Source organism: Quercus lobata, chromosome 5, assembly GCF_001633185.2.
Source record: "Quercus lobata isolate SW786 chromosome 5, ValleyOak3.0 Primary Assembly, whole genome shotgun sequence".
In the NCBI taxonomy this organism is placed as follows: Eukaryota; Viridiplantae; Streptophyta; class Magnoliopsida; order Fagales; family Fagaceae; genus Quercus; species Quercus lobata.
Window position 1 is genome coordinate 76,972,139 of NC_044908.1, and position 144,179 is coordinate 77,116,317.

The 144,179-nt window shown below is 37.6% G+C and overlaps 8 protein-coding genes and 3 pseudogenes across 10 annotated transcripts; 8 read left to right on the forward strand and 3 right to left on the reverse strand.

Moving 5' to 3' along the window:
* Nucleotides 1-10,933: 10,933 nt before the first annotated feature.
* Nucleotides 10,934-13,003, reverse strand: LOC115989129 (annotated as a pseudogene).
* Nucleotides 13,004-18,192: 5,189 nt separating this feature from the next.
* LOC115989136 (nodulin homeobox-like) lies at nt 18,193-23,862 on the forward strand. Of its 3 annotated transcripts, none has more exons than XR_004091817.1 (11): nt 18,193-18,286; nt 19,828-19,879; nt 20,043-20,171; nt 20,270-20,415; nt 21,055-21,138; nt 21,216-21,341; nt 21,614-21,847; nt 22,156-22,287; nt 22,430-22,525; nt 22,964-23,071; nt 23,481-23,862. XR_004091817.1 is itself a non-coding variant. In XM_031112800.1 (5 exons), the coding sequence occupies exons 1-4, from the start codon at nt 21,583-21,585 to the stop codon at nt 23,051-23,053; spliced, it is 444 nt and encodes a 147-aa protein (XP_030968660.1). In that variant the 5' UTR covers nt 21,438-21,582; the 3' UTR covers nt 23,054-23,071; nt 23,481-23,862. The 3 variants fall into 3 exon arrangements, 1 of the variants encoding a protein (XP_030968660.1); XR_004091816.1 differs by lacking the exon at nt 18,193-18,286 and adding an exon at nt 19,591-19,739; XM_031112800.1 differs by lacking the exons at nt 18,193-18,286; nt 19,828-19,879; nt 20,043-20,171; ... (1 more) ...; nt 21,055-21,138; nt 21,216-21,341 and having other exon boundaries at nt 21,438-21,708.
* Nucleotides 23,863-26,351: 2,489 nt separating this feature from the next.
* Nucleotides 26,352-31,951, forward strand: LOC115989134 (protein SLOW WALKER 1-like). Its single transcript, XM_031112799.1, has 2 exons — nt 26,352-28,018; nt 31,572-31,951. Exon 1 carries the CDS (start codon nt 26,414-26,416, stop codon nt 27,986-27,988), a length of 1,575 nt encoding a protein of 524 aa, XP_030968659.1. The 5' UTR covers nt 26,352-26,413; the 3' UTR covers nt 27,989-28,018; nt 31,572-31,951.
* A 4,149-nt stretch (nt 31,952-36,100) lies between these two features.
* Nucleotides 36,101-40,781, reverse strand: LOC115989127 (disease resistance protein SUMM2-like). Its single transcript, XM_031112794.1, has 4 exons — nt 40,525-40,781; nt 36,599-39,494; nt 36,429-36,462; nt 36,101-36,295 (listed from the first exon to the last, which is right to left on the reverse strand). The coding sequence occupies exons 2-3, from the start codon at nt 39,482-39,484 to the stop codon at nt 36,457-36,459; spliced, it is 2,892 nt and encodes a 963-aa protein (XP_030968654.1). The 5' UTR covers nt 39,485-39,494; nt 40,525-40,781; the 3' UTR covers nt 36,101-36,295; nt 36,429-36,456.
* A 13,149-nt stretch (nt 40,782-53,930) lies between these two features.
* LOC115991173 (putative cysteine-rich receptor-like protein kinase 9) lies at nt 53,931-54,536 on the forward strand. The gene has a single exon (XM_031114910.1). The coding sequence runs from the start codon at nt 53,931-53,933 to the stop codon at nt 54,534-54,536; it is 606 nt and encodes a 201-aa protein (XP_030970770.1).
* Nucleotides 54,537-57,044: 2,508 nt separating this feature from the next.
* Nucleotides 57,045-60,945, forward strand: LOC115989135 (annotated as a pseudogene).
* Nucleotides 60,946-64,125: 3,180 nt separating this feature from the next.
* On the forward strand, nt 64,126-70,923 carry LOC115991174 (cysteine-rich receptor-like protein kinase 10). Its single transcript, XM_031114911.1, has 7 exons — nt 64,126-64,942; nt 68,691-68,810; nt 68,919-69,124; nt 69,362-69,572; nt 69,714-69,951; nt 70,375-70,525; nt 70,609-70,923. Exons 1-7 carry the CDS (start codon nt 64,132-64,134, stop codon nt 70,921-70,923), a joined length of 2,052 nt encoding a protein of 683 aa, XP_030970771.1. The 5' UTR covers nt 64,126-64,131.
* A 30,580-nt stretch (nt 70,924-101,503) lies between these two features.
* On the forward strand, nt 101,504-102,403 carry LOC115991175 (zinc finger BED domain-containing protein RICESLEEPER 1-like). The gene has a single exon (XM_031114912.1). The coding sequence runs from the start codon at nt 101,504-101,506 to the stop codon at nt 102,401-102,403; it is 900 nt and encodes a 299-aa protein (XP_030970772.1).
* A 6,854-nt stretch (nt 102,404-109,257) lies between these two features.
* LOC115989132 ((-)-germacrene D synthase-like) lies at nt 109,258-112,115 on the forward strand. The gene is made up of 7 exons (XM_031112798.1): nt 109,258-109,380; nt 109,494-109,770; nt 109,928-110,285; nt 110,900-111,118; nt 111,209-111,347; nt 111,435-111,683; nt 111,822-112,115. The coding sequence occupies exons 1-7, from the start codon at nt 109,258-109,260 to the stop codon at nt 112,113-112,115; spliced, it is 1,659 nt and encodes a 552-aa protein (XP_030968658.1).
* Nucleotides 112,116-128,298: 16,183 nt separating this feature from the next.
* On the forward strand, nt 128,299-132,081 carry LOC115989130 (annotated as a pseudogene).
* A 2,000-nt stretch (nt 132,082-134,081) lies between these two features.
* On the reverse strand, nt 134,082-136,254 carry LOC115991176 (F-box protein At5g49610-like). Its single transcript, XM_031114913.1, has 2 exons — nt 136,231-136,254; nt 134,082-135,284 (listed from the first exon to the last, which is right to left on the reverse strand). The coding sequence occupies exon 2, from the start codon at nt 135,279-135,281 to the stop codon at nt 134,082-134,084; it is 1,200 nt and encodes a 399-aa protein (XP_030970773.1). The 5' UTR covers nt 135,282-135,284; nt 136,231-136,254.
* Nucleotides 136,255-144,179: the final 7,925 nt, after the last annotated feature.

Consider the following 144,179-nt stretch of genomic DNA (forward strand, 5'->3'; position numbering starts at 1 on the left):
GATGAGGAAAACTAGGTTTTTGACAGAACCAAGGCATTACATAGTTCTCGGACTCAAGCCTATGGGGAAACCAACTACTTGGATGAGGAAAACTAGGTTTTTGACAGAACCAAGGCATTGCATAGTCCTCGGACTCAAGCCTATGGGGAAACCAACTACCTGGATGATGAAAACTAGGTTTTGGACAGAACCAAGGCATTGCATAGTCCTCGGACTCAAGCCTATGGGGAAGCTAAGTTTTGGACAGGGGTCTAGCGTGCACCGCGCAGCACTCAGCAGTTATCCCGGTTAGTTCCAAGAGTTTAATTTATTGAGGATTACCAGTGTTATACTTGATAATACTTGTGAGTTTAAATTAATAGGAATCTGTGTTAAGGCGTTTTTCTGCCCGGAATATCATTAAAGGCAAGCTGAGATTTAATATTCATGCACAAAGTAGTCGTTGCAGAGAAGAAAAGTATGTACAAAGAAATAAACACACCTTCTGTTAAGACAAAGGAACAGTACAAGGTGCAATGAAAAGCTGAAACAAGCTTACACTAAAGTTAACTACGTAAGTAAAAGGAAAATGCAAGAGAGTGAAGGTAAAGTCGAGGAGGTAGCTCAGAGGAGGGGTCGGCTACCGCTTCGATACCTTATTCCTCCTCAATGCTTTCGCACGCCCATAACTCAGGCAGCAAAAGATCCCAACTTGAGCCTGACACCGCTGAAGGAAGGGTGCAGGGAGCCGGAAGTTGAGGAGCCTTCACCAAAAATTTGCCTGCAGCGAGGCAGAGGCGCTGATGGCGGAGAATCTTTCTTCTGACACACCAAAATTCTGGCATGAACAGAACCTGCTTCGGATTTTGGCCAAAAGAGGGAGAAGCACTCTTTCTCCCCCTGTCGAAACGGAACGCTCCCTTGAGTTTATGCCTCCTTTGCCCGTACCTCACTACTTGGAGTCTCAGGAGGACACGGCGCCTTCGTGGCGGAGAGAGCTCCTTTGCCCCAATCCTCGCCTCAAACATGATGTACCAGGAGAGGAAACTGAAGGGTTGGTGCAAAAGTAAAGCAACTTTCTCTCCTATTTATTTAAGGGATAAGGTGGTGGCATTTAATTCGCGCAGCGTCCCAAGGAACGCTACCGACAAAACGTCTCTGGCTCGATTTCCAATGCCGTCTGCAAACCTGAGATTAAAGGAGTCTCGCGAAGGTGCGCCTCGAACACTGGGACGCCAAAAAGTACCGCGTGACTAAAGACCACAGAAATGCCTCTTAATTGGTGGGCTTAGTAAAATCGAGGCCCAGGCCCGTTCTGCATGGGGGTCCTCAGACTACGGCCCACGCCGGGGAATAACCGTTGCCGAGGACAACCTCCTGCTCGGCAACTTGTGTGATACCTGAAAAAAGGGATAAACAGAACCAAGGCCTTGTATGGTCCTCGGGCCCGAGCCAATGGGGGAACCAAATACTTAAAAAAAAAAAAAAAAGAAGAAGGGAAGAAAAAAGTTCAAGTTTCGTAAGGTTGGCTACTTGATAAAAACGTCAGGTCACTTCATCCACGGCTTGAACGCCATAAAAGGTTAAGGCCAAAAAAGGTATAAGGAAGGTGGTGGAACGCCCCAGCATTCAATCGTATAAAAAGGCTGTTCATTTAGTGAGTGATATGTCTCCAAAGGGTTACTCCTCACACGGCATCAAACCTTCGTTTTTCTCCTCGGCTAGCATGGGGTAAGTATTACTTTTCACTGTTCGGCCTTATCGTGCCAAGCACTTCTATTAAATTTATGGCGACATCTTTTTATTATCAAGTATTTTGGTCTTAGTCGTCATTGATTTAGATGCCATATTATTGTGCCGAGCAGCGCTTGCAAATTTATAAAAACTTAGAGACATAGCATGCAAAATGAGATAAACAACAATTTTTATTAATATGAAAAATTATTACAACATACAAAAAGGGGCTCAAACGAGCCTATACAAAATGTGAATTGCCTAAGCAACAATTACAACCGTAGTACAGATAAGTAAACTGTCAAGCGTCTTTTAAACTTGTCTTCAAAGTCTCTTCAACCCCTGCCTCAATACTGCTCATATTACGATAAGAACCTTTTTGTGGAAAAATGACGGAGAAGGAAATAGTAAGGAAGAAATCAATGAAGAAGATGGAGGAGATGAATGAAGAAGATGGAGGACATGAGTAAAGAAGGAGGAGAAGAAGAGAGAAGAGATGAAAAGAAAGAAAAAGGAGCAAAAGAGGGAGAAGTGACAGCACCAGGATGGATCTGGTGCTGGGAAGACTAAGAAAAAGAGACGGAGGATAGCCCCAGTGAAGGAAGAGAGGAAGAAGTAGAGACGCTTAGTCCCTGCCTCGATCCTAACTCCCAACACACTGGAGCCATACTAGGTATGCTCATAGGAGAGCGGTTGGTACTGATGATGGGTGTTCTCGACTCGGTCACGCCGAAAGTTTGACGTGACAAGTCCCTGCTTCGGATTTTGACTGAAAGAAGGGAGAGGTTGATTTTGAGTCTGCGCCATCCCTGTCCCGATCGGGCCATAATGAGCTTTATCGGGACGTGGCGTTTATAGGAGGGGTTTGGCTCCTGCATCACTCGTTGTTATGGTAACGTGTATCACGATTTAGTGTATAAACCCGTGGGTAGAATGAACCCTAGGGGAGGCTAAGTATTTCAAATCTCAGAAGGATGAAGAGGGATTCTTTGCAAAAACAATAACCTCCTCCCTTCCTTCTTATACAGAGGGTGGAGCGGGAGGCATTTAATAGGTTCAGATCTCCAAAGGAATCTGCCAACATAAACATGCCGGTTCCGTTTCTCCACCCCGTCAAAACAAACCGCCGAATTAAAGTAGTCTCGTAAATAGCGGCCATTAAAAGCGCGTTTTGGATACCCAAACGATAAGAACGCATCAAGCGCGAAATCAAAAAACTGTCTCATAGACCGGTGCATTTCTTGGGCAGATGAAGAGCCGCCAGCAATATTAATAGGCCGAATTGACTGGGCCGTAGGAGGAGGTTCGGCATCACCAAAACCCCCCTTTCCAACCAGGAGGTTGGACAGCCGGGTTTTGAGGGGCTATTGTGGGGCCCACATGATTTATGGGTCAGGCCCATCTACCCGGGGAGAACCCAAAGGCCCAAGCCGAGGAGGGCTATGGCCCAAACTCGACAAAATATCCTTTAGATACCGCCGAGGGCAGTTCAGTCCTCGGCAGACCCAAGGTACCCTCAGAAAGAAGGGTAAAAACGGTATAGGACTAAAACTTGGAAGAAAGATCTAAAATATCAAGGGAAAACTGCCCTTACTACCATTCAATGCTCTGCACCTGACAGAGCCGCATTCTTTGGCTTTTACAACCACCCCCAACGACTTTGAGTGCAGGCTGACGGGACAAATATCAACCTTGGAAATGTTGACCCTATACGTGCACGAAGGACAGTGAACACAAGGGAATATAAAAGGAAAAATCAGTAACCTAAAGAGGGGGCTGGGAAAAATGGCCAGAAACCAGAGCCTCCCAGCCCACCTCCAGGAGAAAGACTCCGTGGGTGAAGATAAACTAGACACGCACGAATACCACGAAAAACCCACCGCTTATCGATCAAGGCCTAGCCTTTCAAACCCACGCTCTACAAATGATATTGTTAGGGCCTTTTTACGTGCGAACCCGACACCGTTACGGTCCGCCACTAATCGTGTCCTTACAATTGGCGCCGTCTGTGGGGAGGCTTGTGTGTTGGTATAGGCGACGGGTAGATAGAGTTTCTTTGTTATTTCTGACCGTTGGTTATAGAGTTCTGGTATAAAGTTCTGCAAGGGGCTACGTTTCTTGACTAGGGGCTTGGTCGAGGGGCTAATTCCCCAGTTTCTTTGTTATTTCTGACCGTCGGTTATAGAGTTATGGTATAAAGTTCTGTTAGGGGCTACGTTTCTTGACTAGGGGCTTGGTCGAGGGGCTAATGCCCCTAAAGCCAAGATCCCACACATAGAGAAAACTAGGTTTTGGACAGAACCAAGGCATTGCATGGTCCTCGGACCCAAGCCTATGGGGAAACCAACTACCTGGATGAGGAAAACTAGGTTTTGGACAGAACCAAGGCATTGCATGGTCCTCGGACCCAAGCCTATGGGGAAACCAACTACCTGGATGAGGAAAACTAGGTTTTGGACAGAACCAAGGCATTGCATTCCTCGTATGGGGGACCAACCAAGGCATTGAGGTCCACTAGGTTTTGGACAGAACCAAGGCATTGCATCCTCGGACTGGGGGAAACCAACTACCTGGATGAGGAAAACTAGGTTTTGGACAGAACCAAGGCATTGCATGGTCCTCGGACTCAAGCCTATGGGGAAACCAACTACCTGGATGAGGAAAACTAGGTTTTGGACAGAACCAAGGCATTGCATGTCCTCGGACTCAAGCCTATGGGGAAACCAACTACCTGGATGAGAAAACTAGGTTTTGGACAGAACCAAGGCATTGCATGGTCCTCGGACTCAAGCCTATGGGAAACCCAACTACCTGGATGAGGAAAACTAGTTTTGGACAGAACCAAGGCATTGCATGATCCAGACTAGGTTTTGGACTACCTCGGATATGGGAAACCAACTACCTGGATGAGGAAAACTAGGTTTTGGACAGAACCAAGGCATTGCATGGTCCTCGGACCCAAGCCTATGGGGAAACCAACTACCTGGATGAGGAAAACTAGGTTTTGGACAGAACCAAGGCATTGCATGGTCCTCGGACCCAAGCCTATGGGGAAACCAACTACCTGGATCAGGAAAACTAGGTTTTGGACAGAACCAAGGCATTGCATGGTCCTCGGACCCAAGCCTATGGGGAAGCTAAGTTTTGGACAGGGGTCTAGCGTGCACCGCGCAGCACTCAGCAGTTATCCCGGTTAGTTCCAAGAGTTTAATTTATTGAGGATTACCAGTGTTATACTTGATAATACTTGTGAGTTTAAATTAATAGGAATCTGTGTTAAGGCGTTTTTCTGCCCGGAATATCATTAAAGGCAAGCTGAGATTTAATATTCATGCACAAAGTAGTCGTTGCAGAGAAGAAAAGTATGTACAAAGAAATAAACACACCTTCTGTTAAGACAAAGGAACAGTACAAGGTGCAATGAAAAGCTGAAACAAGCTTACACTAAAGTTAACTACGTAAGTAAAAGGAAAATGCAAGAGAGTGAAGGTAAAGTCGAGGAGGTAGCTCAGAGGAGGGGTCGGCTACCGCTTCGAGACCTTATTCCTCCTCAATGCTTTCGCACGCCCATAACTCAGGCAGCAAAAGAACCCAACTTGAGCCTGACACCGCTGAAGGAAGGGTGCAGGGAGCCGGAAGTTGAGGAGCCTTCACCAAAAATTTGCCTGCAGCGAGGCAGAGGCGCTGATGGCGGAGAATCTTTCTTCTGACACACCAAAATTCTGGCATGAACAGAACCTGCTTCGGATTTTGGCCAAAAGAGGGAGAAGCACTCTTTCTCCCCCTGTCGAAACGGAACGCTCCCTTGAGTTTATGCCTCCTTTGCCCGTACCTCACTACTTGGAGTCTCAGGAGGACACGGCGCCTTCGTGGCGGAGAGAGCTCCTTTGCCCCAATCCTCGCCTCAAACATGATGTACCAGGAGAGGAAACTGAAGGGTTGGTGCAAAAGTAAAGCAACTTTCTCTCCTATTTATTTAAGGGATAAGGTGGTGGCATTTAATTCGCGCAGCGTCCCAAGGAACGCTACCGACAAAACGTCTCTGGCTCGATTTCCAATGCCGTCTGCAAACCTGAGATTAAAGGAGTCTCGCGAAGGTGCGCCTCGAACACTGGGACGCCAAAAAGTACCGCGTGACTAAAGACCACAGAAATGCTTCTTAATTGGTGGGCTTAGTAAAATCGAGGCCCAGGCCCGTTCTGCATGGGGGTCCTCGGACTACGGCCCACGCCGGGGAATAACCGTTGCCGAGGACAACCTCCTGCTCGGCAACTTGTGTGATACCTGAAAAAAGGGATAAACAGAACCAAGGCCTTGTATGGTCCTCGGGCCCGAGCCAATGGGGGAACCAACTACTTAAAAAAAAAAAAAAAAGAAGAAGGGAAGAAAAAAGTTCAAGTTTCGTAAGGTTGGCTACTTGATAAAAACGTCAGGTCACTTCATCCACGGCTTGAACGCCATAAAAGGTTAAGGCCAAAAAAGGTATAAGGAAGGTGGTGGAACGCCCCAGCATTCAGTCGTATAAGAAGGCTGTTCATTTAGTGAGTGATATGTCTCCAAAGGGTTACTCCTCACACGGCATCAAACCTTCGTTTTTCTCCTCGGCTAGCATGGGGTAAGTATTACTTTCACTGTTCGGCCTTATCGTGCCAAGCACTTCTATTAAATTTATGGCGACATCTTTTTATTATCAAGTATTTTGGTCTTAGTCGTCATTGATTTAGATGCCATATTATTGTGCCGAGCAGCGCTTGCAAATTTATAAAAACTTAGAGACATAGCATGCAAAATGAGATAAACAACAATTTTTATTAATATGAAAAATTATTACAACATACAAAAAGGGGCTCAAACGAGCCTATACAAAATGTGAATTGCCTAAGCAACAATTACAACCGTAGTACAGATAAGTAAACTGTCAAGCGTCTTTTAAACTTGTCTTCAAAGTCTCTTCAACCCCTGCCTCAATACTGCTCATATTACGATAAGAACCTTTTTGTGGAAAAATGACGGAGAAGGAAATAGTAAGGAAGAAATCAATGAAGAAGATGGAGGAGATGAATGAAGAAGATGGAGGACATGAGTAAAGAAGGAGGAGAAGAAGAGAGAAGAGATGAAAAGAAAGAAAAAGGAGCAAAAGAGGGAGAAGTGACAGCACCAGGATGGATCTGGTGCTGGGAAGACTAAGAAAAAGAGACGGAGGATAGCCCCAGTGAAGGAAGAGAGGAAGAAGTAGAGACGCTTAGTCCCTGCCTCGATCCTAACTCCCAACACACTGGAGCCATACTAGGTATGCTCATAGGAGAGCGGTTGGTACTGATGATGGGTGTTCTCGACTCGGTCACGCCGAAAGTTTGACGTGACAAGTCCCTGCTTCGGATTTTGACTGAAAGAAGGGAGAGGTTGATTTTGAGTCTGCGCCATCCCTGTCCCGATCGGGCCATAATGAGCTTTATCGGGACGTGGCGTTTATAGGAGGGGTTTGGCTCCTGCATCACTCGTTGTTATGGTAACGTGTATCACGATTTAGTGTATAAACCCGTGGGTAGAATGAACCCTAGGGGAGGCTAAGTATTTCAAATCTCAGAAGGATGAAGAGGGATTCTTTGCAAAAACAATAACCTCCTCCCTTCCTTCTTATACAGAGGGTGGAGCGGGAGGCATTTAATAGGTTCAGATCTCCAAAGGAATCTGCCAACACAAACATGCCGGTTCCGTTTCTCCACCCCGTCAAAACAAACCGCCGAATTAAAGTAGTCTCGTAAATAGCGGCCATTAAAAGCGCGTTTTGGATACCCAAACGATAAGAACGCATCAAGCGCGAAATCAAAAAACTGTCTCATAGACCGGTGCATTTCTTGGGCAGATGAAGAGCCGCCAGCATTATTAATAGGCCGAATTGACTGGGCCGTAGGAGGAGGTTCGGCATCACCAAAACCCCCCTTTCCAACCAGGAGGTTGGACAGCCGGGTTTTGAGGGGCTATTGTGGGGCCCACATGATTTATGGGTCAGGCCCATCTACCCGGGGAGAACCCAAAGGCCCAAGCCGAGGAGGGCTATGGCCCAAACTCGACAAAATATCCTTTAGATACCGCCGAGGGCAGTTCAGTCCTCGGCAGACCCAAGGTACCCCCAGAAAGAAGGGTAAAAACGGTATAGGACTAAAACTTGGAAGAAAGATCTAAAATATCAAGGGAAAGCTGCCCTTACTACCATTCAATGCTCTGCACCTGACAGAGCCGCATTCTTTGGCTTTTACAACCACCCTCAACGACTTTGAGTGCAGGCTGATGGGACAAATATCAACCTTGGAAATGTTGACCCTATACGTGGACGAAGGACAGTGAACACAAGGGAATATAAAAGGAAAAATCAGTAACCTAAAGAGGGGGCTGGGAAAAATGGCCAGAAACCAGAGCCTCCCAGCCCACCTCCAGGAGAAAGACTCCGTGGGTGAAGATAAACTAGACACGCACGAATACCACCAAAAACCCACCGCTTATCGATCAAGGCCTAGCCTTTCAAACCCACGCTCTACAAATGATATTGTTAGGGCCTTTTTACGTGCGAACCCGACACCGTTACGGTCTGCCACTAATCGTGTCCTTACAATATACACAAATTTATTTATTTTAAATATTTATAGTATATATAAATCAATCAATTAATTATATATTGGATCAGATCTGCTTAGGGATTTGGAACAATTTGTGATATATAAAATTTTAAGGAAACCTTATGGTCCTTAACATTCTTTCTAGCACTAAAGTGCCTTAAGTTTGATATACTTACTTCGACCTCTACCTTTTTTTCTTTTTTTGAGAGAGTTTCAATTTATGACGTCCGCTCCTAATAATAACTTTTTATCATTAGACCAAAATATCAATCAATTTTTTGTATAGACGGGGATTAAACCGTAGATCTCTTATTCAACCATCAAAGACTTTACCGATTGAGTTAACTAGAACTCACTACCACTTTTACTATTATTATTATTATTTGATACAACCACTTTTATTATTCTAAGAGAAGAAACTTGCAGCCAAATGGTCACAAAAAATTAAAGGTCTTGAAATAGATTCGACAATCCCAAGACCAATGACAAAGATCCTTAACCATAATATTTTTGCCGTAGCTTCGTAGCATGCAACAAATTATATCTCCATGGTAGATGAAGCAACAATAGTTTGTTTAGTACTTCTCCAAAATATAATGCCACGAGAAAGAAATAAAATATATTATAAAATAGACTTTCTTGTGTCTAAACGTCCCGCAAAAATCAAAATATGAATAACTAATTATAAGGACTCAATTTGTAACGATCCCAAACGAGTATTGGGTAAGCACGTTTGAGGCCTAAACAATAAAATTTGTAGAGTGTGGGATTGAAAGGCTAGGTCTTGGTCACCGGATGGTGAAGGGTCATGGTGTTCATACAGAGGTGAACCATGTTCGCTCGAGAAGTCTTTCTCCTCGGCATGGCCTGGGAGGCTCTGGTTCTTGGCCTTTTTTCCCAGCCCCCCCTTCTGGTTTGCTTACTTCTCTTTTTATATTAGCCCTTACTCTTCCTCCAATGTCCACGTGTAGGTTCAACTTTCCAAGATTGATAATACTTGTCCCATCAGCCCATACCCAAAGTGGTTAGGGGTGGTTGTAAAAGCTGAAAAACATTGCTCTGTCTGGCGTAGAGTATTTAATTGCAGTAATGACAGCCGTTCCTTTGTCCTTTGTCGCCATATTGTCCAGGGGTCCTTTCTCCATCAACGTGGATGTGTTCAGTTTTTCCCAAAACTGTTCCGATACCGTTCTTGCCCTTTCTTTTAGGAGTACCTTGGGGATGCCGAGGACAGAATCATCCTCGGCTATGTCTCAAGGCTATTTGGACTTTCATTGTATGTCCTCGGTAATTCCTCTCCTTGGCTCGAGCCTTGGGCCCTAATGTAAAGTGAGCCGGGGTCACAAATTCTCTGGCCCCACACTAATCACTTCCAATAAATCAATATATGTGTAAGTCAACTGATAATAATTGGGGTTAAATTTAATTGAAGATTTTTTTTTTTTTTTGAGAAACATTTAATTGAAGAATTTAAATATTATTTAAGGATTTGTATCTAAGTAATACTCATCATAATATTATACTTAGAAGAATAACTTTTTTTTTTTTTTTTTTTAAATGAGTCACTTTCGTGGCTCCGTACTTTGCGGGCACAAATTTTTTTTTTTTTTAAAAAGTCAAATTTGTAGGAAATGGACGTGATGCATTTTTCCCCCATAAATATTATAGAATTTGAATTTATAATATTCTTTCAATAATTATTATTTTTTATTATCATGTCACAACACTTAATTGTTTTTGATGTAGTCAAGATTTGAATCTAAGTGTCTTGTTCAACGATAAGAAACTTTAACAATTATATTTCTGAGATAAGAAGATATTAGGTGAGGAGAAGTTGGATTGAACTATGAACATAGAACACTGCAAAAAATGTCATTACTCCTAGTCATTAGATTTTACCAATTATTTGGTAATAAGCGATGGACGATTATCAATAAAATATTCCTAAAAATTATGGTGGACAACCTTTTAAGTAAACCTCCAAACTCCAAAGATAATGCGTCAATTTTCTTTATAAAAAAATGGTATGTAGTTTTGTAAATATGATTCTTGTGTTGGGGCTCAAGTGATAACAAAAAGACCGTCGTTTGTTGAGAAAATGACATTCGTTTATGGCATGCAATGAATGATATGCCCTTTCCTCCACTATCTACCAGCTCCTCTAAGAAGCGCTCTCTCTCTCTCTCACACAGTTATTAGTTATTACTGCAAAGCCAGTCTTGGTTACTGAACGTAAGAGTTAACTCAAGACATCCCCAATTAACACGCCAGTAGTGGCAGGTCAAGCACCGTTACGTGATTCATGTGCGCTTGAAAAAGAAGAATAATATGCCTAAGTGCAAAGCGTATTATAAGCCAATGTGAGGAAGAGAAAAGGAAGATGAAGAGATAGGTTTGGGAGATTCAGAAATTGCACCAGAGAAGAATGAGAGGAAGTCTAGATGGCTCAAGTTGAGAACCTTGGTTTACACTGTAAGTCCATAAGCCGAGACAGTCGCTCAAATTTTGGTGTCTTATCTCCTTAATTTCATGGTTCATGCATGTTTTGCAACCCTGACCCCTCATCTTGACTGCCCAAATAATTCCCCCCAAAGTCAGTCACTCAATTTGTAAATAAAGCATCAAACACATTAAAGTTCATGAATTGAGTTTAGTATCAGGAACAGAGTCTTCCACTTTGGACAGCAAAAATATTTCGTTTAATACCCTATAAATATCTTCGGATTGAGGGTGTGATCCATCAGCAACCAAAAATTCATAAAACTCACCCTCTTCCTCTATCAAGCTACTGCCAGGAGTTTTCTTAACCCCTCTCTCTCTCATCATACTTCTAACCATCCTTACATCACCCCATCTTCTCTCATGAGCACAAATATTTGCAAGCAATGAATAGATACCACTATCTTCAGGATCCAAGTCTAAAAGCCTAAAGGCAGAAAGCTTACCCACCTCGACATTCCCATGCATTCTACAAGCATTAAGAAGAGCGCCCCATGCAGCTACACTTGCTTCCATGGGCATTTTTGTTATTAATTCATAAGCTTCATCTAGTAGCCCCACTCGACCAAATAAATCAATCACGCAAGCATAGTGTTCAACCGTTGGTTCTATCCCAAAATTTCTATTCATACTTTTGAAATATTCTCGACCTACAGAAACCAAACCACCATGACTGCAAGCCGATAAGACACCCACAAATGTGATTTCATCAGGCTTAAATCCCATATTAATCATCTCATCGAAAAGGACAAGGGCTTTTGTAGCATGTCCATGAGAAGCATATCCAGCAATCATGGAATTCCAAGAAACCAAATCTCTCTCCACCGTTTCATTAAAAATCATAGCAGCTGCATCAATACTCCCACATTTAGCATACACGTCAATAAATGCATTTGCCAGGATCACACTAGGTTGAATCCGCTTTTGATTAATATAGAAATGGTGAATCCATTGACCCAAATCCAAAGAACCCAGTTGACCACAAGCAGAGAGAGCACACAGACCAATGTGTTCTCTATTGGATGCAAACCAACTCCCACCAAGTTACGAAACAACTTCAATGCTTCCTCTGGTTGATTATTCTGAGAATAACCTGCAATCACTGCATTCCAAGAGACCACATTTTTTTCAGGCATGGCATTAAAAAACTTCCTTGCTAAATCCAAGTCACCAAACTTAGCATACCCATTAACCATAATAGTCCATGAAAACACATCTCTAATTTTCATGTCATCAAAAACCTCCCTAGCAGCAACCAAGCAACCACATTTTACATACATATCCAACATAGCGTTTTGCAAATTCAGGCTACAATTAACGTTCCTCTTTTTTATATACTCATGGATACTTTTTCCCATAGTTAAGTCCCCTTTTAGGGAGCACGCTGAAAGTACAGCAATCATGGTAACCTCATTTGGCTCAACATCACTCATTAACATTGAATTAAACAATTTCAATGCCTCCTCCGAACAATTATGCACCACATATCCATCAATCATCGAGGTCCACGTAACAACATCTCTTTCAAAACTTTGATCAAACACTTCACGTGCAAAATTCAAACACCCACATTCAGCATAAAAATGAACCAACCCATTTCCCACTACTAAATCCGAATCAAAACCCATCTTCCAAATCCAACAGTGAACTGATTCCCCCTCTAAAACTGTACAAAACTGCTCGCACGCCTTGAGCGCAAAAAAAAAGCTCCGGCGATCCATTTCGACGCATTCTCGAGCCATTTGACGAAAAAATGAAAACCCAATGGTGGGAATTTTGGCTTTACAGTAGCCCCTGATCATAGTGTTCCACATATAAGTATTGGGTCTTTCAATCTGAGAAAAAAGCATACGGGCATATTGAATGTCACCAGAATCAGCTAAAGCGCAAAATGCTAGGACTCGGCTGACAGGGAAAGTGTGAGTGATGAGGGCAGTGCGGGTCATGTGGGCTTGAATTTGTTTGAGTTGGAGCATGGTGGTGCATGACTCCATGATTAGCAGAGTTGGGTTGGTGATGATTACGTTGGTGGTTGAGTTCCATTTGGCTTTGTTGGTGGAAATTGAAGAGAATGGCTTGAGGCTGAGAGAGTGGAGGTGTGGTTGAGATCTGAGAGTGAGAGCAGAGAGTAGTAGTGAGATCGAGTTTTGAGAAGAAGGAAGAAGGGGTTTCATGTGAAGCTCGAATCTTTGGCTTCAAAATGCATTACAAAGTAGGGTTGTATTTTTTTTTGGAGCTCGTTATATAGATTTTTTTTTAACGATTTTTTTAATATAGTCCTCTATTGATGCGGGAGTAATTCTGGTGCCACAACTCTGTGCACAACTCGGCCACGTGGCGAATTGTGGTTGGTGGAGGGGTAATGGTGGGTCACCCCTCCACCAACCACAACTCGCCAAGTGGCCGAGTTGTGCACAAAGTTGTGTATAGAGTTGTGGCACTAAAATTTTCCTTGATGTGGAGGATGCCGTAGGTAGGGATGGCAATTTTACCCCGCCCTTCTTTGACCCACCCCTCCTCGCTTCGTCCCTTGTGGATTTTCCCCGCCCCACAAAGGTGGCTGGGGATGGAGCGAGATTTTAGACTCGCACCCCGAGGCGAGGCGAGGATGGGTTTATACTTTTTAGACTCACCCCACCTCGCCCCGCCCCATCCCCACCCCCCCGCATTAATAAGGGTTAAATTGTAATTTTTCATACCCTTAAACATTACTATTTAAACAAAAATATCATCAACTTATTTTATTCTACCTAACGTAGCTCTCTACCTCTTTTTTTGTCTCTAGCAAAGTTGGAAATAAGGTACCAATTTTAACATTTTCTTTTGTCTTTATTAGAAACAAATTTATATACTGTTGAATTAATGATTTCATTCATGATTCATATGTCTTTCTCAACTTACTTTTCATCATGAACATAATTTTTTTTAATGTGGTACAGGTCTGGGTCTAAGTCTGAGACTCTAAATATTTGTGTTTGTGTCATTGTGTTTATGTGTGGGCATTTGGCTGTTATAACTTATAAGGTACAGGTTTGAGACTTTGTCCCATTCTCTATGAAATAGTCACAAAATGGGAGGACCTGAGTGTGCTGGTTTTTAAACATACGTAGGGGTGTCATTGTATGTATGTGTGGGCATTTGGCTGTTATAACTTATAAGGTACAGGTTTGAGACTTTGTCCCATTCTCTATGAAATAGTCACAAAATGGGAGGACCTGAGTGTGCTGGTTTTTAGACATACGTAGGGGAAAAAAGACAACCAATACTTCTTATAGTTTTTCTTTGTTTGGACACAATTTATTACTTTATTTTATTTTATTTTTTGGAGGGTTGCTGGCTGCTAGTATCATCGCTTTTTGTAAGTTTTTGAGCTTCAGTCCATTTTTTCAATATAATTCTATCTTTGAAGTCAAAAAAAAATAATGCACACTACTTAGTAATTTATAACATTTACTGGGTTCAAGTATATTTTTATTATTGAAACATGTCATTTTATTTGAAAAAATGGTAATAGTTGTAGGGAAAATTAACAAGAAATAAAGTTTTACGGGGTGGGGCGGGGCTTTGCGGGGCCTTAAGGGTTGGGGATGGGGCAAGAAAAATCCATGCATGGCGGGGGCGATGACCCCATCCTTCGGCCCCGCCCCGCTCCATTGCCATCCCTAACCATAGGTTTAGTTAACTCAACTGGTAAAGTCTCACGTTAAAAAAAAAAAAAAAAAAAGGGCCTGGTAAAGCCTCTTATAGTTAAATAAGTAGTGTTTTGGTCATAAATTGAAATTCTTTAAAAAAAAAAATACAGAGGATGCGAAATTTGCTAATGTACAAGATGTCCTAATTTTGTTTTACTTATGTAGTACAACTATTTCTATTTCATTTTTCTTTATAAAAAAATTAAAAATTTTCTTTCATGTTTGTTTTATTGTACTTATGTATTTTACATTAAATAGATTAGAACAGCACCATTCTAGTATGAGCAAAACTTTCATATTATATTATGTAATGTGTGTATATATATTTATTTATCTATTTTGATAACGTATTATGTCATATGTATACCTTTATAGTTGGGAAACCACTTTTATAAATGACTAAGTCTTTAATGTAAATCTAAATATAAGAAATGTTGCAAGCTCTCATATTATTAAGAATCTAAGATTCAAAATACAATATCAAATTCAGGGTTGGAGAAGGTGAATAGAAAGACACTTGAAAAGATGTAATGCCATACAAAAGTTTCATAAGATTTTCAAAAACGTTGTTTAGTGTTGAAAATAAATTAACAAACTATATAAGGACTGATTTAGTAGAACATGGAAAAAAGTAAAAAAGAAACCAAAATAGCATCAATATTTTGCCAAAATTGATAAAATTTCAATTAAACATGGTGTGTAATAGGTTGCCATAAAATAGACCATGACGCTAATCCAATTTGAGCTTAATTTTTCCAGGTTAAACTAAAGCAATACATATCAAGTGACTTGGCTCCATCTCCTTCAATCAGTTCTCTTACAAAATTGCCTGTTGTTCGAGCAAGGCGTTAGAATTTACTATTTAGAAGGCTGAGTGGGTCAACTTCATTTGACAGAAGTTTGCTATGTCTCAGCATGCCTTTATGGCTTGGTTGACCACCTATGATGGATTTGCTGCTTGGTAGTATCAAGGTTATTCGTTGAAATGGGATAGCATGAAGTCATGTGTTAGTAGATTGGCAATCGTCGATATTGTCTATCATCTATGGATTCAAAGCACTTCAAAAAAAAAAAAAAAATCTATGGATTCAAAGAACTTCTTGGATTTACGACAATTAGGCATTCGAATCCTCTCTAATGAGGTGTGATTCTTCGATTGGTGGGAAATATGAAGTTCAATGACTCTTTGTAAGGAGAAAGTATACCATGTTTCGGTAATACCAACTCAGCATCTGTTTTGGTATTTCTTACCCAATAAATGAGTGACACCTGTTTTAAAAAACCACATCAGACTATTCCAATAAATGATTAATTTATCTTCCCAATAGTATAGAAAATTGTGATTAATTTATTAGAGTAGTCTGATGTGGTTTTTTGAAATAGGTGTCACTTATTTATTGGATAAGAAATACCAAAACAGATGCTAAGTTGGTATTACTGAAACATGGTATACTTTCTCCTTTGTAAGACAAACTTTGGTGTGCCTCATGGAGAGTCTATGTGTCTATCCTTAGTTGAGTTTGCTTTTTGAGTATGCTTGTTAAATTGGTATAGTGTTTTTAATAAAACAAGAGATCTATATTGTTAAACAAATTCAAATTTAGAATGGCTACTCTCAATGCAAATTTATCTTCATTTTTTTTTTTCCATATTTTCAAGTAAGTGTATCAAAATTGACTGAATTGAACCAATTAGACCAAAATGGACCAAAGTGGATCAAATTGGACAAAAATGTTATAATAATGTGGTTCAATAGGAGCATAGGAACATTAAATGTTATATTTCAACTTTTAATTTTCAATAAAATACAATTTAGTCATAAAAAATTAAAAAATAAACAAAAGGCCCCTTGAGGTTAATGATTGTCTATAATTAATTATGGAGCAAGAAGTGATAATTAATGAGTATATCTCTTCATTACATTCCATGAAAGTCTTAAGGAAGAATTAAGATGCAAGAAAAGGCTTTAGGAATACTCATTATTACAAAATATTATTTCATATAGAACCTAATAATCTCCATTATTAGAGTAGTAATATAGGATTTGAACCTATAATATCAGCTCCAAAATTATTGTTTTTTTTAGTATTAGATTTTTGTTGTTTCACAAGTGAGATACAAACCCAAGTCCCTTATATGCCTTCTCCAAAAAAAAAAAAAAAAAAAGTCCCTTATTTGAAAACAGTAAATTTTATTAATTGAAATCCATGAGCAGTAAGTATTATTCAAATAAAAAGAAAAGACATCTGTGGCAAATGACGTTATTAGAGCATACGTGGAAGAATTCCTGATTTAATTTTCTAGACTTGTATTTGGGTAAGTTACACCTGGCAACCCATGCATGCAAGGAGAGTGGTACCAAAATTTTTTTTAATTTTTTAATTTTTTTATTACTATTTAATATCCATTTTTACAAATCATTTATTGTCTTAAAACTATTTATGAAGAATATTAAATAAAATAAAATGAGGGAAAAAATACACAACTACATTTTTTTCCATATATAAACTATTTAATCTCTTGATTTCCTTTATTGCCATTTTGCTCGGATCTAGTTGTGGCATTGCGCATAATCGAGGAGATATGTGAAGCCTTTCAAGAGGGAAAAAAAACCCTAATTTATTTGGGATTTAACCTTGGTATAAATCTAAAAGGGGAAGATAAAAGTTTCGATTCGTAGGTCAAATTTATACTAAGAAATCTATGATGAAGCCCTTCACAAAGCGTCGATCAAGATTTCAAATGATTCTACGAATCAAGAACGGAGAGAAATTGGGCAAAAAACTTCCGATATAATTATCAAGTTAAGTATCAAGATCAACACTTTACCTATTATGAAATTACCATTTTGATAACACTTGTTTGTGGATTTTATAGTTTTTGAATATTTTGAAAAGTAACATATGTTAAACATTTTTTTTTTTCAATATCTAATCTTGATTTGTATGATCCCCTTTTGTTTTGAGGTATACATAATTTTTAATTGGATTTGTTTGTGGCATTATGTATAATCAAGGAGCTATGTAGAGAACTAAAGTTGGTGTAAATCTTTTAAGATAAAGCTTTATATCATTCTTAGGTGTAAATTTTATATTTAGGGCAGTTATGATGAAACCCTTCACAAAGTGTGGAAATTCGAAATTGACAAGTGATTAAAAGTGAACCTAGAAGGTAGAGAAGTTCAACAAAGAACTTCCAATAAAGTTATAAGATGAAGTACCATGATATTATAACTATTTTGGAATTACTATTTTGATAATCACTTATTTGTGAAATTTATAGTTATTTAATAATTTGAGCAATAATGTTTAAAAATCAACTATTTTTTCAATATTTAATCTTGATTTTTTTTTAGAGAATTTAATCTTGATTTGTATAATCCCAAAAAAAACTCAATTGTTTTGGGAGTTTATATATTATACATAAATACACAAATACATGTATATAGTTTTATATAGTATCTTTAATAGGCCTTTAATCTAACACATTAGTATTAAATTATTAATTAACTAAACATAAATTTTTTTATTTAAAAAAAAAAAAAAAAAAAAAAAAAAAAACTGAAACGCAAAATAACTTTGTAGTCCTTAACAAAACTGCATTTTACAATTCAAATCTCATTCTCGAGGTGTGTACATTAGCTCAAAAAAAACACCGGCGAATTTCTTGCTTTTTCATTTTTAATTTTTAATATTTATTTATTTTTTGAGGCGCTTTATATAAATCTCGTACTCGAAGCTCGTCGATAGTCGATACGGTTCTCAGGTCAGCTTTCTGATTTTTTTGAATACAAATACACACACTTTTTCAAAGCCATTTCTACTGTGCGCTTCACACAGTAGCCTCTGAAAAAGTCTTTGCATTTATAGGGTTTTAACGTTCAATTCAACATGGTTGCTACAGAACTAGGGTTTTCTGTTGTGGGTTTTTGATGGTTTTACTGTATATTGAAGTTACAAGTTTAATTTTCAATTATTGTATACTGTTTTAGTTTTTTTCTTGGTTGTTTTTTTTTTTTTTTGGTTATGGAATTTGTCATTACTGCATTAATGAGTTCAGTTGTGTTTTGCTAGTTGGATTTTGCAGTCTGCATCAATTTGATACAAAGTTATATAATGCATTTTAGATTTTCTTTTGGGACTATTATGTATTGGCAAGTGTTTAATAATTGCTTTTTAATTGATATACATGAAGATTTTGATACTTAAGAGTAATGGGTTGTGTGTGTTTTGAGTAAAACTTCTCATTTCCAATGGAAAGATTTGATTTTGGTGAATTTTTATTTGCATTTGCATGTCTAGGTGTGAATGCACTTCCATCTGCATGCAGTAGCTGTAGTGCTACTTGCATTTCCTCACTGTTGTTTGACATGGGATGCAATCTATGATTTGGTGCCCTGTAAATGGATTTGGTGGAGTTTTTGGAGCTTGACTGGCTCTACACGTGGCAGAGTTTGTTGTCTTATGGGGGATTGTTTAATCATTTGTGGATCGATTTGGTGACTGTTAACTTATGATATTGATTTATATCCCAGGAAGCACCAATATGGATACAGAATACATATACAATTCAATACCAACACAGCGATTTGTCAATTCTTGAAAATTTAGTATACAATATGGCATGGATGCTTCAATTAATTGATATAAAAGTAAACATTCCTAAGTAAATATTATGCTAATTTTCAGTTTAATGATAAACAAGAAATGTTAAAAGGTGCAAAATATGTTTGAATGATGAAACCAGTTTAGAAGCTATTAGTTTCATAGAGGGAGTGAAAAATTATAAAAAATTAAGGAAATATCTTGTGAGAGTATACATATTGGATGTGTGTCCAATACATATATAAATGCTAGTTGAAAGAATTCATGCTTCCTAGGCTCTGTCTAATATGCCACTTGCTGCAAGAATACCAGTGTGGAATGCATGCAATATCACCAATTCTAAGTGTTGAAGATTGAGGTTCAATAACCATCATGGACCCTGCTTGCAAATAGAAAAAATATGATGTCTTTTATGCAACTCAAGTTCCACAATGGTTGCTATACATCATTTCATAATTGGAAGGAGTGTGAGATGCTTCTCCTACAGATTCCTTTTTACATTTGAAATTTCCATAAGTGTTACTTGTACTAGGTCCCATTGTCTGCCCTCAACTTTTAGCCCTCGGAGTGACTTCAACATAATCAAGCTTTTTGCCTTCCTAAATTGCAAAATAGTAACTATCCTATGCTTACTAAACTCATGTTGGTGATTGCTTGCTCTACTTCTCTTTCTTATGTGATTGTTTTTCCCCTTGGCTTTAGATTTTCAAGAATGACGCTTGCTATGGAAGAACCATCATGTAGTTCTGCAGTAGTAAGTAATCTGAACTTGGCTGCATATTTTTTCTCTCCCTTTTTTTTTTCTTGGGATTGTCTGTTTGATTTAACTGTTTTACATTTAAAAAAAAAATTAAATCTGTTTCTTCAACTCATATCCCCTCCTGTTCCCATCATAATTTAGTTCAATTTATTTGTAGGAAGCCATTGACTTAATTTCAGCAGTGAAGGGGTTGCATGGGCTTAGCTCCCTGGAACTTCATAAGTTATTGAGGGACTCCGAAAACTTCACTATTCACTACCTTAATAAAAAAGGGTCATCAATTAAGGTCAGATAATGCATCATGGTCGTCGTTTATCATCAATATGCAATCCTGTTCTTACCTTTTTATTAATATGTGAGATCTTAGATTATGATTTGTTTCAGATTGATATGGAGAAGCTTGCAGGATTTCTTCCCTTACACCTTATGGCAGTGCTTATGTCATCTGACAAAGATGAAACCCTGTTCAGATACTTGTTATCCGGCATTCATTGTGTGATTTAGCACCTCGACACGCTAAACTTGAGCAGGTTCCTTCACTTAATTTACGGCTCATATTCTTTTTAATTTTTTAGTTATTATTTATTTGTCGAAAGCCTTACAAAAATAATGAGTAAAATGCTTGACATTGTATTTAAAACCTAAGGATATCATGGGAAGAATCAATAATTCTTATAAGATTTCTAGAAATAAACCAAACATCCACCTCACATTAGAACCTAATCAAACAAACATTGTCAAGCTTACATCCACCTCACATTAGAACCTAATCAAACAAACATTGTCAAGCTTACTTCTATAATCTCGATCATAGTGGCCTTTATATATATAATGCCAAAACTTGATTTTTGTATTCTTAACCGAATGTTTTCCATCTCCTTTTCCTTTCAAGATAGTAGAGTATTGTCGTATAATTGGGGTTTTTACTGTTAATGTCTGTGTAAATGATTGTTCATGACAAGGGACAATGTGAATTCTACTTTTCATTTATGTCTAATTGCTGATTTGTTCTTTCTTCTGTTATTCACTTTGCTTATTCATGGTCTCTTTGGGATGTATGAGACCTCCATCTCTTTCTTTCCATAAGTTCGAGTATTTTGCCATGGCACTAGAACAGGTGAAAGGCTACAAATTCTCTCCAGATTCTTATGCTTGAATTATGGTTTCAGATTTTGCTAGATGATGTCAAGGTGACAGAGCAGCTGCTTGACCTGGTGTTTTATTTGCTAATTGTTCTTGGTGGTTATAAACAGGTTTTCCACAATCCTCATCTTCTGAGGTCTATCACCTGTACTACTTATATATATTGAGACTTACTTTCATGATGCAGGAAACCTGTAATGACTGCATGCCCCTTACGCATTCAGCAATGGTGGCATGCAGTCTATATCTATTAACAGGATGTATATGTTCACAATGGCCAGATCTTGCTCATGTATAGCTTGCACACCCTAAGGTATAACTTACCCCACATGATTTGATTAAGCTGCTATTAATAGAAATAGGGTTCAGTTTAAGTAATCTCTCTTCCAAGCTACTGTTTTCATGTTCATGGAACATTTTTATATTCATTATTCCATCAGTTTAAGCTACATTTTTAATCAGTTCCTGAGTCTAATCTGTGCTCTTGCTAGATTTCTTTTTCCCCTTCTCAGTTATCAAGTTCTGCAAGCTTACACATATATCCTGTTTCATGCATGAAATCAAATCTGACTGCTGAACAAATAGTTAACTATCTCTGCCAGCAATGTGAGGCTTCTTTACAGTTTCTTCAATCATTGTGCCAACAAAAAATGTTTCCAGAGCACCTACTCAGGAATAAGGTTTCCAAGCCAGAACTCTATTTTTCCTTTTGTTTTCAGTGAATGATATGTTAGGGGTCTCTTATATGTTGTATCAGTTGGCTGAAAGGGAAAGAGATGGGACGAGTTCATCATTTTTTCAAACCAGAAGTACCCTTGGGTAGATATCTGTGTAGATATAACCCTCTCTCAATTGCATTGTTTACAAGCAAGGGCAAGTAGGCAGTGAGACAAACAGGGAGATTTGCATTGCCAAAAATCTTGGTTTGGCTGACAAAATCATGGTTTAGATTGTAGCAATTATTAAACAAGTTCAAGGTCATATGATATATGGGTTTCTTATTGAAAATTGACTTAATGGATACTTGTAAAGTTATTGGCCAATTCTATTTTCTTATTTGGTTGATTCTTTAAGATTATATACAGCTGTTGTTATTTTATTAAACTCTCATTTTGGTCCTATTTCAGGAACTATGTGAAAAGGGTGGTGTTCTGTTTTTGGCGCGAGCCATCTTGAAGTTAAATGTCATACCACCTTTTGTAGAATCCTCCAGAGTTGTGGCTGCTGTATCTAGGCTGAAAGCTAAAGTCCTATCAATTGTGAGTCCCGGTGATGAAGATTTACTGTTAATTTCTACTCTGAGGCTTCAGCTACTTTAGATTCTACTGCAGCTTCCCATTGTGTGATTCCTTTCTAAACAAACCTCATTTATTGAAACTAGTCACATTTCCTCTTTTGCAGCTGTTAAGTCTGTGTGAATCAGAAAGCCTCTCTTACCTGGATGACGTTGCTAGTTCACCAGGGAGCCTGGATTTGGCAAAATCTGTAGCTTTAGAGGTAAGTTCCTGTATTATTTTGAGAGCGGGCTATCCTTCTCAATGGACCATTAGAACTTCTTGTCAGCAGCTTGGTGGCTTGCTCTGAAGTGGCTCACCAACGGACCCAACCTTTTTTTTATGTTTTTGGCTGGAGGATCTAACATGATTATCATTTTCACTTCATTGTCTTTACCTGTGGTCCTCTTTTCATAATCATTTCTGGTTATGGAACATTTCGTGAGGTTGGTTTTTTGAGTGTACCAAAAGAGATGGTAATTTAAACAGAGATCAACTTTTCTGTCCTCAACCCTTGGGTTCTCTCATTACTAGTAGACTGCAAACTGCATTTATGCAAGTGACAGCAGTCCACTTTTTTGTCGTCTTGAACATTCTACTGTTCTTCTAGATACTCTTTTTCTGTGCATAAAGCCTGCTTTAACTATGGTTTTGTCAGCAGGTTTTTGGGTTATTGAAGACTGGGCTTGGTAGAGATCCCAAACATCCCAGACAAGGACAGGAGATTCAGAAAGAGCTGCAGATAATTTAGCTGCATCAAGAACATCAGGTATGAAGTAAAATGTACCCTGCCAAATGTGGTATCATCTCATCTCTGATTGAAGAAGTTACCGAAGATGGACGTTTTTTCATTGGACCCAGTCATAAACTTTTTCTCTTAAGTTACCGAAGATTGGACGTTTTTCCATTGGACCCAGTCTTAAACTTTTTCTCTTGTGACATCAGCCTAATTGGACAACTTAGAAAAAAAAAAAAAAAAAAGTCCTTGGATTTTTTTCAGTTGGAATGGTTAAATTGCCTTATCCATCTGTCACTTCAAACAATCTTTTTAGATTCGATTACAAATCATCTTGTATTGTTTCTGCACTGGGAAATATTTCCTTGATAATATCTGTAGATAATATTTTGTTCATATGCGTTTATTCTGTGTTTGACTATTTTATCTTTTCATTGTGCAGGGGCCTTCAGCTAGTGACTAAAAACTTAAACTTGCACGTTTGTATATGTAGGACAGCACTACCTTAGGTACAAGTTTGTAGAAACAGGTTGTGAAGCAGTACCCTTTTTTTCAATTTTCAGTTTAGAGGATGTTTAGTATTTGGGAAGGGGGGAAGATGGGATGGGAATTAGCCTTGCCCAGTGAGGAAATTTGTAACAGTACAAAGATCCCCTTGTTTAATGCCATATCTTAATTTGGGTTGCCTCCATCTACTTCCTTTAATAACTGAGTTATATTTTTGAAGTATCGATAATCAATATAACTGTTCAAAGACAAGCGAATGTTATAAAATCAATCTCTGATTAGAGTTGGCCTGTTGAAAAGCTGAAATTTCCAGGAAAAGAAGATTAAATCATGATCCCATGTCTATGAAGCGTTGGTTCTGGAAACAAGAAAAAGTTTCATGGATCTGGAATATGGAACCTCTCTTTTATGGTGTTCATCAAATCAACAGCACATGCTGCAGGCTTGGATCCTTTTTTTTTTTTTCTCCTCCTCTTGTCGAATGTTCAAGAGATAATTAAAGAAAGATCTCTGAAACAGGTCCTGCCCAAGTACCCATTTTTAAAGAATCACAATTGTCTATTTAAACATGCCTGATGAACAACTTATGCATCATATGCAAGAAGGCCCAATTGTCTATTTTATTTGCATTTTTAAGATCATTAAATTTTTTAAATGTTAGATCTCTTATATCTTGAATAAAATTGAAGGATTTAAAGAAGAAGGGTTTCTTCCCCTATGATAAATGATAGACATTACATGATTGGTTTGCCAAAATATATCAAAATTTACTTATTGTGTTTGAAATTTGGTTCAAGTGTTGTAATTTCTTCCTTGAAAATTTTCCAAGGAGTCACTTTCTGTTAATATACTTTAAACTTCAAAGGAGTATTCAACAAATAGAATATTGACACGACCAAAAAAAAAAAAGAAGATGAGGTGGCCTAGAAGGCTAGAACAAGTTCAACAGTAGATGAACGAAATTTACTAGAGGAAAATCTCATTGGAATTGAAACTAATATTGAGGAATGTTATGTCAACAACATTTTCACTAACAAATCTTAAGTGGCAGGTTGTTACTGGTTGTTATTGTTGGGGCAAAAAAGTAATCTCATTGGTAGGTTTAAATTTGAATCAATAACAATTAATAACCTATGATTTGTTATGAAAATGTTGTGGATTTAACACTTCTCAATATTTATTGGTTGAAGTGTAACCAAATATCAATATAATCCAAACTATAAGCAAAAATAAACACCAAAATGGAATCAATTTGTAATATCTTGACTTGAAGTTAAAATGCAATCTAACATAGATGTTATAAGCTTTAAATTTTATTTTTTTGGGTTCAAATGATTATGTGATAAATACATCTTTTTTGTGATGTCTTATGTCTGTTGTTAATCTCATATTTTCATCTATCACCATTTACTCTCAAAAGAAGAAGAAGAAATCTTATTTCTTTCTTTTGTTTATATATATATATATATATATATATTTTATAAGACATATGAAACCAAAAAAAAAAAAAAAACCTTTATAAAAGGAAGGATAATGTAAATAGGCTAGAGAGACAAATTATAATTTACTACAATTACTTATTTTATTTTTTTTTTTTTTTTGAGAAACAAGCACAAAAAAAGTTAATAAGGTCAATTAAGTTGTTATTCATATCTCCCATAAAAAAAATTTGTTATTTATATCCAAAAAAATTTGTTGTAATTTAGTGCAACCATTTAGCAATTAAAATTCACTCCAAAAAATAGCAATTAAATTAGATATTAACAGTGCGGAGCTGTATGTACATAAGAAAACTATACCTCTTTATCTATATATTAGTGTATAACATATGACATATTAATAAAGTGATAAATTAAAAAATTAAAACAATCACAATTATACATATATGAGTTTAAATTATACCCGAATGTAAGGGTTACATATTTTTTTTTACTTATAGATGAGTTTTATTCTCTTTTTCTCTCTTCTAATTTTTTTTTTTTATGTGTCAAAATGACATTTTTTTTAGCTAATAGTTAAAAAAAAAGGTTCATAGGCTCAATTGGATTTGAAGGATGGGTTTTGTGAATTTTCACTACTTCAATAAATTATAGGTTTGGGTTTATCTAGACTAAATACCAGTTTTTTTTTTACTACTCTCTGTATTCTTAAAATTTTTAACTAAATTGGCATTTTTTTTCCCCAGTATATATATATATTTTTTCCTTTAAAGATTTAAAAATTAAATAAAATTTAATTTTTTAATAAAATTTTAATATTTGATTAAGTAAAAAAAAAAAATCAAAACTATGTAGTTTGACTTTGGGATATTAAAAGAGACTGAGTATTGTACAGTAGAGAGAGAAAGAGTCCGTAAAGGCACATAAAGAGCGAGCGAGATAGAGAGAAATCTTTGGCGCCACCACCGTCAGCCTCCTGCTACCGTCATTCTGCCGGAACCGCCGCCTGTAAAAATGGTTCTGTTTTGGGTGATAATTAATAAATGAGGTTTTGAAAATGACTTTCACTGGAGAAGAAAAAAATGATTCCTGATCACAACACTTCACTCTACACTTGCTTCAGCAACGTAAATCCTTGACCTTGAGGCGAGTTTTTTTTTTATCTTCTGGTTTCAATATGTTGAGGATAATGGGTCCTTTTATATACTATATAGTCTACATTATTAAAAATTCAAAAGAGAGTATTATATATGCATTTACCTTTTTACCCCTTCCTGCATGCGCGGCAAATACAGAGCCAAACGGTGACGTATCAATTCTCAGCCTAAAACCCCACAACCAACACGATGCACATAACACATTCGGTGTTCCTTGTCTAAAACCCTAAACTTCCAAAATTTAGAGCTTTCACTTTGCACAACCTCCTTCCATGGCGGAACCAAATTCAACCTTCAAACCCATCAAACCGAAGCTTAAACCCAAACCCAGAACCCCAAAACAAACCCCAGAATCAAAGTACTGGTCCTCCTTCAAAAACCACCAAATCCCAGACCTCATCTCCTCCATCACTTCCCTCACTTTCTCTCCTTCGCCTCCTCACCCCTTCGCCGCTACTCACTCCACTTCACTCAAAATCTTCAATCCCCAAACCCTCTCTCCTTCCTCCACCATCTCCTCCTTCTCCGACGTTGTTTCCTCCGCCTCGTTCCGCTGTGACGGCCTCTTGATCGCCGCGTCTGACCTCTCGGGTCTAATCCAAGTGTTCGATGTCAAAACGCGGACCCCACTTCGTAAACTCAGGTCCCACACACGCCCGGTACGTTTTCTTAAATACCCACTTCATGATAAGCTCCATTTGGTCTCTGGTGGCGATGATGCTGTTGTTAAGTACTGGGATGTTGCTTCTGAGACTCCACTTTTAGAGCTTTTGGGTCATAAGGACTACGTGCGTTGTGGTGATTTTTCACCTGTTAGTCATGAAATGTGTGTCACTGGGTCTTATGATCATACGGTTAAGCTTTGGGATGTGAGAGTGACTGGTTCGAAAACAGTTATGGAGGTTAACCATGGAAAACCAGTTGAAAGTGTGGTTTTTTTGCCATCCGGGGGGTTAGTTGCTACTGCAGGTGGGAATTCGGTTAAGATCTGGGATTTTATTGGAGGTGGGAAGATGGTTTATTCGATGGAGGGTCATACCAAGACGGTTACTTCAGTTTGTGTAGGGAGAGTTGGGAAGGAGAATGTTGAGGAAGGGAGGGAGCATAGGGTTTTGAGCGTGGGATTGGATGGGTATATGAAGGTGTTTGATTATGGGAGGATGAAGGTCACACATTCTATGAGGTTCCCTGCACCACTTATGTCAATTGGGTTTTCACCAGATTGTGGGGTGAGAGTGATTGGGAGTTCGAATGGGGTAATGTATGTTGGGAAGAGAAAAACGAAGGAGGAGAATGTGGATACTGGTTTGAGAAGCTTTTGGAGTTTAGGTGTGGAGGAGGAGAGAAGGGTTATGAGGCCTTCATATTTTCGGTATTTTCATAGAGGGCAGGGTGATAAGCCTAAGGAGGGGGATTATTTGGTTATGAGGCCAAAGAAGGTAAAGTTGGCAGAGCATGATAAGTTGTTGAAGAAGTTTAGGCACAAGGAGGCACTGGTGTCAGTGTTGGGCAATAAGAATCCGGAGAATGTGGTGGCGGTGATGGAGGAATTGGTGGCAAGGAGGAAATTGTTGAAGTGTGTTGAGAATCTGGATAATGAGGAGCTTGGGTTGCTGTTGATGTTCTTACAAAAGTATTCTACAGTGCCAAGATTCTCAGGTTTGTTGATGGGATTGACGAAGAAGGTTCTTGAAATGCGGGTTGAAGATATCAGAGGTTCTGAGGCCTTGAAGGGTCAAATTAGAAACCTTAAGCGGTCTGTTGAGGAGGAGATACGGATACAACATTCTTTGCAAGAGCTACAGGGTATCATTTCTCCTTTATTGAGGATTGCTGGAAGGGGATGAACCTTTATTGCCTTTTTGGTTTTTTATGAGGTAGTTGTATTATTTGATTACCTGCTTGCAGCTTTCTTGTCATGACAATTGATGTTATGAAATTTTGTTTGTGTTATTATTCATTTCGTTTTGTAATTTTTTGAGGAACTATAGTTACTCAATGAGATACATCATATCAAGCTTTTATTTTTTTATTTATCCCAATGAGGTTTTTATATGCTTCTTTTGTTGTGTTGTTCTGTGTTCTTAGAATAGACATACATGACGTCTGTTATGTTGGTTTGGTAGGGTGTTTATATTATATCATTTAAGGTCAGCTTTTGTAACTGTAGTTTGGTAATGCCATTGCCTGTTTAGTATTTGAGCTGTTGATAGGAAATTCTAACGTATATTGATGGACTAAGTAGGTTGAATTTTTGAAATTTTGGGGTCTTCCAAATATATTCCAGGATTAAATTTGAAATTTATGTTCCATTTATATGAATTCCACATACACTCTCATGCAAACCTGGATGTAGTATTGTTAAACTGGGTTTAAATATCTAATTGCTGTTTGCTCTTATTTATCTGTCATTTACATGGTTTATGGAGCTTTTAGAAGATCAAAGGATAGATGCATGTATGCATTTACATTGACTCAAAAATCACCATGAGACATCAGCTCAAGTTAGTGCCTAGACAACATTGAAATTGGAGGTTGAAGAATACAGCAAACTCTTGTTGTTTTTGACATGTTAGTGATAGGAAATAACATTGGCCATTTCCACCTAAATGGCTGTAATGGTAGGCATTCACTTTACGATGACTTGGCTTATTTGGGCACCTAGATTCTTTTAGTAATGTGACCTCTCCACCCTTTTTTAAATAGAGAACAGTAAATTTAAACATATATTCTCATTAATGTTGGATACTATAGTACAGTGACTCTCTAAATCTTACCTGAGGAGCTCAATTTCTGCAAATGCACTATTCTGTCATTCAGAACATGAATCGGTAGTAACAAATAGTTATCCTCTTCCAAAAAATTTAAAAGCTGGAAGTACCTTGGAAGATTCCAACATATAGTCTCATTATTTTTGGTGGATACTATAGTATAGTGACTCTTTAAACCTTGCCTACAAAGTCGTCGTCTGCTTATATTGAAAAAATAAGATGGTTTTATTGGTGCAAATGGACTATTCTGGCATTCAGTAAGGTGATAACAACAGTTTTCTTTTTCCAAAAAATTTAAAAGCAGGACGTGCCTATTCTTAGATTTATCACTTATCAAAGAAGTAATTCTTATTCCTACCCGGGTGAAAATGTCTCCTTTAGAATTTTTTTATTTTTTATAGGTATCTCCTTTAGAATTTCTGTAAATATACCTTTCTCTGTCTTGATGTTGAAGCTCTTTGGTGTGGTTTTGTGATGTTCTTATGTTTCTATTAACTAAGTTTGATTGGATTTTACATATAATTTGGCAGTCTGTCCTGGAATCATAGTCTGTGATACATTTTATCTATTCTGATTTGGGATTAAAACTCTGAAGAAAGAATCTTGTATAGGATTGAATTTTGAGGGTGCAGTGTAACATTTCAAAAACTAACTAATGAGATAAACTAAGAAGCCACAAACAGTCAAATTTATATAGATTATAGAATTTTTTTTTTTACAACATTTGCCAATCATACTATTCTTCTCTATATATTATATAGTATATACAGTTGTATAGACTATAGAATGTTAGGACAAAAGCTGCAAATGACAGGTCGTGTTAAATTATTTTTTGCTGTGCTGCAAGTTGTGTTATAACCTTCAGAGTTCATCACTAAGCTATAAGTGGTACATTTTTTATTACCTGTGTTGTGTAGCATAAACTCAGAAGTCATCAGGTCATTAATTTGTTTAAAATTCTGTTAAAGATGACTGGTTTTCCGTTTTAGAGTTTGTTACATTTCAGTTTTGGTTTCCCACCTTTTCTTTTCAATGTGTGTCTGTATAAGTATAAATACCAAAGGTCATTTCAGTAATCAAGTGAGGAATGCATTTTACAATTTCTCATATAGAAAATAATTCTCTGTTTTTCATTTACCTTTCCATATTTTGCTTCTAGAACTCTGCTCTGCTCTGTTTTCTTTTCAGTAAATAGATTACTTGTTTATCATTTATTTTTTAAAACAAAAGAGAAAGGACTGCAAGTCTGAAGTTGAGAGAATTACTATTTAGTAAACTAAAAAAGACCAAGTAATCTTGGTCTGCAGCAACATTAATTACGCGGTAGTGCCACGGTTTAGAAGAGTAACAAGACACTCCTAACCAATCACATGAGGTGTTACATATTCCCAATTTCCCATCTGCTTCTAGTTATGGTTCACCTCTATGGGATTTAAAAACTTGGTAATGGCCAAAGAAATACAGCTTGTTTGGAGATTGGATCTAGTCATAGTGACGAAGGCTGCGAGTTTAGAAGAGAGTTAAGGTTGATAGGATGTATTACCTTTGAACTATGAGCACATCAATCATTAGTGAGCTATATGTAGCTTTAAGACTACCAATAAGGATTGAGATCCCGTGCAATACCTAGAGTATTGCACGGGGTGCAATAATTTCAATCTCAGCCATTTCTTTAATCTAACAGATATAAATATGACACATCATAGAGCCACGTCATTGATCCACATGACACCACTTTCACCCATTTCTTTATCCTTTTCTCTACACCCTTCAGGTTCCTCTAATTTCAAAAAACGCTCTCTCCCTCTCTCTCTTCCATCAGATCTTTCTCTAGGACTCCATGGCTCAATCTCCATGGCTATAGCTAGCAGCCACCGCGTTCCGCTCCAATTCCGATGGTGGTTCCGGTAAATTTGCTATGTCTCTCTAATCGGTACTTCAAGATTTTTTTTTTTTTAAATGGTTGGGGGATCTTCTTGTTTGGATTTTTATTATCTGGAGAGTATTTGTTTTGATCTTATCTTAATTTTTTTGAATTGGGTTTGTTTGATTTTGCCGAAAAAATCCACCTTTGATACTATCAATTATGATCCATAATTTGCTGAAAAATAGCCATTCATTTTTACTAATTTTGGTTTCATTCCTGTAGCTCGAAGGAGAGACCCACTCTTGGGTAAGACGTGTTCCTTGTTTTTATGTGCTGTATTATCTTTTTTTTTTTCTTTGTATTTTTGGAATATGCTTTGATTATGCATTTGAAACATAGATCAATCTAACTAATGAAATACTGTAAGTTTTGTGTTTCTACTTTTGTAAATGTTGACAAAAAAAGTAAGGAGAAGGCAAAATGTTAAGACGCGCTCTCTGTTTTTATGTGTTGTATAATCTGATTTGTTCTTTGTAATTTTGGAATATGCTTTGATTATGCATCTGAAACTTAAGATAGAAAGGGGCTGAATTATGAACTTTAATTCTAATTGGGTATTTCTATGTTATACAAATATGGTATTTACTTATACAATAAAGCAGAAATTGGATTTAGATTTAGGCACAATTGAGCTTATGAACAAGAGTTTGTTTTATGCATTTTTTCCTCATTTATTGTGGCCAAAGGTTATATGGATTAATAACCATATGTCTCTTGTTTTCTTGTTAACAGGATAAAATATTAGCCTTTGCTGCCCAAAAGTTCAATATATCTTGCCAGAAAATGTTTTGAAGCATTCCATGATTTATATTGTTTTTGTGAGTTAAAAGATAGAAAACTTGTATTGATATGTTGAAAGAAAGTAAACAAAAAAAAAAAAAAAAAAACTGGTCTGAATCCTGTAAGACAATCAGACGAAACAGAGAAACATGACTCAGGAAAGAGCATAGCAACTAAGACACATTACATGACAATGCTGCATAAAGAAAAGCTTGACATAAAAACTGCTAAGAATATGAAGTGTTGGTAATCTGCCAGGAAAATAGTAGCTCTATCAAAGATGGCCTTTGGTTGTAACTGAATTTTTTCAAAGTAGAACCTGTTACAAGCATTCCATGATGTATTGAAGCCATATCTTGTTGTCAATAGGCTAATTTTCAATATCATTGAAATATTGAATGTATTTTCTAATTTTGACTCTTAAGGTAGTTTCATTGTTCATTTACAAAAACTTTACAAGGATTTAGAGTACAAACCAAGAAGAATGTAATAAAATTTAGTTTTTATTTAGTTTTATTTTTTATATTTGTTTTACCACTAAAGTGTAATTGATCGTGTGCCTTTATATTTCTAATTTCTTGTAATGTTTCAAATTGAACAATTTTGATGTTGCCAATACAGTCATGAATTGATGCAAGAGTTTGATCCAATAATGAACAAAACTTTATCGAAATGTATACTTTGATTACAAGGTTATTAGAACAAGAGCCCTAATTAAATACACAGTCATGGGCAATGATTTATTTCCCTCAATAAAAACCTAAAACTTGCATTCACAAATTCTGTAAGGATGCAAGTTGAAGCCAGAGTGTAATGAATAAGATAATACCCAGGCAAAATACTTCCATTCAAAACAATTTTTGAATCATACAAGTGGCTGTTAAAGGTAAATGTTGAAGTTTATGTATCTAAAGGAAAAATATATTTCTACAATACTTCTTCTTAATGGTAGTACTTATGTGAGAACATGTGTCCTTCACTAACCTCAAGGTGAACTTGCTTTCTTATCATGACAATAGATGTTATGCAATTTTGTTTGTGTTTCTATTTATTTCATTTTGTAATTTTTTGAGGAACTATAGTTACTCGATGAGATATATCATATATCATATCAAGATTGTTCTGAATCCAGTGAAGGTTTTGTATGCTTCTTTTATTGTGTTGTTCTATGTTCTCAGAATACATATATATATACGCGTTATGATTTTTGGTTTTTTATGAGGTAGTTGTATTATTTGATTACCTGCTTGCAGCTTTCTTGTCATGACAATTGATGTAATGAAATTTTGTTTATGTTATTATTCAATTCATTTTGTAATTTTAGATGCTATGAGATGGTTTTTATCCAACTTGGGATAAGATCCTATCCCATTTATATCTCTAATGTCCTCCAATTTTTGTATTTAAGAGAAACAAATCATAAGAATATTCCAAAAAATTACTAAAGGTGGTAGCTTGTAGGTTTTCATACATTTTTTCTTATTATTATTGTAAGTAATTGGCAAGAACACGGTAAGGTTACTAATGTCAATGCCCAATGTGTAGAAAATCTCATTATGAGAGGACTATAAAAATGACAAGCCCTTTGTCTGTCATTGTCTTAGTTATTTGAACTAACACATTCTGTCCATCATGACCCAACAATGTTAATCCACCCTCAATGATAGGCTACATCATTGATATATATGATCAAATCAAGACTATATACAATTAACATTCAAAGGAAATTGTTCTCAAACAATATATCATTTCAGCTTCACATGAGGACAAGTTGAAAGAAAAAAGCGTTTGTATACCCTTAGGATCCACATGAATAAAACCTATGATAGGCTTAGTTCAATTTCAAAATGCTTGTTTTGTCTATAATGGGCTTCAATTATTGACTGTAATGAGCAAGAAACACTGGGGTCATTTGTGTATTGACTACCAGTAACTTGAGATGTTTGGTTTGGATCAGACTTGATTATCCGAGTGGAAAATTTGGAGCCAAGAGGCCCAAGATCCATAAAAGTCTGGATTTGTTGGTGTTGGCCTGAGAAGGAATTGGTTAACCAAGGCACATATAGATTTCTTTTTGTGGTGTTTCTAGCTACTTTAAGGTCCATCTGGAAATAAAGAAGCAAAGCTACTAGGGAAGGTGAAGCTAATACCGCAGTCAATATGCTAATTTATAAAACATCTTTGGTTTCTGAGAGCAAGCATGGTGGGACAGCAGACGCAAGAGAGAGAAATGTCTTTGCCTCTAAACAAAGACGCATGTCTTGGTTGGTAGCTCACATTATACTTGTGGACGGCTTTTAGGGACAAAGTGGTAAATGGAAAGGAGCAAGTTTTGTTGGCAAAAACAGAGAAGGCAAGATCAGGGCAGCTAAGAGAAAAATAGAGATAGAGATACGAAATATGGGTTAGAGGTTTGAGTGATGAGAAATGAGTTTTGAGTTTTGCCTAAACCAACCAGCCTTATAATTACTGCAACGAAAGTCATATAAGCATTAGTATCTATCCTTCTGTTTCTCTTACTGTAGACTCCTACACAATCACATGATGTGTTACATATTCCTATTTGCTTCTAGTTATGATTCACTTGAATTTGTTCAAAAACTTGTTAAAGCTTAAAGGAGCACTGGATCAAGGTCTAGCAACAAAGGCTGCTAGTCTAAACGAGAAACAAAAGTTGAAAGGACTAATTACCTTTGAACTATGAGCACATAAATCATTCGGGAGCTACATGTGGTTTTAAAACCATTGAGATCACTATTTGTCAACCTCAGATTTTGACATCTCACTGATGATCATTTAATCTGTTGTGTTGTAGAAGAACCATAAAGTGAGAGGCATATGTAGCAACCGAATTAGTCTAAAACAAGATTAGTGTCTCTAACTTTTAAGTCCACTGTGTCAAAGAGCATCTACTTCAAGTAGTAACACAATTTTAGCCAAAAATCCATTATAAAGATAACATTTAACAAATGATCTAAAAGCTTTTAGTCGAGAGTGAACTTGAAATTTAATAAATTAAGTTGCACATAGAGAAAAACAAAATGATAATTATGAAAGATATTAATTAAGTAATACAGCAAGTTGCAGCTGGTTCTGCTCTAGCTAATGCAGGTGCAGATTTTGTCTTCAAGGGGGAGTTACCTAGGCTGGTTTTCAAATAAGACTTTCTTCATCATAAGAAAGCTTTTTTTTTTTTTTTTGGGGGGGGGGGGGGGGGGAGGAAATAGTCCCAACTATCAAAGATATTAAGCGTCTATCTATCAGAATACAGCAAGTTGAGGTGTCTCTAATCAAAAGAACAGCCAATGCAGTTGTTAAGGGAAGAAGTGGTAAATGGGTAAGAGCAATCTTTGTTGGCAAAAACGGAGAAGGCAAGAGGAGGATGGCTGGTTGCTATAGTTGGACAATGACAAGCAAAACTGTGGTTATTTGTCTGCAATTAGAGAGGCTTTGTTGATATTCCATCTGCAGAAGTTTCAAAAATGGGCGGTGTAAAACCAAGCAGATTGATGGATGCAGTTTGCATCCACCAATTATAGACCTATAGCAATTCAGAAGTTGCGTGCATGGTTTGAGACAAATTGAAAAGGAGGGTTCTTGCTGAATCATGGCAGCTTTCAAATATGGCAACTAAGTTCATACAATCTATCAGACTCTAGTTTTCAAAAATAAAAAGATCCACTAGACAGTCCAGACCTGTATGTAGAATAACAAAAGCACTCCTAAACAATCACAGGAGGTGTTACATATTCCCATCTGCTTCTAGTTATGATTCGCTTCTATTGCATCAAAAAACTTGTTCATGACCTAAAGGAGACCACTTGTCTGCGCATTGAACCAAGTTCTAGCAACAAAGGATGCTAATCTAAAAGAGAAAAAAAAGTTGAAAGGACTAATTACCTTTGAACTATGAGCACATCAATCATTAGTGAGCTACATGTGGTTTCAAAACCACTGAGAACACTATTTGTCAATCTCAGAGTCTGAAATCTCAAAGATGATCAATCAATCTGTTGTGTTGTAGAACTGTAAAGTGAATGGCATATATAGCAACCTAATTAGTCCAAATTACAAACTCATTGGTGTCTTTGAAGTCCACTGTATCAAAGAAGATTTACTTCAGTGCAAAAACAATTTTAGCCTAAAATCTATTGTAAAGATAACATTTAACAAATGATTTAAAGCTTTTTAGTCGAGAGTGCACCTGAAATTTAATAAATTAAGTTGCACCTAGAGAAGAAAAAATAATGATAACCATCAAAGAACAGCCAATGCAGCTGCTAACTGGGTTACAAGTTTAGACAAAAGGATGTGTGTGTGCTTATGCAATTGGAAACATTTGCACACTCACGGTTAATCTAGTTCACATTATCTCTAAAGCAGAAACAGACAATGTTTGAACTTTGAATCCTTTCACAATTACTAAACAAATTAACCTGGAGTAATTCTACCTCTTTCAAAAAAAAAAAAAAAAACCATGGAGTATCAATTTATTACAGAAGATCATCCCACTCAGCCAAAGAGAAGAACGCCTGTTCATAAATCATAACACAACAAAGTTCAAATAAAAAGCAAATCAGAACCAAAGCTAAGAATTACACGGAAACACATTTGAGAGCCAAGCGGACCACGCCACACAATTATTTCTTGAGTCAGCTTTGGCTTGATGACGTATCCTACATCAAACCAACAAAAAATAAAAAATAAAAAATAAATATCAAATCAACAAAGAAAAGCAAACCAATGAAAACAAATTAATAGGAAGAATAATTAAAATGGATAGGCATGTATGTTCGGGGTTTGACTTACAGAGGAAGAGTCATGTGAATCTTGAGAACTAGTACTGCGGGGTGGTGTAAAGGGTACCAAAAGAAAAGGAAAAAGAGATTAGAAAGAAAGCGAGGAGGAGAAATGGATAACCAACAAATTGAATCGTTTCAAATAAAACAAAGATGTAAAGTGAATAGAGAGAGTCATACCCATTTAACGAACTGACAGAGAGGTTGAAGGACCATCTTCATATCATGATTGTCCCATTCCAGCGATTCCCAACTTTCTTTCTTTATTCTGATTTGTAATGAAGAAGGCGGAGAAGATAGTTCTCCATCAATAAGGTGCAGAGAAAGAGGTAATCTCTTAAGCTTCGGACATTTGTAGATCTCAATAGAATTGAGAGAATCACAAAGTATTACATTACTGCTACTGCATATGGTCTTCAGCTCTGGTAATCCCCATAATATCAAATTCCTCAATTGGGGGAATATTTCCACAATTTCTTTTGCTTCTTCTTCAACTTCATCATCAGATGCTTCAGCCCCACCTATTATTTCCTCTAATTGTTTACAGCACTCGACATTAATCTGTTCCAGGTTGTCCAGCAGCAACCCAGGCGTGAAGAGCTTCTTTATATTCGGACAATTACATATTTTAAATTGTTTGAGGCGGGAAAAGGTGCCGAGGGGGACGACCGGTGCTGGTGCGACTTTCTCTTCTCTAAACAGTCCCTTTAAATTATTCAAATATTCGAGATCTAGAATCTCAAGGCTTTGAAGAGAAAAGATGTCAAAAGAAGAATTAATGTATTCTATTTCTTTACACCCAAAAGAAGAATTAAACCAAACACTCTTTTTCCAGTAGTCCGAAGACACACAGCCACGTTGAACTGCGCAAATTCTTAGGGCACGAACGTCTTTTGGGAGTAGACATATATTGCAGTCACTTAAAATTACGCTTTCGCCCAACTCGGCAACTCCCAGCTGGCTAGCTGGCTTTTTTTGATTCACGGCATATATGTAATGGCTAGGTCCTCCCTCCTCTAAGGATTCAACATATGTATTGAAGCCTTTAACGCCATCAAATGCGCCTTCAAAACGCTCTAATTTCTTCAACCCTACCATCTCCTCTCCATTAACATCTAACCAATAAAAAGGCAATTTGAGGACTCGGAGTTGACAGAGTTCGGGTAAAATCCCTGGTGGCATCATTTTATGGTTCATTCTATAACTCTCAACATTAAGGTATCTCAAATTGACCAACATTTCCAAACCATGAGGTATTTCTTCCAGTGATTCTACCCAAAGATCCAAACTCCTTAATGCTGTAAGCTTTGCTAATGAAGGCACACATTTCAAATCATAATTTTTAAGCCTCAATGAAGTAAGATGCTTCAAGTCAGAGACTGAATTTGGTAAAGATTTAAACTCACGACAATCTACATGAAGAACTCTGAGTCCATGCAAGTGCACAAAAAATGAATCCGGGATGATGTTTACATATCCTCGTAGAAGCAAGGTCGAAAGCTTAGGACATTTTGGTGACACATAAGGAAAGTTTGAACCACGTTTGCACATCAAAGAAACCTTTTCAACGTCATTTCCCCATTCTTCTTCATTTGGAACATCTTCTAATACCAAGAACTTAGCACCTGCAATCTGGAGGGCCATGTCTCTTATTAGATCATGCATCTTCACAAAACGCCTTTTTTCTAAAATGCGTTTGATTTCAAAATCTTTAGACCCACCTTCTAATAAGCAGGCATTTTCAAGCTTATTCAACAAAGTATGCCCCTGATCCAACTCTTCTTGCCTACTCTTCATGCTTTCTATTACTTTCTCACCAATCAAATGCTCTATCAACTCATCTCTGTAAATCTCATAGTCTTCAGGGTATAGTGCACAACACAAGAGACAATCTTGAAGTTTCTTATCTTTTAAGCGTTCATAACTGAATTGAAGCCTCTTAAATACTGGATCATCTACATGTGCCAACCCTTTTGTTGATGTCCTCAACTCATTCAATGTGTTCCTCCACTCTGAAACATCAACTACATTTTTTAAACTTCCTGCTATTGTGATGATTGCAAGAGGCAAACGAGCACATTGTTTGACAACGCCTTCCACAACATCTTCTGGAATATTTGAAACATCACAGCCCACTGTTTTCAAGAACAAATCATGCGACTCTTTTATCGAAAGAAGCTCCACTTGAATAGTTTTACAATTCATTCCATGACAAACTTTAGCATCTCGAGTTGTCAATACCAATTTGCACCCATTTTCTGAAGTAGGCTCTGGGATCCCTATATTCTCCAGTGGAAATGCATTCCACAAATCATCTAGAATTAGCACACACTTCTTCATTTCTTTCAATGCTGCATACAGCTTGCCTGCCCTTGTTGTTTCATCCTCAGACTTTAAAGGATTTGGATGCAACATGCTTGCAATGTCATTTTGTAGTTTGATAACATTGAATGCCTTTGATACGGTAACCCAAATTACATGATTGAACTTGTCTTTCTCTTTTAACAGGCGATTATTGATTTGTTTCATGATAGTCGTTTTACCAACCCCTCCCATACCATAAACACCAATCATTCCACAATCTTCATCTAACAAGTGTTTCCAAATCTTTTCCATTGTTATTTCGGCTGTACTCTCTCCCACTAATGCCCCAGTTGGCAATTCATCTCCATAGCTTACAGGTGGGTCAATTACTAAACTTTCACTGAAACCACAACTTTGATCAATTAATTCTGTCACTTCTTGTATCTTCTGGCAAGCAATTTTTCCTACATGCGTACGTGAGAAATAATTCCCTCTTTCAGCCTCTTGTTCAATGTTTTGTATTTCCACATTAATCGTTTCTACATTTTGGAGCCAAAATTCAACTTCACTTTTTGGTTTCTTTCTTGGAAGAAGTTCTGCTCTCATTTTTAATTCAATGTCCGACTTTTTGCATTCTAAATAGTCTCGTTTTCTCTTGAGATTTTTCATATTTTCATCAACGCTTCTGTGATACTTGTAATATTCACTAATCGGAGCCAATATCGTTTTTCCAAGCTCAAGAATTGCGCCTAACATCTCCATTAGCAAGTCCCTGTTTATTGTCAATTTGTATACATATGGACAACAAACATTTTGTCCATGTATACAATGAGATAAGGAAAGAAAGCATTTTAGTTCCCTAATTTTGATTTGTTAAAAATAAATAGCCTAAGTGTTGATAGGGCACATAAAGAGTCATACAAGTAGTATTGATTGTATTTTACTTTTATTTTAAAACATAAAATCTACAACGCAAAATAGAAAGGGAAAGATGAAGAATGAAAGAAACAAAATAATAGAAATCAAAGATATATCTAAACGGATCCAAGGATTGTTGATCATTACTCCCATACCCACCACCCTAACCAAAACCACTTCACTACCCCTCTCTCCTGGCTCTTAAGCCCATTGCGTATGGTATGGGAGAGTTGTTATTGAAAAATTTCAAATTTCACATATTGATATGCATTTGTAGCCACTATAAGTTATTGAAAAATCTTAAATTAGTGTGGCCAGAAAGTGGGAGGAGTTCCTATCTCATTGCTCAAATTGAAATCTCCTAAATCAAATTCACAGGAGATATAAATTTAGAAGGAGCCAAAATGTATGTAAAAAAGTGTTATAAGTTTTGTCTTTCCACTCCTTCCTTCCCCATTTCCTCTGTCTTCTGTCTATATTATCTTAAAAAAAAAAAAAAAAAGACCAGAACACTTTATAACTTGATATTACTTCTTGTTTTAGGAAGAACTGACTTTTCAATATGTTAAGAATAAATTGTCATACATTTTAATAACAATTTATTGTTACATCATTTAAAAAAATTGTTATTCATTAATTATAAAATGAGATTTTGAATAATCAAACACACATATATATTAAATTTGTTAGTGAACCCTTCATAATTTTTATATATGCATTTCAATATCAGGACAAGAAGTATGAGATCAGAAACTGGTTAGCATTTAAAAATAAATAAATAAAAACTCATCCCAATTTATATGCACGAGCAATATCAGTGGGATGAGTTCTAGAAGACAAACTATTGGGAAATCAAATGAGACTAGAAAGAAGCAGCAGTATACCTGGACTATAGAAATGCCAATAAAATTGGCTTCAGTACCACTATCTCTTCAAAGATTCTGATTACAGTGGAAAAATAAGCCTTGAAGTAACCTCAAGAAGATAACCAAGATCAAGAAATTTCCTATCTAAATGCAATCTTTTTTTTCCCCTTTTTGTTTTGTAAAGAGAGAAGTTAGATTCAGAGTTGAAGACTCAATAAGTGAAGCTAAAGGTATTCAATGGGAAACTTGTTTTCCTGATGACTGAAGCAAATGGGAAATTGGCAAGTCAAGAGAAACTTCGTAGAACATGCTAAGAAAACACTAGCGAACTTTCAACTTTCGATTTCTTTTTCTTCCTTTCACTTTAAATTCTGTCCGTAGATCATTATTGGGGGTTAATGCTTTTGATTTGTTTGTTTGACTTTCGGCTCTCTTTTCTTATAAAAAATTAAATAAATAAATAACTTTCCGTTCTCTTTTTCTTTCTGTCAACTTCGACTTTATTGACTGTCGTGTCCAAAAGTTTAAGGGCTGTGGGGCAGGTTTTCGATTCTAAAAAATAAAATAAAAATTCAGCACATATGGAATGGGAATTGCAAGCATTGTTGTTGAACATCTGTTAAGAAAGCATTACAATACACATGAAAGAAAGTTCATCGATTGAGTTTAGTATCAGGAACAGAGTGTTCCAGTTTGGACAGCAAAAATAAATAGTTTGGTATCCTAATCCTAAAAAATCTCTTTGGATTGAGGGTGTGTTCCATCACCAACCAAAAACTCACAAAACACACCCTCTGCCTCTATCAAGCTCCACCGGTCCATTTTGACTCGTTCTCGAACCTATACCACCAGTAAAACTTCTTTGATCCCTTTAGCCAAAAAAGTCCTCTAGCCAAAGTTTTTAAGAAAAATTATTTTTGACATTAATAATCGTTTTGATTGCAAGTTATAAAGGAGCTTCTTGAGTTTGGGAAGTATTCTCTTGTAAAGCTACATTTTTAACTTTTCAAATTAACCGTTTGTTTTGGCCAAGTATGTTTGCCAGAACTTCAAGCCCATATGGAGGAGGGGAGGCTGCAGATTTTGAGGATGTCAAGGTGAATGCTTTAATAGAGCATTCAATTATGGAGGAGGGAGGCTACAGATTTTGTAATTGCCTTATAAGCTTATAGTGTTTCTTAAAATGTTGATGGTGAATGCTTTGCGTACTATGATTGAATAATCAAAATAAAATCTATGTGTTAGTACTCTGGGTCTTCTCTGAAATGAGGAAGAAACACTGGATAATTTCTTTGTGTGTGTGTGTGTGTTTAGGGGGGTGGGGGATGGATTGAAGTTAAACAAGTGTAACTCTAACCAATGTTACATTCAAGGTGATCAAAGTTCAATAATTATGTTATTAATTAATTATTTAAATTTAAGTTTTTATAATTTAAAATAATTTATAAAATATGAGTTTATGGATCGCATGGTAAATAATATTGGAATTGACATGAAAATTGACATGCATGTTAAGCATCTATAAAACGTGTGATTCAACGGTAGAATTTTTAAAATTTGAATTCAATAACAAGTTATTGACTGATGTAACATTGCTTAGAATTACATCATATGTAACTTGAACCCAACTCATATATATATATATATATTGTAAGGACACGATTTCGTAACGAACCTAAACAGTATTGGGTTCACACGTAAAAGGCCCAGACAATAAAATTTTTAGAGCGTGGGTGTAAAGAACTAGGTTAACTATAGTACTTCCCTCCAAGATTTCCCTTAAACCTGTTTCAAGTACAAGGTCGGTCTCACAAATATTTTTCTTCTGTGAATACTACCACTTTCCTTTCTTACTTTCTTCTCTCTTGTTTTTCTCTGTTTCTTCGTCCTTCTCTCTTTTTCCTTCTCTTTTTTTCGATCCCCCCTTTCAGGTTCTTCTTTTAGTTTATATACTTCCCTTTGCGCTTCATCCTTGCCGCACACGTGTAAGTTGGGTTCGGAGGATTTCTTTCTGTCCCATCTGGCATCTCCTGGAACTTCCTACGGGCAGCTGTAAGGCTGCCTTCCCACTGTTCAGGTATCACCTCCACATTAATGCGGCCAGAGAGTTGGTTGAGAGGTCATTAATGCGGAGGTAGCTGTAACTTCAGATATTTGTTTGCCTTATCTCTTTCACTTTTAGTCGGCTACTCTACCCTTTGAGATGACCGAATTCGGAGCTCTGATCGCAAGGAGCCCACGTCTTGATCGTCCTCGGAAACGATCGTCCTCGGACGAGTTATGCCGAGGACCAGGGTATCCTCGGACGGATATACGGCCTTGGATGGGTCACTGGCCCAACAATTCTGAACCAGTTCTGAATCCTATGGGCCTATCAATCGATCGATCCCCACAATAGCCCCTCAAAATCCGACTTCTCGACTCTTCAGGAGAAAAGGTGGATTTTGACGTCATAAGCCTGCACCTGCGCGCGTTTTGGGGCATGCCCCTGACGCTTCAGCACCTCAGTTTTGGCAGTATTAAATTCTAACAACTCCCCTGTCTCCCACGTTCGACGGTGAGATCCAAATCAACGGTAGGGGGTTTCTCTTATTTTGTGAGTGGGAACTTTACCGCTCACAACCTTCACATGATTATAAAGGTGCTCCCAAATTGAACCTGTACCTTATCCCTGATGATTATGCAATTCCAGAGCTCATAAAATCGAATCTGCCTTCTTCCAGTCTTCTCTGTTCTCCTGGTGACCACAAATAATCACACGTTGTCCGAGGTCCTCCTTTTGAACCTGTAAGTCCTCTTAAAGCTTTTACTATTGTTATTCAATCACCAAAAAGTTTCTTTTCTACTAAGCCTCTCTAGAAAAATGGGGAAACAACGGAATCCCTTTCGGCGTCTCATTGACTCCGAGGAGGGTATTAGAAATTTTCGCTCTAAGTACAATATCCCACCCACGGTAGGAATGAGGTATGCAGCCCAAGGGGAGTGGGTTGACGCCAGGCAAACTGGGGAAGTGGTTATCCCCATGATCGCCTTTATTGAAGGCGGGATGACCATCCCCATGGGCAGTATCACCAAGGGTTATCTTAATTTCTTTAGGCTATCCCCCACTCAATGCGCCCCCAATATGTTTAGGGTTCTGGGGAGTATAGACGCTCTGAATCAGAGAATGGATCTAAACCTATCCCATCACGACGTGAACTGGGTGTACAGCCTTCACCGCCTAGCGGGTCAGGACTACTATCTCAAATCGAGGTATCCTGCAGTAAGGCTAATTCAGTGCCTCCCTACTTCAAATAAGTACTTAAAAGAGGATTTCCTTATTTTTTCTGGGGAATGGCATGATGGTTTACCTTGCCCGATGGTAGAAGGAACACCAGGTGGGTGTGAAGTTACGGATCTATGCCACCTAGCTTGTGAACACGTTTTACTTACCCCTTCTATTCTCGGATTTTACAATTTTAACTTTGAAATCATTGGTTTTGCAGACAAACGCTACACGAAGCCCAATCTCAGATTAGTCAACAAAGCGAGTCTAGACAGATTATTGGGAGCCGAAATATATGTGAACGAGGCTGATGGTCAGCTACGAGCAGCACATTTAATCCTGGGCTATACCCCCCTTTCTTTTGGCTTTCAGGCGCCGAAGTGCGTGATTAGGGCACGCGATCCTCGGCTTCACCGTATCAGTGTTGCCTACGAAGGGTTCGTTGTTCCAGAGGGTATTCCGCTTCCCAAACACACACCTCTCACAAAGCCTCTTTTGGTGTCCAGCGTCTCGGCTGGGCCCTCTTTACCCTTATCTTCCCTTAAAAAGAAAGGAACCAACAGGAAAGGGAAAAAGGAAAAAAACAAGGCAACCGTTGTAACAGCGTCTGAATCCACGGACGACTTAGTGGTTCTCGATCAGCCCCCAGGTCCCGAGGAAAGTTCTGACGAGATGGGGGCACGCAGAAAACCTCAGAAAAGTTTGATGGAACTAATGGAAGGGCAACAGGGAAAGGCTGCATCTGCCCAGACAACACCATCCTTGGTTTCATCCCCTCCAACCAGGTCTCATCCCACAGGTCCTCGACACCCTCCCCAATCATCTTCGCCACCACTGCCAACCAATGCTGCCGAGCAAGAAAAGCACAAGGAACAGCAAAGTAGGGAAGTGGCAGATGCCGGCAGATCTCGCCCCTCTCAAGAGGAGGATACTCAACGAGCTGCAAAGCAGCAGAAAACTAGGCACGCCGCTACACGGGGTCAAGAGAAACCTGATTCCCCACATCCCGACTCACAGGCGTGGCTGCCAGCTCCGATGCTCGGTGGGGAGCCCCTGCGAAACGATGCCTCTATAAGGGACTTCAATGGCGGCATTGGGTGTCACGTAGCCTCGGCCATAGAGGAGGCCTTATTGCTCCCAAAGGATATGGCTGAGATAAAGAACGTGAGGAAGAACCAACTTATCCTTGACAATAAACGATACTTGGGCATGGTGAGAAACCATTTATTATTATTATTTTTTTTTACACTGTTTCATTGTGCGACTGTGTCTTACTAATGCGTGTTTCCCATTAACTAGAACGCTAATTCCCACCTCGTTTCTTGTAGATCATCCAAAATACTTTCAAGCTTGATGAGATGCTCAACGCCTGCTCCACCCAACTTGACGGTGAAAGGAAGAGAAGGGCATCGGCTGTACAAACCTTGTCCAGGTCCGAACAGGATTTAACCGTCGCAAGGAAAAAACTACAGGTCGAAGAAGAAGCTCGCAAGAGTGCTGAGCTGGCCTCAGAAGGTTATCAGAAGCAGGCCGAGGAACAAACCGAGCTTCTGCATGAAGCGAATGCCGAGCTGAAAAAGACTCAGGAGCAAGTCCTTGTTCTTAAGAAGCATCTAGAAGAGACCCAGAAACTAAGGGTGCAAGCTGAAAAACTCAAAGAGCAAGCCGAGCAGAAGGGCTACGAACTTGGAATAGCTGAAGCTGAGAAAGCCCTAAGAGCCGAAGTTCCAGAAGTGTGCCGCATCTTCTGCGCGAGAACCTGGAATGAGGCTCTTAACCGTGCTGGGGTTGAAGCCTCATCTGAACTACGTAAGCCAGAGAACGTGTATTATCCCGAAGCGATACGCTCCTCGGCTCCTCAAACATACCAGGTTGATACCCCTTTCCCAGCTATTAACCCCTCTATCGAGGAGGTTCCGCCTCGCAATTCTCCCATTACTGCTTCCAAATCAGAGACAACCTCACACGATTTTCAACAAGAATTGGACTCCACCGTCCAATCAACTGGGGGTATTACCCATTAGCAGAAAAATATAGAAATTATTTTGTAATTTGAACTAGAAATGTAATGGAGTACTTTCTTATTTAGTTCCTTTTCATTCTGATGACTCTACATTATCTTCACCCACACTTACTTTGTTGCCGTAATTTTCAAAGGGTCTACCTCAATCACCTTTTTTCACTATACGCCATCCTTACATTCGAAGCTTTCTCCTTCCGACTTCTTTATAAAGGTCCATAAGGCATTTTTTCCACCAAGCTTATGATTTAGAAAACTCATCACTACTCCGTTTACCGTTCAATACCTCGATGCACTACTTAGCGGACCAATTTTTACCGAGTTTACGGTCCAAGGACTTGGCATGACCTAATTTCTGTTTAACAATTTATCATGAATGGTAGGATGTTAATTTCCACTAAGCTTGCGATCTAAGGACCTGGCATAGCTTAGCTTCTGTTTAACAATTCAGTATGAGTGATAGGATGTTAATTTCCACTAAATTTGCGATCCGTGGACCTGGCATAACTCAGTTTCTGTTTAACAATTCAATATGATAGGATGTTAATTTCCACTAAGTTTGCGATCCGTGGACCTGGCATAACTCAGTTTCTGTTCAACAATTCAATATGATAGGATGTTAATTTCCACCAAGTTTGCGATCTAAGGACCTAGCATAACTCAGTTTCTGTTCAACAATTCAATATGATAGGATGTTAATTTCCACTAAGTTTGCGATCCGTGGACCGGGCATAACTCAGTTTCTGTTCAACAATTCAGTATGATAGGATGTTAATTTCCACTAAGTTTGCGGTCCATGGACCTGGCATAACTCAGTTTCTGTTCAACAATTCAGTATGATAGGATGTTAATTTCCACTAAGTTTGCGGTCCGTGGACCTGGCATAACTCAGTTTCTGTTCAACAATTCAGTATGATATGACAAGATGCGAAATTTATAGAATGCATATTCGACGTAAATCTAAAAAAAAAGATATCTGAATTGAGACTGCTTTATTAGTAATAATACCTTCTGAGATTATTTACATTCCAAGGATGGAGTACAGGTTTTTCATCTAGATCTTCCAGATAATAAGCCCCTATTCCTGCTACAGAAGTAATCCGGTACGGTCCCTCCCAGTTGGGTCCCAGTTTTCCCCAATTTGGATTCTTAGTGGCCCCCAGGACTTTTCTCAGCACTAGATCTCCTATGGCTAACGGCCTCATCCTTACATTGCTATCGTAGCTCCGCTTGAGCTTGTGCTGGTAGTGAGCTAGCCGAACCATTGCACTCTCCCTTCGTTCTTCAATCAGATCCAGATTGTGTCCCAACATTGTATCATTATCGCTAGAAGAAAATGCATTGGTCTTCAACGTTGGGAATCCTGTTTCTAGGGGAATAACGGCCTCGGCCCCATAGGTCATAGAGAAAGGAGTTTCTCCCGTCGAACGTCGGGGTGTTGTCCGATACGTCCAAAGCACATGCGGTAGCTCTTCCACCCACTTTCCCTTTGCGTCATCTAGTCTCTTCTTGAGCCCATGGACAATGACCTTGTTAACAGCTTCAGCCTGCCCATTGCCTTGCGGATAAGCTGGAGTGGAATACCTGTTTCTTATTCCCAGCTCTGAACAGTATTTCCTGAAGGCATTGCTATCGAACTGGAGCCCATTGTCCGAAACAAGAGCTCGTGGAATACCAAATCGCGTAACAATACTCTTCCAGACAAACTTCTTCACGTCCACGTCCCGGATGTTCGCCAAGGGTTCAGCTTCAACCCATTTAGTGAAGTAGTCTGTGCCGACGAGTAAGTACCTCTTGTTTCCTATAGCTTTTGGGAAAGGGCCGACAATGTCCAGTCCCCATTGCGCAAAAGGCCAAGGGCTAGAGAGAGGGTTAAGAACTCCTCCTGGCTGGTGAATATTCGGGGCGTATCTTTGACACTGGTCACATTTCTTAACATACTCCTGCGCTTCTCTATGCATATTTGGCCACCAGTAACCCTGCGTTAGTGCTCGGTACGATAGAGATCTCCCTCCAGTATGGCTCCCACAAATGCCCTCATGTAACTCTTCCAGGATTGATTCCGCCGTCTCAGGAGGCACACAGAGCAAATATGGTCCAGAGAAAGACCGTCTATACAGCTTCTTATCCTCGGATAACCAATACCGAGGTGCTCTTCTTCGTACTTTCTCGGCTTCCACCTTATCCTCGGGCAATGTGTCATTTTCGAGAAATTGTAATATAGGGTCCATCCAGTTTGGCGATGGACCAACTTGATAGATTTGGCGAACCTCCTTTTCTGGTGAGGTGGGAGTACACAAGTCTTCGACGACAATTACCCGAGGGAGATTTTGTACCGAAGAAGTGGCGAGGGTCGCTAAGGAGTCTGCGTGGGTATTTTCACCTCGTGGAATATGTAGTACGTCAAAAGACTCAAACTCTGTTCGCATATGCCTAACCCGGTTCAGATACCCTTGCATCCTTGGGTCTCTGGCCTCCAACTCTCCAGCCACCTGGCCGACGACCAGTTTCGAGTCCGAGAACAGTTTTACCGCCTTTCCACCCATTTTACGGACCATGCTCATCCCCATTATCAGAGCTTCGTACTCCGATTCATTGTTAGTAGCTGAGAACCCTAGTCTTAGAGACTTCTCGATGATGACCTCTTCGGGAGATATCAGTACCAATCCCAGTCCAGCTCCTCGCTGGTTCGCGGCCCCATCCACGTATACCTTCCATACCGGCCCTCCTGGTGCGGATATTACGCCAACCGATTTTTCATCCATGTGATCCTGATTTCTGCTAACTTCCTCAGGGCACTCAGCGAACTCAGCTACCAGATCCGCAAGAACTTGACCTTTCACAGAGGTGCGGGGCATATATTTGATGTCGAAAGCCCCCAGAATCGTTCCCCACTTGGCAATTCTGCCAGTATAGTCAGCACTCCTAAGTATGGATTTGAGAGGCAACTGGGTCAAGACGACCACAGTGTGAGCTTGAAAATAGTGCGGAAGCTTACGTGTTGCATGGACGACTGCCAGTATGGCCTTCTCTAACGACAGGTATCTCACCTCGGCTTCATGGAGGGATTTACTCACATAATAAACAGGCCTCTGAACGCCCCTGTCCTCTCGCATCAAGACAAAACTGACGGCGTGAGAAGCTACCGCCAGATAGGCATACAACACCTCATCCACTTCAGGGCTAGACATAATAGGTGGTTTAGATAAATAGTCCTTCAACCGCTGGAACGCCTCGGCGCACTCCTCGGTCCATTCGAATCCCTTCCATTTATGTAACAAACGGAAAAAAGGACGACACCTCTCAGCCGACCTGGAGATAAACCGGTTCAAAGCGGCGGTCATCCCCGTCAACCTCTGCACCTCCTTTGGATTTCGAGGCGCTTGCAAATCGTTAATGGCCCTAATCTGATCTGGGTTCACCTCAATTCCCCTATGGGTCACCATGTACCCCAAGAATTTCCCGGAGCCTACACCAAAGGAACACTTCGAGGCGTTTAGGCGCAACCTATGCTCTCTCAATATCCCGAAGATATTAGTGAGGTCCTTCACGTGTTCAGTCACTACTTTGCTTTTCACCACCATGTCGTCAATGTAAACTTCAATGCTTCTGCCCAGCTGTGGCTCAAACATTTTAGTCATCATGCGTTGATAGGTTGACCCAGCGTTCTTGAGACCGAAGGGCATCACCTTGTAATGGTAGTTCCCAACCGGGGTCACGAAAGCGGTCTTTTCTTGATCGTCGGTGGCTAACGGAATCTGATGATACCCCTGAAAGGCATCCAAGAAACTCATCCTAGGGTGGCCCACAGTTGCATCCACTAGCTGGTCAATCTTCGGCATAGGAAATGGGTCCTTGGGGCATGCCTCATTAAGATCCGTGAAATCCACGCACACTCGCCATTTCCCCGTCTTCTTCTTCACCACCACCGTATTGGCCAACCATTGGGGGTAAAAGACTTCCTTGATAGCCCCAGCCTGTTTCAGCTTAATGACTTCATTTCTGACCGCTTCGGCATGCTCCTTCGATGGTCGCCGAGGGATTTGTCTCCTAGGGGGAACGGCAGGGTTCACATTGAGCCGGTGACAAATGAAACTTGGGTCTACTCCTGGGGCTTCATACGGGTCCCATGCAAAAACGTCCACATTGGTTCGGAGGAACTCCAGCAAACTCGCTTTCTCTTGCAGGGGCAGCTTAGCCCCTACCCGGAAAAATTTTTCTGGATCATCAGTGACAATCACTTTTTCCAGATCTTCACACTCTACCCCATTGGTTAGTACGTCTATACCTGACGCTGGGGGCTTTAATTGCTATGAATCATTATCGGCTGTAGCCGAGGTTTCTGCCTCTGGCCAATGCCGAATGGCCGCTACTTGGCATCGCCGAGCAACCGTTTGGTCCCCCACTATCTCCAGTACTTGGTCTCCGGATGGGTACTTCACCTTCTGATGTAGGGTAGATGAAACCGCTTTAAGTGTATGAAGCCACGGTCTACCCAGGATGGCCGTATATGGAGAATAAACATCTACAACAATAAAATCCACCTCCACCACCTCCGTGCCTGACTGCACGGGCAACCTGATTAGTCCCATAGGAATGACCAACCTTCCCTCAAAACTGACTAGAGGGGAAGTATAGGTTGTCAAATCCTCCTGTGTCAAACCTAGCCCCTTGTACAGATCCGGATACATTACATCCGCTGCGCTCCCCTGATCAACCATCACTCTTCGGACATCGTAACCACTAATCCTCAGCGTGACCACCAAGGCATCCTCATGGGGCTGTATAGTTCCAATCAGATCCTCGTCTGAAAAACCCAAAATCAAAGGGACACGCCTCTTGGCCCTCTTCGATGCTTGAGAGCGATCCTCGGCGGGGGATCGGGACACCGACAACACCCTTGTGGGGCAGGAACCCGTCCTTCCCGGGGCCGCAAAGATGACATTGATCGTTCCCCGGGGGAGCCTTGATGAAGCATCCCCCCGCACCTCAGAACCTGCCTGGCTCCCCCTTCCGCTGGAATGGTGTAAGAGTTGCTTCAATTTCCCTTCTCGGACCAATTGCTCCAAATGGTCCCATAAATTCCTACAGTTATCTGTCGTGTGTCCATGGTCTTGATGGTAATGGCAATACAAACTCCGGTTGCGTTTTGTAGGCTCTCCCGCCATCCTGTTCGGCCATTTGAAGAATGGCTCATCCTTTATCTTTTCCAACACCTGCTGGACAGGCTCCCGAAACACCGCATTAACAATCTGGGCGTCCGCCGAGGTCGGCTGCACAGCGAAATCCCTCCTTGGTCGGCTATTATTATAGCGATCCGACCTGAAATCCCTTCTCTCCTGAGGTATCGCCTTGGCCTTTCCCTTCCCCTGAAGTTGATCCTCCTCTATTCTTTTGTACTTCTCTATTCTGTCCATGAGCTGGCGCACACTGGTGACGGGTTTGCCCGTCAAAGATTTCCTCAAGTCGTGTTCAGCTGGGAGGCCGGCTTTGAAAGTGGTTATAGCCACAGCGTCGTTCTTCCCCCCTATCTCGTTAAACATTTCCCAGTATCTATCTGAGTAGCTCTTGAGAGTCTCACCCTCTCGCATAGACAAAGTCAACAAGGAACCCAGAGGCAAGGGAGTTCGGCTGCATGTAATAAAGCGAGCGCCAAAAGCCTGGGTCAGTGCCTTGAAGGATCCAACGGAATTGGCCCTTAAGCCATTGAACCACCTCATCGCCGTTGGGCCTAGACTCGATGGAAAAATCTTGCACATCAAAGCATCGTCCCTAGAATGAATAGCCATCTTCTGGCTGTAATAACTTACATGCTCCACCGGGTCCGAGTGGCCATCGTACAGAGAGAACGTAGGTTGATTAAACCGCCGAGGATGAGTAGCTTCATCTACGCTTTTTGTGAATGGTGACTTGGAAATCTGGTTCAATGCTTTGTTCATCGCGTCGTTTCCTAAGCCCCTGCTAGTGGGACTTTTACGCCTACGCCTATGATGACGCTCCTCTTCGTAGGAGAAAGTCTCGCTCCGCGGTGTCCTCGACCTCCGCCTGTAACTAGTTCCATCCGACTCCCCGGATGATGGTTCGGAGCAAGGTGGTGAACGCTCCCGTCGCACATGGCGTAATTCTCTCTTCAAGTTCGCAATCTCACGTTGCAGATCCCCCTCATGCTTCGCGTGGGAAACGTGACTCTTCCCATGTGTGCGGGTTCTCATAGTATGAGCAGTATGTATGCTCCCCTCATGGATTTCCCTCCGCTCGAGACTTCTTCGAGGCTCACCGCGCTGAGAGCCCCTTGACTCCGCCTGATGCGGGCTAACATTACCCTGATGCAGCCCTGCTGCGGGGTGAGGCGGTTCCACTCCTTCCATCGAAAACGTTGTATTAGAGGTTATACAAGCTAACACAAGCTCTCCCCACAGACGGCGCCAATTGTAAGGACACGATTTCGTAACGAACCCAAACAGTATTGGGTTCACACGTAAAAGGCCCAGACAATACAATTTTTAGAGCGTGGGTGTAAAGAACTAGGTTAACTATAGTACTTCCCTCCAAGATTTCCCTTGAACCTGTTTCGAGTACAAGGTCGGTCTCACAAATATTTTCCTTCTGTGAATACCACCACTTTTCTTTCTTACTTTCTTCTCTCTTGTTTTCCTCTGTTTCTTCGTCCTTCTCTTTTTCTCCTCCCGATCCCCTTGTTTCAGGTTCTTCTTTTAGTTTATATACTTCCCTTTGCGCTTCATCCTTGCCGCACACGTGTAGGTTGGGTTCGGAGGATTTCTTTCTGTCCCATCTGGCACCTCCTGGAACTTCCTACGGGCAGCTGTAAGGCTGCCTTCCCACTGTTCAGGTATCACCTCCACATTAATGCGGCCAGAGAGTTGGTTGAGAGGTCATTAATGCGGAGGTAGCTGTAGCTTCAGATATTTGTTTGCCTTATCTCTTTCACTTTTAGTCGGCTACTCTACCCTTTGAGATGACCGAATTCGGAGCTCTGATCGCAAGGAGCCCACGTCTTGATCGTCCTCGGAAACGATCGTCCTCGGACGAGTTATGCCGAGGACCAGGGTATCCTCGGACGGATATACGGCCTTGGATGGGTCACTGGCCCAACAATTCTGAACCAGTTCTGAATCCTATGGGCCTATCAATCAAACGATCCCCACAATAAGTTTTATAAGTAATTAAGTGCTACTATTACTCATGTAGTTTTTACTAAAAATCTTTTTCTTAAGAGATAATTACAACATGCTGCTAATCTTGCAGCTCAAATCTTTTCCCCCGTAGACCCCCAAGCACTTTATGTATGAGAATATGTCAATTCAGCTACAAAGCCTTTGGCCTAAAAGTTTTGTAACTAAATTGAAATATTTCTATTATTTACAATAAAAATGAACAATATTTAAATTCTTATTTTTCATATTATCAAATTGAAATAAATAAATAAAAGACTCAAGTAACTTTCAGACTGGACTCTCTCCGATGTAATAGCAGAAGACTTTTCGGTACACAGGAAGGGCGCTGGTCGAAACGTTCACTTCTGTCTCCGTCCGTTGGAGACTTGCGCTGTTGGTCATCTAAGATGTTCCCACCGTAGGATTTGGAATATTGAAATTTCAACAAACTCTTTTCTCCTTAAAAGAGTAGAAAAGGCAAGAACAAAGAAAATTTGGAGTTTTTCCCTAAAACCCTCTTGCATTGTAGTGCCGTGTCACTTCCACATAAACAGTAAGTTTTTTTATCCATGAATCACAAAAATTTGGAAAATGAAGTCTTTGTTGACTGACATTTAGGGCCCGTTTGGTAGAGAAGTTTGAGTAGTATTGTTTGTAGTTTTTAGAAATATGTGTGGATAAAAAGTGTGCAAAAATGTGTGTAATGTTGTTTAAAAACTGAAAATTGGTGTTTGAAATGCCTGCCCTTAATTTTCCAATACTTTCATCATTTTGAGAAGTCCACACGCAATTAAATGGCTTGCCTTTGTTGATTGGAGCGGAGATAATGACCTTTATCAATTTATCTTATTATATACCAAATTTTCCAAGAAAAAACAAGAAAGGAAGAATAATTTTTTTTCTTAACTAGGCCATTTCCATGTCTTGCATCTTGAAGAATAAGCACAAGACTGATCAAACGACAATGGGGATGCCTTCTTTCAATGTCTCGATGTTCCTACTAATCCTTTCCTTACTCAGCTTCCTAAGCCTAAACAGTGAAGCAGCCCCAGAATACCGCTACCATTTCTGTTCAAACGAAACCACTTTCACCCCCAATAGCACCTACCAGTCCAACCTCAGCCGCCTCCTCTCTTCCCTTTCCTCAAATTCCACGCATGAAAGTGGTTTCTACAACACCACCGTTGGCCAAACCCCAGAGACCACAGTCTACGGCCTCTTCTTCTGCCGTGGAGACCTCACACCCGATGAGTGCCGAGACTGTGTGTCAACAGCAACCAAAGACATTGTTCAGGAGCAGTACTGCCCCGTAGAAAAAGTGGCCGTGATATGGTACGGTGAATGCGTGTTACGCTACTCAAACGAGTCATTCTTCTCCACCATGGGCGAAGATCTCACATTTTTATTGAGTAACACTCAAAATATAACAGAGCAAACCGAGCAAGATCGCTTCTTCCTGCTACTTGGAGCTTCAATGAATGAAATAGGGAGCAAAGCATCAACTGCTTCCCTGGGTGCAAAAAAATTTGCAACAAAAGAAGCCAATTTTTTGGAATTACAAACCACATAGAGCCTCGTCCAATGCGACCCTCTGCTATCCAGCTCTGATTGCAGTAGTTGTTTTGTGAATCTCATATCATATTTGCGAAGTTGTTGTGCAGGAAAGCAAGGGGGTAATGTTCTGAATCCTAGTTGCTATATTTGGTACGAAATATATCCGTTTTACAAAGGTACAATCCGCACCGTCATCAGCTCCAGAATCAGTGCTTGTTGCTCCTCCGCTTCCAAATATAGTCACCACATGAAAAGGTATGTATCTGTCAATATTTGAAAGAGATTCTGTTGGATATTTAGACTCTGCATACTCAGATGGTTTAATCTAATATATTAACTGTTATGGTTTTTCACATAATATTTAAATTGGCTTTATTTTATTACAAAAAAGATGTTGTAATTGTATTAAGTTATTTCCTTGTATTTTGTGAGATTTATTCATAATGAGTTTAGTATTAAGTTGGTGAATATTGTATTTTGTGAGTCACTTGCTCGTGACTAACTCATGAGTGAACAACTCGTGAAAAGATCACGTTAGAAGCACATGCTGGAATATGAATAGTCTTTTGCTAGACTGTATTTCGTGAGTCACTTCGTGACTTTGCCAACTTGTGAGTGACCTGCGAAACTCTCTGTTAAGATGATTTTAAGTGTGACTCTTATACCCTTCACCCATACTATATATACCCTCATTATCCACAAAATTGTAAGGAGGCTATTCAGAAGAAAACCCTAGAAAGGGGTTTTCTTCAACACACCCACCATGTTAGAGAGAGTTGCTTATCCTCAAGAGATAAATCTTTGTAGTCTCTTCTCCTCCCCTCTCCCATTGTTATATATTGAGAGGAGATTTGTACCCAAACACAACCCACACCTATTAAAAGTGTAGAGAGTTATTTGAAGCTAGGGAAGCACTGGGTACTTGCCAAAATAAGTCGGTGAGGCTTGGCAGATGCAATCGGGCGGTATTGCGGGATTCAGGAAGCTAGTGAAGACAAGACTTTGAGAAGTCCGTTGGTAACTGAAGCTTAGATGGCTCAAGTACTTTGGGTAGATTAGGCTTGGAAGGTCTTTTTTGGTATCCTTATACTCCAATTTATTCACATATATTCTGCATCAAGTGTGTTTAGATAAAAATTAATCAAGCCATAATTAAGAATTAGGAGTCTAAACAAGCTATAGTATTTTAACACTATTTGAGTTTTCATTAACCAAGTTGTTACTTAGGTTTATTAATCAAATCTAAGTTAAATACACATCAATTATATCACATAAAGCGGAAAATTAAAGGAACACAGGCGATATGATAATCTAAGAAAACCAATGAAATCATCTAGTTTCAAGGTGAAAAACCTAAGGAGGATTTAATTTAAACAATCCTCAAGGAAAAAAAATTCACTAAATAGAATGGAAGTGTTTACAATATATTTAATTCAAAATCTAATGCTATCTCTTGTAATACTTACTCACGCGACCATGCACAACTCCGAATCCATGGAATCTTGTATTTTGAATTTGTTGCACTAAAACACTTCAGTTTGTGATTTTGAGATCTCACTCAAAACTCTAGATTATTAGCAATAGTTGATCTTGTAGCAGTAACTTATCTCCACCAGTTCTTGTATTTGGATCTTCTTTCTAGTAGATGCTTGTTGAGTTAAAAGGTGTTAGGTTCTAAAGACTTAAGTATTTACGTATTTAGAACTCTAATATGTATTGTTGGCAAACCATGATCAAAACAATGTGTTTAGAAGTGTTTTAGTCTTGCTCAAAGTTGTGCATTTATGTAAAGTTGGAATCGAGCTAATGCAGAAAAGTTTTATGCATTTCGGCCTGGCTCGATCGATCGAAGCTCGGGCAGAATGTTTTTCAGATTTTCCAACTCAGCCCTAGTTGTTTTAAAACATTTTAGGGTTTTCTAATTTGTCCTAAGTATAAAAGGCAAACCCTAGCCACGTTTTAGTGTTACTCATATTGCGGTTTGTGTAAATCTCTTGTGAGATCTAAAGGAGCTTTCCTTTACACAAACTTAGGGTTTTCAAGGAGAAGATTTATCTACACCTTGATGATCAACTCGGTTGCTGCCATTGAAGTTTAAAGAAAATACAAGCGGGTGTGCTTGTATCTAGTGGTGAATCCAAGAAAGAAAGAGTCCGTGGATTCGGAGCTTGCACGTGGTCGTGTCAATAAGTTCTACTAGTTGGTAGCAATAAGAAGTCGAGCGTGGGGGCTTGTAAGTCTTATTGTACGAATTTCGATTCTTTCAAGATAGTGGATTCAAGTTTACCTTGAGGATAGTTAGGTCAAATCCTCCCCAGGTTTTTACCAGTTTGGTTTCCTGGGTGATCATATCTTATATTATTTATCTTTCCGTTGCTTTGCATGATATGATCTTTGTTATTGTGATAACCTAGTTTTGTTAAATTGGACTAAATAACAACTTGGCTAATTACCTAAGTTAAATCAATTGTTTTAAGGGGTCTAAAAACCATTAAGAGGTTATAGAACCTCATAGATTTCACAGGAGTAACTCACAAGACTTGAAAAACGTGTATTAGAGTTATAGTTTTATACCTAGCAGTGCTGGACTCAAACCCTAGACGTTTCGCGGGCTTTTGGGCCTAATTTACAGGCTATGGATTGGTGCAATGTATTAGAGATATCGATGGTGGTTCATGCGGAGAGTGCTTAAGTGTCTTGTTGGATACAGGCCAAAAATGTTGCGAATCCAAAATTGGGTGGCGCATCTCCGGCCCGAATTGCTTTCTAAGGTGTGAAAACTACTCTTTCACCGAGCCGCCGCAATCCCAACCCATGCCTATAGCACAACAGCCGCTGCCTGATGATATTGGTATTTCATAAAAATCCTCCCCACATGTTTCATATTTTGGACTTTATTAAAATTTTCTTTTACTTAGGTCAATTTGGAGATCAATCCTCCCCGTTTGGTTCACAGGAGTCCAATTGGGATTTAGGATTAAAATTTAAAAATAATCAGAAACCTATTTTTCGGCATGTTTCGGATTTGGATTACTCGATTTGACAAACCAAACAATTCCAAATCATGGGAAAATTAGTAGGTACTACAGTTTAGCAAGATGGTCGATCTAACATCACTAAGTTAGAGGAGTCTGTACCATGTTGTTGTATTCCCAAAATATAAAAAGTTATGATTCAGTTAATTTATTAATTTTGTTACCATTTGACATGGAAATTTTAATACCTTGCCAATTTTGCCATATCGATTGAGATAACAATTATCCAACTTAGTTTAATGTAGCAGTCCTGTCACCTGTGTTCTCAAAGGCCAGGTGTAAACTGTTAAGTATTAGTATTAGATGATCGAATACATATATATATATGTATATATATAGCAGTTTTAGAGAGTAATTGGATAAAGAAGCTAAGGTAAAACATCCACTTAAACTCACAAACGTTGAATGTTTTAGTCTACGACTTGTTGAAGTTTTTCCTTATGTTTACTTCCAGTACTAAGATAGTTGCATTACATTCATCTGGCGAATTAAGTGCCACTCCCCATTTGATACAAAGGACCTTCTTTAAATCCTTAATCCATTGTCTCTGCTAATAAATGATAACAATAATAATAAGGGTTGTTAATAGATTTCATTTGGCTTATCTGTGATAGTTTGAGCAGCTTATGTCCTCGCATTAATTGATATATATGTGTATATATATATATATATATATATGATAAATTAAGGATTTTGATCTTAAGTAATTTTATCATACTCTTATTTGACAGAATATTTTAAGCATACGCAGGTAATTATTTTTTATGATGAGCAACAGGAGGAAAGAAGACAACCAAGACAGAAATCATTGCTATATCAACAATTGCATCAATTGCAGTAGTTGCAGCTCTCTTCGGTTTCTGGTTTTATAAATACTCTGGTGGGAGGAAACACGAAGAAGGTAGATTTAGTTTAGCCAATCTATTATAAAAATTGATTCCTTTTTACTATTAAAATTTGTGTTTTTAGATGATCATTGATTATTTTAAAAATCTAATTTGTTACTTAGAGAGGGACACAAGCCCAGTAATTCCGTTACGAAGTAATTTTGCAAGGTTACGTTCAATTCGATTAACAGACAGCAGTATGTATGCAAGAAATGTTGACGACAGTGGAGAATTAATGCTTTACTTCGATTTAAGTACCATACTGTCTGCTACAAACAATTTCTCTGATGAGAATAAGCTTGGAGAAGGTGGTTTTGGCCCAGTTTATAAGGTTTAAATTTATAAATATTTTCTTTCATATGCAATTTTTGAAATTATTTGAACATTTGCAATTGAAATTAATACATAGCAACAGTAAATGTTAGGATCAATATCAACTAAAAGATTACATCATTTGATTTTAGGAGAGTTGAACTATCATTGAACCTTTAGTGTTGTAACATGTAACAGAGTATGTCTATTGTCTACCAATACTGTGTCAAAAGCTTTCATTGATAAAGAATGTTTAAAATGCTTCTAGGGCTTGATAAATGGAAAGGAAACTGCAATTAAAAGGCTTTCAATGAAATCTAAACAAGGTCTTCAAGAGTTTAAGAATGAAGTGATTTTAATTGCAAAACTTCAACAATAGTCTTGTGAGGCTCTTGGGATGCTGCTCAGAAGGAGATGAACAGATTCTAGTCTATGAATACATGGCCAACACTAGTCTTGATGCCTTTTTGTTTGGTTTGCTCTCTCTCTCTCTCACACACACACACATTTGCACCATTAATTATAGGCCAATTCATGGCAAAATTTTCCTATGCGTGAGAATCAATCACCTTAATATTACAATGTAGATCCAAAAAAATGTAAGGAACTAGATTGGGCTAAATGCATAAACATTGTCAATGGGATCGCTAAAGCCTTCAATATCTACATGAAGACTCTCGATTGAAAATCATCCATAGGGATATGAAAGCGAGTAATGTGCTCTTAGATGATGAGATGAACCCAAAGATATCAGATTTTGGCACCGCTAGGATGTTTGGGAGAAATCAAATAGAAGCCAACACCATCAAAATCGTGGGTACATAGTAAGCAATCCCTTGACTTCATCCTCATTTTAATTCTATAAATCATTGTTTCAGCTTTCTAAAGAAATTTTTCCGCACACGATCAAACTTAAGTTTGGCCCCCTTGCATGCATGTTTTAGGAGATTTATGGTTCATTCCATCTCCATTTGCAACTCATTTTTCAAATAACATTTTTAGTAAACATTGAAATTTAGCATTGAAATCAAACAGAAAACTCTAAAATTTCAATCGTGATTTAAAGAAAGCACTGTAAGATCAAGGATTTGCAAAGGAAGATAGCCACTTACCATGAGTCATGGTTTTGTCAAAGTACCTTATGCTCTTAGTGATACTACATAGTCTACATTAATTAGGACAACTTAGCCTTCATTCTCTTTTACAGTACTTGAAACCATATTGTATAATAATACACGTTTTTTTTAATAGTGGATACATGGCACCAAAATATGCAATGAAAGGGATATTTTCAATAAAGTCTGATGTTTATAGCTTTGGAATTCTAATGCTTGAAATTGTTAGTGGAAAAAAGAATTGTGGCTTTTATCATCCAGAGCATGCACAAAGTCTTCCATCATATGTACGTCTCTCTTCCTTATCTATATCTTTAGCCAAAATTAACTTTTTGCTTGTTATTGTAAACTAAAGTAAAAAACACCAATAGGTATGGTGACTATGGAATGAAGGCAAAGGAGTGGAATTGATAGATCAGACCATAGTTGATACTTGTCCTATAAGTGAGGCTTTGAGATTGATCCATATTGCATTTTTATGTATTCAAGAAGATCCAAATGATAGACCTACCATGTTAAGGGTCCTTCTCATGCTTGCAAGCAAATCGATAAATCTTCCTCAGCCATTAGCTCCTCCATTTTCTGTAGGTAGGTTAATACTATCCGATCAATCTACAACTACTGGGACCGGAACGGGATTTGTCATATCTGATCAATCTTCAACAAGTGCTTCTGGCTAGTTAAGAGATTAATTGGAGCATGTTATTCAACAAGTGTTTCATTTTCGTGCAAATGTGTCAGGTTAGGAACAATAGCTAGTGTACAACCATACCTTCTATTTTTGTACTTATTCTTTCCATCTGTATATATTTGCATCCGCACCGGAATTACATTAAATTATTTTAGCACATATATGGATATACTAAATTATGGAAAACAAAACACGAAGGAATAGAGATCTATCATCAAAAAGGAGGACCTTGTCATGTGATAAGACTTCTGATGAGAAATACACCTAATTTTGCTAAATGGATTGATGTATATGTAAGTAGCCTCAATAGTGAGATTTAATTTATAAGCATTTGGATGTAGGAAGACTTTCATTTGAGATATTTTGGACCTAGAACCCGACTTAGAATTCAGTTTCGGGGATGTGAATCTTATGATAAATCAAATGTTTGTAATCCATTTAAAATAAAAGAAAGTTCTTCTACCTTGAACAAGTACCAAATCAAGGCAATTACATTGCCACCTACTTGGTAATAATGGTGGTTCACGTGAAATGGTAAAACCCCTAAACTTTTATGTTGTTGTACTGAGATTACTTTAATTATTTTTCCGCTAATTTGATATAATAATTTTTTTTTTTTGAGAGTTTCAAACTTATGACGTCTCCTGATGGTAGCTCTTTATCATCAGATCAAGACATCAATCGGTTTTTAGTGTAGATGAAGATTAAACCCCAGATCTCTTATTCAACCATCAAAGACTTTACCAATTAAACTAACTAGAACCCACTTAGTACAATAACTTTGATACCATAGAAATAGACATTTCCATCCCTTAAATAGAGGAAAATTCATGTATGATTGATGCAAGTTACTATCTTCTAAAAATAAAAAAATAAATCTACCAAAATTACAGAAAATTGACGTGGCAACACAGAATTTAATGAAAAAAGAAAACATTAATATATTTTTTCTCTTACACACTATAGGATAATAACTGGTACACATAAAATACATGCCAATGTGGCGTGCAACTTATGTTTTCCCATCGCCAACAAGGGCTTGACTCAGCTGATAAGGTTCGTTCGCTCCGCTTAACCAACCCAGGTTCAATTCCCGCTGCCAGCGGGCTCTTGTTGGTGGGTTGCTGTGTGAGGGATTTCAGGGGAACACAGGTTCGAGCCTTAGCGGGTACCTCGGTGGTCCTTGTGGGTCCTGTCCCTCATATGGTCTATATTAACCTGGGTGGCATAATACAACCATAAAGACCCCCATTTTTGTTTAGCCAAAAAAAAAAACTTATGTTTTCCCATCAAAAAACAAAAAATTCACTTATGTTTATTTCCCATCATTTATTTTGCTGCATGGAATTTTTTTTGTATGGATATGTGTGAATGTGTGATTCGGTTTGTCAAATAGATATTGCCCTGCTCTTTATACCAAATTTTCCGAAAGGATTGTCGCCAGAGGATGAACTTGGGTCGAATTGTTGGAACCTGGTAGTAGTAGGCACTATAGGCACAGAGTGATTACTTTGTTTGTCCATCTTATAATTCCTACATTTCAAGAAAAACAATTTACTAAATTAGAAAATAAATCTTTTAACATACATGTTATCTAAAAAAAAAGAACTAGATAAAAGGTGATCAGTTTTTAAAATTATATTTTCTTAATTTGAACTAAAATAAAACAATTAGAAATTAGTTAACTACTGAATATTGACTATTTAACTAAAATTAATGATATATTAATTAGAGGGAAAAGACTTGCAAAAAGTATTTAATATGCGTTTGGTTAAGCCCAAAACGCAACTTTTTGATAAAAGTTGCGTTTTGGGCATAGACCAAAAATAAGGAGAAACACGGAAATTTTTATGGACCCTCAGAGGTCCATAAATGAAAACGCACAATGCGCGTTTTCAATGGGTTACCGTTGCAAAATTAAAATTACGGAAATACCCATCAAATAGCACAAACCCACGGCCAAAACACAAACCCACGGCCACAATCCAAAAACACATACCAAAAATACACATAGAAAGACAGAAAGAAAGAAGAAAAAGAGGAAGAAGAAGATGAAGGCGAAGATTAAAATCATTACCCAAAACACAAACCACAATCCAAAAATACAGAAATCAAATGGCACAAACCCACGGCCAAACCCACAGCCAAACAACCATAAACACATAGAAAGACAGAAAGAAAGAAGAAGAAGAGGAAGAAGAAGATAAAGACGAAGAAAGACCGAACCCACAGTGTTCAGTTCAGGTCGTGAGGCTTCTCAATTTTCAGTTCAGGTCCGCGAGCAATTTGCTTCATATAAGTCAAGAAGCGGAAGTGGAGATCTTTTGGAAATCAAGTTGAAAAAAAAAAAAAAAAGAGAGAGAGAAATTGAGAGAGCCGGAGAGCTTTGGAATTGAGAGAGCCTTCTGGAAACAAACGGAAAAGGAAAAAGGAAAGAAAAGAATGAAAGAATGAGAGAGCCTTCTGGAAGGTGGAGGTGTGGGAAAAAGGAGAGGATGTGGACAAAATAGTGTACACGTGTGTGGTGGGATAAAATACAAGAGAAAAAAAAAAAAAAAAAAAGGAAAAGGTAACGTATGGAGGAAAAAAAAAAGGAAAGGTATTAGAAATCACAATTTCAAAATATTACCACAATATTTTCACAATATTTTCACAATAAATTTTAAGTAATTAGCTAATATTGATGAGTAAAAATATAATTTCAGTAATGGGTTCAAATTAGAACTAGTAACAACTTTTCATATAAGATTTTGTTATGATTCTTGTGAAAGTATTGCAAAAAATATTGTAGATGGAACACTTTTTTGTTGAAAAATATAATTGTTGAAAATGAATAGAAAAAGAAAAATAAATATTAAAAAAGAATAAATTTGATTACAAAATAAAAATTAAAAAAGTGGATAGGCAAAAGATAAATGTCACTGTTAATTGTCCAAACAGCACAAAAATTTGTCTAACCTGCTAGAGATGCTCTTATATATACATTGTCCTTTTTGGTAATTTATCCCTCAAACTGTCACTTTTATAAGTGCTAGCCAAACACTTAGCTTTTTCAAAAAGCACTTTTTAACAGCTTTTATCAAACATTCAACTTTTTGAAAATGCACTTTTTCAATTATGTACTTTTTAAAAACTTCATTTTTTTCATTATACACTTTTACAAAAAGCTGAACCAAACCCACCCTAGTACAAGTAAGATGGAAGAAAGAGACTACACCATCCTTTGATTTTGAGAGTTCGCAGAAAGTCGCTTTTAGATGATTCAAACTTTGGGCACATCTAGCAATTGTCCTTTAGCAATATGTCAGGTTTTTATGGTTTTTGGTGGAAAATGTGCCTCGATATACGATATTAGGTAAGTAGTAATTTTCCATCGACGGCATTAACGTATGCAGGTTTGGTCTATAAAGGTAACTTCTTAAGGTTATTTTATTATTATTATAAAGGTAAATGTTTTTATTTATATTAAACATCAGCCATATAATATAAAAACACACACACGTGTACATATATATATATATATATATATGTTCACGGACGAAATTCTTTGAAGCCTAACGTAAGAGTTGATATGTTTTCCCTGCACAACTCGAGAGCCTTTCTTTTAGTATTATCTGCAGTCTGTGCCCTTACTAGCTCCATTCATTCCCAGCCAACCTATAATGACCACATTTGTTTAGATCAATCGAATGAAACCTCCAACACCAATTACCAATCCAATCTCACGGTGCTGTTGAAGTCTTTATCATCCAAAGCTTCCCAAAACTACAGCTTCTACAACGAAAGCTCAAGTATAGGCATCTACGCCCTCTTCCTCTGCAGAGGTGATGTTTCTAATAGTACCTGCCAAAGCTGTGTAAGCTACGCCACCCGAAATATCACAACTCAATGTCCATCTAACAAAACTGCTATCATATGGTTCGATCAGTGCATGTTACGCTACTCCGATCTTAATTTCTTTGGACAGACGCAGATATCGCCAATGTCGCTCATGTATAATACCCAGAATACTACTTCACCAGAACTAACTAATTTTTACGCACTCGGTCTATTGTACGATCTAATAGATCGTGCCAAGGTAACTGATATGCTGTTCAAGAGTGATAGTCAGACAGTGCAGTTGAGTGATGGGTCCAAGATAAGTTATGGGTTGGTGCAGTGTACAAGAGATATCGATGGTCCTTCGTGTGGCCAGTGCTTAAGCTACTTGATGGATACAGCCGAGACATGTTGCCAAGCCAAGATAGGGTGGCGCATTTTAGGCCCAAGTTGCTTTCTGAGGTATGAGAACTACTCTTTCACCGAGCAATCACCAGCAAAGCCACTGCCGCTGCCACCAGCCCAATCTATGCCTGCAGCAACACTGCCGCCGACTGTTAATGGTAAGACATGTATATTTGGTATTTTCATAGAAATCCTCCCCGTTTGGTGCACAGGATTCGAATTGGAATTAAAAATTAGCGGAGGTCTTTTATAATTATTATTATCAGAATGGAGGTTGTTTTGGAATTTATCTGTTTGACAAACAAAAATAATCCTAAAACTTAGAAAAACTATTTGGCACTGAACTTCTTTTCACATAAACGGTTGATCTAAATTTACCTTCTTCTTTTTTTTTTTCAAATAATTGATCAAAAATATTTTTTTAGAAGAATAATTGATCTAATTTAGTTAGTGAGCTTCAATATATTTTGTGAGAGAAAGGAATATCAAATCGCTTTTGGTAAATATTAGTGGGCTGTTTTGAAGAGTGGTGTCGAAAGGTGTTTCAGCAGGGAAGTTGAAAGTGGAGGCTTTGTTTGATTTGTGGATGGAAATTTTGGAAGTTTTGACTTTTGAGCAAAGTTTCGTTTTGTAGGGAAGATTAGGGTGGGTGAGAGGTAACAATACGTGAGATGGGGTCTATGAGAAATTATTGGTCGGAAATTGTCGCTTCATTAGTACAGTTCAGTGCAGTAGGTGACGTGCTAGTAGCCAAGTGTAATTATTATTTGTTGCAGGTCCTTTTTTCGGGTTCGTACACCCTAGACGTGTATCTCAATATTATAAGATATCATCAAGTTTGGGCTTTTTGCTAAGATGGAAGTTGGGTCTGATACCTTCGCAAAATGGGCTTTTAGAGTCTCATTTATCCACGCCAATACCTGTACCATTCCAATCCAAAGAGCATTGTTGCAAAATGGGCTTGTTCTCTTCTACTTCTTCCACTTTCTGCCGAATGAACATTACTCAACTTTCTGCTGTGCCTTTCTCGACTTTCTGCTGAAGGAAGATTACTTCTTCATTATCTGCAGGTTGAGGCATTACTATACTTTCCGCATAAGGAATGTTACTTCTCCACTTTCTGTTGAAGCTTTCTCCACTTTCTGCTGGAGGAAGATTACTTCTCCCCTTTTTGCAGGATAAGCTTTACTCTACTTTCTCTACTATTACAAGACTGCACATAAAAACACTAATGTCCAAAGAAACTGCTCATCAAGTAGATGTTAGTTCTCAACATATTCACAAATATACATATACGTATATATATTCACATATACTTTATAAAATGGATTGGGCCACAAGGTTTTCGGTTCTAACTCTCACAACCTTATTGCTTTAACCCAAGAGTGCACAAAACTGTGAGGTTTGGAACTCGAATCAAAAGTGGCCACTGCTTGAATATCTCTTCTCAAAAGATTCAGGTGAAATTGATTTCATGGGAGAGATGAAGTTTTCCTAGTGATGCATGTCAATACTACTATTTTGCCATAATCTCTTTCTTTCCATGAGTTTCTTAGTGTAGTGTGCTACTGCACTACTAGGTACTCTTCTCTATAAATTCTCTACTGATTTTCTCTCTTTTTCTCTTTCGTATTTCTTTTTCCTCTTTTCTCTCCACCCTCTCATGTATATTTTTGTGTTATTTCTTTTCTCTTTGTGTTGTTCTCGTTGTGTTTTTCTTCTCTCTATGATATCTTCTCTTCCTTCTGAGTTCTCAGTTATGTTTTTTTCCCCATGAAAGAGGAATACCCATATTTATACCGAAGTATTTTCCTCTTGTGGTACATTAATCCATAGTTTCCCCTTTTTCCCGCTGGGATTCCTTTTCCCCCAGGTTCGGGATATTCTTTTCCTGCTAAGTCTTCTTTTTTCTCTAGGTTTGGGATTCGGCTGAGCCAGTAGCCGCTTCTCCTTTTCACCGCTTAATACCAATAATTTAAGTGTGCGTTTAATGCACTTGTACTTCTTCGTATTTTGTGGCTCTTCCTTTCTTTTTCGCAAGAATGCTCAAAGCCTCCATATGGGTCATTCTATAGAATCCCCTTTTAGTGGGCCTATTTGTCATTGCTCTTCTTGGTCTTTCTCTATTGGGCTATTGGGCTTGGTCCTATGACATGTGCCTCGTGATAACCCGCAACTTCTCTTTTTGTATAAGTGCTTTTCCCAGCATAAGCAACTCCCAAAAAGTTATAGCAAATTATCACAACTATGATCTTCCTTCCTTTCACCAAACCACACTTCCATGATTCTCTACAATTATAGGTCAAACCTTATCTGTATGTCTAGGATACATATTGAGTGAACCCATTTTCCTACCTTGCATTACTCTTCGGTTCTCATTATGCAGCTTTATACCTTAGAATTTCTATATTCTGCGGTGTTGAACTTGGAATTCTCTTTCTGCCATGTTTGATATTTCTTTGCCTTACTTTACTCATTGAATGTTCTGCTGCACTTAATATCTAGGAATTATTCCCTTCGTTCGTGGCATGCTTTCCTCTATTTTTCCGTGTTTTTCTCTATTTTCTCATATCTTCAATGGAATACACTGCGAAGGTTCTAGACTCCTTCAGTATCTTCTAGTCCCTTTCATTCAAATAGGTTGGGTCTTTTGGGCCTATTTCACATCATTCCCTAATACAAGGGTCTTAGGTCATTCATGGGCCCCCTTATTCTCATACCCAATCATCCTTCGAGGCTTAGTCTGCTAGACTTTGGGCCTTACCTCTTAGCCCATAAAATGTGTAAAAAATTGGGTGCCAACATTATTATTATTTATTTTTTTTAGAGAAATTACTCTTGGTATAATGTTATTATTGGTAGTAGTGGGACCCACTATAGGGCTCACCCCTTTTGTCATCCTGGAGTAGTGCTCCTATAGTAGGTAAGAATTACCCATTTTTTACTACGAGGATAAAAACCTATTTTTCAAATTCTCTATTCTACATGTTATTTATTTTAATACGATTTCTCATTCCATTATTATTACTTCATCTTTCTCACTCTCACTCCTCACTCTATGTTTGTCCCTCTCTTTCTCTCCTAATTAGTTAATTAATCCTCATTCTAGGTTTGGGTTTCCTACGAGTTTGGGTTTGGATTTGTTGTGTTGGTTGGTGTGGGTGCAATTATGAGTCCTCGTTAATAGGGAAGCTCTGTTGTTTGGATTGGTGAAAGAAGAGAGAGAGAGAAGTTAGTGAAAAAGAGCTAGGTTGGAGGAGAGATAGAGAAGCCACCTCCGTGGTGTGTGGTGAAGTTATAAGGGGTCCAAAAAAAACAGAGAAAAAAAACACAGGATTAATTACTAATAGTTTAAGAACGGTTAGGGTGTAATTAGGAAAATGAAGCTAGATGAACATCTACTGAAACTCACAAACATGATGTTTAGTCTACAACTTGTAGAATCTCTTCCTTTTTTTTTTTTTTTTTTGAAAGAAAAACATGTAAATAGTTTGTTTCTCTTTCTAATGTTTACTTTAGGACTTGCATTCATATGGTGAATTAAGTGCCAATCCTCCTTTGCCAATAAATTTGATTTGTCTTTTTTTATTTATTTTTTTAAAAAAAAATATATGAGATAGAATTCTACTCTAGTCTAATCTAAGTGTATCAATATAAGGCTCCTTTTTAAAGTCTTGAATTTTGGCATTTGTCCCCCCACTTTTTGTGTTCCATTTTTTTTTTCATTCATTTTAAACTTTGGCTATTTTATAAAGAAAGTTAAACAAATACATGGTAATTTGATTTTTCTTACCAGTGACAATTTACGAAGTCTATGTCCTTGCATTTATTATTGATATACGTTAATTTGTTGTCTTGAGTTCTTTTAAGAAAACTTATTAAGATATATTGTATGATGAGCAATAGGCGGAAAGAATGCAAAAAAGATCGTAATCATTACTATATCATCAGTTGCATCAATTGCCGTAGTTGCAGTTCTCTTGGGTTTCTGGTATTATTCATCCTTTGGCAAAAGGAAAAGACAAGGTAGATTTAGTTTAGCCAATCTATCAAAAATTCTAATTTTTTTAAAGCACTAAAAATTTGTATTTCTAGATTGCTATTAATTTTTGTTTTATTTAATCTGTCACTCAGATGGAATTATAAGCCAAGAAATTTCATTACGCAATAATTTAGCAGGTTCGTTTTCAATACACTTAATGGACAGTAGTATCTATGGAAATGACAATGACAACAGAGGAGATATCTATTACTTCAATTTAATTACCATATTGGCTGCTACAAACAATTTCTCCGATGCCAATAAGCTTGGGGAAGGTGGTTTCGGCCCAGTTTACAAGGTTAAAAGATTTAATATTTAATGCATATGCATTTTTAGAAATTATTCTATCACTTTCATTAGAAATTAATATACATCAACAGTTAGGATAATTGACAACTAAAAGATTATTGTGATCATTTGGTTTTAGGACAATTAAACTATTGTTGTAACTTGTAACATGTAGCAATATGTCTCCCAATAGTGTGTGTCTGTATGAGAAGGTTTCATTGATTAAGGAAGTTTAAAATGCTTCTAGGGCAAGTTGATTAATGGAAAGGAAATAGCAGTTAAAAGGCTTTCAATGAAATCCAAACAAGGTCTTGAAGAGTTCAAGAACGAAGTGATTTTAATTGCAAAACTTCAACACAAGAATCTAGTGAGGCTCTTGGGATGTTGCTTAGAAGAAGATGAAAAGCTTTTGGTCTATGAATACATGGCCAACACTAGTCTCAATGCCTTCTTATTCGGTATACTCTCTATCTCTCTCACAAATACATACTCACATTCACACACTAACAACACCCTTAATATTACAATGCACCATTAATTCATGGAAAAACTTTCCTATATATGATAATCAACACGGTACCCATAATATTACAATGCAGATCCAAACAAATGTAAGGTTCTAGATTGGGCTAAACGCACAAACATAGTCAATGGGATTGCTAAGGGCCTTCAATATCTACATGAGGACTCTCGGCTGAAAATCATCCATAGGGATATGAAAACGAGTAATGTGTTGTTGGATGATGAGATGAACCCAAAGATATCAGATTTTGGTACTGCTAGAATTTTTGGGAGCAATCAAATACAAGCCAACACTATCAAAATCGTGGGTACATAGTAAGTAATCCCTTCACTACATCCACATTTTCATTCCATAAATCTTTGATATTGCTTTCTCAAGAAAAATTTTCAAGACATGATCAAACTTAAGTTTGGTCCCCTTGCATCCTTGTTTTGGGAGAATTCTGGCCCATTCCATTTGCACCTAATTGTTTTTCAAATAATGTTTTAGCATAAATTCAAGTTGAAAACTTTGTAACATCAATGGGAGTTATTTGTTTATTATTATTATTTTAAAAAAGAAAAAAGGAGTCTAAAAACTAGGAATTGCAAACTAAGAAAGCTCACTTTCCATTAGTCATGGTTATGTCAATGTGACTTTTGCTCTGGATGATACTATTAAGGACAACTCTACCTCTCTTCTCTTTTAGAGTAACTGAAATCATATTTTATCATGATACATATATATACTTTCAATAGTGGATATATGGCACCAGAGTATGCAATGGAGGGGCTATTTTCAATAAAGTCCGATGTTTATGGTTTCGGAATTTTAATGCTAGAAATTGTAAGTGGAAAAAAGAACAGTGGCTTCAATCATCTAGAGCATGCACATAGCCTTCTGTCATATGTACGTCTCTCTTCTCTGTATCTTGAGCTTAAATTAAGTTTATGGTTATGACTGTGCACTCAAAGAAAAAAAAATACTAATAGGTATGGCAACTATGGAATGAAGGAAAAGGAGTGGAATTGATAGATCAGACCATAATTGATACTTGTCCTATAAGTGAGGCTCTAAGATTGATCCATATCGCATTGTTATGCGTTCAAGAAGATCCAAATGATAGACCTACAATGTCAAGGGTCATTCTCATGCTTGCAAGCAAATCAATAAATCTTCCTCAGCCATCGGCACCTCCATTTTCTGTTGGTAGGTTAATCATATTTGATCAATCTTCAGCAATTGGCATTGGAACTGGAATGGGATTAGTCACATCTGATCAATCTTCAACAAGTGCTTCTAATTAGTGAAGAGATTAACCGGAGCATGCTATTCAACAAGTTTTTCATTTTCGTAAAAATTTGGCAGGTGAGGAATAATAGCACTCGTATAAATATACCCTACTTCTATTCTTGTACTAATTCTTACAGTTTAAATATATTTGCATCCGCACGGGAATTAGATTGAATTGGTACATATACCAAATTATGGAAAACAAAACACGGAGGAGTAGTGCTATATCATCAGAGATTTTTATGAAAAATATACCTAATGTATATATGTAAGTAGCCTCTATACTGAGAATTAATTTCTATGCATTTTAATCTTTGAAGACCTTCACCTTGAGTTCGTTGGACCTTGATCCTGACTCATTATTCAAATTTTGATGGGGTCAAGGATGATTTAGTGATTTGTTATTAATTTTATTAGTTATTATGATTAACATTTACCGCATTAAGATTTGAGTGGATTGATAATGTTTGGACTTTGGGTAATTTTGAACAGTGGATTGAGAATGCTGCTATTGAAATTTTAGATTGAATTAGGTTATGAGAATGTTGTAATTGTTGTTAGGTTGATTTATCAATTATAATGAATTATGAATAGCATTACGTGTTTGGTTCATAAGAAAACAAAGGAAAATGTAACTTAGTCCTAGAATTATGTCTCGTTATTTCCACGCTTTGAATGTGATAGAGTTGTAACTATAATTCTGTTTTTCTTTGGCTAAGTAGAGTACCATGTAAGCATCTTTGTCCATAAGTTTAGAAATTTTGAATAGTGATTCCATGTTGTTATTATGGAGGAAATTGTGTTTTTTTTTTTTTTTTGTTCTTTTGTGATGATGTTAATATTAGTGAACAAATTTGAATTGTATAAGATTAAGTATTTAAATATTATCAACATGTAAATGTTAGTGATCTTGTTTATTAGTTCTCTTATTTGTATTAAATCTAAACGTAAGACATATTGAGCAAAAGTCTTTTCTTCTTGACTCTTCCGTTTGGAAGCCAGGTTCGACTGTGGGCTCTCAATACTCAATAGGAATCCAAGATCTTGGGCTTCATCAACTGATTGCGTTGGTCTCACCTTGAAACTTCGCATGCACAACAGACACTCGCTCAATAGAATCATGAATCAGTAACCCAATGCCTCAACTAAAGTTCAATTCTCCTAAAATCAAATTATCACAATAATGTTTTAGTTGTCACCGATCCTAACTGTTTGTGAGTATATATTAATTTCAAATGCAAATGATCAAATTACTACTAAAATTGCATTAAAAATGTCATTTATCTTTTAACCTTGTAAATTTGAATACAAATCTTCTATTTTATATGGAAAATACTTAAGATATTTTCATAATATAACAAATAGTGCTCCTTATCGTGAATTTAATAAGTGAACTCTATCATGAACATGAAAGAATAGAGTATCATTCACCGTATATCAAAAATACATCAAAATTACTAAAATTTAATGCTTCACTTTATATTTCACCAAATCATAAAAAAATAAAAAATAAGATTAGTAATCCTCTTTCATACAAATACCTTTCTCTGAAAAGTAAAAAAAATAGTAATCCTCCATCGACGGCATTAATTGTTAAAGTAGTAAATGTCCTGCATTGGACTCTAGCGAGGAAATTACCTTTCGCTATCGTGGCTTATCCTTTACTAGTCTACCGCAAATATTCAAAGGTAATCCTCCATCTACCTCTATTAGTATATTTAGGAGATTAGATTAGCATTTTTTTAATTTATAAGATCAAGTATTCAAAGCGTGTCCCAATAACATTTTTGAAAAAAATATTCGAAGCATGAGAAACCTATTGGTCAAGGCAAAAAACAATAATAGCGGTTTACTCTCGTCCCCGTTTTACGAATTCATATTTGATTATTTGTTAATCCTTGATAATACGGAATTCAAAGTAAGTTGGTGAGAAAGTTATATCTATACCTTTATTCCTTTAAATAAAAAAGTAAAATTTTTGTCAAAAGTTTTATAACTCAATTGGTTTGTAATTTTTGATGATTTTGTGAAATCTAAGATTCAAACCTCTCATGCTAATTATTGAATTATAAAAAATAAAAAATAAAAAATAAATTAAATCTTTTTACCTCATATTATTTTAAATGATTTAGAAACAAGTCGAGTCAATTAGATTATGGGCTAAGTTCAAGTTGACCCATATATTATGAAAGATATTTTTTTTTTTCCTAAAAACATATATTTAACACTTGGTAAGTCATCCAACAAATTACTTAATATGAAATACATTAATTTAGATTTACTCATGTCTAAAAAGAGCTCAGATCAATAAATTATACTTGTTCATTAATAATAAAATAATACAAATTCCAGTATTTCTAACTAAAATTATAATCGTCCCAATTGATTTGAGCTAAACAATTTTTTTTGTATGTGGTTACAACTCATAATAATAATGCATGCACTTTTTTAGAATTTATAAAATCTTATTTTTGAATTTTATGTTTCTATTGAATTCTATGAAAGCTTAAACAATGAGCCAAAAAGCTGTTGTTACAATTTCGTTGACACTGATTCATGAACATCCCTTATTTGGATGAGTATAAGCCTTGATGAAATATTAGTTTGATATTAGTTTTCAAAACATTTCATCATCATATCAGTAGATTCAAGCCTGAAAAAGTCATTGAATTTCAAGTGACTAAATTAAATCACATTTTAATCCAAAAACATGGCAATTCTAAACCAAACTTTTATAAGTTACCTCCCATAACATATTAACACTAACTCGAAAGGATAGCAACAATAACAATAATAGGTCTCTTCCTTTTAATGCCCCTTTTACATTGCCAGCAAACAAGGTATTTGTGAGATAATTTGCCAGAATTTAAACCAAAAAGAAAAAAAAAAATCACTTTACTCTTCACAAAAATGAGATCTAAGGTCTGATTTTTTTTTTTTTTTTTTTTTGGGGGGGGGGGAGAAACTGTTTTTAAAAATGCACCAGGTCAGAGCTCAACCCATTTTTAATATAAGTCAAAAAATTCGGGTTTAAGATGAGAATTTTCCTTTCAGGTTTGAGATGGGTCCAATTTTGCCATGCATGTCTACATATGAAGAAAGTCATCTACGGTCAGAACAAGCCATCAAACTGCCAAATCTAAAATAATGATATCTGGAAGCTTTTAAGGAAAACTAATTGTGGGGCCCGGCCCAAAAATAATGGGCTATTCCAAATTCAGGCCCGACCGAGGAGCGTCCTGTCCAAAGAGAAGCCACATATGAAGCATTACTCAATCCCAATAACGGCAAGGAAACCTGTCCGAGGAGTAACTCCTCCTCGGACATCACGAAGCCCAGACTCTCCCCAGCCAATTCAGTTCATCCTCCCAACATATAAAATGAATAAAATCCAAAATATCTCACGGAAAGCTACCACCACATTAATTGCGCCCCAACCACCCTCTTGGCCGCATTAATGAGGAAATGACCCCTGAACAGTACCACCTTGGCCTCTGCAACTCACAAAGGGAGTGATGAGGGCGGCTGATGGGACAGGTGCTCAAGTAGATGCTTAGATGATCAACAAGTGTAAGGTTGAGATGAGAGGAGGAGAACTATATAATGTAGTGGAGTCCCTCAAAGAAGGGGACGGAGAAACTGTATTAGGAACTGAAGAAATAGAATCATACGTGAGAGATCCATTCTGGTGTTTTTATTTTCTGCAACAATATTGTCCATGTATCAGACCGAATAGGCTCACTGAGGCTAAGTTCTTTGACCCATCCTCTACAAATATTTATTGTGGGTTGCGCTTTGGGCCAAGGCCTGATCAATAGAATTTGGGCCAGGAAAATCGTGCAACTACAATTGGCGCCGTCTGTGGGAAGAACTAGGGCATCAGCTAGCACAACGGTCGAGCATGGCAGAACTAGGTCCGCACCAGGAGAATCCTCACCAGGCTAACTCCCAACAGACACAACCCGCCGAGTCCCAGAGGCAAAATAACCCCGTCAACCCAGGCCACAGGGGAAATCGTGAGGGAAGTGTGCATACTATCCGGACAAGTCAGAGTCACACTCAGATAGGTAGTCACGTGTCCCAGAGGCGAAATAGTCACCAGGCCATGCAGCGAGAGATAGACGATCTGAAGAGGAAGCTACGACGGGTACAGCGAAAGCGATCTCCTTCAGACTCAGACGAGTCCTCTAATGCGGAGGATGCGAGTTACCGACGGAGATCAAGGACCCCCCCAAGTGAAACCTTTTCCTACGAAAAGGAACCACGCCCTGTGCGGAAATATGAGAGCACATCCAGCAAGGGTTCGGGAAACGATGCCATGAAGAAGGCGTTGGACCAGGTTTCAAGGTCCCCCTTCACGTATAGAATTGAAGGGGCTAAGCTGCCTCGACGGTTCAACCAACCGGCATTCGCCATCTATAACGGTCGAACAGACCCGGTAGAGCATGTGAGTCAATTTAACCAAAAGATGGCGATCTACTCGCAAAATGAAGCCCTTATGTGTAAAATCTTCCCGTCCAGCTTGGGATCAATGGCGATGAGGTGGTTCAACGGCCTGAAGACAAATTCCGTAAGCTCATACAAGCAGCTCACTCAGGATTTCTGCTCCCGCTTTATCACCAACACCAGAGTCCCCAGGCCCCTTGGTTCGCTATTGTCCTTATCCATGTACGAGGGAGAGACTCTGAAAGCATATTCGGATAGATACTGGGAAGTGTATAACGACCTGGATGACAACCATGATGCTGTCGCTATCAGCACATTCAAAAGCGGGCTCCCCACCGACCATGGCTTAAGGAAGTCCCTCACTGGTAAACCGGTTGCCAACGTTGATCAGTTGAGGGATAGGATCGACAAATACAAAAGGGTGGAGGAAGATCAGCTGCAAGGGAGGGGAAAGGAGAAGGTTATCCCCCCCAAAGCAAATGATTTCAGGTCAGAACGACACAACCCTGGTCAGCCGAGGAGAGATTTTTCGCGACAGGCTGGGCAGAGCAACCCGCAAACAGTGAATGCCGTATTCAGAGAGCCAGTACAACAGGTACTGGAGAAAGTAAGGGATGAGCCCTATTTCAGGTGGCCGGGAAAGATGGCTGGAGACCCTTCCAAACGTAACCAGAACCTGTACTGCCACTATCATCAGGACCATGGGCATACTACTGAGGACTGCAGGAATCTATGGAATCACCTAGATCAGTTGGTCCGAGAAGGAAAGTTACGTCACCTGCTGCACCCATCGAGTGGCCACCCCGGCCAAGCAACACAAGAGCCTCGAAAGGACGTGTCCTTAAGACCCCCCACCGGGACGATACATGTCATCCTCGCTGCACCAGGAAGAACGGGGCCGCCCATCCCCAGAGTATTGGCTGTTGATCGGCTCCCCTCCGAGGGCAGGCAAAGGGAACCCAAAAGGTCAAAAAAGGGAAGCTCTTTGATACTGGGATTCTCGGATGAGGATAAGAGAGGAACTATTCAACCTCACGATGATGCCTTGGTGGTCACGCTGAGGATTGGGGGCTTCGACGTGAAAAGGGTGTTGGTGGATTCGGGAAGTGCAGTAGAGATAATGTACCCTGACCTATACAAGGGGCTGAACTTGAAGCCAGAAGATTTGGCAGCTTATGACTCCCCCCTTCTCAGCTTCGAAGGAAAAATTGTTACGCCAAAAGGGCAGATCCGACTACCCATACAGACGGGGTCGGAGGTGGTGGAGGTGAATTTTATCGTCGTCGACGCTTACTCACCCTACACCGCGATAGTCGCCAGGCCATGGATCCACGCCCTGGAGGCCGTAACCTCCACACTTCATCAAAAAGTGAAATACCCATCCAGAGGACAAGTAGAAGAGATCCGAGGAGATCAGGCCGTGGCCAGAAAGTGTATGGTGGCCGCCATTTTACATCGGCCCCCAATCGAGTCCTCGGCCCCAGAGAACTTATAGCAACCAACCCCCTCGGCAAGGCAAGGCGATGGGCTGGCCGAGGAGATAGGGTGTGAAAGTTTAGATAAGATCGCTGTCAACGACGACCCGGAAAAGTTCTTTCAGGTCGGCTCTGAATTACCTTCTCAGGAAAAGGAGGAGCTGGTCAGATTTCTCAGAGAAAATGTCGACGTGTTCGCATGGGACGCCTACGACGCCCCGGGAGTTGATCCTAGCCTTATTTGTCACCACTTGAACGTCAACCCCTCTTCCGCTCCGAAGAAACAGCCACCCCAACGCCCTTCGAAGGAACATGCCAGTGCCGTAAGAGACGAAGTGGCGAAATTAAAAAGGGCAGGGGCTATTAAAGAGGTCTTTTATCCCGAATGGTTGGCGAACACGGTGGTGGTAAGAAAGAAGACAGGGAAGTGGAGGGTCTGCGTGGACTTCACGGACCTGAACAAGGCGTGCCCGAAGGACCCATTCCCCCTACCCCGAATCGACCGACTGGTGGACGCAACAGTAGGACACCCTCGAATGAGCTTCCTGGACGCCTTCCAGGGCTATCATCAGATACCCCTTGCGCTAGATGACCAAGAGAAAACAGCTTTCATGACGCCCATCGGAAACTATCATTATAAGGTGATGCCGTTTGGGCTGAAGAACGCAGGCTCAACTTACCAAAGGATGATGACTCGGATGTTCGAGCCACAACTGGGCAAGATCATTGAGGTTTATATAGACGATATGGTTGTGAAGAGTAAAAGGGTGTCCGAGCACGTGAAAGACCTCGGAATAATCTTCGCTATCTTAAGGGAGCACCGGCTGCGGCTGAACGCTTCCAAATGTTCATTCGGGGTCGGGTCTGGGAAATTCCTAGGGTACATGGTCACCCACAGGGGAATAGAAGTAAGTCCCGACCAAATCAAAGCCATTAACAGCCTACAGGCTCCTCGGAATCCGAAGGAAGTGCAGAAGCTCACTGGCATGATTGCGGCATTAAACCGGTTTATATCGCGATCGGCGGATCGATGTCGGCCTTTTTACCTCCTGATAAACAAATGGAAAGGGTTCGAATGGTCGGAGGATTGCGCTCAGGCTTTCCAGCAGCTTAAGGACTACCTGTCCCGACCACCCATCATGTCCAGCCCTGAGGCAGATGAGGTGCTGTTTGCATATGTCGCTGTAGCTCCCCATGCTGTAAGCTTGGTACTGATACGGGATGATAATGGGGTGCAGCGACCGGTTTACTATGTGAGCAAATCATTACATGAGGCCGAGGTGCGGTACCTACCTTTGGAAAAGGCAATTCTGGCGATAGTGCATGCAACCCGGAAGCTTCCTCACTACTTTCAGGCGCATACGGTCATCGTTCTAACTCAGCTTCCCCTTCGAGCAGTGCTGCGAAGCGCTGATTACACCGGAAGGATCGCCATGTGGAGTGCGCTTTTGGGGGCCTTTGATATTAAATATATGCCCAGATCCTCCATCAAAGGACAGGTCCTCGCAGACTTGGTGGCGGAGTTTGCTGAGCCCTCTGTAGAAACAATAACTGAGAAGAAAGACATGGATGGAAAATCGGTTGGTGCGATTTCAACAGGGAGGGCCATGCATTGGAAGGTCTACGTGGATGGCGCAGCTAACCAGAGAGGGTCAGGAGTTGGGATAGTTTTAATATCCCCGGATGGTGCTGCCATTGAAAAATCACTGAGGCTCGGATTCTCGGCTACAAACAATGAAGCCGAATACGAAGCCTTACTCCAAGGGATGACGATGGTTCAAAGATTGGGCGGAAGAATAATAGAAGCATTCTCGGACTCCAGACTGGTAGTCGGACAAGTGATGGGTGAGCTGGAAGCTCGAGATACTAGGATGCAAGAGTATCTGGGACAAGTCAAGCGGCTGCAGACGAATTTTGAATCCTTCAATCTGACGCACATTTCCAGGAGTGTAAACACCCATGCAGACTCACTGGCCACTCTCGCCACGTCCTCGGCACATAATCTGCCGCGGATGATCCTGGTTGAAGATCTAGCCCAGGCAAGTCCCATCAGCAGAAGCCCGGCCAGAGTCCATCAGATCAGAAAGAGTCACAGCTGGATGGACCCCATAAAGAACTTCCTCCAAAACGACATCCTGCCGGAGGAAAAATTGGAAGTCGAGAAGATACGTAGGAATGCTCCTCGGTTCTGGCTATCAGAGGACCACAAACTATATCGGCGCTCTTACTCTGGACCGTACCTACTCTGCGTGCATCCAGAAGAATCCGAATCTCTACTTGAAGAGTTACACGAGGGGATTTGTGGAAGTCATACCGGAGGAAGGTCGTTGGCGCACAGGGCACTTACCCAAGGGTATTGGTGGCCGAACATGCAAAGAGAGGCCCAAGAATACGCTAAGAAGTGCGACCAGTACCAAAGATTCGCCCCAAATATTCACCAACCCGGAGGGGTTCTCAACCCCCTCTCTAGCCCATGGCCGTTTGCACAATGGGGCCTTGATATAGTTGGACCCTTCCCCAAAACTGCGGGGAACAAGCGATACATAATAGTCGGAACTGATTACTTCACTAAATGGGTGGAAGCTGAACCCTTGGCCAACATTAGGGACGTGGACGCCCAAAAATTCATCTGGAAGAACATCATCACCCGCTTCGGGACTCCGCGTACACTCATTTCCGACAATGGTCTGCAGTTCGACAGTAAGAACTTTAGGGAGTATTGCCGCGAGTTTGGAATCATTAACCGATACTCCACCCCCGCCTACCCTCAAGGAAATGGGCAGGTTGAAGCCGTGAACAAGATCATAGTGAACGGACTGAAGAAAAGACTGGACGAGGCAAAGGGGAGATGGGTAGAAGAACTCCCCACGTCTTATGGACTTATCGGACGACGCCACGACGATCGACCGGTGAGACCCCCTTCTCGATGACTTATGGGGCTGAGGCCGTGCTCCCAATCGAGAACAACTTTCCTACACTAAGGTCTAGATCGTTTACCCCAAACGGTAACGACGAGTTATTGGAAAGGAGTCTGGACCTAGCCGAGGAAAGAAGAGAAAAAGCAATGATTCATATGGCCTATTATCACCAAAAGCTGAGACAAGGGTATGATGCTAACGTCAAACTAAGGCCTCTGAGTCCAGGCGACCTCGTGATGAGGAAGATTCTGGGCAGCGCAAAGAACCCCTCTTGGGGCAAGTTGGGGCCCAATTGGGAGGGACCGTACCGTGTCACATCCGTGGCCGGAATAGGCGCCTATTACCTAGAAGATTTGGACGAAAAAGCTGTACCTCGACCATGGAATGTAAATAACCTCAGAAGATATTGTTATTAATAAGAATGGCTTAGCATACGTTTTCTTTCATGACTATCCGCTGCTTGCTGGTCTGCTGACAACTATTCATAGTTTTAAACAGAACCCAAGTCCTGCATGGCTCCTCGGACCACAGACTTGGGGGAAATTATTACTCATGACAATTTTTATAAGTTTTAAACAGAACCTAGTCATGCATGGCTCCACGGACCACAGACTTAGGGGAAATTAATACTTACGGCGACTATTCATAGTTTTAAACGGAACCTAAGTCCTACATGGCTCCTCGGACCACAGACTTGGGGGAAATTATTACTCATGACAATTTTTATAAGTTTTAAACAGAACCTAGTCCTGCATGGCTCCACGGACCACAGACTTAAGGGGAAATTAATACTTACGGCGACTATTCATAGTTTTAAACAGAACCCAAGTCCTGCATGGCTCCTCGGACCACAGACTTGGGGGAAATTATTACTCATGACAATTTTTATAAGTTTTAAACAGAACCTAATCCTGCATGGCTCCTCGGACCACAGACTTAGGGGAAATTAATACTTACGGCAACTATTCATAGTTTTAAACAGAACCTAAGTCCTGCATGGCTCCTCGGACCACAGTCTTAGGGGAAATTATTACTTATGATAGATTGGGGGATTATTACTTAAAGGAAATCATTTTAAGGCGTGCGCGCAGTCGGGCACCATCGCGACCCTCAAATGCGCAGCGCCAAAAACCCATTTTATTTTGACCGTTTACCTGTATCTACATCGTTGCAAATGTTTAAAGAAGAGCGCTACTGACATACATCCATAGTAAGCAAAACGAACATTTTATATTAATATTCCGAGTACATTAGAAAGAGAGGTCCTTACAAAAGAATGGAAAAATAGGACGACTCTCATTCAAAAAAAAAAAAAAGGGAAAGAGTACAAAGATCAAAAGCCTAAAAGGCTAAGCCTTAGCAGGAGGATCTTCTTTCTGCTCGGGCTGAGGAGGAGGAACCTCGATGGTAGAGTCTGCGGCGGGATCCTTCGCCATATCAAGCACGAGGACGGCATCAGGCACCGCCAGGTCCTGCTCTGAAGCCACTTGGGCGCCATCAGGATTCTCTCGGATCTCCTGAGGATAGAAGATGTTCTCGGGCAGTCTTAGTGCCGAATCCGCAGGAACTCCTGCAGCATCGAGAGCATGAGCCCATGAAATACTGCAGTAATCCCTGCACACCTCGGGGATCTCCTCGGATAGCCTGGCCTCCGTCTCTTCGGCCCCGAGCTGGCGAGCAGCACTCTTCTCAGCCTCTGTAGCCTCTCGGATCAGCTGGGCCTCCTCTTTGACCCGCCTCAGCTCATCCTCGACTTTTTGCAGGGCAGTCTTGAGATCCTGCACTGCCTGCCTCTCGGTGGCGAGGTTAATCTGTGTCGAGTACAGCTCTTTGCGCTGGTCCTCCGCCTGGGTCTCAGCACTCTTCAAACCAGCCTCTGCACTTTTGCGCCGGTTCTCCGACTCCTTGAACTCGTCCATGAGTTTAAGGTGATCGTGCTTGAGGGACCCCAAGGTTTTCTCCATCTCCGTCCGAGCCTGGCTCTCGACCTCAGCCCGACTACTGTTAGCGCGGCAAAATTCCTCAGCCACAAATACCTGCTGAGTAATCTACAAACGAAACAAGATTGCTTTAATCTAACAAGGTCAAATAAATTAATGAAACAGTAAAAGGATTACTTACCATCGCGAGATCCCTTTTAAGGGATAGGAAGATCTCGGGTTGAGAAAACCGCCTATAAGCCTCCATGTCCCGAGGAAGGAGTAGGGGTTGCTCTAAGGCGTCAGCCACGTACCCTGCCCGGCCTCGGTTGTACTCTCGAACCGAAGCATTGTAGGGGATGGCAACCCCATCCAGCTCCAACTTGGGGCTCCATGTACGCGGAGTAGCGCGCACCTCAGCAATGTTCTCCTCGTCCCGTCTCTCCGAGGAGTTACCCCTTCTGCTCCTTGGAGCACGAGTGGTTTTTTGCTGTTTGGTCGGCTGGGCAACCACCTCACCCTCCTCAGGGGTGTCAACCGGCCTCTTCTTCTTCAGGTCCGGATTAACCTTAAGGCCAGGTTCCGAAGTGCCCTGAGGGACCACAGGAGGAAGGGTTTTGACTTGTGATGGAGGTGGTCCCTTCGATGACTGACCCTTCGATGACTGACCTTTCCCTCGGGAGGCCATCAGCTCCTTTAGAGATTTTCCCTTTCCTGCCATGGGCTCCGTCTCTTCGTCCGAAGTATCGTCCGAGCAGATAACGATGGAAGGAACGCCAACTGCAGAATGTCGGTCCCGCTCTCCTTCAGGATCGGAAAGTTCCACCAAGGGGGTCTGCTGAACTTCCTCCTCAAAATAAAACTCGTCTATCTCTTCCTCAAGGGAAAGACGAGATGATTCAGCTTCCTCTTCAACCTGAACGGCAACACCAGGCTCGTTTGGCGGAGGTAGCTGCTCGGCTAAGTAGGGATTTCTAACACCGGGCAACACGACTGGTGGCAGATCGTGTTCAGCTAGGAACCCGTCCTTGGACACGTCAATCCTAGCCAACCTCGGACTGCCAGCCCTTATAGCGTGACCGATAGCCTGGAAAGAGCTGCTCAGAGGTTGATAGCCCAGAACCAGATGGGCCGCACGCAACTGTCCGTCCTCGGAAACGTAAATCTCCGACCTAAGAAGGTAGTTCAACGCTGGCACATTCACAAAGTTTAGCCGAGGAGCGACGTGAACTTTATCTGCAAACAACCAAGAAAAATGGGGTTAGTTCACGAAATTTTCCAATTACAAAGAAAGCAAGAAAAACAACCCCTCAATACTAAATCCTTTCCCAAAAAGGACCGATCCTAAAAACGCCGCACCTGGGTTTCCTGCCCGAGTTGGACAATGAATACCGTCGAACCACTCCCCAGAAGCAATAAGGAAGTCATTCTTCACGGTCTTATTGGATATTGGGAGACAAGAGATCAACCTAACGTCCTCGTTCCAGGATTTAAGATAATACCCATCATCCCCGAGGCGGTGACATTCGTACAGATAAGCCACATCGTGCCAAGTAAGGCCTAGATTCATCCGCTCGTCTAAGACATCTACACAGCCTAGTATCTTGAACATATTCGGGGCACACTGATACGGCGTCAACCTATGGTTGAACAGGTACTCCCTTGTAATCCTACGCATGGGAAGTGTCATCCCTCCCTCTATGAAAGCAATCATGGGGATAACGACTTCTCCCTCACCTCTATCTGTCAATACTCCTTCAAGAGGACAGTACTGCAGCCCAACCCCCGGGGGAATGTGATATTTAGCCCTAAAGGCCTCCATAGCGGCTGGAGTTTTTACTAATTTCTCAAATCTACCCATCTGAACTGAACTGGGGAAACGAAAGTAAAGACTGAGAAGAAAAGTAGAGTCCGAGGAGGGAATTGAAACGGCGAGATGAACGAAATGTACCGGTACCTTCACAAAACGCTCAATGGAACGCCTGGAAATCTCTCTTGGACGAAACGCTTCACAAAAAACGGCTACGGTGGCGTAACGGACGCAAGTGTTCGAATATCTCTGGGATTCGATGGAGTTCTCTGGAGTCCTTTGAGGTTTATGAAATGCAGATAAAAAGAAGGAACTGAACCCCTCTGACGTCTTATATAGCCGGGAGGAGAGAGAAAAGATCACTCCTGTAACACCCCGACCCAATTTTTATAATTAAACTATGTGTTTAAGTGGTTAAGTATTATTAGTATTTTTAAGCCACTTACTTGCAAAAAATTAATATAAAAGTATTTAATAAACATATTATTTTATAATGTCATTGAATAAGAAATTGTAAAGATTATAAATAATTGAAATGACTATTTGTATTACAAGTATATATTTAGTATGTGCAAAACTATATTAAGTGGTTAAGTTATGAGATATATATATATATATATATATATAGTTATTGGTGTTTCAACTATGTATGATGCATGAGATATTATAAAACATATATGCTATTTTAATGTGATGAATACAATTTTATAAAGGTAAGGATATATATGTATATATATATATATATATATATATGTATATGCAAAGTGATATTATTTTGTAGAGAGGTGTGAGTGTGAATGCAAGGAATTATTTTGGTAGAAAAGTAAGTGTGAATGCAAAGATTATATATATATATATATATAAGTGTGAATACAAGAAAATTTGGAAAGTGGGTGGGATATTTCTTTCCCTAGCCATACACGTATCCACCCCAACTTTCCACTTCTCTTATCTGATTTTGCTGCCCCAAAAGTCTTCACACTTTTCTTATTTTTCTTGGCTGCATCAGATCAGAAGTCCAGCCCCTCTCTCTCTACTCCTTTTCCTCTTTCTTTGTTCTTCTTTCTCTCTTCTTCTGTTGCTTCTACATGGCAGCCCTCCCTTTCTCACCAACACAATATATTCCTCTCTAAAGATGAAATTAAACAATTAACCCTAAGGTTTCAGCTTCAAATTGTTGTGGGTAAGTAATTAAACCTCATCTGATTTTGTGTATTTGGATAGTATAATTGTTTGCTTACTTTCCCTCTTTGTTCTCTGCTCTGTTTTTTTTGGAAGTTGAATTGGTGATTCTGTTTTAGTGATTGAAGGTTTGACGATATTTTGATCAATTGAATGCTTATTAGGGTATTTTAATACGTATACTATAGGTATAAAAATACCCAAATTAAATTAAGGCCTATTGCTATTTGTTGATGATTTTATAAGAATATGTACTGAAGCTGTCACTGTGACAGATTCTGTGTTCATGCATGTTAAATTATGTATTAAATTTTATATAGTGAATTTGGATGCTAGGGATAATTCCTATGAAACTTAAGACACTTTTGGTTGTTATTGAATTGGTCTCACAGCATTTGGATGAACATAAAAATAATGGTTTAATTTATAAGTTGCATGAATTTCTGACAGGACAGATTTGAGTATGCTGTCTTGCGTGATTTTTAGTAAATCATGGGTTTATGCTTTGACTCCGAAATTTTTATGGTATATACTGGACATACAGAGAAGTAGTTATGTAAAATTTCATGACAATTGGATGTGTTTGAGTAGCCCGTTTGTATTTTACAAATGGAGCCTATGCTGCTGGAATAGAACAGTGAATAGTAAGAGACATGCCTAACTTTGTGGATTTAATTATCAAGTTAGGGTGAATGTTTTGAGCTATAATTTAATATACTTATCTTTTGGTATGTTTCGATCATAGATTAATTTTGTGTAACTTGTTTTGAGGTTTAGTACCCAAAGGAAGGGGTTCCAAACCATGAGATGGTTGTATGTATGAAGCTGTTTTGCCTAACGTGTTGTACGTTATCATATGAATCTATATAGTTACATGATCATGCTTAAAAGATTTTATATTTATGCATGCATCATTACCCTAACCTTAAAGCACCTTTTGAAATAAAGTTAGCTCTTTTAGAAATATGGGATTAATATAAGAATGTTGTTTTCCCTAGGATTTTGTACTTGTTGTTGATGAATGTATTTTTGTTTGTGGGAACCTCGTTGAGGTGGGATTAGGATTTCCTTAATTCTAAGAAATAGGCTTTGAGTTGATTGTGTAAGTCTATGACAAGGAAATTATGGATAGTAATAAGCTTCGATTTATGGTTTAGGTGTTACCAGTATCCAAGTCTAAGCTCCTTCGACTTTAGGCTCTCGGTTCCTCTGCTTTCAGGTAAGGGATAAATTATATGAGCATTTGGTAAGTCATGAGGTTATGTTAAAGTATATTATGCATTAAAATGTTTTTGATTAGAGATATGGCATGTAATCATTATTCTGACAAAGTTATGTTCGTGAGTTTTCGAAAAAAAAAAAAACTTATGTATATGATTTAAGCATATTGATGCTATTATTGATTCCACAAACATGATGTTTAATGAAAAGAATGGAAATACTATTATTATGAAATGTTATGCAAAATAAGAAATTGCAGTATGATGTAAAGTATAAAATGTTTTCGGGTTATGTCCTCTGGTGATCTGAACTCTGCTAGTAGGGGTTAATTACTAGCTTTCCATGGAAAATGTTATATGATTTGGCCATTAAGTGGGACTGGCTCTGCTGTACCCGCCCCTTGTTGGTTACGGCCAACTTGTGGGGGAAGCCAACCTACCCCCATGGTTGGAAGATATGTATTATGATGATGTGATCCCGGGAATACCTGGCATTGTGGGGAATGCTGGATGCCTAGCACCGTGGTGCTAGAAGCCTCCCAAATAAGTACAGACTTATCAGATACGGGCTAACCAATAAGTTATTTATGAACAACTATGTTATGTTATTAATCATAAGAGAATTATTTTGTTTAAATGCATTGTGAAAAGTGAAAACTCTCATGGCAAGAAGAAGTTTCTAATGAAAAGAAAAGCTGTTCATTAAAGATAAAAGTTTCTGAAAATTCTGATATGCTATAATGGTAAAGTTTCTGATGAAAGTACAAGTTATGTTTAAAAGTTATCAGATAAATGTTTTTATGAAACGTTAAGTCTTATGATCATGAAAGTTATAGTATTCTATGAGAAGAAGTTTATAAAGAAAAGTTTTCTTATTAGTCAAGATGTTTCTAGCTTAATACAGAGTTGCCAATTATCTGATTTAAGTTAAAATAATTATATTGTAATGAGAATTTATGTATGGCGACTTTGTAGGAAGTGAAAGAAGTTTAATCCGAAAGGTTTTTAGTAATATTAAACCGATAAGAAAAAGGAGAACAATTATTTCCTATGATGAGCGTATAAGCTATTATTATGAATAGTATAAAGTACTATGCATGAAAAGATGTTCTCCTGTTCGAATATTCATAAAATGAAATGATTTGGTTACATGCATCCTTATTGAATTCTCATATATCTTACCTTTACTGAGCTGTGTAGCTCACCCCTTCCACTCTTTCAGTTAGCAGGTTTTATTTTGGAGCAGAGGGAGCCTTAGTCGAGTTTTGGAAGGAGTTGGTTTAGTTTTATATGTATAGATCCTAAATTAGCAATATGATGTTTAGATTTGTAGCATTGTTTATTTTAGATCTAATGAGAGTGTATACCTTAAAGTATTCAGAGATGTATTATGTGAAATTCTGAATTTAAACAATTGGTGAATTATGTTATTCTTTGGAATAAAATGTAGATGCTCTGAATGTCAAGTGAAAAGTTATATCATTTAAGAAAAGAAACAAGAAAATTATTCTGAAATGAAAAAGGAAAGCTTTCGGTAAAAGTTTTGTAAAAGTTAAGTGGTTCTTGTTAATATCAGGTTTAGGCTTGATATTAGCATGCCGGTCATGGTCACAAATCTGAGTATCGGGTTTGGGGCGTGACAGTTGTGGTATCAGAGCAAAGGTTATGATTTTGTAGACTTTAAGTGTTGATCTTTAGAGTAAGATATTAAGTCAGAGCAAAGGTTATGATTTTGTAGACTCTAAGTGTTGATCTTTAGAGTAAGATATTAAGATTGGGTAGTTAAGGGTAGACAAGCAGGATACGTCTCTTCTGAGATGTTTGAATTGTTTGATTATTGGCTTATTATCTGATGTCTGCCATCATTTTTGGATATTTTGAATTATGAAAGCATGCTCAATATTGCTATGGTTTTAGCTCTTTTGTTATTAGTACCTATGATGTTTGCTACATTGGTGTTTTGTGATTTGTCTTGTTTCACACATGTCAAAGAAGATCATTTTCATCATTCTTGTTCTATAGAAACCAATGGAATCATCTTTGTTAGAGTACTATGGAATCATAGTAGGCTAACTCTAGGTTTGATATATTTTGTATTTCTCTGAAGATGGAACTTGGGGTTGGCTTTTCTATTTGACCAGAAAATGAAAATGGAGCACAAACAAGATGTGTGATGTATCTTTATTAAAAAGTAGATTTGACCGCCTAAATGGAAGCCAAATCTTAAAGCCCTTAATAAATAAATAAATAACTACAGTACTTCGGTCTTTTCTATTATTTGGTGATCTGATTCTTTGTATTACTGTGACATTTAAAAATGGAAGCATAAATGGTAGAGCAAGTTTGTTACACCTTTAGCTGATGAATTCTTTTTCACCAGAGATTTTGTTTATGACAATTGCTATTAACTTAGGTGTTGGAAAGTTTAGGCAGTTGTATGGCACATGATTCTGTTTGAATGAGTGTTTTGGCTTGTTCAAGTATGATATACAATAACCGCTATTTGGTATTCTATGATTCAAAATTGATGTCTTAGGGGTTATTCAATTTTTAAATGGACTCAAATTTGTAAAGTTTAGATTTATTTATTCTTTCATGTTCCTTGCACTGTTTTTCTCCATTATGTGTCCAGTCTTTGACAAAGTTATTTTTATGATAACATTTTCTGGCATTATTCATAAAGCATTAATTTTCAACGAGTTCACTTTAGATGTGCATGGTGGACATATACTAAGAAATTGGCCAGGATCTAAAAAGTGTATATATATTCATAGTATATTAAAAAATTATGCTTGCTAACATGCATCTGCTCTTGTATAGCAATTGCATGTGTCAATGAAGGTACTACATTTTTGAGTTTTCATGCGGCGTTGAGATAAAGTTTCCCATTACGAATTGTAATATTGTTTGAATAATGAAATGAGGGAAAATAAGGTTGTAGATTATTTTGTTTGCTAGCTGCTAGTGCTATCTAAAGATGTGCTTATTTCCTTTGCCTTTTTCTTTCTTCTTTATTATTTTAATATGATGCTTCGTAAATGCTACATGGGAAATTACTATATCAAACATTAAATCAGCATTATCGCCATGGACATTGTGCTTCTGTGGCCTTATTTGAACACTATTAAGGTTGGTTGGGAAATTTGTTCTGCAATTCACTTTAAGGCATATTCTGCAAGGTCTAAACTTCTAGGATCATGTGTCGCCTATGGTCTCATGTTGTTTCAATCCCTATATAACTTTTTCTTTTGTGAACTTTATTTGGTGACATTCCCTTTTGCAATCTAGGACCCTCTTGGCATAACAAATAAATCAATTCTGGAAATTCCCTCCCTTTGTTTGAGGTTCTGAACCTTTTTAGCTTGGCATCTAAAAAGCAACTTGACCTTGCATATTCTGGAGTTAGTAATCTTCTTGAAGTTAATATGATTCTTCTGGCTCTAAAGAATTTTGGTAGTATGCATGAATTGTGACCACTCTAATAATCATACTGACAATGGCTTTGGGCAGGTTGAAAAACCTGTCTATGAGTGCTTGTGGTACTCTTAGGGTTGGGATAATTTACAGGTTAAGGGATTAAAGCTTTAGACAAAGAAGTTAGGATTCAAGAATGACTAGGGTTTTGGTAAGCTATGATTATTATGAAGACTATAATTATGCCCTCTCTATTTCCTAGTACAAGTGAATTTTTTTGAGACCTCTCAAGTAAACTATAGTGTAGTGATAATATATTTATATTTCAATGATGAGGATTCTATTTTTGATTTTTGAAATGTAAAACAATGATTATTTTGATTTTTGAAATGTAAAAACAATGATTATATTGTTTACTTGAAATTGCTTATCGAACTTTTTGGGAAGGAAAGAAGTTTTTGATAGTGAGTTATTAAATGTTTTGAAAATTTTGTCTATCTTATTTTATTGTAGTCAGCCTTCCTAATGTTGGTATGGACTGATTTAGTTGAACACCGCTGGCCACGTGTGATCTGCTAAGTCATTTGCCAACTAACATTATGTAGGGTGACATAAAATAATTACTTTGCCTATTCCTTGGTCAGGTAATTTGTTAACTACCGTTGAGCTCACGTGTGGTTAAACAAGTTATTGACAATGTATTACTTTAATATCACCTAACATCACTAATGATGATATTATTTGATGAAGTTTATTTTGGAAAAAAAAAAAAAAAAAAAAAAAGTTTTCAAAGTGAATTTTGATAAGTTTTTGGTTGTTGATAATGTGTAATGTTATATATATCATTTTTTTTTATAAAGGAGAGATATATGCTAAATGGATGCTTTCTAAGAAATCCTTTGAATTTGAGGAATTGACCTTATTTGATTGATTCATTTCATTGTACCTCTTGAAATTGAATGTGTTGCCCAAGTTACTAAAATTTTAACAAGTGAATATTCTTAATACCTGTTTGTCACCATTAAGATCTTTTCTTATTAAATCCGTTGATTATATTGATATTATAAGTATTGATATTATAAATTTTGATCAGTGCATGAAAGAATTTCTTAGTTGTATTCTTAGATTGAATATATGTTAGTGACATCTGCTCTTAGTACTTGTCTGCATGTGTATATAGTGTTGTATCTTTTAATCGAGCATGAAAATTGTTGAAAGCATGTATCATAACTTAAGGAAATTTTGTGATGAGGTAAAGAGTTGTGATGTATATAAATGACTTGACATGTGATTCTACTATGTTTTGTGATTTTCTCAACTTTTCATTTCACATTATTGTAGTACAAAGATATTTGCCGTTATAATTTTCGAGGACGAAAATTTTTTAAGGAGGGAAGGATGTAACACCCCGACCCAATTTTTATAATTAAACTATGTGTTTAAGTGGTTAAGTATTATTAGTATTTTTAAGCCACTTACTTGCAAAAAATTAATATAAAAGTATTTAATAAACATATTATTTTATAATGTCATTGAATAAGAAATTGTAAAGATTATAAATAATTGAAATGACTATTTGTATTACAAGTATATATTTAGTATGTGCAAAACTATATTAAGTGGTTAAGTTATGAGATATATATATATATATATATATATAGTTATTGGTGTTTCAACTATGTATGATGCATGAGATATTATAAAACATATATGCTATTTTAATGTGATGAATACAATTTTATAAAGGTAAGGATATATATGTATATATATATATATATATATATATGTATATGCAAAGTGATATTATTTTGTAGAGAGGTGTGAGTGTGAATGCAAGGAATTATTTTGGTAGAAAAGTAAGTGTGAATGCAAAGATTATATATATATATATATATAAGTGTGAATACAAGAAAATTTGGAAAGTGGGTGGGATATTTCTTTCCCTAGCCATACACGTATCCACCCCAACTTTCCACTTCTCTTATCTGATTTTGCTGCCCCAAAAGTCTTCACACTTTTCTTATTTTTCTTGGCTGCATCAGATCAGAAGTCCAGCCCCTCTCTCTCTACTCCTTTTCCTCTTTCTTTGTTCTTCTTTCTCTCTTCTTCTGTTGCTTCTACATGGCAGCCCTCCCTTTCTCACCAACACAATATATTCCTCTCTAAAGATGAAATTAAACAATTAACCCTAAGGTTTCAGCTTCAAATTGTTGTGGGTAAGTAATTAAACCTCATCTGATTTTGTGTATTTGGATAGTATAATTGTTTGCTTACTTTCCCTCTTTGTTCTCTGCTCTGTTTGTTTTGGAAGTTGAATTGGTGATTCTGTTTTAGTGATTGAAGGTTTGATGATATTTTGATCAATTGAATGCTTATTAGGGTATTTTAATACGTATACTATAGGTATAAAAATACCCAAATTAAATTAAGGCCTATTGCTATTTGTTGATGATTTTATAAGAATATGTACTGAAGCTGTCACTGTGACAGATTCTGTGTTCATGCATGTTAAATTATGTATTAAATTTTATATAGTGAATTTGGATGCTAGGGATAATTCCTATGAAACTTAAGACACTTTTGGTTGTTATTGAATTGGTCTCACAGCATTTGGATGAACATAAAAATAATGGTTTAATTTATAAGTTGCATGAATTTCTGACAGGACAGATTTGAGTATGCTGTCTTGCGTGATTTTTAGTAAATCATGGGTTTATGCTTTGACTCCGAAATTTTTATGGTATATACTGGACATACAGAGAAGTAGTTATGTAAAATTTCATGACAATTGGATGTGTTTGAGTAGCCCGTTTGTATTTTACAAATGGAGCCTATGCTGCTGGAATAGAACAGTGAATAGTAAGAGACATGCCTAACTTTGTGGATTTAATTATCAAGTTAGGGTGAATGTTTTGAGCTATAATTTAATATACTTATCTTTTGGTATGTTTCGATCATAGATTAATTTTGTGTAACTTGTTTTGAGGTTTAGTACCCAAAGGAAGGGGTTCCAAACCATGAGATGGTTGTATGTATGAAGCTGTTTTGCCTAACGTGTTGTACGTTATCATATGAATCTATATAGTTACATGATCATGCTTAAAAGATTTTATATTTATGCATGCATCATTACCCTAACCTTAAAGCACCTTTTGAAATAAAGTTAGCTCTTTTAGAAATATGGGATTAATATAAGAATGTTGTTTTCCCTAGGATTTTGTACTTGTTGTTGATGAATGTATTTTTGTTTGTGGGAACCTCGTTGAGGTGGGATTAGGATTTCCTTAATTCTAAGAAATAGGCTTTGAGTTGATTGTGTAAGTCTATGACAAGGAAATTATGGATAGTAATAAGCTTCGATTTATGGTTTAGGTGTTACCAGTATCCAAGTCTAAGCTCCTTCGACTTTAGGCTCTCGGTTCCTCTGCTTTCAGGTAAGGGATAAATTATATGAGCATTTGGTAAGTCATGAGGTTATGTTAAAGTATATTATGCATTAAAATGTTTTTGATTAGAGATATGGCATGTAATCATTATTCTGACAAAGTTATGTTCGTGAGTTTTCGAAAAAAAAAAAAACTTATGTATATGATTTAAGCATATTGATGCTATTATTGATTCCACAAACATGATGTTTAATGAAAAGAATGGAAATACTATTATTATGAAATGTTATGCAAAATAAGAAATTGCAGTATGATGTAAAGTATAAAATGTTTTCGGGTTATGTCCTCTGGTGATCTGAACTCTGCTAGTAGGGGTTAATTACTAGCTTTCCATGGAAAATGTTATATGATTTGGCCATTAAGTGGGACTGGCTCTGCTGTACCCGCCCCTTGTTGGTTACGGCCAACTTGTGGGGGAAGCCAACCTACCCCCATGGTTGGAAGATATGTATTATGATGATGTGATCCCGGGAATACCTGGCATTGTGGGGAATGCTGGATGCCTAGCACCGTGGTGCTAGAAGCCTCCCAAATAAGTACAGACTTATCAGATACGGGCTAACCAATAAGTTATTTATGAACAACTATGTTATGTTATTAATCATAAGAGAATTATTTTGTTTAAATGCATTGTGAAAAGTGAAAACTCTCATGGCAAGAAGAAGTTTCTAATGAAAAGAAAAGCTGTTCATTAAAGATAAAAGTTTCTGAAAATTCTGATATGCTATAATGGTAAAGTTTCTGATGAAAGTACAAGTTATGTTTAAAAGTTATCAGATAAATGTTTTTATGAAACGTTAAGTCTTATGATCATGAAAGTTATAGTATTCTATGAGAAGAAGTTTATAAAGAAAAGTTTTCTTATTAGTCAAGATGTTTCTAGCTTAATACAGAGTTGCCAATTATCTGATTTAAGTTAAAATAATTATATTGTAATGAGAATTTATGTATGGCGACTTTGTAGGAAGTGAAAGAAGTTTAATCCGAAAGGTTTTTAGTAATATTAAACCGATAAGAAAAAGGAGAACAATTATTTCCTATGATGAGCGTATAAGCTATTATTATGAATAGTATAAAGTACTATGCATGAAAAGATGTTCTCCTGTTCGAATATTCATAAAATGAAATGATTTGGTTACATGCATCCTTATTGAATTCTCATATATCTTACCTTTACTGAGCTGTGTAGCTCACCCCTTCCACTCTTTCAGTTAGCAGGTTTTATTTTGGAGCAGAGGGAGCCTTAGTCGAGTTTTGGAAGGAGTTGGTTTAGTTTTATATGTATAGATCCTAAATTAGCAATATGATGTTTAGATTTGTAGCATTGTTTATTTTAGATCTAATGAGAGTGTATACCTTAAAGTATTCAGAGATGTATTATGTGAAATTCTGAATTTAAACAATTGGTGAATTATGTTATTCTTTGGAGTAAAATGTAGATGCTCTGAATGTCAAGTGAAAAGTTATATCATTTAAGAAAAGAAACAAGAAAATTATTCTGAAATGAAAAAGGAAAGCTTTCGGTAAAAGTTTTGTAAAAGTTAAGTGGTTCTTGTTAATATCAGGTTTAGGCTTGATATTAGCATGCCGATCATGGTCACAAATCTGAGTATCGGGTTTGGGGCGTGACAACTCCTGCCTAAAAATACGAGAAAAAAACGATGGCCGTTCGATCCACGCCACACCGTTGGATGAAGGGAACATAACGCCTCCAGAAGTTAATGGCCGCGCCTCGTAAATTGTAGCGCGTCAAAAGTAACGGTCCGCACGCGCGCCCCAAGCTCTCCTTATTTCCATCCTCTCACTAACATCAAAACCCCGCTTTTCTCCTCGGAAGGAGATAAAAATCGGAGTTTTGAGGGGCTATTGTGGGGCCCGGCCCAAAAATAATGGGCTATTCCAAATTCAGGCCCGACCGAGGAGCGTCCTGTCCGAAGAGAAGCCACATATGAAGCATTACTCAATCCCAATAACGGCAAGGAAACCTGTCCGAGGAGTAACTCCTCCTCGGACATCATGAAGCCCAGACGAGGAACTCTCCCCAGCCAATTCAGTTCATCCTCCCAACATATAAAATGAATAAAATCCAAAATATCTCACGGAAAGCTACCACCACATTAATTGCGCCCCAACCACCCTCTTGGCCGCATTAATGAGGAAAAAACCCCTGAACAGTACCACCTTGGCCTCTGCAACTCACAAAGGGAGTGATGAGGGCGGCTGATGGGACAGGTGCTCAAGTAGATGCTTAGATGATCAACAAGTGTAAGGTTGAGATGAGAGGAGGAGAACTATATAATGTAGTGGAGTCCCTCAAAGAAGAGAGGGAGAAACTGTATTAGGAACTGAAGAAATAGAATCATACGGAAGAGATCCATTCTTGTGTTTTTATTTTCTGCAACAATATTGTCCATGTATCAGACCGAATAGGCTCACTGAGGCTAAGTTCTTTGACCCATCCTCTACAAATATTTATTGTGGGTTGCGCTTTGGGCCAAGACCTGATCAATAGAATTTGAGCCAGGAAAATCGTGCAACTACACTAATGTTTTATATATGTGTGCCTTAAGGGCACACAATAATTAATCATTTTTGGAAAAAAATTTCTTGAGATTTGAAAAAGTATTGACAACTTTTTTAATTTCCAAGAAAATATTTCCAAAAATTGATGGCCATTAACCAAACCCTAGGGATAGCAATTTTTCCCCTCCCCGCTTCGCTCCAGGCGGGTTTTTCCCGCCCCGCAAAGGCGGTGGGGCGGGGATGGGGCAAGATTTTAGCAGGGATGGGGCAAGATTTTAGCCCCGCACCACAGGGCGGGGCGGGGATGGGTTTAGGCTTTTTAGACCCACCCCGCCCCGCCCCGCCCCTCCCCGGCCCCAGGGCGGGGCGGGGATGGGTTTAGGCTTTTTAGACCCACCCCGCCCCGCCCCGCCCCTCCCCGGCCCCGCCCCGCCTCGCGTTACTAAAGATCATAATTGTAAATTTTTCATACCCTAAAACCCTACTATTTAAACAAACATATTATTATTAGCATATTTTATTCTACCCAGTGTGATTCTCTGCCTTTATTTTGTGATGTGTTATACTATGAGATTTTTATTTATTTATTTTTTTAATGGTTGTCTTGTTAAACACTTGGATATATTATTCAATTTTTTCTAAAAATTAATTTGATTTAATGGGATAAATTTAGTTGTAATTTCAAGTATATTTTTATTAATGAAATAGGTTTCATTAAAAAAATTGTACTAGTTGTAGGAAAAATTAACAAAAAGTAGAGTTTTACGAGGTGGGGCGGGGCTTCTTGGGGCCCCAAGGGGCGGGGATGGGGTGAGAAAGTATTCCCCGTCATGCGGGGCGGGGCGAGGATGGAGTAAAATAAAACCATGCGGGGCAGGGACGAAAATCCCATCCTTCGGCCCCGCCCCGCCCCGTCCCGCCCCATTGCCATCCCTACCAAACCCTTCTTTTAATATACTCTACGTATAGACCTACTTGATAAAATAAAGGTGTAGATGTTTTCATTCATATTAAACAAATGTTTTATGACGAGATTTTCTGATTTTTATATAGGTAGATGTTTTCATTCATATTAAATTAACGTTTTATATGACGAGATTTTCTGATTTTTATAAAGGTAGATATTTTCACTCATATTAAACATAAGCATATATGTTCATGGACGAATTTCTGTTGAAGCCATAAGAGTCAAAATGTTTTACCTCCACAACACCACGGTCATATTATGTATGGTCTTTGCGCTTACCAGCTCCATTAGTTCCCAGCCAGCCTTGAGCCTACGCTATCCACAGTTGTTTAGATCAATCAAATGAAACCGCCAACGCAGATTACAAATCCAACCTCACAGTCTTGTTGGAATCTTTATCATATAAGGCTTCCCAAAACTACAGCTTCTGAAAGCTCTAATACTAGATGTTTCTAATGAAACCTGCCAAATCTGTCTGAGCTATGCGACCCAAGATATCACAACTCGGTGTGCATCTAATAAATCTGCAATTATATGGTACAATAAATGCATGTTCAGGTATTCCAATGTTAATTTCTTTGGAGTGGCATCGTGGTCACCAGCGTTTATTGGCCAGAATACTGCTAACCAACCTAATTTTTACTCACTTACTCTGTTGGATTCTCTAATAAAGCGTGTCAATGTAGCGGAGAAGTTGTATGACACTGATAATCTGACAGTGATATCTAGCGGACAGTCCGTGATAAGTTATGGGATGGTGCAGTGTACTAGAGATATCGTTGGTGGTTCATGTGTCCAGTGCTTAAGTGGCTTGATGGATATGGCCAAAACTTGTTGCCAAGCCAAAATAGGGTGGCGAATCTTAGCCCCAAGTTGCAATCTGAGGTATGAGAATCAACGTTTCACGGACCAATCACCAGCAATGCCGTCGCCACCACCACCGCCCCAATCCATGCCTCAAGCACCACAGCTGCTGCCTCCACCGCCGCCTCAATCCATGCCTCCAGCACCACAGCTGCCGCCAGGTAATGGTAAGTCATCTACATTTGGTATTTTCATGGAAATCTTCCCCCTTCCCCTCAATGTTTTGGGCTTATTAAATTGTTCAATTATTTTATATTACTCAGATTTTTAAAGGTAAACGATTGAATGAACATCCATTAGGGCTCGCTTGGGATCTACTTACTTTACTGAAATTGAAAATTTTTTGCTGAAAGTATTGTAGATAAAGGTAAAAATTAGCTGAAATAGTACAGTGGAATCTATAAATAGTGCCAAAAAGTACAGTGGGACCTATGAATAGTAGTAAAAATAAGTTGAATAGTAAAAAAAGTTGGTAAAAATAATTTGTGACAAACAAAAACCAGCTTATTTTACTATTCAGCTTATTTTTGCTATTATTCATGGGATTCACTGCACTTGTTGATACTATTTATGTGTCTCACTGTACTATTTCAGCTAATTTTTACCTTTATTTGCAGTACTTTCAGCAAAAAAATTTCAATTTCACCAAAATAAACAGATCCTAAATAGACCCTTCATCAACAAGATGCCTATTAGCTCAAAAATTATCTCGAATTTGCCTCCTGGCACTAGTTGCTACTGATATTATATGTTGTCAAATATTATATGTTGTTAAAAATAAAAGTAAAAAGTCTAATATTATACCCTTACAGTCTCCCTACTCTCCGATGATAATTTTCACACTAATGCTAGGTCCTTAGATAAATATGGGATATCTTTTCACTCAAGGTCTCTTTGGAATCTGCTTATTTTGTTGAAATTGAAAATTTTTTATTGAAAGTATTGTAAATAAAAGTAAAAGTTCGCTGAAATAGTACAGTGAGACCCATAAATAATACCAAAAAGTACAGTGAGACCTATAAATAGTAACAAAAATAAGCTAAATAGTAAAATAAATTGGTTTTTTTTTTTATTTATTTTGGAGCCAAACGCACACTCAAAGTCATGGTTTTAAAAACCAGACCGGACCAGCTGGTTCAACCAATTTAACTTGGAACCAGATACTAGTTTGGTCCGATTATGATTGAAAAATGAAAAATCATAAAAAATAAAAAATAAAAAATAATAACCTAAATTAACTGGAAACCGGCCGGTTAACCGTGAAAAGCGGAAACCAAAACGGCTCAACTAGTTTTTGAACAGTTCTGTTAAAATGCCAAAATGATCCCAAAGTCACAGTTGTTAAAGCAATCAAAGGCACTTTTGATCTTAGTTTTTGTTTTTTAATCTCTTGAAACAATTATAAATAGAAAGAAAAAGAACATTTAGTCAAAACACTCACAACATATCTATAGATTTTGACTTGCAAATCTTTATCATAGTTTTGAACTTTCAACTCCCTTTTGGAGGCAAACCATAGATTTCATAGTGTGCCATAGTGCCAGTGCCGTCACTACTGAGAGAGAGAGAGAGATTTGGAATCTAGAAATTTAAATCAATGAAAGAGCAAGTGGCCAGCTATGAAATTTGAGAAATTTGTTAGATTTGCAATCTGTGAGAAGGAGAGAAATTTAGATGTGGTCTGGGGCTGTCCAACGGGTCCAAGACCCGACCAAACCGACCGAATCTGACTGACCCGAAGCCCATGATCGGTAGGGTTCGGGTCCTTCTCTAAGAAAACCCGAATATTCAGTTCAGGTAGCGAGTTAAGGGTTTAAAAGCCTATATAACCCGACCCAACTGAAAGTTTTAGAGTAAAATATATATATATATATATATATATATCTCAGTTCTTTTGAGGTAAGCACGTGAGACTGAGGATGATAAGACTAAAGCACTGTCATAGTGTGAACTACACGCATCTAGGGTCTTACACGCAAAAGCAAAAATCAAATTAGCAAAGCAAAAATAAAATCACCAGAAGTTCAGAACGGCTAAAATTGAAATGGAAATCAGTCTTCCACAGTTCCACACGCAAGCCTCAGTCTTCACTCTTCAATCCCATCTCAAACTTCTCCCTGTTCTTAGTATCTCACTCTCTCATAAATCAAAACCTCACTTTCAATCTCAGTCTTCGTTCTCTCTACTCTCAATCTCAAGTCTCTATAGTCTCAACCCTTCACTCCATACCCTCCACAATCCACACTCCTTTCCAAACCCTAGCTGTTACGGCCGCCGCCTCATCACCACACTCACGGCTTCACCTCACTTTCCACCATTGGTTAAGCCTTCTCATGCTCACGGATCAACTTCTTAGTCTCAAGACTCTCAAGTATATTTTCTTCATTTTTCATCTATCTTTTTCTCTATTTTGAGATATGGGTTTTTCATTTTGTTCAATTTATTGAAAACTTAAAGATCATAGTTGTGAGAAATTGCTTAGCCGTACTGCCATAGAGTTTCATGTGCTTGATTCCACTTCGAAACATAGTATCTAGTGTAGTCACTCTCTCTAGTCTCTATACTTTTCTGTTTGATTCAAAGATTAGGGGACCAAAACAGATCAAGTGATTGGATTCAAATATGAAACCCTAATTTTCTTGATTTGATTTGTTGGGTCAAAGATGAACCCCTAATTTGAGTGTGCTCATTTGTGTTCTTTTTCTTCGTTTTTATGCTGTGTAGGATGGACCATGTGGTGCTCCTGTTTGTGTCTACCCAATTTTATTCCTTGTTCTATTTTTTTTTTTTTTTTTAATGAGCAATATACTTCTATCTTCACTGTAAAAAACCAAAAAACAAAAACAAAAACAAAAAAAACAAAACAAAACAAAACAAAAGATGAACCCCTAATTTTAAAAGATGAAATCCTAACACATTTTTATTTTGTTTATTTGATTGTATGTTATTGCTAATTTGTTTGATTCGTTTTGTTTTCCTAATTTTATACAAGAGTTGAAATTTGTTCAAGTAGGCTACTCTTTTTGCTTCCTCTTCAAGGTCGAATCCCTAACAGCTAAGGCTTCTCGAATGTATCATTTATCTTCAGTTGTTTCTCTTTTAACTTCTTGTTGTTTGTTTGTTACTTTGTTGTTGTTTTTGTTGCTACTTTGACCTATTGTTGTTGTTGTGTCACTTGTGTGTGTTCTTGTTACTGGGTTAGTAGTATCATTGTTATGGTAGTTTGCTAATGCATAAATTTGATGTTTTTAGATTATGGAACCCTCTAGTGATGCACCCCCTTCCCAAACAACACCTACTGCCTAAGCTGAACCTACTGCCACTCCACTTAATGCTAAGGTTCCCCCACTTCCACCTAAAGGTAAAGGCAAGGTGTGTAATAATAGGAAAAGATCTATTGCTTAGGACCATTTTGAAAAAATAGATATTGGTGAGGGTCAATTTAAGGCTATTTGTAATTATTGTCAAAAAACTTATCTAGCTAATAGTAAGGGGCATGGTACTAATAATTTATTGAATCATACGCCAGTTTATGTTAAAAACCCTAATAGAGATTCACTTAAAGGGCAATAAACCTTAGCGTTTGAACCCAAAATGGATGGGGGGGAAGGGTTTCAGCTTGTACCAACAGCCTTTACTATTGAGGCTTCTAAAAAGGCACTCGTTGAAATGGTTATAATTGATGAGTTGCCTTTTAGGTTTGTTGAAGGGTATGAGTTTCAAAGATATTCGACAACCTTATAACCTTAGTTGTGAATTAGGGATATCTCATCTCATCAAACTGTAGCTAGGGATGTGATTGGCATTTATGGTGTTGAGAGAGAGAAACTAAGGAGGGCCTTGAAGGGTTGTAAGGTGTGTCTTACTACGGACACATGGACTAGTATTCAAAATTTGAATTATATATCCCTTACATGTCATTTTATTGATGATGATTGGAAGTTGCATAAGAAAATTCTGAATTTTTGTCAAGTTGAAGACCATAAGGAGGAGACTATAGGTAGAAAGATTGAGATGTGTTTGCGTGAGTGGGGTATTAATGGCATATTCACTTTAATAGTGGACAATGCTAGCTCAAATGGTGCCACCATTAATTTTTTGTAAACTGTAACTAAAGATTGGAAGGGAACTATTTTAGAACATGAGTTCTCACACATGAGGTGTTGTGCACATATCCTAAATCTGATTGTGGGGGATGGTTTAAGAGAAATTGATGCATCGATTGCTAAGGTGCGTGAAGCTGTGAGGTGTGTGAAGTCCGCACCAAATAGGAATCAAACTTTTATGGGTTTTGTGGAGAGATTAGGTATTGAGTCTAAGTCTCTTCTTTGTCTAAATGTACCAACTAGGTGGAACTCTACCTGCCTCATGTTAGAAACCGCAGAAAAATTTGAGAAAGTGTTCATATAAATGGACTTTGAGGATGATAGTTATTCTTCATACTATATGAACAAGGAGAATAGTGGTGGTGTGGGATTTTCTGGTGGTATTGATTTCCAAAATTGTAGGACATTTGTGGGTTTTTTGAAGCTTGTTTACAATGCAATGAAAAAGTTTTCAAGTTCTTTGTATATTACTACAAACACCTTTTTTGATGAGATGTTTGTCATTCAAGAGAATATTACCCATTTAAGTAAATCTCAAAATCATCTCTTGAAAAACATAGTAGCTAAAATGGAATCTAAGTTTGATAAGTGTTGGGGGAAAGGGGAAAAAATTAATCATCTTTTATATGTGGCTGTGGTTCTTGATCCAAGAAAGAAGTTGAGGTTTTTGAAGTTTTCTTTTTCTAAAATTTATAGGAATGAAGTGGCTGATGAGATGATTGAATTGGTGAGGGGTACCTTGGTCAAGTTATATGATTATTACTTTTGTGTTGATTCACCAAATGTACAAGTACTAATTGGGAGTGAGAGGACACGCATGGAAGGTAAGTCAATTGGTTGTAGCGATCCATATGCGATGGTTAATTCTAGGTTTGAGCGTTTCTTGGAGGCTAAGCAGTCCATAGGATGTAGCAATGAGATTGACAAATATTTGGCTGAAAATTGTGAAAGTAGAAGGGGGGATGTGAAATTTGAGATATTTGGGTGGTGGAAGGCCAATTCAAATAGGTATCAAGTGCTGTCCAAATCGGCTAGGGATGTGCTGGCTGTACCTGTTTCTACTATTGCTTCTGAGTTAGCATTTAGTACCAAAGGACGCATACTTGATCCATTTCAGAGTTCACTCTCTCCACTCATGGTTCAAAATCTTGTTTGTGCACAAGATTGGCTTCAAGCCTTAGTTCCAATTTCTTTTCGCAAATAAAAGGATGAGTTAGAGGCCTTGGAAGGTGAATTTTATGATTTAGGTAATATTTTAACTTCCAAACTTTTTGTCTATTAAATGCTATTAAATGTGTCTTATTCAAATGAAATTTAATCTAATAGCCTTCATTTCTTTCTCTTTTCTAGTTATAAATCAAGCAGCAGCAGATGATGGAAGTTCAAGCTCAAGCAAATGTATCTCAATTAGTGTTGATGACTAATCACTAACCGAGTAAGTTTTTGCCCTTACTATTATTTCTATTGAGTTTGGTTCTGCCCTCTCTATTGTTTTTGGTTATTACTATTCTGTATTTTTTGGTCTTGTCCTTATATTTCTATTGATAAATATCTTTTTGCCCATTTTCTTGTAGGAGAAACGACACATCTTGTATAGGAGGCAGATTTTTGGATATATTTTGGAAGCTCTTTTGGACATATTGCTTTTCTAACTTATAATTTATAAATTAGCTCTTGCTTTTAGGAAAGAAAACTTATTAAGTTTATAGGTTTTCTTCTCTATAAGTCATGGACTTAACTATAGCGTAGTTGCTCTTTAATGCTTTAGAAAAGCTATTTTTTGGAAATACTTAGGTATTTCATAATTGTAACAAATTATAACTAGCTATTGCCTTGGTAGTTTACTGCCTTACACACTTGCAGTAACTGCCTTTTTGCTTTCTCTGACTCTATGGAAATATTGCAAGATGCTCTTATTATCTGTTGTTGTCATACTTGTGGTGTGGTTGTGATTGATTTATTTGTTGGAATTTGTTTGTTGGCTTGTGTTACATGTATGGAATGGTTGGCACAACTTGACAGGTTTAATAAGTTGAGATGGGCTTTTGTGCTTATTAGACTTTCTTGATTTGTTTTTGGATTTTTAAGGTACTGCCCAAGTCTTAAGGCTAAGGCATTTTGAAAAATATTTCTGTCTCGTATTTTGTGGTTTTAACAGGTGGTTAGAAAGTGATATTATGTATGTTTTAATGTGCTGCCCAGGTCTTAAGGCTAAGGCATTTTGAAAAATATTTCTTTCTTGTATTGCGTGATTTTAAAAGGTGGTTAGAAAGTGATATTATATGTGTTTTTAAGTGCTTGCTAATTTGCCCAGGCTTTTATGTGCTTGTTGTCATTACATGTGAGCTAAAAATATTAAATTTGGACTGATAAGGCCTGGAGGCCCAAAAGGTTCAAAGTTGTGTAGTGACATACAAGCTGAGCTTAAAGGCCCAATTTGAAATAAAGGATGTGAAAAAAGGCCCATATGATATATATCTACATGGTTCAAAAATATATAAATCTTTGTTAAAAGTAAGCCCATTAATTTGGGTCCAAAAGGCCTGTCAAAAATTAAGTTAAAAAAATTCATGCAAATTCACAAAATTGGCCCAATTCGAAGCCCAAACCCGCCTAACCAACGAATCCAACCCGTTCAACCGATGACCCGAACCACCGGGTCCGACCCATATATTCGATCGATTGCGGGTCACATTTTTGGTAACCTGACCCAGTCGGGTCGAGTCCGAGTCAAGCCCAAACCCAAGTCGGCCCGACCCATGGACAACCTTAGGTCTGAGAGTAAGTGGGCAGCTAGGCTGCACTTATGTGACGTTTGGTTCGGGGTAATATTTTAGGATTCCTAAGAATGTTTAAAGATTCTCATGTTTGGTTGCAAATCACGCTAGGAAATCAAATGCCAGAGGAATCTAGATTCCCCCCTTAAACCCCTCTCAGTAGGAATGTGGATTCCCTTTAAAACAGGTGGAAATCCAGATTCCTAAGCTCAAAGGAAATTGTATTTTTTTATAAATTGACAATTTTAACCCTTTTTCCTTATCATTTAAGCAATTAAGATAAAGTATAAAACAAATCATCAATATCTTTTCCCTTGTCTTTATCTTTTGCCGCCAAAATAACATAAACAGGATAGACAACTCTGTTGATATATTCTTTAACAAAGTTTTATTTAGGTTTCACATGTGGGAAAAAAAAGGTTTGAAAGGGACTCTCCATTATTACCAGGTATTCACTTTTGCTGTTGTGTGTGTGTTGCTCAACAAATTATTAATGGATTTATTTTCATGGAAATTTGTTAATGTATCTATTCGTATCATAGATCTTGGTTTTGTTTAGTTGCTAGAAATATAGATCTAAATTGGTGGCTTCATTTTTTTTTTTTTTTTTTTTTTTTTTTTTTTAATGGCTTTGTTTCTAGATTCATACATTACACAGGGTGAGTAACCATCAAATCCTAAACATAGTATATGCTATTGTTTTCCAGCCTTGATTCATTGGTTTGATATTATTGTGAGAATATATCATGGAGGAAACTCATTTTACTCATTTTGCACCGGTCATTTATGGGCAATAGCTAATCTAAGATTAAAAACAATAGATTTTTTTTAACTAATAAGAATTTATTAGTAAGTATCCCAAGTAGTTTTCTTCCATTATATTAGTTACTTAGCTATATGTCACACTGGAAGCTGTAGTGATGGCTCGACCACCAAGGAATCATAAAAAGAAAATTTTAGTTGTATTGCTACATCAATTAGATTTACTACGTCAAATGTGGATGACGTTAGTGCACATGTGTGCAATAGTGATTCTTTCTAGGAATAGGAGAGTTGGAAGAATTGGAGGTTGGGGTGACCAAATATTAGAGAGAGCAAATGTGAGAGTTGTGAATATGAATCAAATGGTTTGGATGGATGATACAACATCCATAAACAATGTACGAATGGACATGAAAGCATTTGGAAAACTTTGTGACATGCTCCACATACATGGGGGTTTGAGACTATCTAAGAATATGGAAATGGATGAGATGGTAGCGTCTTTTCTACATGTACTTGCACATCATGCAAAAAATAGAGTTGTAGCATGACAATTACTTGTTTATATTTGGTTTTTCATTATTTATTTAGAGGAAGATTTTTTTTAAAGGGCTTGGTAGTTCACATTCAAATCTAAGGATAGAATGGGAAAAATAAATAATTCATTTAAGATTCCTGAGATAAACCAAACATTATCATCTCACATTCCTAGAAATCTTAAGAGATTCCCAATGAAACCAAATATAGGAATATCTACATTCCTAGAAATAGGAATCTAGATGCCAGGAGTAATGTGGATTCCACCGTACCAAATGTTACCTTAGTATTTATATGGGGCATTAGGGTTGTGGACTCTTTTTAATTTTTTTACTTTTTGTTTTATTTTTTATTATTTAAGGAAATGATATTAGTTTGTGTGGTGGATAGTTTTCATCCCTTTAGACGTTTGATAAAATAGAACAACTGCACAAGTAAGTCACAAGCACGAATTTTTTTTTTTTTTTTTTAATGTTTGTTTGCTTTTCTTTTTTAGGAGGATTATTTTTGCTAATCAAATGAAATAACTTAAAATTTACTACACTTTTCTTTAAAATGATTTCATAAAAAACCAATTACTATTTTCTTATATTAATAATTTTATAATATAATTTATGAGATCAACAACTACTCTTATAGGGGCACGATTTGCAGCCCAAGCCCAAGATGTATGGGATCTTGAATCAGTGAGCCCGGTACAATAAATTTGTAGAGAGTGGGTCAAAGAGCTAGGCTTTAGTGCATGGATAACAGTTAATATGGTGTTCATGACAATCAAGCAGAGATGAACTGAATTTATCAAAGAAGATTGGTCCTCGACACAATCCGATGAGCTTTTTTCTAGTACGTCTTGAGTGGTAGCGGTCACCAGTCCCCCCCCCAGATTGCCTCCCACCCCCCATTTTATACTAGCTTCCCTCATCTCCCCAACATCCACGTGTAGATTTAGATTCATAGTGCTGATACTTGTCTCATCAGCCCCTCCCCAAAGTCATTGGAAGTGGTTTGTAAAGGCTGAAAAGCATGGCTCTGTTAGGTACAGAGCACTTAATGCAATAATGGCAGTTTTTCCTTAGATATTTTCATTCCTTCCGTTGTCCTTTTCTGTCTTAGTACTTATCATGTTCCATGGAATGACCCGGAGTGTCACTCTCAGTGCTAGGCTGTTCCCTTTGTCCTCGATCATACCTAGCTGAGGAGGGGTTCTTTCCTGGACTGGGCCCTTGGCCCAACGTATATATTGGTATGGGCTCCCTGGTCTGTTACCCCCACAACTCTTATTTTGTTTTCTATTTTTATTTTTATAATCAACGATTACAATTTTATGTCATAAAAGAAAATAAAGACTTCTATACAAGCTTTTAAAATTGAGTACAATTTTTTTTATAGTGATGGCCTTCTATGCCACTAATTATTTTAATTTGTTTTAAGAATGATATTGTAAGGTTAATATGTTTAGTTACATTTTTATTTAATATAAAAGGTGAAAACTCACTTAATTTTTTTACAAAAATTTTATTATATATTATAACAAGATATATTATTAGTCATAAACTTATTATATATTTTTATAATTTTAAAATTATTAATTAAATATTTATGACATTACCGGTTCGACCACTAGTTATATCACAAAATCGATAACCATCCTCTTTTTCAGTTCTTTAACCATACCAATTTTTAAAACCATACTCAAAGTACTTAAAATAAATATAAGATTTTGTCTCACTCGAAAAAGAGAAAATGTGATATATGGCCGACATGCTTGAAGGACGAAAGGAAAAGTCAAAAGATGGAAACTTGGGATTTGGGATATTGGACCAAGCTTCTCATGTGGGGTCAGTCCTTTTTTCGTTTTTTGATCATCTGGGGGTCTTCTCTTTTATTTTCTTTTCTTTTTTTGACAATCTGGGGACAGCTCTTGTTTTTTGATAATCTGGGGGTCAGCTCTTTTTTGGATAATCTAGGGGTCAGCTTTTGGGTCCGTATGAATCAAGTTGAAAACTGAAAATTGAAATTGAAAACTGAAAAATATTAAAATAAAATAATTTTTAAATGTATGAATAATATCGTGGGACCTATTTTTAATGAAAAAGTTATTAAAAAATAATATTTGTAGGTCTATAAACAGTACACGAATGCACTATTCAAAAGAAAAAAGTCAAAAATTCCGGCTTTTGAAAAAAAAAAAATTCACAAAAACAAAAACGTGCGTCTGGAAAGCGCATTTTACACTCTAAATTTTTACGCTTCCCAATGGCACTCTAAATTAATTGTGAGGCATACCTTCGCTGACCGCTACTGTGTGTGTCCTCTGTAGTTATAACTATTGATTTTAAAAATATATATATATAGATATATATTTTATTTATTAAAATATTTATTTATTTTCTGAATAAATAATTTTGCTTCCAATATAATTATCAAAGTGTGAGTAACTTGATTCTCAAAAAAAAAATAAATAAATAAAAATAAAAAGTGTGAGTAACTTGGTGGTTTATTCGGTTAAAACCTTGCCAGCGGCATTTATGTTTTTAAAGAAACCATCGCCAAAAATAAAAATAAAAATAAAAATCAACTAAGAAATCACGCGGCAAAAAAAAAAAAAAAAAAAAAAAAAAAAAAAAAAAAAACAACGAAACAAAAAACAAAAGGGCAGTACCAATAGGAAGCAAGAGAAAGAATATTTTACATCAAATTCCCCAATTCAAAAGTAAAATTTGATGTCAGAATCTTCCTACCTAATTCTATCTCTCTCCTAGTTTAACTGCCTATAAATTTAGATTTTAACAATATTTAGCCAAAACACTTTATATTATAAAGGATTTTTCTTCTTTTTTACACATGGAATTTTTTTTTTTTTTTTTTTGTAACACCATCTATTTTCATATTTAAATAATGTCATATAACTCATTAACTAAGTTATATAACTAAAAATATATGTAAATGATTTTATCAATTGTCATATGGTGGGTTTGAGAAATTTTCTTCCAAATTAATTTGAAGGTAAACTTCTCTTTTATATACTAAGTCACCTAAATTAGAATGTTTTGATTTGTTAATATAAATAGAAGTAGGGATTGCTATGCGTAGAACCAAAACTTTTGCTAAGGAACACACACTGACGCACATATAGACACATAACTACAACATAAGTGAAAAGTTCATATTTTGAGATTATTAATTTTCTCTTTTAAACTTTTTAACATTTTAAAGTTCAATTAAGAGTCTAAATCCTCCCACCCTAATAATTATCGAATTATTGGAGATGTCATCATTTAATATGATTGTGTATTAAAACTATAATATTTAGTAATTCATTCACTTCAAAATTTAATACAGAAAGATTGAATTTAAACTAAACATTAACTAAGTCTTATTTCTACAATATGTATGTAACATTATTTATTATTTATGAGATAGTTTTTTAGTGAATATTTTTAAATATCTAAACTTTTGAATTTTTTTTTTTTTTTTAGTTTTTAACTTTTGATTAAATTCCCTTCTACCTTTTTCATGGAAAAGAGAGGGATAGCTCATAATTAGGTAAAAAATAAATAAAATAATTTATTTTTAGGATAAATAGATTTTTCAAAATAAAAAAAATTTAATAAAACTTAGTATTTATTTTCGGAATAAGTAGACTTTTCGGTCAAGTAAGTACGGCTCCCATTCATCATACCTAACTATCCGTCGAAAAATTGTAGTAATAATTAAATGGTAATTCTAATGAGATATGATATCATCATACTAAACTGTGCATCAAAAATTATACTTTATAGATTATTCTAATCAATAAAAATATACAATCTTTCCATGATGCTCACTCACCTACCATAAAGCAATCCTACTACCTTTTGGTTCCATTGCTTATAAATACCGTGGCCTTGAAGGCATTCTACATCACGCTCAAGAAGTTCACAGAGAACAAATCCCATCATACCATTCAAAACTTAGACTCGTCCTTGAACTTAGAAAAAATATGTCCATCCAAGTCTCAGGGGCTCTATCCCAAAATGCCAAATCAGAAGTTGTTCGCCGGACAGCAAATTTCCATCCAAGCATTTGGGGTGACCATTTCATCAACAATACTTCAGAGGACAAGGTAACATGATTATTTACTATCTTAGTTTTTAAAAATTATGTAGTAGAATTTATAATATTTATAGCATTTTTTTGTTGCAATATAATTATTTGTTCATGCAATTCATGGTGTAGGATATTCATTTCCGTAAAGTATGTGAAGTTGAAGAGCTGAAAGAAGAGGTAAGAAAAGAGCTCTTAGCATCTGCGGGTCATCTTTCACAACAGTTGGGCTTAATTGATGCACTCCAACGCCTAGGCGTGGCTTATAACTTTGAAAGAGAAATCCAAGAAGCTCTAGAACATATATATGCTACTTATAATGACCATAATGATGTTGAAGATGATGATCTCTACAATGTTTCCCTTCGTTTTCGACTACTACGTCAACTAGGATTTAAGGTTTCATGTGGTAAGACATGAGTCTAATTTTCTTGATATATGCCCCGTATGTCTTTAGTGATGTGCTAGTCGGTCCATATTTTAATATATATATATATATATATGTGTGTGTGTGTGTGTGTAATAGTGAGCTTATTCATTAAATAAGTTTGGTGTTTATTAAACAGATGCATTTAACAAGTTCAAAGACGAAGATGGTCAATTAAAGGAAAGCTTGATCAGCAATGTTGAAGGCATGCTAGCCTTCTATGAAGCTACACATTTGAGGGTCCATGGAGAAGAAATTCTTGATGAGGCCCTTGAGTTCACTACAATTCACCTTAAATCCATGGCATCCCCCAAAGCACAAGTAACTCGTGCCCTAAAACAACCCTTGCATAAGGGCATACCACGGCTAGAGGCTCGGCGATACATTTCTATCTATGAACAGAATGCTTCACTCAACAAAGCTTTTCTCAAGCTTTCAAAATTAGATTTTAACCTGGTGCAGTCATTGCACAAAGAAGAACTTAGTGAAATCACTAGGTAATATGTAATTTAATATCAAAATGTATTTAAGGTATATTTTCTAAAAAATAAATAAGTTTTTATAAGTACTTATTGGTTCATTTTTTTCTCTTATTACCATTGTACTATATACATAACTCATTAAATTAAAAATATTTATTTATAAATAAATAAACTAAAACGTATTTAATTACTATATATTTTTTCCCAAAAGTATAGTTCTTCTTTATTTTCTAAAACTTTTTGGTTCATTTTAAATATTTGAGATTCACATATTATGATTTTAGATTTTTATTTTTAGAGGAAAGGAAAATTATGAATTTTGTGGTTAGGAGGTAAAAGATCCTTATTGGATTCACTATCTATGAAAAAATAAAATTTCTTTGTTTTTATTAATGTTTTTTTTTAAAAAAAATACTGACTTGTATATATTCTTGGAAGTGTTATTGAAAATTATACAAATTTTACTATAAAAACCTTACAAATTGACATATCACAAATAAGTAATTGAAACATTCATTTATTAGGTTATTAAAGTGACAACAATTAGTAAAATTTTATAATAGCCCTAGAATTTCCTTTTTCTATTTACTTACAATCAATCAATATTAATTGTTATATTCAAATTGTAGGTGGTGGAAAGATTTAGATTTTGCAAGGAAACTACCTTTTGCAAGAGATAGAGTTGTCGAGTGCTACTTTTGGATAGTTGCGGTCTACTTTGAGCCCCAATATTCACTTGCAAGAAAAATACTAACCAAAGTTATTTCCATGACATCCATTCTAGATGATATATATGATGTTTATGGCACACTTGAAGAACTCGAACCCTTCACTAAAGCAATTGAGAGGTTCATGGATTGAATTAATTAATATATATGTTAAGAGTATGATGTATAATGTCAGTCTAACTTTTTGTAATTGGTACATGATATTTTCAGGTGGGATATTAGCTGCATAGATCAACTTCCAGAATACATGCAAATATGTTATCGTGCACTCTTTGATGTATTCGAAGCAATTGAAAATGAGTTGGCCAAGAAAGAAAGAGCATACCGTGTTAGCTATGCAAAAGATGCTGTAAGAGTCAAGCAAACTAACTTTTCATGGTTTTTTGTCAACTTTTCATGCTACGTACTTATTTCATTTATGTTGTTTGAACCTTAGATGAAACTTTTGGTTCGGGCCTACTTTGATGAAGCCAAATGGTTCCACCAAAATTACATCCCAACAATGGAGGAGTATATGCATATTGCACTTAAAACCTCTGGTTACCCTATGCTCACAGCTATCTCTTTCCTTGGCATGGGTGACATCGTTACAAAAGAGGCATTTGATTGGATCTTCAGCAACCCCAAGATTATTACAGCTTCATCTATAATTGGTAGACTCATGGATGACATGAAGTCACATAAGGTATGCAATCAAAAAATCTTATCAAGTTTCATAAGCTAGCATGCGAGGTCTATTTCATATGTGTGTGTGTGTGTGTGTGTGTGTGAGTGTGTGTGTTGCCAACTTTCTACTTACCCTTTTGGAAAACTTTGTGTGTAGTTTGAGCAAGAGAGAGGGCATGCTGCCTCAGCAGTTGAATGCTACATGAAGCAACATGGTGTCTCAGAGCAAGTAGTCCATGATGAATTCAACAGGCAAGTTGCTAATGCATGGAAGGATATTAATGAGGAGTGTATAAGGCCTACTTTTGTCCCCATGCCTCTACTTATGCGTGTTCTTAATCTTGCACGAGTAATAGATGTCATTTACAAGGAAGGGGATGGCTACACTCACGTTGGAAAAGAGATGAAAAATAATGTTGCATTAGTGCTTATAGATCCAGTTCCAATATGATTGGGGTGTCAAAATATGAATCTTTCAATGGGAAATCTCTAAAGAATCATATGCTGGAATAGGATCCAAGTCCATTAATATTATATGGGGACCATTTGTAAAATAAAAATAAAAGGAAAATCTTGCTATCTCATTTAATAATGTAGCACTATGTTTACAAAAATAATTATTGTTATAATAATGATTGTGAGATTTACTATGGGAGGTTTATACCTTTTGTGGGAGATTGAAATTATCGTGCCATTCTAGTGGGGGATGGTAAAGTTTCGCTTGAAATTTCTCAAGTTGTGGCTTTCTTTTGGTTTCCTACGCTACCATTTATTCAATGCTATGGGGGTAATTGAGAGGTTAAGGAAGCTCTTTGTTAAATACATTATAGGATTTTAGCAAACTCTTGGAAAAAAAAAAATTCAACAAAAAGTTAGAAAAGTTCCCTTACAGATACTAAACTAAAAAAGAAGTTTAAGAATACAATAAAATGTCATAATATTTTCAGAGAAAATGGGCAAATGCCCCTTTCAAAAAAAAAATCCACCATTTTGCTTCCTTTCTCAAACTAATTAGGGAAATATCTTTTTTTTTAAACTCGATTTTCTCAAAATCAAGTTTAAAAAACAAAAAAAACAAAAATTCTGGAGCCCTATAGTGGTATTTTAATGAGCCTATAGCGACGTTTTAAGAACTTATAGTGACGTTTTGTAACTCGAGTTACATGCAATTTTTTTTTCTTTTTTTTTTTACCTTTAACTCGAGTTCAATGAGCTCGAGTTTCAAAACGCCACTATAAGTCCTTAAAAATATCACTATAAACTCCTAAAAACGCCACTATAGTGCTTAATTCGATTTTGAAGAAATTGAGTTTCAAAAGAAGGGTATTGTCCTAATTAGCTTGAGAAATGGAGCATAATGCTGTTTTTTTGCCCAAAAAGGACTTTTGCCACTTTTGTTCTAATATTTTCATAATACCTTTATTAGTTATAGTAGGTCCTACTCTAATATATTAAATGTTTATTTAAGCTTTGGAACTGGAACATATATGCGCTACCTATAATGACCCTAATGATGTTGTAGATACCATGCTGCCGCACTTTTTTTTTTTTGGGTGATGTGCTATTTTAAAATAAATAATAATAATAATAATAATAATAAATAAAAAAGAACGGAATTTTTTGACAAAACAAAAGGTGTCTTGGTTTAGCGGGGATGTACGTACACGTAATCACATATTAAGGATCATCAAATAGCTCACGGCCCACAGTCCAACCCAGAAACCTGACAGCCCACCAGGCTAATGGGCGGCCCGGCCCAACCCATTGTTATTAAGGCCCATGGATAGTCCACTAACTCAGTGGGTGAGATTGTGGGCTAGTTTTTATGTCCATGGGTACCCGATGGGCTAGCCTCGTAGCCCAACCCGTTGCCCAGCCCGTTGGCCTAACCCGTTGGCCCAACCCATAACTCATAATTCATAACAAAAATATAAAAGAAGTGTATGATGGATTGATCTTTAGATATTATAGAGGAATTTCTTAAAAAAACTCCTTCAACCACTAAAATACTCAAAGTAATTGTGCTAAATTTAGTCTACTAAATATATATTTTTCTAGTAGTCTAGCAAATTTGAATTAACCATTTGACATTTTTTTTTATTAAAGATAAAAATAAAAAACTATTTAAAGCCTTAAATAAAAAAAAATTAAATAGGTTTCCATCAACAAAACAAAAAATTAAATAGATTTGATTGCAAAAAAATTTGTAATTATGTATGAAATTCTTTAATTCTTTCCTTTAAAAAAATAGATTGATTATTCCCTTATAAAAAATTGATTCTTTCCTTATAAAAATAATAAAATAATATGGTAATACAATCCCATGGGTAGCCTATTAGGCCCAACCCGATAGCCCAACTCGCTAAAGACAAAATGGGCATTGCCCATGGGCAAGGTCATGGGCTGAGGTTTTCTCTTTCGGCCCAACCCAACCCGACTCGTTAACTAGTTAATAGCCCATTATGCCCAGCCCATTATGCCCATGGCCAAGTTAAAATGGGCTGGGCTGTCCCAACCCGGCCCATTGACAACTCTTACACATATACAACGCTTAACACTATTTGGGCTAATATTAAGTGCTAAAAGACTTTCAAAATATATATAATTTTTTTACTAATCACATACGACACTTAACATTGTTTTGAAAGTTGTCTTGTTTCTCCAAGCTCTCTACTTCATTCTCCTCCTTCTACTACTATCCACTTGCTATACAAACACTCATGCATATAATTATTCCAATGCAGTGATTGTGAGATTTGTAAGGACACTACCAATATATATATATATATATAAACTATTACATATTTTAGAAATGTATAGTTTAAATAAAATGTAAATTAATGCCATATATAATTTGAACATTTTCAATAAAAAAATGTATAATTTGAACTGAATAATTGTGATTGTTTTTAATTATACTTATGCATATGCACGGGATTATAAACTAGTTTATATATATATTAATAGCCAAAGATCAAAGAAAATTCAATTAGATTTTTATTGGATTCTCAATTTTGCACCACATGTCCCTTTTAATTTTCTGCCAAGTGAATTATTCAATGCAAAAATTGAAGATTCCAAATCCAATTAGATTCTGAACTAGATTTCAATTGGAATCTAATTTTTCACCACATGTCCATCTAATTTTTTAATTTTTGTGGTAAGTGAATTATTGGATGCAAAAATCAAATAGTTTAAATCCAATTAAATTCTAAATCATATATGTGTGTGTGTGTGTGTGTGTAAAGTTGTGATTTACAACTATATTTTTGTTGGCTTTAATTCCGCGGTTGTATTTTGTTCAATCATTTCCCTGTATGTTTATGGGATTTAATATAAGGGTTGAGTGTGAAAGTTTGGTAAAGAATTGTGAAAACAGTGAAATTCGCGACTTACTCATGATTGGCTCGCAAGCGGACAACTCGCGAAAGGCCGAAAAGTACATGCTGGAAGCTAAATAGAGTTATGCTAGGCTGGTTTTCGCGAGTCACTTCGCAACTTGGTCAACTCGCGAGTGACCTACGAAACTCTCTACCTAGATGCTTTTAAAGAGTGTTTTTCTCATTTCTTTACCCACACTGTATAAACCCACATTACCACTAAATTGTAAGGAGACTTTTAAAGACAAAACCCTAGCAATACACTTGAGAGTTAGAGATTGTAAATCACAATCATCTACAGAATTTCTCTTAGTTTTCCTCTACTCCTACCTCTCCAATTACAAATCTTTGGAAGGTTCTTAGCCCAAACACTTACTTTACCCAATCTAGGTGGTGAGAGACGTTTTGGTGCGTGTGGAAAATATTGGAAGAAGCCATTATTTTCTCTTAGTTTTGCCTATTAATATATATACTAGTTTGTAACCTCATGCATATACATAGATACACTTAAAGATACAAAAAGATGCATAGTATAATTCCAATTTATATAATTTAAATACTATTGATAATCACTCTTATATTTTTTTTAACTCTTTAAAAAGTCTTGTAAAAATATTATTATCTATAAAAATGTAAACTATCCTTATTTTTTTATTACTTCTTAATTTTGTTATTGTGAAGCACTCTTTTTTTTACGATTCATTTATTCTAAACTCCTTGGTTTTTGTACTCAATAACTCATTTGGATAAATATTTATGATGTGGTCTCATATTTGATTTTAAAACTAAGCAGTAAAATTCTCTCTAAAAATAAATAATTTAGTATACATGGCGTAAAATTGGACTCTAATTTGAAAATCTAATTGGAAAGTGCTGAGACCTAGGCAGAGGACCAGCGCAAAGAGCTGTACTCGACCCAGATCAACCTTGCCACCGAGAAGCAGGCAGTGCTGGATCTCAAGACTGCCCTGCAAAAAGCCGAGGATGAGCTGCGGCGGGTCAAAGAGGAGGCTCAACTGATCCGTGAGGCCGCAGAGGCTGAAAAAAGTGCTGCTCGCCAGCTTGGGGCCCAAGAAATGGAGGCCAGGCTATCCGAGGAGATCCCTGAGGTGTGCAGGGAGTACTGCAGCATCTCATGGGCTCATGCTCTCAATGCTGTAGGAGTTCCTGCAGATTCAGTGCTAAGACTGCCCGAGAACATCTTCTATCCTCAGGAGATCCGAGAGATTCCTGATGGCGCCCAAGAGGCTTCGGAGCATAATCTGGCGGTACCTGATGCCGTCCCCGTGCCTGATAAGGCAAAGGATCCTGTCACGGATCCTGCCATCGAGGTTCCTCCTCCTCAGCCCGAGCCAAAGGAAGATCCCCCTACTAAGGCGTAGCTTTTTAGGCTTTTAATTTTTTGTATTCCCTTCTTCTTTTTCTTTTTTCTTTTTTTTTTTTTTTTGAATGAGAATCGTCCTGTTTTTGCGCTCTTTTGTAAGGACCTCTCTTTGTACTGCCCTCGGAATATTAATAGAGAATGTTTGCTTTGCTTTCTATGGATGCATGATAGTATCGCTTCTCTTTTCTTTTTATAAACATTTGCAGCGACATAGATAGATGTAAACGGTCAAGATAAAAAGGGTTGTTGGGCAGCGCATTTGAATGAGGGTTGCAATGGTGCTAGACTGCGCGCACGCCTTAAAATGATTTCCCTTAAGTAATAATCTCTCAATCTATCATAAGTAATAATTTTCCCTAAGTCTGTGGTCCGAGGAGCCATGCAGGACTTAGGTTCTATTTAAAACTTGTATGGTTGCATTAAGTAATAATTTCCCCTAAGTCTGTGGTCCGAAGAGCCATGCAGGACTTAGGTTCTGTTTAAAACTTGTAAGTAATAATTTCCCCTAAGTCTGTAGTCCGAAGAGCCATGCAGGACTTAGGTTCTGTTTAAAACTTGTATAAATTGTCATAAGTAATAATTTCCCCTAAGTCTGTGGTCCGAGGATCCATGCAGGACTTAGGTTCTGTTTAAAACTTGTAAGTAATAATTTCCCCTAAGTCTGTGGTCCAAGGAGCCATGCAGGACTTAGGTTCTGTTTAAAACTTGTATGGTTGCATTAAGTAATAATTTCCCCTAAGTCTGTGGTCCAAGGAGCCATGCAGGACTTAGGTTCTGTTTAAAACTTGTAAGTAATAATTTCCCCTAAATCTGTGGTCCGAGGAGCCATGCAGGACTTAGGTTCTGTTTAAAACTTGTATAAATTGTCATAAGTAATAATTTCCCCTAAGTCTGTGGTCCGAGGATCCATGCAGGACTTAGGTTCTGTTTAAAACTTGTAAGTAATAATTTCCCCTAAGTTTGTGGTCCGAGGATCCATGCAGGACTTAGGTTCTGTTTAAAACTTGTAAGTAATAATTTCCCCTAAGTCTGTGGTCCGAGGAGCCATGCAGGAATTAGGTTCTGTTTAAAACTTGTATAAATTGTCATAAGTAATAATTTTCCCTAAGTCTGTGGTCCAAGGATCCATGCAGGACTTAGGTTCTGTTTAAAACTTGTAAGTAATAATTTCCCCTAAGTCTGTGGTCCGAGGATCCATGCAGGGCTTAGGTTCTGTTTAAAACTTGTAAGTAATAATTTCCCCTAAGTCTGTGGTCCAAGGAGCCATGCAGGACTTAGGTTCTGTTTAAAACTTGTATAAATTGTCATAAGTAATAATTTCCCCTAAGTCTGTGGTCCGAGGATCCATGCAAGACTTAGGTTCTGTTTAAGACTTGTAAGTAATAATTTCCCCTAAGTCTGTGGTCCGAGAATCCATGCAGGACTTAGGTTCTGTTTAAAACTTGTAAGTAATAATTTCCCCTAAGTCTGTGGTTCGAGGAGCCATACAGGACTTAGGTTCTGTTTAAAACTTGTATAAATTGTCATAAGTAATAATTTCCCCTAAGTCTGTGGTCCGAGGATCCATGCAGGACTTAGGTTCTGTTTAAAACTTGTAAGTAATAATTTCCCCTAAGTCTGTGGTCCGAAGAGCCATGCAGGACTTAGGTTCTGTTTAAAACTTGTATAAATTGTCATAAGTAATAATTTCCCCTAAGTCTGTGGTCCGAGAATCCATGCAGGACTTAGGTTCTGTTTAAAACTTGTAAGTAATAATTTCCCCTAAGTCTGTGGTCCGAGGAGCCATGCAGGACTTAGGTTCTGTTTAAAACTTGTATGGTTGCATTAAGTAATAATTTCCCCTAAGTCTGTGGTCCAAGGAGCCATGCAGGACTTAGGTTCTGTTTAAAACTTGTATAAATTGTCATAAGTAATAATTTCCCCTAAGTCTGTGGTCCGAGAATCCATGCAGGACTTAGGTTCTGTTTAAAACTTGTAAGTAATAATTTCCCCTAAGTCTGTGGTCCGAGGAGCCATGCAGGACTTAGAATCTGTTTAAAACTTGTATAAATTGTCATAAGTAATAATTTCCCCTAAGTCTGTGGTCCGAGGATCCATGCAGGGCTTAGGTTCTGTTTAAAACTTGTAAGTAATAATTTCCCCTAAGTCCGTGGTCCGAGGAGCCATGCAGGAATTAGGTTCTGTTTAAAACTTGTATAAATTGTCATAAGTAATAATTTTCCCTAAGTCTGTGGTCCAAGGATCCATGCAGGACTTAGGTTCTGTTTAAAACTTGTAAGTAATAATTTCCCCTAAGTCTGTGGTCCGAGGATCCATTCAGGGCTTCGGTTCTGTTTAAAACTTGTAAGTAATAATTTCCCCTAAGTCTGTGGTCAAAGGAGCCATGCAGGACTTAGGTTCTGTTTAAAACTTGTATAAATTGTCATAAGTAATAATTTCCCCTAAGTCTGTGGTCCGAGGATCCATGCAAGACTTAGGTTCTGTTTAAAACTTGTAAGTAATAATTTCCCCTAAGTCTGTGGTCCGAGGATCCATGCAGGACCATGCAAGGACTTAGGTTCTGTTTAAAACTTGTATAGTATAAGTAATTTCCCCTAAGTCTGTGGTCCGAGAATCCATGCAGGACTTAGGTTCTGTTTAAAACTTGTAAGTAATAATTTCCCCTAAGTCTGTGGTCCGAGGAGCCATGCAGGACTTAAGTTCTGTTTAAAACTTGTATTAAGTCTGTGGTCCGAGGATCCATGCAGGACTTAGGTTCTTGTTTAAAACTTGTAATAAGTAATAATTTCCCCTAAGTCTGTGGTCCGAGGATCCATGCAGGACTTAGGTTCTGTTTAAAACTTGTAAATTGTCATAAGTAATAATTTCCCCTAAGTCTGTGGTCCGAGGAGGCAGGACTTAGGTTCTGTTTAAAACTTGTATAAATTGTCATAAGTAATAATTTCCCCTAAGTCTGTGGTCCGAGGAGCCATTTAGGTTCTGTTTAAAACTTGTATAAATTGTCATAAGTAATAATTTCCCCTAAGTCTGTGGTCCGAGGATCCATGCAGGACTTAGGTTCTGTTTAAAACTTGTAAGTAATAATTTCCCCTAAGTCTGTGGTCCGAGGATCCATGCAGGGTTTAGGTTCTGTTTAAAACTTGTAAGTAATAATTTCCCTTAAGTCTGTGGTCCGAGGAGCCAAGCAAAACTTAGATTCTGTTTAAAACTTATATAAATTGTCATAAGTAATAATTTCCCCTAAGTCTGTGGTCCGAGGATCCATGCAGGACTTAGGTTCTGTTTAAAACTTGTAAGTAATAATTTCCCCTAAGTCTGTGGTCCGAGGAGCCATGCAGGACTTAGGTTCTGTTTATAAATTGTCATAAGTAATAATTTCTCCTAAGTCTGTGATCCGAGGAGCCATGCAGGACTTAGGTTCTGTTTAAAACTTGTATAAATTGTCATAAGTAATAATTTCCCCTAAGTTTGTGGTCCGATGAGCCATGCAGGACTTAGGTTCTGTTTAAAACTTGTATAAATTGTCATAAGTAATAATTTCCCCTAAGTCTGTGGTCCGAGGATCCATGCAGGACTTAGGTTCTGTTTAAAACTATGTATATTCGTAAATAGACCAGTAGGCACAGGATAATTACGAAACAAAACATGGGCTAAGCCATTTTCATTAATAATAATATCTTCTGAGGTTATTTACATTCCATGGTCGAGGTACAGTTTTTTCATCCAAATCTTCTAGGTAGTAGGCGCCTATCCCAACCACGGACGTTACACGGTATGGTCCTTCCCAATTGGGCCCCAACTTGCCCCAAGAGGGGTTCTTTGCGCTGCCGAGAACCTTCCTCATCACGAGATCACCTGGACCCAGAGGTCGCAGTTTAACATTGGCATCATACCCCTGCCTCAGCTTCTGGTGATAATAGGCCATATGAATCGTTGCTTTTTCCCTTCTTTCCTCGATTAGGTCTAGACTTCTTCCCAATAACTCGTCTTTACCGTTTGGGGTAAACGAGTTAGACCTTAGTGTGGGAAAGTTGTTCTCGATTGGGAGCACGGCCTCAGCCCCATAAGTCATCGAAAAGGGGGTCTCCCCGGTTGACCGTCGTGGCGTTGTCCGATAGGTCCGTAGGACGTGCGGGAGCTCTTCTACCCATCTCCCCTTTGCGTCATCCAGCCTTTTCTTTAGTCCGTTCACTATGACCTTGTTTACGGCCTCAACCTGCCCATTTCCTTGGGATAGGCGGGGGTGGAATACCAGTTAATGATCCCGAACTCGCGGCAGTACTCCCTAAAGTTATTACTGTCGAATTGGAGACCATTGTCGGAAATGAGTGTACGTGGAGTTCCGAAGCGGGTGATGATGTTCTTCCAGATGAATTTCTGGGCATCCACGTCCCTAATGTTGGCCAGAAGTTCAGCCTCCACCCATTTAGTGAAGTAATCAGTTCCGACTATTATGTATCGCTTGTTCCCCGTAGTTTTGGGGAAAGGTCCGACTATATCAAAGCCCCATTGTTCGAACGGCCATGGGCTGGAGAGGGGGTTGAGAACTCCTCCGGGTTGGTGGATATTCGGGGCGAATCTTTGACACTGATCGCACTTCTTGGCGTATTCTTGGGCCTCTCTTTGCATGTTCGGCCACCAGTACCCCTGGGTGAGTGCCCTGTGCGCCAGCGACCTTCCTCCGGTGTGACTTCCATAAATTCCCTCGTGTAACTCTTCCAGTAGAGACTCGGACTCTTCTGGATGTATGCAGAGTTGGTACGGTCCAGAGTAGGAGCGCCGATATAGTTTGTGATCCTCTGATAGCCAGAACCGAGGAGCATTCTTATGTATCCTCTCGGCCTCTAGTTTTTCCTCCGGTAAGATGTCGTTTTGGAGGAAGTTCCTTATGGGGTCCATCCAGCTAGGACTCTTTCTGATCTGATGGACTTGGGCTGGGTTTCTGCTGATAGGACTTGCCTGGGCTAAATTTTCAACAAGGATCAATCGCGGCAGATTATGCGCCGAGGACGTGGCTAGAATGGCCAGCGAGTCTGCATAGGTGTTTACACTCCTGGAAATGTGCGTCAGATTGAAGGACTCGAAACCCGTCTGTAGGCGTTTGACTTGTCCTAGATACTCCTGCATTCTACCATCTCTGGCTTCCAGCTCACCCATCACTTGTCCAACGACCAATCTGGAGTCCGAGAATACCTCTATCATTCTTCCGCCCAACCTTTGAACCATCGTCATCCCTTGAAGTAAGGCTTCGTATTCGGCTTCATTGTTCGTAGCCGAGAACCCGAGTTTCAGTGATTTTTCAATGGCAGCACCGTCCGGTGATATTAGAACTAATCCGACTCCAGATCCTCTCTGGTTGGCCGCGCCATCCACGTAGACCTTCCAATGCAAGGTCCCCCCTGTTGAAATTGCGCCGACCGATTTTCCATCCATGTCTTTCTTCTCGGTTACTGTTTCTATAGAGGGTTCAACAAACTCCGCTACCAAGTCTGCGAGGACCTGACCTTTGATGGAGGGTCTGGGCATATATTTGATATCAAAGGCCCCCAAAAGCGCACTCCACATGGCGATCCTTCCTGTGTAGTCAGCGCTTCGGAGCACTGCTCGAAGGGGAAGCTGGGTTAGGACGATGACCGTATGCGCCTGAAAGTAATGAGGGAGCTTCCGTGTGACATGTACTATCGTCAGGATTGCCTTTTCTAGAGGTAGGTACCTCACCTCAGCCTCATGTAATGATTTGCTCACATAATAAACCGGTCGCTGCACCCCATTATCATCCCGTATCAGTACCAGGCTTACAGCATGGGGAGCTATAGCGATGTACGCAAACAGCACCTCGTCTGTCTCAGGGTTGGACATGATGGGTGGCCGTGACAGGTATTCCTTAAGCTGCTGGAAAGCCCGAACACAATCCTCCGACCACTCAAACCCTTTCCACTTGTTTATTAGGAGGTAAAAAGGTCGGCATCGATCCGCTGATCGTGATATGAACCGGTTTAACGCTGCAATCATACCAGTGAGCTTCTGCACTTCCTTCGGGTTCCGAGGAGTCTGTAGGCTGTTAATTGCCTTGATTTGGTCGGGGCTTACTTCTATCCCTCAGTGGGTTACCATGTACCCTAAAAATTTCCCCGACCCGACCCCGAATGAGCATTTGGAAGCATTCAGCAGCAACCGATGTTCCCTTAAGATAGCGAAGATTCTTCCAAGGTCTTTCACGTGCTCGGACACCCTTTTGCTTTTCACAACCATATCGTCTATGTAAACCTCAATGATCTTGCCCAGCTGTGGCTCGAACATCCGGGTCATCATCCTTTGGTAGGTTGAGCCGGCGTTCTTTAGCCCAAACGGCATTACCTTATAGTGATAATTTCCGATGGGCGTCATGAAAGCTGTCTTCTCCTGGTCTTCTAGCGCGAGGGGTATCTGATGATAGCCCTGGAAGGCATCCAGGAAACTCATTCGAGGGTGGCCCACGGTTGCATCTATCAATCTGTCGATTCGGGGCAGGGGAAACGGGTCCTTTGGGCACGCCTTGTTCAGGTCTGTGAAGTCCACGCAGACCCTCCACTTCCCTGTCTTCTTCTTTACCACCACCGTGTTTGCCAACCATTCGGGGTAAAAGACCTCTTTAATAGCCCCTGCTCGTTTCAGTTTTGCCACTTCGTCTCTTACGGCACTAGCATGTTCCTTTGAAGGGCGTCGGGGTAGCTACTTCTTCGGAGTGGAAGAGGGGTTGACGTTCAGGTGGTGACAAATAAGGCTAGGATCAACTCCCGAGGCGTCGTAGGCGTCCCATGCAAACACATCGACATTCTCTCTGAGAAATCTGACTAGTTCTTCTTTTTCTTGAGCAGGCAACTCAGAGCCGATCTGGAAAAACTTCTCCGAGTCGTCACTAACAACGATTTTATCTAAACTTTCACATCGTATTTCCTCGGCTGGCCCGTCGCCCTGCCCTACCGAGGTGGCTGGTTGCTATAAGCTCTCTGGGGCCGAGGACTCGGCATGGGGCCTATGTAAAATGGCGGCCACCATACGCTTCATGGCCTCGGCCTGATCTCCTCGGATCTCTTCTACTTGTCCTCTGGAGGGGTATTTTACTTTTTGGTGAAGTGTGGAGGTTACGGCTTCCAGGGCGTGGATCCATGGCCTGGCAACTATTGCGGTGTAGGGTGAGTAAGCGTCGACCACGATAAAATTCACCTCTACCACCTCCGACCCAGTCTGTACGGGTAGTCGGATTTGCCCCTTTGGCGTAACAATCCTTCCTTCGAAGCTGAGAAGGGGGGAATCATAGGCTGCCAAATCTTCCGGCTTCAAGTTCAGCCCCTTGTATAGATCAGGGTACATTATCTCTACCGCACTTCCCGAGTCTACTAACACCCTTTTCACATCGAAGCCCCCAATTCTTAACGTAACCACCAAGGCATCATTGTAAGGTTGAATAGTTCCTCTCTTATCCTCGTCCGAGAATCCTAGTATCAAGGAGCTTCCCTTTCTTAAACTTTTGGGTTCCCTTTGCTTGTTCCCGGAGGGGAGCCGATCAACAGCTAGTACCCTGGGGAAGGGCGGCCCAGTTCTTCCTGGTGCGGCGAGGATGACATGAATCGTTCCGGTGGGGAGTCGTAAGGACACCTCCTCTCGAGACTCCTGTACTGCTGGACCGGGATGGCCGCTCGAGGGGTGTAGAAGGTGACGCAACTTCCCTTCTCGGACCAACAGATCTAAGTGATTCCATAGATTTCTGCAATCCTCAGTGGTATGCCCATGGTCCTGATGATAGTGGCAGTACAGGTTTTGGTTCCATTTGGAAGGGTCTCCAGCCATCTTTCCCGGCCTCCTGAAATAGGGCTCGTTCCTTACTTTCTCCAGCACCTGTTGTACTGGCTCCCTGAACACGGCATTCACTGTCTGCGGGTTGCTCTGTCCAGCCTGTCGCGAAAAATCTCTCCTCGACTGGTTAGGGTTATACCGTTCCGATCTAAAATCACTTGCTTTGGGGGGAATGACCTTCTCCTTTCCCCTTCCTTGCAGCTGATCTTCTTCCACCCTTTTGTACTTGTCGATCCTATCCCTCAACTGATCAACGTTGGCAACCGGTTTACCAGTGAGGGATTTCCTTAAGCCATGCTCGGTGGGGAGTCCGTTTTTGAACGTGCTGATAGCGACAGCATCATGGTTGTCATCTAGGTCGTTATACACCTCCCAATATCTATCCGAGTATGCTTTTAGAGTCTCGCCTTCGTGTATGGATAAGGACAATAGCGAACCGAGGGGTCTGGGGACTCTGGTGTTGGTGATAAAGCGGGAGTAGAAATCCCGAGTGAGCTGCTTGTATGAGCTTATGGAATTTGTCTTCAGGTCGTTGAACCACCTCATCGCCATTGATCCCAAGCTGGATGGGAAGATTTTGCACATAAGGGCTTCATTTTGCGAGTAGATTGCCATTTTTTGGTTAAACTGACTCACATGTTCTACCGGGTCTGCTCGGCCGTTATAGATGGCGAATGCCGGTTGGTTGAAGCGTCGAGGCAGCTTAGCCCCTTCAATTCTATACGTGAAGAGGGACCTTGAAACCTGGTCCAGCGCCTTCTTCATGGCATCATTTCCCGAACCCTTGCTGGATGTGCTCTCATACTTCCGCACAGGGCGTGGTTCCTTTTCGTAGGAAAAGGTTTCACTTGGGGGGGTCCTTGACCTCCGTCGATAACTCGCATCCTCTGCATTAGAGGACTCGTCTGAGTCAGAAGGAGATCGTTTTCGCTGCACTTGTCGTAGCTTCCTTTTCAAATCATCTATCTCTCGTTGCATGGCCTGATGACTGTTTAGCCTCTGGGACACATGACTACCTATCTGAGTGTGACTCTGGCTTGTCCGGATAGTATGCACATTTCCCTCACGATTTCCCCTGCCGCCTGGGTTGACGGGGTTATTTTGCCTCTGGGACTCGGCGGGTTGTGTCTGTTGGGAGTTAGCCTGATGAGGATTCTCCTGGTGCGGACCTAGCTCTGCCATGCTCGACCGTTGTGCTAGCTGATGCCCTAGTTCTTCCCACAGACGGCGTCAATTGTAGTTGCACGATTTTCCTGGCCCAAATTCTATTGATCAGGCCTTGGCCCAAGGCGCAACCCACAATAAATATTTGTAGAGGATGAGTCAAAGAACTTTGCCTCAGTGAGCCTATTCGGTCTGATACATGGACAATGTTGTTGCAGAAAAATAAAAACACAAGAGTGGCTCTCTCACATATAATTCTATTTCTTCTGTTTCGAATACAGTTTTTTCCCCCTCCCTTTTCTTTGTGGGACTCCACTACATTATATAGTTCTCTTCCTCTCTTCTCAACCTTACACTTGTTGATCATCTAAGCATCTACTTGAGCACCTGTCCCATCAGACGCCCTTATCACTCCCTTTGTGAGTTGCAGAGGCCAAGGTAGTACTGTTCAGGGGTCTTTTCCTCATTAATGCGGCCAAGAGGGTGGTTGGGGCGCAATTAATGTGGTGGTGGCAGCTTTCCATGAGATATTTTGGATTTTATTCTTTTTATATACTGTGAGGATGAACTGAAATGGTTGGGGCGAGTTCCTCGTCTGGACTTCGTAATGTCCGAGGAGGAGTTACTCCTCGGACAGGTTTCTTTGGCGCTATTGGGCCTGAATAATGCTTTATCTGTGATTTCTCCTCGGACAGGACGCTCCTCGGACGGGCCTGAATTTGGACTAGCCCATTATTTTTGGGCCGGGCCCCACATTAAATTTTCTTGATTTTTTTTATTATTTCTAACAACCACTATTCAATCTTTTCATTCATCCTTAAAATACATAAAAAAAATATATAAATAATAATAATAGTGTCAATCTAAATTTACACAATTACTAAAACAATTATATATTTTTACACAACTTTGCATTGATTAATGTAAGAGAATTTTGGACTTGATTGACTAAAACATGAACTGATATGGATATTCTGATACCATTTGTTGGAAAAACTAGTTTTGCATCTCATACAAAACCCACAGCAGAAGCAACATAAGGATCTACTTCATTCATGAGAGATAACATGTAACCTTAAATTCTAGAACAAAGAATATAAATCGTACCTTGGTGCAGTAAAATTCAAAAAATAAAAAAGATTTAAGAATACCTTCAATCTTCATCCCAATTCCACATGGTACCCAAGATAAGCGGTCTCTCAATCAGTTCTTACATACATTAATTTTCCTTTGGAAAAGTGAATTCCAAAAACCTGTAGAGAACTCGTATTAGTTACTGTGTAACTGCCTTAGCAGTTATTTTATTTAATAACTTTTATTAAATAAAAACTAATTATCTAATTGGGTTAGCCTTTTGAGCCAACCCAATTGGGCTTGAGTGTGTGGTTTGGGATGGGACCAAAGAGCCTAATAAGGCTCTAGCTTCAATGAGCTTCAAAATTATTTGTTAACTCTTGACAAACCTAAAGCTACCATTAATTATATAACAAGTACCACTACGAAAATATAATTGCACTCTAAGCCTTATTAATAAATTATTTCCCAAGACTCTAATATAATATCATTTGACCCCTCCATGAAATATCTATAGTGAACAAAGTCATAATAAACTGTCACTTTGTAAACAACTATTTTATTCCTTGAGTACCTAGTTTAATCTTTTAGTTATTCATATTTAAGAAATCTAATTTCAATAAATATAAACTTTAGTAATTCTTCACTAAAGTGGCTAGCCCTAAATAACTAGTTGTCATTAAATTTATCTCAAAGAGATATTTCGTGTCTCTATAGAAAGAAATTATGGATTCCATTTTGAGAATTTGTTCTCTTAACACTATGTGTTATTATCCAACATACTAAGGTTTTGACCGTTAAACTAAATCTCAGTCCTGATATATCAAAGTAACCTACATTTCATAATCAGGTTCACTATCCTCTCAGGATTGAGAGTTTATGAAATTAGAAGTCGTGAGATTAATTATTCAGGTGACAGTTTTTAATTGAATAATTAATCACAGCGGTTTAGTTTAATATGTCTTATACACTTAAGACATATCAACACATCAACTAGAAGACTCCACTTTCATGATCAAGACAAACCATCTTAGTTAATACATTATAGTCTTCGTAGATAAAATGCCCAATTTTATCACCGACTACGAGTTATATTTTGAGTTTACAATGAACTTGTGATTTATATCTTTTGTAATTAAATCACATAAATTACATACAATGCATCTCAAAAACTATGATAATGTCCAATTAGTTCATTTACAAATAGTCTCATATAATTAAACAATTTAATTATTTATGACATGCCAATAAATTGGATTTTAGGGCACAAATCTACTTTTTCTATTATACAAATATTCATGCACTAAGATAGTTAATTAAGCTCGCACCAACACCCTGCCCATGTGCCTAAGCCATTACTCATCGTAGCTCAAAAGTCAATGGAGCTCAAAAAAAAAAAAAAATGAAAGCGTAATTGAATGTGTACACGGCTCATTCATTTCACAACATTCTTTGTAGATGACAAGTGTAGTTGTGACTTTATCCATTGTAACAATTTGAGTTTCGGGCCGCCTTCTCATTTTTAAACGTTAAGGCTTTGAATCTTTCAATTAAATATAGGGATTAAAATGTGTACACATTGGCATTTTAAAGTGAGAGAAGGAATCTAATTTACACAAGCTAGCCAAAGAAACAGTCAAAAGATCAACTCCAATTACATCATATGACTTCTAATATACTACTTGAATAATTAATTTTCCTTTTATGAATAGTTCTTGAGATCGAAATTATTTCTAATGGATAATCAGCCATTTCTGAAGCCTATGTTCATGTACAAAGACAAAGTTTCTGTTCAAGCCTAGGCGAATAGGAGGTAAAATGTTTTCCCTCCACAACACCACAGCCTTTCCGTTAATATTGTTTGCAGTGTTTTCCCTTACAAGCTCCATTAATTCCCAGCCAACCTATAATGACAACATATGTTTAGATCAATCAAATCAAACCACCAACGCTAATTATCAATCCAACCTCACAGTCCTGTTGAATTCTTTATCATCTAAAGCTTCCCAAAACTACAGCTTCTACAACGATAGCTCTAATATTGGCATCTATGGACTCTTTCTCTGCCGAGGCGATGTTTCTAATAGTACCTGCCAAAGTTGTGTCAGCTATGCGACCCAAGACATCACAACTCGGTGTTCATCTAATAATAGCGCAATCATATGGTACGATGAATGCATGTTACGCTATTCCAATGTTAATTTCTTTGGACAGGTACAAACTTCTCCAAGGGTACTCATGTGGAATGTCGGGAACACAACCTCACCTGATCAGCCCAACTTTAGCGCAGTTGCTCTAATGAACATTCTAACAGGGACAGCAGTAAATGACGATATGTTGTTTCATGATGGGAATTTGACAGCAAGTAATGGATCCAATCAAACTTATGGGTTGGTGCAGTGTACTAGAGATATCAGTAGTAGTGGTTGCAGCAGTTGCTTAAGCCTGTTGATCAAGGATGCTGAGAGTTGTTGCCAATCGAAAATAGGGTTGCGTATCATAACCCCAAGTTGCAGTATAAGGTATGAGACCTACTCTTTCTTTCAACAACCACCAATGCCGCCGCCTTCAGCACCAGCACCACCGCCCCCACCTCAATCATCAGGTAAGACATGTAGATTTGTAATTTTCTTTGTTGTTTGGATTGATGGTTAAGAAGAGAGTTTGAACAAATATATGTACTAATTGAACTACAAAATTCTTTTCTCTCTCTCTCCCCTCCCCCCCACCCCGGCCTATGGAAGGGTTTGTGGAGAATTATTTGGTATATGTGAGTGAGGTGAACAAAGAAATCTTAGGATCCTCTCCACAAATGAATCTATATAATGTTTTTGGATTAAATGTTAAAAATTTAAAATAATTTTCAGTACCACATCATTTACATCGACTGTTGAATTTTCATAAACTGAAAATTTTTAATCCTTTGAATGAAAATATCAACAACTTGGCGTATTGGTTGAGATAACAATTATCCACTTCATTTCTGTGTGCCAAACAGGCGTAGAGTATTCGTCTTAGATGATCAATTTCATTATTTAGTGTTCCAAATGATAAAAAGTGTAGTAAACCAAGCAAAATTATTTAAGGACCTGAATGAAAGGGAAATTTTTTTCTAAACAGAAGGCTAAAGGATAATAGCTGTTTTAGAACTGCTGGGAAGTAATTGGCATACAGAAGCTAGGTAAACATCCATTCAAACTCACAAACATGAAGGTTTTAGTCTACAACTTGAAGAAGTTCTTTGTGTTTACTTCTGTACTTACATATTTGTCTTATATGTGACAGTTTGGGGCTTTGGGCAGCTTATGTCCTTACAATTATTCATATATCATTGATTCATCGACTTACAATTACTTTAAGCAAACTTAGGCTGATTTCTATGATGAGCAACAGGAGATGGAGGAAAGAAGACAAAAAAGACAGTAATCATTACTATATCATCACTTGCATCAATTGCAATAGTTGCAGCTGTCTTGGGTTTCTGGTATTATTCATCATCAGACAGGAGGAAAAGAAATTTAGGTAGATTCAGTTTAGCCAATCTTTCAAAATATTTGATTTTTTTTTTATTTTATAAGTTCTATTAAAATTTGTATTTCTAGATTTTCATTAATTTTTGTTTTATCTAATTTATTACTCAGATGGAGATAAAAGCCAAGAAATTCCATTACAAAATAATTTAGCAGGTTCACTTTCAATGCCGTTAGACTATAGTATCTATGGAAGGGATGATGACAACAGAGGAGAAATGACTTCCTTCAATTTAAGTACAATATTGACTGCTACAAACAATTTCTCTGATGCCAATAAGCTTGGAGAAGGTGGTTTTGGCCCAGTGTACAGGGTAAAAAAAGCATAGTAATTAATATATATTATTCATCTTTAGAAATTATTGGATCGTTTGCATTTGAAATTAATATATAGCAATAGTTAGGATCATTTGATTTCCGGAGAAATCACCTTAACGTTGTAACATGTAGCAGAGTATGTCTACCAATACTATGTGATCATTTTGCTGATGAAGTTTAAAATGCTTCCAGGGCAAGTTGATTAATGGGAAGGAAATAGCAGTTAAAAGGCTTTCAATGAAATCAAAACAAGGTCTTGAAGAGTTCAAGAATGAAGTGATTTTAATTGCAAAACTTCAGCATAGGAATCTAGTAAGGCTTGGAAGGAGAAGAAAAACTTCTAGTCTATGAGTACATGGCCAACACTAGTCTTGATGTCTTCTTGTTTGGTTTGCTCTCTCTCTCTCTCTCTCACAAACACATACACAGCATCATTTATTGTAGGAAATTATATGGAAAAAGTGTCCTATATGAAAGAAACTTTTGCCCCATTATTACGATACAGATCCAAAGAAATGTAAAGAACTAGACTGGGCTAAACGTACAAGCATTGTCAATGGGATTGCAAAAGGACTTCTCTATCTACATGAGGACTCTCGGCTCAAAATCATCCATAGGGATTTGAAAGCAAGCAATGTATTGCTAGATGATGAAATGAACCCAAAGATATCAGATTTTGGCACTGCTAGGATTTTTGGGGGCAATCAAATAGAAGCCAACACAATCAGAGTTGTGGGTACATAGTAAGCATTCCCTTCATAAATTTTATTTCCACAATCACTAATATGGACAAATTGTTAAGACATGATCAAACAAAAGTTTGGTCCCTCACGTACATGTTATGGGAAAGGGGAGGTTCATTTGATTTTCCACTCTACATTTTGCAAATTTTGTTTTAAACTCATTAAAAAATTTAGCAGTAAAATCATGTGGAAAACTCTACAATGTCAATAGTGATTTAAAGTAAGAACTGTGAGAAGAGGGAATTGCAAAGGAAGAAAGCCAACTTAAGAACTGTGAGAAGGGGAAATTGCAAAGGAAGAAAGCCAACTTTCCCAAGTCATGGTTATGTCAATGTAACTTATGCTCTTAAAGATAGTATATTACATTTAGGATAATTTTTCTTTCATTCTTTTACTGTGATTGAAACCATACTGTATCATAATGCATATTTTTTCCCATAGTGGATACATGGCGCCAGAATATGCAATGGAGGGATTATTTTCAATAAAGTCTGACATATATAGCTTCGGGATTCTACTGCTTGAAATTGCTAGTGGAAAAAAGAACAGTGGCTTCTATCATCCAGAGCGTGAAGAAAGCCTTCTGTCATATGTACGTCTCTTTTCCATATCTTTTGAGCTCAAATTATGTTTTTTCTTATTATTGTGAACTAAAAATAAATTTACCAATAGGCATGGCGATTATGGAATGATGGCAAAGGACTGGAATTTATAGATCAGACCATAGTTGATACTTGTCCTATAAGTGAGGTACTGAGATTGATCCATATTGCATTGTTATGTGTTCAAGAAGATCCTAATGATAGACCTACCATGTCAATGGTCGTACTCATGCTTGCAAGCAAATTGATAAACCTTCCTCAACCATCAGCACCTCCATTTACAGTAAGTAGATTTATCATGTTTGATCAATCTTCAACAGTTGGCACCGGCTAAGGATTTGTCACATCTGATCTGTCTTCAACAAGTGCTTCTTGCTAGTGAAGAGATTAACTGGTGCATTTCATTTTAACTACAAAATTTCATTGTTAGAAGCTTCTTCAAGCAGGGGATGCATCATCTTCATATTTCTATTCTTGAACTAGTTCTCAGGGGAATCAGATTGAATTACCACATATACAAAATTATGCAATGCAAACTCACAAAGGAAAAGATGACAAACATCAATGGACTGAATCATGTGATATGATTTTGACAATAAATATTTCAAAATGTGTAACCTAATATAGCATCAAACCAATATTTGAAGTCAAATTCAGGAAGATGTGGTCATTGGAAATAATATGCAAAAGGGAAAGACTTACTCCCTTCGCTATCCAAAATCATTGCTTGCATTACTAAGTGCTCTCCGAAATTCCTTGTAAATGGGGATTGTTTATTGTGGCTGGAGGAATAAATGAGCCCTGGTGAACTTATTATTTTCTGCACTCTAGCATCAGGTACAACTATTTGGTTATTCTGTTTGGCATTATGAGTTTCTCTATGAGTTCTTTCTTATCAACCTTGATATAATTTTGACCTGATTGTTGCTCACACCTTTTTCCTTGGAGGCAGAATTGCAAAAGACAAGAGATCAGAAGTCCAATGTCTGCCATAGAGGGATTATTCAAGGAAACAAGCATCAATTAGAAGTTAGAAGTAAGAAGTTTGAAAGAAGGCATAATTATAAAATATTTTGATTACAATAGACAACAATGACAATGACATATTAGGAACCTTAATAGTTGAATCTCAATTCAAGGAGATATAACATGTTAAAAGGAATTTGAAACTCTGACCATTAAACAAGGGATGAGCTATATCCAAGCAATCCAAAAAATAGTCTGAATGAATTTTATTTATTTTATTTATTTTATTTTTTACTGTATTTTATTGGTGACTAGTAGGATAAACGTTTTTTGGGAGGATGAATGAGGAAAATTCAAAACAAACCAAGAAAAGATAGTTCAAAAGAGTGCAACCTTCACACAACACAAGCAAAAAACATCATCTGCAAGACATAGAAACAACCAACGCAGCTACTCTAAACCAGAACGCAACACAGACAGAATAGCTGCAAAAAGCTATTCAAAGAAATGCAGTTTACCACTGTGGTGGCCCATTAATTTCAAGACACCAATACAATCCTCAATGCTTATGATTGAACATGGGTTGCATGAGTAGTTCACTGAGCCTCCTGACAACAGTATCAGACCCAAAGGACGGTTAATAACCTAAACTAGGAAGAGGATAATGTCCAATATAAGGGCTTCAAAATTAAATAATGGTTTTGCATCAGAAGATGGGTATATGTGATCTTGAAATTTCAGAGTTTTGTACGCCTGGAGGAGTACCAGAATGTCATCAATTGTCTTTAGCATTCCTACCAGTGCATGCTCTGCAATTATGAGGCCCCTGCCTCCTAATTTCCTGCATTAAACTAGGTTTATATATACATTCATACCGTGTCTCTCAATCATTTCCATCTGAGTTTTTTTATGACAATTTCTTCTTAAATTTTTACATATTTAATCACTCACAAAACTTGGGTTATTAAAGAATACTTGCAAATACAGTGCGGCAGATCAGTGTCAGTGCCACAGCAAACTGCATTACCTCAAAATTGATAGAAGCCCTTTTCTGAGTTCCATTTCCTATAATTATGTAAACCCAAGAGATTATGAGACAATTCTAATTTCAATTCAAGGTACAGGCAAAATAAGATGCAATAATGTACATTAGATCAGTATCTATGAACATAAATAGACAAGTTGGTTTGATTAAAGCCTCAATCCTAAATGTTGACAACAATTTTAGAGGTACAAGAGACTTTACAAGATAAGTTAACTGGAACCCACAAAAGGCTTCTCATTAATGGACATGAACTAAAAGGTAAGATTCAAAATGCTATCAAACATTAGAGACTAAATTCAAATTTTGAATTCTTAGAGACTAAAATCAAACTTAGAGACTGATTTACATTTTAAAACCCAAAAATATATATAAATCCTAATAGAGTGGCAGCTCTCTATGCGGATTCAATGGCACCAAACTCATTGAGTAGGGTAGCACCGCTGGACAAAACATAATATGTGGACCCAACTTAGAAAGTGAACAAGCTTGCTTCACACTGCATGTCTCAATTTCATAAAGATACAACTTGGTAGACACCCTAAGTAACAACAATCCGTCTTTAATCCCCAATGGAACCATCCATGGCTCCATATGATAAGTCACTGCTTCCGTCACTCTTTGATGCAGATTATAAAACCGCGGATGCTCTTCTTCAATTTCCTGCAGAGATTTTGAGTGTTTGAGAGTCCATTTGGATTCAAAAAAATCTTCAAGGAACCATATGTGAAGTCCTTTTTCAGAGACCATTGCATAATGCATTCGCCCTTCAGAATCTCCAATGCATGCCTGAGGGATGGTCTCAAATTCCATCGCGGGGATTGGTACTGAAATTAACCAAGATAGCTCCTTCTCTACATCATATGTGAGCACTTTATCTCCATCAGTTCGCCAATGTAAAATCCCTCCAACATAGACACTGTTGTTCTGGACTAAATTGTTATTGCAGTGGCAGATCTCATTTGATTTTGTCCATGCCCCAGTTTGGAATGAATATACTTCAAAAGTATAGCAGAAGTCCTCCTCCTCAGTCTCCAACTGCCTGACTCTAACCAGTTTGAATTTAGTAGAAATGTCTATGGGATCCCGAGTTGGGTCAAACGCCAATCCTATGGTGCTAAGATTGTCAAGTGCAGCAGTTGATTGTAATTTAATCCACTCCTTTTTTGAGGGATTGCACACATAGACAGCAGGGTCTTGAGCTTGATCAGGAAAGCAACTCCGGCAACATACAATCCCATTGCATGATGCTAACATCACTACATCCTCAGGAAGGAAATCAAACCCCTTTTGCTGCACTTTTTTATCATTGTCACCTTCACCTTCACCTTGTGATTCAACAACAGGAATGTAGCTAACTGTTCTGATGTCTTCATTGCACCACTGATACTTCCCTTGGAATATGAATCCCGATACGGTAGGCTTTTGCTTTTGTAATTGACTCTGGATGAAGGACCGGTCAGATATAAGCTTGTACCAACCTTTAGAAACGCACTTAAATCGAAGAAGAGTCTTTGAAGGCAAACGACATAGGATATTAGAGGGAATATCACTGTTCAAGAATTCAAGATTCTCCATTTCCTGAAATGAAATTCACATAACTTTGAGGAACAATTACTACAAGATATACAGACAAGACAAAAGTAGTGAGATCCATTGTAGCTACGATACAAACTAAGAAAGATGAGCAACAGAGACATTGGCAATCTATTAGTCTATGCAACTTAATATTGAAACCACAGGAAAATATTCAAACACTACTGTTACATTAGTAAGTGTATCATCATCTATACTAAAAGAACCAAAACCCCTAGTATAAAAAGGTAATCCTGTGTTGCCCATAAAATTTTTAATAATAAAAAAAAAAAAAAGAAAGGGTTTTTTAGCGAGGCTTTTGAAGCTGACTGAAAATCCAGAGGCAAATATAAGAACAATGAAGGTCCAGAAGTCCATGGAATTTAATATTGAAACCACGGGAAAATATTCAAACACTACTGTTGCATTAGCAAGTGGGTCAGTTATATACTATAAGGGCCAAACCACTAGTATAAAAAATTAAAAAATGCAAATCCTATGTTGCCATAAAATTTTTAATAATAAAAGCAAGGTTTTTAGCGAGGCTTTTGAAGCTGACTAAAAATCCAAAGGCTGCTACCGTTAGTTTTCAATGCAATCCATTAAACTAAAAAACCATTGAAAAAGAAGGAAAGAATAGAGCAAATAGTGATCTTTTTCTGTTTTCCCTTATTCATTTCCGTATAAACATTAAGTAGTACCTTATACTCTGTACAACTTTTTCAAGAATATAAATAAAGAAGATATTAGGAAGACAAAAAGAAAAAAAAAAAATGCATGCTTGAACATGAATATAATGAGCATGAGCAATGAATGCGAACGGTTTAATTGTTCTTATGACAAAATTCTTACCCCAAATGCAAGAAGAAATTAGGAAGAACAAAAGAGAAAAAAGGAAATGCAAGAATGAATATGAAATGTTTGATTGTCGTTATGTAAAAAAAACTCTTACCTCAAAAGCAGAGTCACCTCTCAATTTCTGTGCGGTGGACTCAGACTCTCAGACTGTGACAAATAACAAACTAGTGAAAATGGAAAGAAGATGAGGCAGAGGCAGTGTGTGCGTTTGTTATTGTTAGTATTAGCATTTACTGTTGGCATTTGGCACTGTCCACTTTTGCACGCACTGTTACTGTTCCGTAGCGCAGAGCAAGGACCGTAGCAAATGTTGCACTGGCACTCTCTCTTGACCGCTTTATTCTCCGTACAATCTGTTGTCATTTTGCAAATTCTGCATTTTGTAATTTGTATACACTGTACGTGCCACTCCATCCAATCCATCTCATTTTTATGACCCAACCCGCCTATTTCTCCTCGTATGTTTTTTTGTCAAAATCAAGGCAATTTTATTGCCACCTGGAATATTAATGTTTTGGTCCATATGAATGAATACAAGGATTTGTTTCACATGTACCACGCTTGCTTATAAATTAAAAACGAGTATCAAACAAATACTTTGTATACATTTTTAATGTGACTTGTTATTTTTTCAAAGGGCTGATGATTACACATCAGTGCGTGGCATGTGCACGCGCCACGTCGGTTGAAATTGAGTATTCAAAACACAATTTTTAATTAAATTGTGAAATCGTATTTTTAAGACGCAATTTCGAAATTATAAAAAGAACTCTTAAACTAAAAAATGTGTACTATAAGATGTGTGCAACAAACATTAATAAAATTTCTTTTACTAATACCAAAAATCATAAAAAAAGAATTCTTAAACTAAATAATTCTATTTATATCAATATCTTTATATAATGTATAGACAAAAAATAGTTAGGAGAGGGTGATTAATGTGGCTTCCCTATTTATATTAATATAGTTAATCAATTAATATCATCTTCAAATCTATATAATATCTAAAAGTTAAAGAGTAGTATTTATTGTTTCTATGCTCCCGTTAAGCCACATCAATATAGTATTTCAATCTAACTAGTCCACTTCAGCCTATTTCGATCCATCCTGGTCTACTCAATCCACTTCAGTCCATTCGATCTAGTCTTATTCTATCAAATTCATTCCATTTGGTCTAATCAATCCAATTCGATCGATTTCATTCCAATTCAGTCAATTTTAGTCCACTTGGGTCCATTCAATCCAATAATTCTATTTCGGTCTATCATGGTCCACGTCGGTCCACTTGGACCTACTCAGTCCAATTTGGTCTGCTATGGTCTATTTCATTCCACATGGGTCCACTTCAATCCACTTTGGTTTGCTTCAGTACAATTAGGTCCATTTTGAATTAATTGGTCCGTAAATTGATTATTTTTGTAAGTTGTTTTTTCAATTTTTGGCTCAAAAAAAAATTTTCTTAATTTTTGGGTCGAAAAGTATGAATTTTTTTTTATTTGGACCAAACTCTTTAGTTTTTGGATTTTTTTAAAATTAAAAAAAAATTAAAAAAAAAAAAAAGCAATAGAAATTAGAAATATGAGTCTTAAAAATCTAATAAAAACTATGAATATTCACAAGATTAGCTTATATTTGGGGATTATAAGATTAGCTTAAAATTCAAGTTTCAAAAAACTATTTATATATAGTTTTTTGTTTTGCAAGTCATAAAATGGTGGGTTCCACAGTTGAATTTATTGTTTGACTAATATTTTCTAAATACAATTTTCAAAAAACTATATCCTATTTTCCTGATTTAGAATAGGATTTTGAAAACACTAAGGGGTGTTTTCATAATATAGAATTTTTTTTTAATAACATATTTGTAAATAAATTGAAAACAATGGAACTCACATATTTGTCCAAATTTTATATCTCATAAATTAAGGAGCTTATCTTTACTACAAAAAGAATTCTCACACTTCAAATTTGAAACTTATTATAAAAAAAGTACATTTTAAAAATTGTTCTTAAAAGTAGGAGACAAACACGTATAATATAAAAATTATTTTCTAAAAAATATTTTTAAGTTCAATTTTTAAAAAATTGTTTTAATACTGTTTTGAAAAACAAAAACAAAAATCTTCATACCATTCAGACCCTAATACATGCATTATTTAACCTACAAATCACATTATATTTTTTAAACCAATACTCTGATCGAAGGCATCTATTAACTTTTTCTAATTAGTAATTTATTATAATTTTTTTAACAAAAAATTTGTAACATTGTGCAGAACATCACCTAGTTTTTACACAGTGATTCTGGAATTTTCAACCAAATATTCAACTTTAGATCTTTGCTTTTAGTCCGCAGCAAGCTACAGAAATGACATTGCGAAATGCATATTAATTTTAACCCAAAAAAAAAGAAATGCATATTAATTGGTGGGTCAAGGAGTGCAAAGCTATTTGGCCTTTTAGCCTAAATTAGAAAGAAAATTCATCAAAGCAACAATCGTTCATTCGTTTGTAAGAAATACAGTAATTAAGAATTAAGAAAGTGATCTTCTAGCTTTTACAACTCATATACGCACTTTAATAGAGTCCTTTCATAACGCCGTGTAGACAAGTTATCAAAATCCTAATCATGCTGAAACTTTCATGCTTGGAATTAGGGATTTACTGTTTTATATATACTTAAAAGTTCCCACATACTAATACATTAAATAAAATTTAATTTTTTACTCTGATAAAACTTTGTCTCATAGCTCTCACACTCACTAAAGTTACACAATCTAGGATTAATACACACACATCTATGCTTCTTTCCTATCAATGTGGGATTATACCACTTTTGATAGTGTTAGAGAACTTGCAGCAGTGAAGCTAAAAAACTATAATGCTATTTTAGTTCCACCAATATATCAAAAAAGCCTTGCAGCAGTGGAGGCAAAGTTATAATTTTTTGCTGATTTGTTACAGTGCACATCTATCTATAGATGTGCACTGTAGCAAACCTCTAAAAAAAACAATAATTTTTTATTCAAACTCCGATTAAAATAATGCAACTTACTTTTTTTTTTTTTCTTTTATTCTATCTCACCGTGCTCTCTCTCATCATCACTCTCAAGCTCAGTTCTCTCATCAAGCTCTTATCAATTCTCTCATCAAGCTCTCATCTCTCTCATCTCCCAGCCCACGCCGTCGTCGTCCCACACCATCCCAGCCCACACCGTCCCAGCCCACGCCTCAGCCCACACCGTCCCAGCCAATCCACTTCAGGTCAATGCTCTCTCTTCTTTTTTAGTGAATTTTTTCTTCTGGGTGTTTGTTGTTTTGGCTTAATTTTTCTGGGTTTAGTGTTATTTTGTGGTGAATAATGGTGTTGTCGCTATGTTGTTTTGGGCAAATGGTGTTATTTTTTTGCTGTTTTTGCTAGGTATAACATCTGAATGGAGGAATGTATTGGGAATATTCTGTTTGCAGGAATTCGTCGGCGACGACGGCAATGGCAGTGGTGGTTGAAGGTGGTTGTGATTGTTGTTTATTGTATAGGATATATTATTTTATTGTAGTAGATATATTATTTTACTGTGATGTTTATATTATTTTATTGTGTTAAAAGTTAAAATAGATCCACTGCTGCAGCATGTATGTAGGTAAAATAGATAAAGTAACTTTTGGTGGAGCTAAAAAGCTAAATTTTTAGCTCCACTGCTATGGATGCTCTTAGTGATGACTTACTGCACCTACTTATTATTTTAACCATGGGACTTCCACCCCAAAAAAAAAAAAAAAATAGAAGAAAGAAAAGAAGAGAGTGAGACAAAATTACAATTTATCTCTTTGTGATTTGACCCTATCAGTATCACAATTTATTTTAAAAACTCTGCTCCTGATGATAGTTCCTTGTCATCAAACTAAGACATCAATCAGTTTTTTATGTAAGCAGAGATTAAACCCCAAATCTCTTATTCAATCATCAGAGATTTTACCATTTGAACTAACTAGAACCCACTATTTTAAAAACTTTCAATTAGTAGTGTTTCACCCAAAATACCCTACTAATTTTTTGTGATTTAAACCTTCTTCTTTTTTTCTTTTTTTTTGAATTTGATTTTTACAACAACGATAAGGAAGTAAGAATTTAAACTTTAGGTCTTCTAATAAAATAGAACAGATTATGTCACTAAATCATAACACTCTTGACTTTATTTTAATACAAATTTTAGTAATTCAAAAATATAACAATTAACAAATCATATGTGACTAAATTGTAATTGTATTGCACCAAATCATAAGGGGATATAATTGCTTTGTTGAAATTTTCATTTCATGAATTAAGTCACAGACTTAACAAGCCAATGGTTAATCGTTGTGAATGTGATTATGATTTTTATCATGTATAAAACTTTTCCTGTTGTCTTTATAAATTTATTAAAACTTTTTTTTTGTTTTTTGGGAATCAATTTTTTTTTTTTTTTTTTTTTTGGAGAAACTTTTGGGAATCAAATTTATTACAACTAAACGCAGTCATTTGGAGAGAAAAACAAAAACAGATATGAATATGAAATGTGTGCTTCCTTCTTAAAAATCCATATAAACCGTTCAGAATCAGAAAAACAAAAACAAAACACTCCTTAGTCCTTTAGTCCATATATTTAGACCCAATAGCCATCTATTTAGACTATTCCAATTTCAAAGAGGTCCTGTCCTGGGGTGATGCACGATACAACATTCATTGTTTTGTTACTCTGATTACTCTGAAAGATTAAAATCCACAAATTTTAGCTAAATTTGATATGCTCTTTCAATTTTATAATTGCTCAATCTTAAGTTCTTAACCCATTGGGCATGTAAAAGGGAAAATGTTCTATTTATATTTATTATCTGTTTGATGAGAATAGGTGTATTCCAACTTGCTTGTTGGTGCTTCTCTCGTTCTTTCCTTTCCTTTTCATTTCTTTTCATTTCTCCCTTTGTCTCTTATAATGATGTTGTTGGCCTGCTTTTATTTTAAGTGCAAGTGAAATATAAAGACTTTAGACTTTCAGCCGAATTTTGATGATGCTTCAATTCAAAGTTTCAAACTTCTATAGTTATTATCATTTCCTCCAACTATTCCCCCGTACTGTATCAACGTTAACAAATTTAAAAGGTGGTCACAATAATAATATCCTCTAAAAATTTTATCTCATATAGTAGTTATATATTTAACGTCCCTCTCATAGAAAAGGATTTTATATGAAACTGCCAACACATCTGTAAAAAGATTGTTATATATAATACCAGTGAACTAGGATCCTATGATATGAGGGAGGTGAAAAAAGAGAGGCTCACATGTGGCATCCAACTTAGATAATTGATCGTAATCTTTAGTTGCCTACCACAAAATCCATCTTTAGATCTTGGAATCTAAAGAATCAGGTTGGTATTCAATAAAGTTTCACGATCAAACAATTGGCACAATACATATCTGAAGCAATAATTTAAGTTGAAATAACAAAGAAGAAAATGCTAATTAGAAAATTAATGGATTGACCGATATCTCATTTCTCAATGGCTCAAGTCTTTTTCAACACCCCCTCTCTCTTTTTGTTGTAGATAAGCTTTTCCTTTTGTTTTGTTTTTAAAGTTCTTGAATGTTGTCAATAGGTTTAGGCCTAGGCAAGTGGACAAATATAAGAGTGAAAGAAATCTAACTGTATCCTCATAGATTTCAAAGCATACAAAAGTTAAATTTCATAAATGACAAGTAGGAAGAAAACTATCACAAGGATGACATATTCCTAGTAATCTTATAACTTGTATGGTAACTATTGAATAGAAATCTTCTTTTTTGATGAGATATTGAATAGAAATCTTTGTCCCAGTTGTTTGTATTTCACTTTTGCTTTATCACTCATATAACTTTCTACTTGTCTTAACTTTTTTTCCCATTTTAAACATTGGTTATTTTATAGAATGGAAAAAAGAAAAAAAAAATCAAAAAACAAGTATATGAAAATTGTGATTGTTTGACTCTAAAGTAAAATATAAAAAGTGAGACAGAATTTTTTTTCGGTGAATAATAATATTTTTCCCCTAGTTTGTTCAAAAAGAGCATCTTTAACATGATTTAGGTTTGATTAAAGACCATGCTCGTTGATAAAAACAAGATGTTTTTGAGTTTTTCCCATTTTTAAATGTATATATGATTCATGGCTAATTAGGAAAACAAAAACAAAACAAGAAAATTCATCATATGTATATTTTTTTCTATCAAAAAAAAAAAAAAAAACATGTATATTTTGGTGAGTTCTGGCCGCTTTTGGTCACTATCACTTTTTGGTCTCTTTCACATGTTCGCCAACTAAACCAACCAATATATATTTATTTAGATAACTTATAATATATATTTTAGCGCTTATAACTTACTAATGAAGGCCGAGAGTTTTATAGCTCAAGTAGCTCAAGGACATTTTGGTTCCAAACATATTTGGAGTCTTGGATTCCAAACATTAATAAGAATATGACATTTGTAATTATTATGAGTAATGCATTGTGCGTAACAGAGCACATATCATTTTTTTATAGGTAATTCAAGTCCAAGGCTCCAAACATGTTTAGAGCCAAACATTTTCCATATTTCAGGGTTCAAATTCCCTCTATTTCATTGTTGTAAGAACAAAATTTGACTATCAATTAGTTTCTAGTCAATGGTTACAACTCCCACTAATTGAATTTTAATATGATTAACATAAAATTATAACCCCGAACTCTAATTTCTTTTCTCTGCAAACCCTAACTTGGACCCTCCCTATTTTTCCCTCCAAGGCCAAGGTGAGTCCCTTCTCTCTCTATCACTCTAATTTCTGGGTTTAATTTTGAGTTTCATATTTTATTCTGTTTGGGTTTGTTATTGTTTCTCTAATATGGTTATATGCTTCTTGATCTTAATTTATTTTGTTTGGTTGCTAACCGATTGTAGGCACTTTCGGTCGGTACAATGTGATTTGTGTTTGTTTGTGGATCAACTTTGGTTGCAAAATGGCAAATCCAAAACCCTCGGTGCATTGTAAGAATTTCCCCTCCACGTTAAGTTAACCTAACCCAACTCATATGAACCCTAACAATATCATTATTATCATTACGCAAATAAACAATGGATTCTGCACTAATAATTAAGAAAAAAAGTAACGATGGATATTATATATTATTCACTATGAAGATTAGGAAGACCATTGATCATTCTCAATTAGTGGGCAAATTAAGAGGAGAGCCTACCAACAATTGCCACTCGCATACGCGTGGTATATGTATAGCTCTTGAGGTGTCACCTTGTGTTTTTTAGTCATGTGCGCACTTAGGCTTTGGTCCTTTTTGGAAGTTAAAGGCGGCGATACAAACTTGTCAAGATCAAAATGATTTATTTGGTATATAAAAAGTTAAAAGTAGCAAGAATAAAACCCGATGCAATTGTAGCAAGAACACCAACATGGAATAGAGAGTCACATCGATATCCTTGATAATTCTCCACTTGATTCTGTCTCATAATTCGTTTTATCCGACAAAAAAATGCTTTCTTTTGATTAATCTGGAGTAAAAGTTAGGACAAGTAAATTTTATCACGATGCGAATTGTTCACAACGACTTCTAGTTGAAGTCCACTCTTAATTGGCTCAGCCTGTTGGGAATTTACCCACAAATAACTTGATTTCTTTTGAATTTTTTAGATGTGAAAGTTATAAAATATATATTTCTTATTATAAAATTTTGATATTCCTTGTCAAAGAATATTGCTGTACTTCTTATCCACCAAGAAAAAGGAATTGGAACTTAAAATACTATAACGTTGTGTTTAGATGTGGCATTTGTAGCTGGAATTTGAGATAGATCCATCATGTTTAAATTCCATTAGCCATAAATTCTGAGTTTGACCATAGCAGGATAAGGACATTCAAAATTCTGCGAAAACTTTGAGGCAGAATTTGTAAAGCCAAAATTCTGGCTGCAAAATCCACCTATTGATCTGTTGAGGTGTCTCTTATGGTCCGTGAACTTGCCACCGTTGGAAGTCCT

Coding starts and splice junctions, on each gene's coding strand:
- LOC115989136 (XM_031112800.1), top strand. CDS start 21,583: ATGAAATCAAATCTGACTGCTGAACAAATAGTTAACTATCTCTGCCAG. Junction 22,288..22,429: donor AAGCTAAAGTCCTATCAATT/GTGAGTCCCGGT, acceptor CCTCTTTTGCAG/CTGTTAAGTCTGTGTGAATC. Junction 22,526..22,963: donor CAAAATCTGTAGCTTTAGAG/GTAAGTTCCTGT, acceptor TTTTGTCAGCAG/GTTTTTGGGTTATTGAAGAC.
- LOC115989134 (XM_031112799.1), top strand. CDS start 26,414: ATGGCGGAACCAAATTCAACCTTCAAACCCATCAAACCGAAGCTTAAA.
- LOC115989127 (XM_031112794.1), bottom strand. CDS start 39,484: ATGGAGATGTTAGGCGCAATTCTTGAGCTTGGAAAAACGATATTGGCT.
- LOC115991173 (XM_031114910.1), top strand. CDS start 53,931: ATGGGGATGCCTTCTTTCAATGTCTCGATGTTCCTACTAATCCTTTCC.
- LOC115991174 (XM_031114911.1), top strand. CDS start 64,132: ATGTTTTCCCTGCACAACTCGAGAGCCTTTCTTTTAGTATTATCTGCA. Junction 64,943..68,690: donor ACTGCCGCCGACTGTTAATG/GTAAGACATGTA, acceptor GATGAGCAATAG/GCGGAAAGAATGCAAAAAAG. Junction 69,125..69,361: donor GTTTCGGCCCAGTTTACAAG/GTTAAAAGATTT, acceptor AAATGCTTCTAG/GGCAAGTTGATTAATGGAAA.
- LOC115991175 (XM_031114912.1), top strand. CDS start 101,504: ATGGACTTTGAGGATGATAGTTATTCTTCATACTATATGAACAAGGAG.
- LOC115989132 (XM_031112798.1), top strand. CDS start 109,258: ATGTCCATCCAAGTCTCAGGGGCTCTATCCCAAAATGCCAAATCAGAA. Junction 110,286..110,899: donor GAACTTAGTGAAATCACTAG/GTAATATGTAAT, acceptor TTCAAATTGTAG/GTGGTGGAAAGATTTAGATT. Junction 111,348..111,434: donor TTAGCTATGCAAAAGATGCT/GTAAGAGTCAAG, acceptor TTTGAACCTTAG/ATGAAACTTTTGGTTCGGGC.
- LOC115991176 (XM_031114913.1), bottom strand. CDS start 135,281: ATGGAGAATCTTGAATTCTTGAACAGTGATATTCCCTCTAATATCCTA.